We start from the raw sequence: 140405 nt of genomic DNA on the forward strand, positions 1-140405 counted from the left end.
CAGTTCCCCAGTGCCACCCCTGCCATGAGCAGGGACATCTTCACCCAGACCAGGCTGCTCAGAGCCCCGTCCAGCCTGGCCTGGGATGTCTCAATTCAAACACCGGGCTCAGCCCCGCCGGTCACCGCTGTCACTGCCCGCGGAGGCGACACGGAGCCCCGGGAACGGGGCGGGGCACGGGACATCCCGGCAGGACAACCCCGCGCTCCGCCGGCGCGTCCCTGTCGCTAGGGGGGCCTGGGGACAGAACGACGCGGGCTGAACCAACCCCTGCCGGCAGCGGCGGCGCTGAATCGCTCCCTGCCGAGAGCGCCGGGCGCTGAGCTCCCGCCCCGGCGCCGGCTGCCGGTGCCCCCGGAGCGCTCGGCCCGCCGGGCGCCCTCCCCGCGCCCCCGCCCCGCACGGCCCGCCCCGCTCCGCGCCCCCGCCGCGGCGCCGCCCCCCGGAGCATGCCGGGAGCGGGGCGGAGGCCGCGCGCAGCCGCCGCCGGGCCGGTGCCGCCTCCCCGTCCGCCCGTCCGTCCCGATGGTGCTGGCGGCGCGGCGCGATGAGCCGCCCGTCCTCCGCCGGCCCCGGCGCTAGCAAGCCCTGCGGCAAGCAGCCGCACGCCGCCTCCCCCGCCGTGCCCGCCGCCGTCCTGCCGGGCCCCGGCGGGGCATCCCCGCCTCCCCCGCCGCCGCCGCCGCCGCCGCAGCAGCACCACGAACTGACCTCGCTGTTCGAGTGCCCCGTGTGCTTCGACTATGTGCTGCCGCCCATCCTGCAGTGCCAGGCCGGGCACCTGGTCTGCAACCAATGCCGGCAGAAGCTGAGCCTGTGCCCGACCTGCCGGGGCTCCCTCACCCCCAGCATCCGCAACCTGGCCATGGAGAAGGTGGCCTCGGCCGTGCTCTTCCCCTGCAAGGTAAGGGGCTTCTCCGGGGGGGTGGCCGTGGGGGGAATACCGGGCCACCCCCATCGCCATCCCCCTGCTCTGTCTTAAACTTCTGCATAGCTACCCAGTGCATTCTCAGTGCTGTGATTAATTCAGCCTCACAGTAAGTTTTACTTGTAATACAGGAAATTACTTTTCTAGTTATTACATACATTAAAAATAAAATCTAAGTACTTAGGGCTTGGTTTTTCAGGGGCTTGAGAGCCCTTTCTCACCTGCCGTCTCAGGAGCGGTGATGATCCTGGGAGCCAGGACGGGGACCTCGCATGATGGGTCTTCCAGGGTCGTTTAACACGGCGATCTCTAACTGGGGACGCTGCCGCGCTTCCGAGTTCCCAGGTGCTTCTGGTGCTTTGGAAGAAGAGCGAAACCAGTAAATGCATTGTGCTGTACTCACACTGTGCTTCGCAGAAAACAAAGTCTCTCTGCACCTCACAACCAGCACCTGGAAGTTAAGAAGCAGAAATCATAGTGAGACTGTACATAAACTGAGAAGTCTTAAAGAATACCAAATAATGGCTTGCTTTAATTATTTTAGACAGGCGGTAGGAGGCAGGCAGAACCCCCCGTGTCCCCAGAGCACTGCTGCTGTGCCCCATTGGTTCAGGGGAAACAACGAGGGGTTGGAGGGATCTTCACAGCGCGGACAGCGATTTTCCAAAGTGCTGGAGGAGGCAGGAGCCCGAGGGACCCTGGCGATTGCTGACACGTACAGGAGCAGGCAGGCTGGTCCCTGCTCTGCTCCTCATTTCCCTCGTGGCCTCACACAAGTTACTGTAGCCCTGTGTCCCTGCCTTTGTTTGCAGGGTTGGTTATAGCAGCCTGCCTCTGTTCAGCACTTTAACCTCAACTGATGTTTTCCATGTGCTTTGGGACCCTCAGAAAGCTGTCCTGTCGAAGTGAGTTCAGAGCAGCACATGCAAAGTGACGTATGTGGCAAAAACATGGCATGCTAAGTGACGTATGTGGCGATGAGCTCCGATCTGACCCTTTCCTCTGAGGAAAGCGAATACAGCGCTGAACAAGCGACTATGAAAACGAGTACGTAATCCTTCCCAGCATGGAAAACTAGTAATAACGAGAAGGGGAAAACAGTCTTGGCAGGCAGGAGTGTCAGGCCTTCACCATTAACGCCGTTTGCTGCCCTGGCTCCCCGTCCCACGGCACAAGTGCAAAAGGTGCACAGGCCAAGTAGCTCCAAGGCCGTAAAGCCCGTGTGCAGGGGGAGCTGAAGCGGCTTCTGGGGGCATGGTGAAGACCAGCGGCGTTTGCCATGAAGACGGCAAGTCCGCTTTTGCTGTTCATGGTCTCCCGCTGTCGGTAGGGCTGCTCAGCAAAGGAAACCATGGGTTTGGGAGGGCACAAAAGCAGGTGCTTCTCACAGCGGAGGGCAGAGCCACCGCTATTCACTTCTCTTGTTCTTATGCTCTCACTTCTGTAGTCACCGCTGGTCGCTGTCACGCAGACAGCTGGTTTCGCACAACCAGCAGCCTGTATATCCTTCCTAATTTTGTGAGTGAGGTTAGACTGTGTGTGACGGAGGCGTTAGCGGGGGTGTGAAGGTGGGAAAGCCCCCGGGGTAAAGCGCACGCGTACCTGGGTCACTGCACGGCACAGCGGCTCCTTGCCAGGAGATGCTTGTTCCACGGCAGCACCTGCAATAAAGCATTAGCAGAGGATTAAGCAGCAGGGGCAGACACAGTGAGTGATGGCTCACGCTAACTCCCTACAGCTTATAAAACAAGCTCCTCTGGAAGCAGGAGGTCGAGTTTCTGTCCCAGTATTCCTCGTGTTTGTGACATGGGTGATTTGCATCTTGGGCATTTAACCCTTGGAGCTGAAATTTCTTGCACACATATTAGCCCACAAATAATAATTTGTGCCTTGGTTGTATCCGTCCTCCAGGACCTGGTGTCACAGTGTCCATGAGCAGCCACGCAGGCACGGTGGAACCCGCGTGATGGTGTTAGTGGTGCCGGTATCTCCCGTGGGTTGAGCCCAGTCTCCACCTTTGTTTCGCAATCCAGGCTTGTGTGGGCTCAAAGAATCTCCGCTTTGCCTGCCAGAGCCCGTCCGTGCCTGCGTGGCCTCGCGTTCGGGGGTCTCTTTCTGGTCCGCTGGGTGACCTCAAGACGCTCGGTGAGCCTCGGCACATGCTCTTCTTCGTTGTCTTTAGTACCAGGGAGGAGGTGGAGGGCAAGTTTGGCTGGAGCAGCAGGTGAAAATCCATCTTCTGGACAGCAGCGATTGTCCCCGGGTCGCACAGACCCGTGTGACACAGTCCCTTTAGGAGGCGGGGGCACGTTTGGCTGAGGCAGCCGGCGAGGTCCACACAGCAGCCGTTGTCACCAGTAGCCCCAGCGTTAGAGAGACCTGTGCAACACAATTCTTCTCCTCAGGCCGCTCTCCAAGTCATTGTCCATCTGTTCTTGATGGCGATGTTCAGGCAGATGCTGTTCTCCTACAGATGGTAATAAGGTACATCTATTAAAAATACTTCACTCTAGCAGCTGTTTGCTGAAACAAGAATCCTTTGTTCTTTTTAAAGAAAAGAAAAATCCAAACCAGGACCACCTCAGCTGATCTGGACCAATCAGATCTAACTACAACAGCAGATCTAACTACAACGGAGCCTTACAATCCATTTTATCTAAGTGCTCACATTAGAAAATCACCAGCCACAAAAGACAAGAATCATCCATTTTTAAGTGGAAGCACAGATAGATAAAGCTCGGCTCTGGATCCAGGGCTAAATCGCAGTATCTAATGTAAAATGTGCGACGAGAACAGGCGTTCTGAGCACCAGAGCTCCCAGCCGACAGGTGGGAGCAGCCACGGCTCGTGCCGGCGCCTTGCTGACGGCTTTGTTTGGTGTTTTGCAGTACGCCACGACGGGCTGCTCGCTGACGCTCCACCACACAGAAAAGCCAGAGCATGAAGACATCTGCGAGTACCGTCCCTACTCCTGCCCCTGCCCGGGCGCCTCCTGTAAGTGGCAGGGGTCCCTGGAGGCCGTGATGTCCCACCTGATGCACGCCCACAAGAGCATCACCACGCTGCAGGGAGAGGACATCGTCTTTCTGGCCACAGACATTAACCTCCCGGGCGCGGTGGACTGGGTGATGATGCAGTCGTGCTTCGGTCACCACTTCATGCTGGTGCTGGAGAAACAGGAGAAGTACGAAGGTCACCAGCAGTTTTTTGCCATTGTGCTGCTCATTGGCACCCGCAAGCAAGCGGAGAACTTTGTGTACAGGCTGGAGCTGAACGGCAACCGGCGCCGGCTGACGTGGGAGGCCACGCCGCGCTCCATCCACGACGGCGTGAACGCGGCCATTCGCAACAGCGACTGCCTCATCTTCGACACGGCCATCGCGCACCTCTTCGCTGACAACGGGAACCTCGGCATTAACGTGACTATCTCTACGTGCTGTCCGTGACGCGTCTGCGTAGCTCGCGAAGCCTCGGCTGTCTGGACGCAGTGCTTTACGCTCACCGAGAGTTTTCTTTTAGTTCTGTTTCTTTGTTTTTTGCCGATATTCAACTATGTCATCATGCATGCTAAGGTTCCTAACTAGCCAACATCTCTAACTTCGGAGAGAAGAGGAACAAGAGTGCCCTGTCAGTAGTACGAGTGGGAAAAGGTCTTTTTAAATTCTTGGGTGCCTTAGAAAGATTCCACACACTCAGTCACCTTTTTTAATTTAATTCTATTTTATTTAAAGAGTGCTTCCATTAGACATGTGGCTTAAGAGACTTGAAGGACTGCATTCCTGTTTGGACCGCACCTAAAAGCCCTTTGCAGCAGGGACACAGCCTGGCTCGCTCTGCTGAGCTTTAGTAACAGTTCAGTGGGCAGGAGAGGAAAGAAAGCCAAGCAACCTCCCACGAGAGAAGTTGTGGCTCATAGGCAAACAATAGGTATTTCATTGTTAATACTCCATTTCCTGCTACCTTATTAAAAAGGGATGGGCATTGAATCACTTTGCTGTGTATGTAAAATAAGACAGGCAGGAGGGCCGGGGCGCAGGAATCGCCGGCCCCTGTGCGCTGTGGGGCTGGTGGGCCCGGCACACGGCACAACCAGCGGCCACGGCTGCGGGCGAGAGCAGGAGGCGCGCACACGCACATCCAGCTATCCCAAACAGCCAGGGCCCATGGTAGAAACAGCCCCCAGCTGTCTGTACGCAGCTTCCCTTGGAGACATACTTGACTATTGTAAGAGACTAATAATATAGCAAGAGCTTTATGGCCAATGTCGTGTCATTTGCTATTTAAGTTTTGTTGCCATATTTACTTTTATTTTGTAATAAATATTTTGCAAAATCTACAGTGCATAGCGTGCTGTGCTACGATGCACGTGCGTGGCAACAGCTGTTGTTTCCTGGTGACTGCGCGCTCTGCCGGGCTGGCTGTGCCACGCTGGCCCTGGTGATCAGCCAGAGGGGGTGCTGGTCCCCGCTGTCCCCCAGCCCTGCTGCCACCCCACAGCACAAGCAGGAAAAGCGGTGGGGATGCGAGTCCAGGGCAGCAGTGACAGCCTGGTTCACACACACCAAATCACGGTCTTGTCACTGAGGCTGAACCTGCCTGCGGCTCCCCCACTGCGACCAGAACCCTCTGTCTGAATCACTCCAGAGAAATACCAGCTCCACATACAGCTTTGCTGAATATTAAGCTGTTTGCCACTTGGAAGAGGCAATGAGTTGTGAGGTGATACAATCCGCTGAGTTGTTCAGTGGTGGAAAACGACACGTACAGTGACAGATGCAGCTTGGTGTGAGCAAATACACTACAGAGAGAAACACCAGCCCTCGCCGCATCCCTCCAGGGAAGGGCTCTTTGGGGTTAGGGCAGTCCTGTGCAAACCTCACGCAGCACCTGGCAGCGGTGCCCAGGAAAGCGCGCAGCAGGGTGACAAGGACCACGTCAGTGGAGGGAAGCTTGTCCTGCCCTGAGAATTTGGAAGTGACCATGGGAAAAAAGCTCCCAAGGAATTACTCTAATCCTTTCATATCCAATTCCCATAAAGATGCTACGTTTGATCTCACTTGGGTTGTGCTGGCAGAACTCGGCAGCATCGGCCGATGCTCAGGCAGGATCGGAGTTGCTCTGGCTCCGTCTGTGCTTTCCGCAGAGCTCGGTAAGCAAGCATTCCTAGAGATTTCAGTCCCTTTCCCTGTATTTCAGCAACATTTCTAGCAGAAGATAATTTTTCTTTCTGATGGCTGGGACATAAGAACTGTTTTGTGTAAACCAAGACTCTGAAGTGTGTCTTTGATCAGAGCAAGATTAATGTAATTAATTACTCCAGTGCTGCTTATAAACCACATTAGATAAGTTAACACTGATTGTTTCATTTCCACACCATTCAGTTCTGAAGGAATAGCAAACTTTTGTCGTATCTCACAGCAAAACAAACAAACAAAACCAAACCAACCAGCCAAACAAAACCCAAAGCACCTGGTATCTTTTCTGACAGGAGCAATTTCAGATAAGGAATACCTGAGCTGGTACTGCCACAGGTGACGCGTTTCCTCCTCAGGTCGGTGAGCGAACAGGTGACATTCGTTCCAGCTTCTCTTCCCAGCACAGCTGGTACAACTTCCCAGGGCAACGTCCGCGGGCTTGAGAGGCTGCGGGTACCGGCACCTTGGCAGGGACGGGGCAGCGCGTCAGAAATGAATGGAAGCTCCTCAAAATATTGAGAGCAAAAGTTACTGAGGCCAGCCGGGTTTCCCCAACCAAACTCCTGACCACCAGCAAAGCGAGCTGACTGGGAGGGGGTGGCGAAGCTCACCCAGAGGAAACGCTGCCTGGGAGCAGAGCGGGCACGGAACAGAACCCGCTGCCAACAGGCGCTGCCCCGCGCACACCGCGCTGCAGGGCTGCCCCTCGGCCGTGCCCCCGCCGCGCCGGCTGCAGGAGCGGGTCCGAGTGACCACAAGTTCTCCCTATAAACAGTTTCCACTTTAAACACAAAGAACTTGTAGGGGCCGATGAGTTTATCACAAAGTACAGCACAACTTGAGTGGCTGCCCGCGGCTGTGCCGGCGTCCGGCTGTGCAGTTGGAACAGACAGACGCCTCCACCCGTGCCACAGCACCGTGCCACAGCCAGCGGCATGCGGGCGCTGCAGACACCGCTCAGCCGGGGCTGAAGCAGGTGAGTGGGGCGGTGACACCCCAGAGCTGTGCAATACCGCAGTCTGCCCCATTTGGCCACGGAAATGACCCCCAGCCCCCCGCACCAGCCGAGCAGCGTGTCCAGCGCTGTGCTGACACCACTGCCTGCGCCGCAACACGCTCCTTCCCCTTTAAAAAGGAGTCAGACTCACTGATTTGTTGTAGAACTCAGGTGCTTGTAATAGAGCTGCAAATTCTTACTCAAAGTCCAGATAATGTAGCACATACGCATTGTCCTAAGGTGAATCTTAAGCCTGCGTTTGTTCACGCACCACATACCTGCAGAAAACTTCTTCTTTTGCTCTCCAAGCTGTGGGTGCACGTTCCCTGAAGGGATTCACCCGTTCCGGGTCCTACGGGAAACACCGGGACGTGAAACGGGCACGGGACACGGGTGCCAGGGCTCCGCACGGCAGGCGGTCCAGGCGCAGCCCATGGCGGGGCAGGTGGGTCAGCGGGGTTTGTCACCAGTGTCACCCCAGCGCAGCCCCCGCTTCCCGCCGCAGGTCAGCCCGGCGGGAGCGCGGACCGCGCGGACGGACACCCAGCGGGGCTCGGCGGCTCCAGGGGCTCCGTTACCGGGCGCTGCGGCTCCGGGCACCTTCCGCTCCCGCCCCGGCCCGGGCTTCCCCCCGCAGCCGCTGCCCTGCCGCACACAGAGCGGGCACGCAAGGAGCCGCGCTGTCCCGCAGCTCAGCGCTGCGCGGTGCCCCCGGGGCAGGCGGACCCGGCCCTGCGCTCCTCCCGCCGGCCCGGAGCAGCCGCTCTCCGCCCGGCCCCGCCCCGCCCGCCCCCGCCGCGTTGCCCCGGAGACGACGCGCACCAGCGGCACGGCCGGGCCGGGCCGGACCGAGCCATGGACGCGGCGGAGCGGTGGGGCCGGAGCGGGGCCGGGCGGCTGCCAGCGCCCGCGGGGACGGGGACGGGAGGGGCCGGGCGGGCGGGACAACGCGGTTACCCCCGCACCTCTCCCCGCGCTGCCGCGCCCCCGGCGCCGGGACTCCGGACGGGGCGGAAGCGGCGGCTGCGGGAAGGCATGGGATGAGATCCCCGGGATGAGGGACATCCTGGGATGAGGAGACCCCCGGGATGAGGGACATCCTGGGATGAGGAGACCCCCGGGATGAGGGACATCCTGGGATGAGGAGACCCCCGGGATGAGGAGACCCCCGGGAGGAGAGACATCCCCGGCATAAGGGAGACCCCCGGCATGAGGAGACCCCCGGGATTAGGAGACCCCCGGGAGGAGAGACATCCCCGGCATAAGGGAGACCCCCGGCATGAGGAGATCCCCGGGATGAGGAGATCCCCAGATCCCCGGGATAAGGGAAATCCGGCAGCAGCTCCACTCCGGGCATCACACGTCCCAACCCAGCTCCCCAAAATCGCGGGAGGGAAAGAGGGGGGTGACCCAGGGTGAGGGCTGCGGCTGCCCGACCCAAAGGCACCTTTTCCAGCATCAGACAGGAGGATGAAGCGGGACCTTCAGCCACAGCAGCGCAACTGCAGTCAAGCCCCACATACCGTCTCTGAAGTGTTTGGATTTTTAAATTAATATACTTCAAAAAGTCTCCTTTATTAGCATAATTGTCAAGGGCAACTGCTCTGAAGTCATTGCATACGACTAATGGGTGGCTTTGTGTCTTAAATAAAGGGAAACGGACACGCTGGGCAGCGCAGAACCCACAGCGATGCAGGAGCTGCCAGGAGTTTCGGTGTCGATGCAGACAGAAGGGAGCTGGCTTCGGGAACACACCTGCGGAATCTCACGTAAGAAACAGCTTTGGTCGAGAAAGAGGTGGCTCACTCGTATTGTCTTTCACGCAGGCTGCCTTGTACCCCGTGTCTTTCCTAGCACAGATATCAGTTTGCAATTTCCCAGAGAGGCTTTTGCAGCCCGCAGAGCCCCCACCACTGTCCTCTCGTTAACCTCTCTGCACAGCCGCTTCTAAAGAAACCTCCAGGTCCTGTCACCCCAAAGGCCAAAGCAGCCCTCGCTTGCACTCACACGGCATGGACTGCACTTGGCAATGAGAAAAAACCTCCATCGTCTCAACAGCTCTTTCTTCATAGGATGAGAGGCTGGAGATGCCTTTGAGGATAATGCAGTATCAGATTAGTGCTGCGAGTCGCTGTCCCCAAGCAATAGTCTCTGTGACTGCAGGGGGACAGTTTTGTAAAGCCCCGACCCAGCGGCAGTGCCCAGTTCCTGGCCCGCGGGTGCTGTGAAGGCTCCGTGCGGACCCAGCGCCGCCTCCTGAGTGCGAGGGGTCTGGCAGGGGGTCTCGAGCAGCCATGGGCTTGGTGAGGAAAGGCTGGTGTGCTGGAAAACGAAGCAAAGATGTGTCCGAGAACACAGCACTGCTGCTCAGTAATTCTCGTTATTGCTGTCACTCGCAGCCCTGCCAGAAGAGTTCAGCAGCCTAGATGTTCTGTGTGCGATGGAGGTAAGGACTCACCCGCATTGCATAGATACATTTGATGCTTAATGGTTTTACTCCTGAACAAAGATACGACTTCACATTGCTTTTGGTGTGTTCCACTTGGAGTTCAAGGAAGAGTTTGTGAAGCTGTTCAAGAAGTCGCTGCGCACGCTCCCGTCCGTCGGGCTCCCGACCCTCCTGGCCTACCGACCCGAATCCTTGCGGGGCAGCGTACGGATTGAGGTCAGTCACTGCTGGGTCTTCCAGCCTACCTGGTCCTAAAATCATTTTAATTCCTGCGATTCCCATGTAGGAAAAATAAAAATACTGCCCTTTGGCAAGCTCCTTCACAAAGGGGTTTTCCCTTCTGTGAGGCTGTTGAAACGACGTTTGTTGCGCACACCTGGACAGTAAGAGGCCATGCAGCTCCTCTCCTCACCGCTGCATCCCACAGGCAGGATTTCCTACAAGATTTTGCCCTTTGGCTAGAACAGAGATACAGCATTTCTATAAATATTGGGTATACAGTCAAAGAACACAGGCAGCACATAGAATTCCCCAGAACCCTGCACAGAATAAAGTCATCAGAGTTAGTCCGGGGCGCGAGGTGGGGAGCAAGGGCACTTCCAGGAGCCACACTGCAGAGAAGCCAACCATTTCCCATTAGTCTGTTCAGCCAAGGATTTGAAGGCAAGTGCTAAGCACGCAGTAAATGAGGGCGGGCGCAGGGCAGCAGCCAAGGGCCGCTCACCCCTTGCTGCTGCTCTGCTCGAACGTACTCAGCTCTTCCTCAGCAGATCTGCTGCTTCCTCACGGAATTCCCTGCAGGTTCTTCCCATCATCAACAGCGCAGCAATCAGGGAGCTTTTTCTCTCCAAAGCCCCAAGGAGCGTATGTGAAAGGGTTAATGCATCCGTGTAACCACTATGGCATTCTGCATGCTCCAAAGCTTTCCCTTGGAGGCAATGCCTCTCACAAATACTACATTCTGTTTCTCTCAGGTTTCTATTAATTATTTACTACGCATCAACTTCTCTTCTTGGTTTCCCGAACCTAACATTTTGAGCTGAGTCCTTCCAAGATATCACCGCCCCAGACCTGGTTTAAAAGCTCTTAGACGCTTTCTAACATTGCATTTTGAGCAGAGCCCTGTTTCCCCAAGAGACACTGTGTTCCCATCCCGCCCGCGCTGTCTCCCGTCCCCAGGCGCAGGAGGACGCTGCCCCGCGGTGCGAGTTCTGCGGCAGCGCGCTGAGGCCGTTCCCCCCCTTCGAAGACGTTTTCCCGCCGCCGCAGGACCGGGGATGGGTGAGCCGGGGGGGCCGGCGGGTTTGCCGGGGGAGGCTGCGCCGTGGCACCGCTCTCCTGCCTTCCAGAGCTTCTGCTGCGAGCGCAGCCGGGACCTCTACGAGTTCATCGTGGAGGAGCGGAGGAGCCGCGAGCGCGCCCGCAGCGTCCCCAGCGCCACCGATGCTCCCGACGCCGCCACCCCCGGTGCTGTCACCCCCCACGAGCCCCACGGCACCGAGGCCGACAGGCGGCTGTCGAAGGACAGGGCGTACCAGAGGTGACGGGACACGGGGACGGGGGGGTCGGGCTGCTGGGAGAACAGCGGGTGACGCCGGGGGGAAAAGGAGCGTTAAGAACAGGAAGGTGCAGCCAGAGGGAGTGAAGAGAAGAAAAAACTTGCTTTAGGCAACACAAGTTGAAGTTCGCCCGGACCCTCTGAGCTCTTCCCTTGCCAGCTGAACAGGAGGCACAGGTGTGCGCTGAGCACAGCGCCAGGGCTGCTGCTCAGTCACAGCCGGGGACGGGCAGAGCCAACTCACGCTGCAGCTGCGGGAGGGACAGTGGTTGGTTCGGCTTCTACCTCAGGTGCTGAAACAAAGCTTGAATTTGCCTTTCTCTATTTTGCTGCATAAACTGTGACACACATTTGGATTCCAGTTTCCAGAGCCATGAGAACTCTGCGAGTTCGGCTGCTGCTGGGCTGGTCAGCAGGAGGCCCAGAGTTCATCTAACACAAATATCTGAGCCTACGGCACAGGCCTGAGGACAGTAAATCCGCACAGGATCAAACCGTTAGTTCCCTTGGGGATCCTTCGCAGTCCAATGCTGCAAGTACCTCATATTATGTACCGAGCACAAACCAAAGCCATTGTCACACAGCGCCCAGTTCACAGAACCCAGATAAGAGCAGAGATCAGCTGTTTCCTTGGTCTGTGGGCACCAATCCCTCTCTTTTACATAAAATCTCGATACAAAATCCATTACCATCTTCAGCTCTGCTGCCAGCAGAGCTGATGCCGTTGCAACCGCAGAGTCTGTTCACTGAAATCTCTGCGCGGGAGCAACTTGTTTTTGCCGAGGTATTGTTATTTTGGGGGTATTCTGTTGCCTTTGACTGTTCCTTGCAATTAGACGAGTGGAGAGAAAACCGGGTTCAGAAAGGTGTGTTCCTGCAGCACGCTCCGCAGCACCCCTGGGTTCCCAGGACGTGACTCCGAGCCGTCTGGCCTTGCAGGCAGCAGGAGAGGCGAGCGGCCACGCTGGCTGCGCGGGCGGCGGGGGCCGCCAGGAGCCCGCCCGAGGGTGAGCTTGCCTTTCCTTCTCTGTCTACGTCTTACAACAACTAATGCAGCGGAACCGCTCGTCTCTAATGTTCTCTAATCGAATGGGAGGATTTATACAGCGATGTGTTAGTTCATTGTCAAGTGTGCACTCCCATTAGATACCGCTATATTAAATAATCCCTCACATGGAAAACCGAACGCATTCCCATTGCATGGAGGGGATCTCCTTGCTCTGGCTTCCAGTATTTATGGCTGAACGTTTCAGCTGGGATGCACAAAAATTAACCTCAGAGAAAGCAAACTGGCAAGGCTTGGAAGGCAGAACTGCCAGAATGTGGGTGATCAACGTTTTGCCTCATCAGGTGCATCCCCCACTAATTCCTGGCCAGGCAGCGGGCGACTGAGCAGCCCCTTGGGTCCAGGTGTAAAACCAAAGGCACGTTGAGTAGGAACGGAGGAATCAGATGCACAGAACGGGAGTGTTTTCAGGGGCTGGCAGGGCACTGAGGCTCCTGCAGCGCCAGGGATTTCAGCTCCTCAGTCCTCCAGAGCGTGGAGTGCGTCCCCAAAAGTAATTCTTTAGTCACACAATTGTGTTTATAGACATAACTGGAAAAACTGCATCTCCTCTCCTAATTGTGTTCCCTTAGATAATTGACAGCTTTGGACTGTCCTTGTTACACAGAAAATATCCAACACAGACTCCAGGATGGAGCATTTTGGGCAGGAATTCCCCTCCCGGGTCGCAGCCGCACCCCAGCTCAGAGCCCTTTGCTCCGCAGGTCCGGGCCCGGCCGGCACCATCTCCTACCTGCTGTCCCAGGAGCCGCCGGCGCCGCGGGGCTGGACGCTGCTGCCCGGCGATGGAGCTGCCAAGCCCGGCCAGGAGCTGCAGCCCGGCCAGGAGCTGGAGCCTGGGCAGGAGCTGCAGCCCGGCCAGGAGCTGGAGCCTGGCCAGGAGCTGGAGCCCGGGCAGGAGCTGCAGCCCGACAGCATCACCTGCTGCGACTTCAGCCTCGTGGGAGGAAAGGCGAGTCTGCATGTCCCTGTGCGGGATGCCCCTGTGCGGGATGTCCCTGTGTGGGATGTCCCTGCCACGGGACAGTGAACGGCTATGTCCCCGCGCTCCAGAGCAGCTGCGGAGTGTGGCTGGTGCAGGCTGCTCTCATCCCTGTCATTGTCCCCTGTCCAATCTTAGGTGGTGAAGAACGAACTGTTGGAAAAATACTACAGACATGGAGGGAAATTCCTCACCGTGCTTCCCGATGGAACAGCGCAGCTGTTGTATCCTTCACGGGGCTCATTTGCCAGCACTAGTCCAGGGTTGTAACTGATTTCTGGTGTGTCCTCATCTGCTCCATCACCAAATAACCTGCTCCAGCACTCATCCTCGCTTTCAGTCTGAAAAAAGCAGCAGTGGAACTGCTCACAGAGCTCTCGGTCTGAGGTGTCTCAGACCAGCCAGCAGCTTTGATAAAGGACGGGCACTTGTCCCTTTAATACCCAGCCTAAGTGCGCCAGCCCAGTGTTAGACCCACTCTCGAGCTCTGGCCGCCCATGGAAAGGTGCTGCTGGCCTGGGGGGCTCCGAAAGCGCCCAGCCTTGTCCCTCTTGGGGACAAATGACCGGCACGGGGCTGGGGACTCTGTCCCGCGGGCAGGAGCAGGTCACCGGTGTCCCCGCTCCCTCTGCTGTCACCCAGCCTGAGTACTTTGATCACTTCACTTTGTTGGGCTCGTGCTTCCCATCGTAAGCGTTGTCCGAGAACGTGTCCCTACAATAAACTTCCTAAGCAGCTCCGCCTCGCTTACCGGTTATGAACAACAAAACCGCACTCGGCACGTCCCGCTGCCCAGAACACTGCAGTGCAGGAGCGCCCCGCAGAACACCAGCAGCACACCCTGTTCCACCTGTAACACCCCCATTCACCTTCAACACCCCCACTCACCTTTAACACCCCCCATTCCTCCTTTAACACTCTCATTCACCTTTAACACCCCCATTCACCTTTAACACCCCCCATGCCACCTTTAACATCCCCCATTCGCCTTTAACACCCCCATTCACTTTTGACATCCCCCATTCACCTTTAACATCCCCCATGCCACCTTTAACATCTCCATTCCACCTTTAACACCCCATTCACCTTTAACATCCCCCATTCACCTTTAACACCCCCATTCCGCCTTTAACACCCCCCCATTCACCTTTAACACTCCCATGCCACCTTTAACACCCCCATTCCTCCTTTAACACCCCCATTCCTCCTTTAACACAGCCATCACGACCACACCACAACTTTTATATTCCAAGGTGGCACTTTGAAATGTTTAGTATGCAGTAACAGGCCAGCGGAGGAGGGGTTGAACACCTTACCCGAGGACAGCTATCCATCTGGAAACCTGGCCATCATCGTTGTACGAGAGAAAAACCAGCTTATTTGCATAGTACAGGAAGACAAGCCGAGTAGCGGTGAAATACAAGCGGTGTTTAGCTCCAGCGGCAGGAGTACCTGCTACCACCCGAGCGGATCCGTGTGGTACGGCCACGCTGCTCAGAGCAGTTCTGCTCTCCTCTGCGCATTTGCAATTTCTGAGGTCAAAAAGGGTATTTTTAACAATAGCATCCAAAACGTAAGAGACGAGCGTGGCAGCTCGTGGGCCCTGCCCCAGGGGCCCGGCAGAGGAGCAAGAACACTCTGCTGTGTCTGGGGGGGCTGGACCCTGACCCGCTGTGCTCAGCCCCGTCCCTCGGGGCAGCCAGGGGAGCCGCCGGGTCCGAGCTTTGGTTCCCCTCTCTTCCAGGGTGAACACGAGCGTGCAGGGAGGGCAGTGCTTGGACCGAGCAGGCAGCAGGGTGAGACGGTGGAGGTGGCCACACAGCGCCACGTCCCCAGGGCCCCAGGTCCCGCTGAGCCCCACCTTCCTCTCCCTGAACCGGCACGTGGGGGTCCGGATCCTGGGCCAGGACAAGATCACCGTGTCCTTCCTCGCCATGGGCCAACAAGCAAGATTCAACGTGGGAACCAGAGCGCAGGTATTTCTCAAGCACACGGGCAGCTCCACGCCGTGGGGCGGCCGGGAAGCTCCATCGTGGGGACGCACACTCCTCCCGCTGTGGGAGCTCCCCACGTCACCCCACGGTGCTGCCCCCCAGAACAGGCAGCGGCAGGGCTGCACCTCGCTCAGTCCCACACAGACAGGGGCTCGTCCGCGCCGGCAGCGCTGCCTCTCTGCAAGGGGCTGCGGAGTGCGGGGAGCACTCCCGGCAGGTCCCGGTGTCCCCAGCTGTGCCCCAAGGGTCACCGCGGCTCTGTGGTGGGGAGGGGAGCCGCAGTCCTCGTGGGCAGGGTGCGCATCAGCCCCTTCCCCCACGGGCAGGTTTGTCTGCTGGGGAGGGACCAAAGCCCTGTCCCACGCTGTGGCTCTGCTGGCACCGGTCACCTCCGCTCCCCAGGTTGGTGACGTGGGCCGGCCGCCTCCCCCGGCCCGGCTGGGCGAAGATGAGCTCCTGCTGCTGGCCTTCAGGGTGCGGATCCTGCGGCTCTTCGACAGGCTGCGGGGATGCTTAAGCTTTCCTTCTAACGAGCAATGGGACAAAATCAAGCCTCCAGCGTACCTCATCACGCAGACTTTAAAGATCTTACAGCTTTGCACAACTTCTGATGTAAGCGATGAGCTGCGCAGCTCAGTCAGGGCGATAGTAAATGCTCAAGTCTGACCGGCGCGTTTGTGTGAAGGCGAAATGTGGCAGATGCTCCAGCGCCGCAGCACCCGCGTACACTGCGCACGGAGCAAGCGCAGCCCGCGGCCGATCCGCACGGCCCCTCTCCTGCCGCCCATCCCAGGGGGGCTCGCTCAGCAGGAGCGGGTGGTGGGGCAGGGAGCGCCAGACCACAGCCCCTTGTCAGCCCATGCTGGCGTGCGTCTCGGCCACGGCAGCACCGAGAGGAACTTTGCTCGGGGCAGAGTAAACCGGCGCCTGGTGCCAGCACATCGCTCCTAAGCAACCCCCCTCCCATCTCCCGGCAGAAACCGGCCCGGCTCAGCGGCTGTTTCAGCCCATGCGTGTGGCACAAAGGCAAACAGAGCACAGCTAAGGCGCAGCCTGTGACAGGCACACGGGCAGGGGCTGTTTGCTCAGCAGCCCCCGGCTCGGGCACCGCTCCGCACAGCCGGCGCTGCTGCAGGGACGCGGCCCCAGCGGGACGCCCAGGCTGCCGTGGCGCGAGCGCTGGACGGTTGCTCAGCCTCCGCGGGTACGAGACGCAGCCGTTCCCCTCGCAGAGAGAGGGACCACAGCCCAGTTTGTCCGAACCAGTCAAAGGTCACTGTCTTGGCGACATCAGTGCGGGTACCGAGGCCAGGCGGTTGGTAACGTGCGCTGCAGAGCACGGATGAGCCGCAGCCTCTGGGCAGCAGCTGCGGAACAGCTGACGGTGGGACAGCTCTGCTGCACCAGGCTCCCTGCGCCGCCCTCCTGTGAGCGTGGGCAGCGTGGGCAGAGGTGCTGGGGCACAGACCCCTCAGGAACCTGGGGCTTCAGCCTGGCTCCCACCCCAGCTCCCAACAGTTTGCACGTTCGAGGCTGGAGGCTTCACCTGGCCCTGGGTCCTGCACCCCAGCAGCTTTGTGAGGTGGCTCCGGATGTCTCTGCAGTGCAGGGCGTAGATGAGGGGGTTGATGAGGGAGTTGGTCTCGCCCAGCAGGAACAAGGCATCCTCGAGCACGCCAGCCAGGTTGCAGGAGCTGCAGGCGGCCTGCACGGTGCCCCCCACCAGGTAGGGGCCCCAGGAGAGGCTGAAGCCCATGAGGACGATGAGCACAGTGCGCAGGGCCTTGCAGCGGCGCAGGCGGGGGGGTCGTGCCCGGGCGCAGCCACGCCGGAGCCGCCTGTGCTGCAGGCAGGCAATGCTGCCCACCCAGACGTGCAGGCAGAGCAGCGCCAGCAGGGATGGAGCAAAGATGCCAAAGCAGATCACGTAGAGGTACTCGCTCTTCGCCACGTACAGGAGCCCACAATAGCCCGTGTAGTTGCCACGCTGGAGAGAGGGCAGGATCAGAGGCAAGTGCCCGAAAAAGAAGGAGAGCGTCCAGAGGGCAACGAGGGAGAGGACCACGGGTGTTTTCTTCAGGAGGGTGGGGTAGGAGAGTGGCAGCATCACCGCCAGGTACCTGTCCAGGGAGACGAGGAGCAGGGTCAGGATGGAGCCGATGCAGGGCGTCATGCTCATGGCCACGCGCAGGAGGCAGAGCCACTTGCTCTGGTCAAAACCGTGGAGGACGTCGGCCAGCGCCTCGGTGAAGCACGTCACGCCCACCAGCAGGTCGGCGGTGGCCAGGTTGAGGATGTAGACGTAGTTGGGGCCCGGCTGCTTCCTTAGCAGCTGGCAGACCGCCACGATCACCAGCAGGTTGGCCGGGGGGATGAGGCAGCTCAGGAGGGAGCGCAGCACCACGTACACGAGGTTCACCATCTTCCCTGGCGAGGAGGGTTGAAAGAGATGCCCAGAAAACAGCTCCAGTGCAGAAAAACCTCACCAGGAGGAGACGTGGCTGAGCTGGAGCGGTGGGACAGAAGTGCCTCAGACCCTTCAGCTGCAGCCTGGGGCCAGGAGCACCTCAGCACCTTCAAGGGACACTTTGTCCATCCCAGGAGACCTCCAGCACCTTCACAGCTGCCATGAGTCTCCAGTGTTTTTTTCAAGGCTCTTGGCCCATCTGGTTTTGCTGCCCACCCGCAGGCTGCTCGGGATGCGGGAGAGCCCGAGTCCTGGGCTGTGCTCGGCAGCTCAGCGCGGCAGCTCAGCTCAGCCCAGCCCAGCAGCTCAGCCCAGCCCAGCAGCTCAGCCCAGCCCAGCAGCTCAGCCCAGCCCAGCAGCTCAGCTCAGCACAGCAGCTCAGCCCAGCGCTGGCCGGCCGGCGGCTCCCAGCACCTGTGACGCACAGCAACACGGGGCAGCTTGGCCAAACAAAGCCGCGAGGAGCAGCCAGCCGGGCTGGGAACACGGGTGGCCTGCGCTCCTCCCAGCTCCCAGCACCAGCCCTCCCGGCACAGCACCCACAGGCAGTGCACCGCTGCCCTGGGGGTGCCCCCAGTGACGGGGGGACATCGGGGACAGCAGCAGGGCAATGCTGGGGACATCGGGGACACCAGTGGAGCGGGGCCATGCTCAGAGGGTTCATCACTGTCCCACCTTTTATCTGGTTTCCCAGGCCACGGGTCAGCAAACACATCCGCAATGAGCTTCTAGTCTGCACAGCCGCAACTGCAACACCAGTAGGAAGCTGCACACTAAACAAATGCAAAAAAATCATCCAATACACAGCAAATCAGGCTCTGGATAAACACACCATAAAGCTGTGCAGGAGGGGAGACCACAAAGCTGCGATTGTACACCAGGACAACACGTGAGTGTTTGTGCTGCCCCAGCGATGCCGTCGCACCCCTCTCCACAAAAGACACACATTTAATAAGGAGAAAGGTCCCGCGAGCACTGACCCCACAGGCAGCCCCGGCTGCTCTGGCACGCAGAGCCGAGTGGGAAGCGGCACACGGGCCCGACCCCGGCACTGCCCGAGCCCTCCAGGCCAAACCCGCCCAGCTGGGCTGCAGCCCGACCTTAGCAAGCACCGCATTCAGAGTGGAACACGTTCTGGTTAAAGCACCGCAGATACCGACTCATCGGCTGGTGTTTGGCAACCGGTTTACAGCCAGGCTGGCAGGTACCGCTGCCTTTAACGAGCGCCAAGGCTCTTTATTTCTATTTTATTGTTCCATTTTTCCACTTGGAACTGCTCCATGACTGGTGATCGCTTGGTCCAGCCCATTAAAACCAAGCCTGCTCCGTGCACCCCACAGCCCAGAGCAACCGCAGACACGACCGAATGCCGCACAGCTGGCCCTGCAACGGGAAAAGCCGCTGGCGCACGAGCGAAGGTTCTCGCGTACCCAGCGCCAACACACCCATTAACTCGCTCCAAGGGACACAGAGGGACCCAGCGATGAGGAAAATCCCCGGCCCCGCCAGCCTGACCCCGCTGGGCTCCCCGGCACAGCCGCAGCTGAACCACGGGGACGCACCAAAGCTCCGGGTGCTCCTGCAGGACACGGAGCCTGTTGGGCTCACTCAACACAAACACAACACCGGCGACTTTGCAAAGTAGGATTTTACGCATATCTTCAATTGCAATTTTAAGAATATCCACCAGTGACTCAAACAAGGTACTTCACGCAGTCATGACAACTCTTTATTTAAATTAACCTCCTCGTTTCTGTGTAGGACAGTCGCAAAGCCCAGCTTTTCATCCCTTCCGAAAGGTCACGGAAAAACCTCTCGAGTTGGCCAAGACAATGTAGAGAGCAGCTGGTCTTAGTTCTTACTGCAGTCACAAAGTGATGTACCTACTCTGCATATAGTTTTGTTTATATAATTTAGTATATAATGCACTGTTCAACTCTGACATATATTTCGAAAAATATACAAACCTGCTTTAACCACATTAGCGATATTTGATAGACAGCTGTCAATTACTCAACAGTTTAGGACAATATCAGACACTCCTATAACTCCATTTTAAACTACAAAAAGAACATAAATTCATATAAAATAGAACAGATTAAACAAACATTTTTCCCAAGGAAAAATCAGGTATCAACTCAATCTGCCATTGTGTGAAACATGAATATAAAATAAGTTACAATTAGTAATGCCTGCATTGTCGAGCTATGACCTGGTCGAATGGAATCTTAAAAAAACTATACAGTATTATTGCACTCCATGAATGTGCAGTATCTGGAAACAGCCAGCACTGAAAGAGTCTTGCATTGAGCTTTTGTCGGGAGGCACGGCGCGGCTGCGAGAGCGGCATCCAGTCTGCACCAACAGCGCACTGTCTTCAGTGCAGGCCTTCATGGGTCGAGCCGCGCTGCCCGGAACCACCGCTTAATGCCTGCAACGAGACACGCGCGTCAGAGACGCAGCGGCACGGCCCACACGGCGGCCTCCGCAATGGGGCAGGCACCGTGCGCGCTGTGGACAACGGCCCTGAATCACAGCCCGCTCTGCCGCGAGTCACAACGCACAGCCATACTGTCACTACTTAGTTCTGACACAGGCAGAACCAACCCCAAGCACAACCCTCCCACCAAAACAACACCTGTAAATCATACACGTCAGTTTACTTGAAGTCACTAGTGCTTGTTGTCCAGTAACACACTTTTAAATGAAAAAATAACCGTCACAAAGCTCGGTCTACGACCTCCGAGCCAACACACAGAGAAGACTTACAAGAAGTTTCAGTGCTGCTGGATGGGGCTATGATCGATGATGGGGCATTGACTCCATGTGCACGTTGAGCTTCATTTCGTTATCAAGAATTTGTACAAGCTGCTGCATGGAAGGAAGGTGGCCGGACTCGAGCTTAGACCACACCGGAACATCTACCGCAAAACACACGGAGGGGAGAAAAGCGCCGTCACATTGACAAGGTCAGAAAACACATAGGGCTTTCTAAACATCACATTTGAAAGACTTAGGAAGTTATGCAAGTTGCGACTACTTTACATTGAAGAAAATACCTGCATCGACAAGGCTTCGTGCCTCTGGCTACACTAAAACCCAGTCCAGCTAGAACAAAGAGTCTAATGCTTCCACTCAGAGGTACATCATAAGGATTTGGAGGTTCAAAATATCCATGGACAGAATTGTCTAGAAAGAGATTAGCGAGCGGCACAATAGCACACAGAATTTTTAAACCACAGTTAAACCTTTGAACCCTGTGGGTCTCATTGGTCTTCATCTCACCCTGCCTAACATCCAAGGCTGCCCCTCCAGTCCTGCTTATCAAGACCTGGCCTGGAAGGTTCTGCTCAGAGCAGCTGCAACCGTTATTTCCCGCTCCCTGAAATACGAAAGGCAGCACACTCCATAAACACTCCAGGCAAACACAACATTCATTTCTGATGTTGACAAACGCTTACTCCTAAAAACATCTCTCACTGCTGAAAAATACAACTGCTGTCACCTCCACAAAACAAGCGCCAGACTGGAACCACATTGTCCCAAAGGCAAACGGGGCAGTGGCGGGGGTGCAGGTGGGACCGTTCATCCCTGGGCAGGCTCTGCTGAGCCGGGGCCCCACACACACCGAGCTCCGCTACTCTGGTGCGGCACAGTCAGTCTCTGAAGTTCTGTGTTGGATGACGTGACTTAGAAACTACTGCACTGACACACATCCTGCACAGCAGGAACTGAGATTACAAAGCACAGAGCTAGACTGCACACGTGCACCTAGAGCTCGAAAAACTCTGTACTCCAAGCTTATATCATCTTTAAACTATACAATTATTTGAAGACAGAAGGTCCACAGACTGTTAATCTGAATTATCAGTACTGCTGTCCACTGGAACCAAAAATCCAGGAACAGCACAGATCCAAAAAGATTCCAAGGCTAAACCACGTTACAAAACAGGATAGAGAAGAGAAAGCATCTAATTAACTGGAGAGCATGCTTCCCTACTGGATCACTTCTTACTTAACGCACATCACGTGCAAAGAACATAACACAATTATTTCAAGTGACCAGGCATTCTTTTAATAAGCTTTTATATAGCTATTTGAAAATATAGTAACTGACATCAGTGTAAACTGCCTTATAAGACTTGTATGATTTTCAGCACTGGCTGTGATGTGTAACATCTGCGGTTCCAAAAGGGATGCCAGCTACCACACACATTTCATACCATCACCCCTCATTGTCCCGACACAACAGCTCTCCCAAACCCGTGCACACATGCGACACAACGCGGTTCCCTGCAACAGAAAGCGCGCAGCTCACCATTCAGAGTGATTTCAAATGCACCTGTGGACATACACTGGTTCTCAATCATGTTGCTCAGGAAGAAGACCATCATACAAGCATAAACCTAGGAGAGAACAGAGAGAAGCCCAGACACTTCAGCTGTGCCAGACACAGCCCATTTTATTCACTCCTAATAAGCATCCGACATTTATAGGCATCTTTAAATTCCCCTCGGCGATTCATCAAATGATCTTCCGATGGCACAGGCATATCCCTCCCCTCCTCTTTTTAGACAGACCGCACGTTGCCTTCCCCAGACTGGTACCAGCACAGCTCTGGAACCGCAGCTGCAGCCGGCTGCTCCCCGCAGGCCACGGGGCCGAGCGGGCCCTCGCAGAGCACGACCCTGCGACACGGGAGCAGGAGGAACAGCTGCTCCTGCACCTCGCCCGTCAGGGCGGAGCGACGCTGCGGATCAACGCCCGCAGGCCGGACACCGACAGCGGAGCACGGCGAACTGCAGCGCACAGGGACCGCCAGCCCTTACTCAAACTGATCACGCGGATTCTTCTGTGCACTGATGCCTCGGGATGAAATGATGCAAGGTTCAGCAACACAGCATCACCCTCCATCGCCAGCACCGCTGTATTCCCTTTTTGTGCACGAGGGTACACGCACACGGGTTACTGCCGTGCTGAGGAATGACCACGGGATGCAGGTGGTTGTCTGCAACACCACAGGCGTACCACAGCCAGCCCAGCCCACTGGTGGATTTGGCCAGTTTAATTAAACAGGCGATGCAACAGCTGCTGTACATCCAGACTGGCCACACAGACCCACTGCACTGGGAATGAAGCTGGAAAAAGGTTACTGTGAATCAGAGTACAACAGCATTAATCTGTTAGCATCATCAGGACTGACTCACAGGGGTACTTATCCATGAGGCACAGTCCATCATGCCCAAGTATGTTCTGCAGAAACACCCACAAAATTTCACCTTGATTTTTCTAACCACCACCTAATTGCAGGCCTAACCTACTAAAAGTCTGATGAGAGCAACAACCGCAGAACAGTTACGAGACGACAGAACAGGGAAGATAAAATTTTAACACTAACGATACCAGCTTGAAACTCCACTCTAGAGCTCTAAAAAATAAAAATAAAGTCTCTTCTCATCCTTGTTGGTAACATTAACCTCAGACGCCCCTCTGCAGCATCAGCAGCTTGGAAACAGAGATGCTGAGAACCAAAGCTGGGTCTGTCGAAAACATGAAGCACTACTATTAAGAATAGTTATGCTACTGTACAATTCTCAGGTATATTTAGTTATAGAAGCCTAAAGGTTCCGTTAAGGTAAATCGGTGAGAGCTGTGCAGCACTCCCAGTGCACTCTCCTGAAGTCCTTCTAAAACTCCTTTGCCAAAGGAAAAGCAGGAAGTATGCTGCTCACCTTATTTTCTTGGCCCCACTGCCAGATGCTCGGAGCTTGCATGCCAAAGAAAGCAAAGGGATCCTTGCCGACGATTATTAAGCCTATTAACACTAGTTTGAAGACAGACAGGAAGGACGCTATGTGCCTGCCGAAAGACAACACACAAAAGTGACTTAGGAGGGTCAGTTACCGCTTCACCGCTACAGAGCTGCAATCCACCTAATTAGAAGAATTGTGATAGTGTACCATTAAGTGTTCCAGAGGAAATACAAAGCTTTTCGAGTAAGTTTATCCTGCTGTAAAACAAAAATTCGAACCAACAACAAACCAACCAAAAACCCAACACGCATTCACAAACACGCGCATCCTCAGACGATACCATCCGTGTGCACCAGGACCACACGGTTCTGCTCCTAAGCAGACCTCAAACTGAAATTCGATTTCAACTTACATGTGTCGAACCTGAATAATACATTCAGATTTTTAAAGAAGTTGTTCCATATTATAGAGATACATTTAATTGACATGCACTTCTTCGTAAAGCATTTTCCACGCAGATGCAGAAAAACCACAGGTTTTCTCTAAGAATTAAATCTATAGCCAGAGAGCAAATTAGTACTGAAGTATGCAATTTTGTAGCGTCCTTACCACTGTAATTATTACAGCAATTAGGTCAAGAAGTGGTTCAGAAGCCACCACAGTAACTATGGCACTGCTCTCCAGCAGGTACATGGCGGTTTAAGTAACAGGAATAACGCTATTTTTGTTTTGTCTTGTGTCACATTTCTCTGCCCGACCCCCCGCAGTTCAGGGCCCCTGGCAGTCCCACTGCCGCGGTCAGCTCTGCCCCACTTACCTGTTAAAACAAACTCTTCCTCCTCTGCAACAGTAACCTAACACAGGAATTTGTCATTAAGTGCATAAGCCTGAGCAACAACTGTGAACTGATGTCTAGATATATCATGAAGCTGGAAAAATCCACTGTGAAAAAACATTAATTACATAATTTACTTCAGATTGGAACCCAACAGGCCTCACCACACAGATATTCAGATGGTAATATTCGTATGGCTGTCTGGAATGGAGAAGATAACCCAGTTTGTAAGTAATCATAATGGGAAAAATCCCTGAAGTCCCCACTGTCAACATCACACAAGTGTAAACGCACGTGTTCACTCAGCCTGCAGATTGGAAAAAAGACAATTAGTACTGCTGGTCATTTGCTTACCTATATATAGGTTGAGGAAGGTAGTTCTCCCCTTCGATTCGGATGTCTGGGTACCGCTGGCTAATAACCCGCATGTACTCCTCAAACACCCGCCTGTAGCCTCAGGAGACACTAAACGCAGAGAGGGATTGTCAGTGAAACCGCAGCGCCGCACGGCAAAGCCGCTGCCGAACTGCCAGCACCAGCACTGCCACTGCTGCACTGCCAGCACTGCTCCTAACCCCTTCGGTTTGGAATAGAACTAAAATCATTCGTGCCAAAGAAGACACCTGACGCACAGCTAAGTCACACACCAGAAATCCTGCCGGCAGGCTGGGCACTCGTTTCGACGCCCATCTGTCTCCATGCACTAGCACGGACTCAACACTTGGGTAAAGTCCACTGAGCAGGAATCACTTGTTTCCCCACTAAAACAGCTGTCAAGTTACAGGGTCAGCGTAAGCATCACCTTGTTCAGTGTCCCAAAAATAATGTTTCAGACAACACAGATTTTAACTCCTCACTAATTAAATTTACCCCTTCTGGGACTGCCCACAGACAGGTAACATCGCTCTCGATTATTTCTGTGTGAGAACGACCAGATTAACTACAGAAAAGTTAAACATTACAGAGCTGTACTTTGGCTCACATTTCTACCAGCAGCTTCTGTAATAACTGAAATAAAGATTACCTGGCGCCAGCTCGCTGCCAGAGAAATCAAAAAGAGTACTTTCCACTGAGCGCCTTCTGCGGTGCTCCACAGCCTGGCTGATGCCACCTGGGCCGCTCTCTGCTCCAGGAACCACAGCCAATGTTCCCGTTCCCCTGGGGCGGCGGTGGGTCTGTCCCCAGGGCAGGGGCTGCAGGTGTGGCCCCAGGGTGGGGGTTGTGGGTCTGTCCCCAGGGCAGGGGCTGCAGGTGTGGCCCCAGGGCGGGGGTTGTGGGTCTGTCCCCAGGGCAGGAGCTGCAGGTGTGGCCCCAGGGCGGGGGTTGTGGGTCTGTCCCCAGGGCAAGAGCTGCAGGTGTGGCCCCAAGGCAGGGGTTGTGGGTCTGTCCCCAGGGCAGGGGCTGCAGGTGTGGCCCCAGGGCAGGGGTTGTGGGTCTGTCCCCAGGGCAGGGGCTGTGGCTCTGCCACCCTCGGTGACAGGTGTTGGAGGCCACGTGTGCTCCAGCTCCTCCAGCCCTTCCACCTCCCATTCAGGTTTGCTCTGAGCAGCTGAACCACCAACGGTGTTCTCAGCACCACACAAGGCACCTGGCTGCTACCAACGCGGCCGTTACAAAGCCCCAAACACCTTCGTTAGTCTTTGCTTAAAGATGAGCTCCTCCCAAACGCAACCCTAGGTAAGCAAACCGCCACATCTCACGTTAAAAGTGCCTGAAAGAGCGGCTTTTACCACGGGCCGCCATTTTCCGAGGCCTTTTCTCCAGCGCTGCCCGCCGGGCCCCGGCGCGAAGGGACCCCGGGGCCAGGCCCGCGGGCCGGGGCTGCCGCTCCTGCTCCCCATCCCGCCACCACCGCAGCCGGGCCGGCCCCAGCGTCCCCCACGCCCCAGCCGGGCCCGGGCGGCCGCGCCGCTCCCCGCAGCAGGGCGGCCAGAGCAGCGAGCGAGGCCCAGCCCATCCTGTCCCATGCTCTCCCATCCCGGCCCGGCGCGGCCGCCGCGCTGAAGGGAGGACGGGGAGCTAGGGGGAGGCGCAGACCCGGCCGGCGCCGCCATCTTGCCGAGCGGCCTCACCAGATCTGGAACTTGAGCAGCGGCCCGGTGGCGTAGGCCATGCGCAGCCTCTTGGCCGGCTGCCCGCCCAGCTCGGCCGAGCCGCCGCCCGCGGCCGCCAGCGCCAGGAGCAGCAGCAGCAGCCGCAGCGCCCGCATCTCGCCCGCAAGGTCGCGCCAGCAACGCCCGCACCGCGCAGGCGCCGCCGACACGTGACGCCGCCGACACGTGACGCCGCCAGGCCCCGCCCCCGGCGCGCGCCCCGGCCCCGCCCCGTTAAACGAACCCGGGCTGAGGCAAAATTGGGTATTGCAAAAATATACCGAAAAACCCCAAAAAAGCCACCGCACACGGAACAGCCGCGTGCCCTCAGCAGCCCGGTACTGCCCACGGGGAGCACGTGGCCCCAACAGGCGCCCTTGTGACCCAACAACAAAAGCGCTTCTGGTAGTAAATGCTCTTTATTTTTATCTACATCCCGTTACCGCATAAAGATCACGTCTTTTTAAATATAATAGAGCTATCAAATGGGCAAAACTCATCACCTTCCCTCCTCACACCCAAACGAGGAAAAAATAAACCGAGAGGTGGGTGCTGTGGCATTCCCAGCATCCTCTTGACCGCACGCACGCTGGGGATCGAACAGCGGCAGAACCGGCTGACGCGACATTCGGTCCTTGCTTACAGCTTCACATGTGCAAAACCTTTAGGAAAGCTTTCTAAGATGCAAGTGTGCAGCACGTCTGTGGGGTTTCGCATCCTCATTTTATTGTGTTCAAATTAGTACAAATTATTATTTTTCAGGAACTTTGTGTTAACACCGCACTGGATTTCCACGAAGTTTTAAAGTCCCAGCTCTAGGTCCTCCAGCTCCTGAAGAAGAGCAGTTTCTTTCTGAATCTTCTCCAACTAGAACAAGAAAAGCACACGGTGTCACGGCTGTACCTTACCCTAAAAACGAAACCTGAGCAAACTGCTTACATCTGAACAGTACCTGATTTTTCTCCAGCTGTTTGCCAGCAGCTGCTTGCTCTTTCAGCTGCTCAATTGCCTTTAGTTTCTGTGAACAAACACACAAACAAAATACACTAACCAAAAAATATTGGTGAACCAAGAAAAGAAGAAACAGCCTTAGCCCAACAGACCTTCAGTCCCAGCAAGCGGCTTCTCCTGCTTTACAGGATGGAAAAGCACAGGAAGCTCCTTTACAGCCTCAGGAAATTACCTTCTATTAAACATGATCCTATGGAGCTCAAGCCACCGTACCATCAGACTGGATCTCACAGGCCAGCTCTTCGAGAAGTCTGCTGTTCACAGGAAAAAGCAGCCCTCACCTTTTTTAAATTCTTGATCTTCTTGTCAACGTCAGGATCTCCAGACGTGACGGCCGGCGCGGTGCTCCGCGGCGCGCTCTGCGGCGCCGACTGCGCAGGTTCCTGGTTCGCATCGCCTTTGGCCTCCTGTAAATAACCGAAATACACACGCTATCTAGAAAACACCCTGGACTCCAAAGGAGCTGCAAAGTGTCTGCAATAATTTCAAGTGATCCATTTATGTTTCTTCTTTCTCTGGTTTGCTGGTGTTCTCCAGCATTTGTAGGTTATTTGCTTTGATTAATTGTATTACCTGTGCACATGTTCTCCCTGATAAAAGGGTTATCTACGTGCTGTTTAACCCCCACTTTCTGAAGCCATCAGCTATATGCAGCATAGGGAAACGTCAGCAAGGATGACATGACAAACACAAGTACTGCATTAACAGACTGGTGGGTCATTGTCTCTGAAATAAAGACAGGACCCAAAACCAGTGTAAGAAATTCAAAAAATCTTATTGAAAGAAATGATTGCTTCGGAAGTTTGGAGCAGCCAGAAGGCTGGTGTTTATCTACCCAGCCAAAGAGCAGCCAGAGGTGGCCCAGGACAGGCTCTCCCTGCTCTGCCCTGATAAGGCGGCTCAGCCTGGCCCCGCTGAGCAGAGCGGAGCGAGTCCGTTCTCACCCCCCAACGCTGGACAAACCGTGAGACTGGGACAGGGGACGGGCAGAGTCATTGATCTGAGCACTGGTGTCAGCCAGCATCCGCGGCAGCTCAGCACAGGCGCTGCTGTCAGGTCATCCTCTCCTACCTGCTTCAGTCTGATTAAAGAGTCTCCCACCCTCCCCAAGACTCAGCACACGCAAAACGTGTGGAGGGCTCTTGGCACACCCAACAGCCACAGCTCCGAGACCCATCGGGGCATTTGTGAAAACGCAGGGATGTTATCCTTGACAGAAACACTTCTGCAGTACCTGCTTAGCAGCCTTCTTCCCTTCATGTTTCCTTTGATTCTTGAGAGCTGTTTTGGAGAGCGGCTTATCGCTGCTCCCCGGCTGGGGCTTCATGTTCTGCGGCGGCTCATCCTCGTGCTGCGGGGGACGCAAAGGTAACAGTTAGGAAACCCATACTCACGTTGGGAAGAAAGACAAGGAAGGACATGCCCTTTCTCTTTGGAGTAGCAGAGAACAGTGTGAAAAGCGTTTCAAACTCCTCCATTCACAAGTTTGGATGGAACTACCCTGTATGTCCTGAAGGTTTAACGACTTCTGATAAAATAACATCGTAATGTTTTCTGTCTTGGGGAAAATCAAAGAGGAATGAAACAGTACAAAATGACTGAAACTTGGTGTTTTCTTTCTAACTCAAACTCCTAGTGACAAGAAGGGAAAAGTGGGCTGCTGGGAGGGGAGATGAGGTGGGATTTCTCAGGGGGTGGGGGGCATTTAACAGGGCTGAAAGGGGGCACTGGTTAGTCTTTTTTTAAGATAACGCTTCACTGAGGAGGTGGATTGGTTTAATGGATTGGTTCAATGCATGTGACAAGATTTCTTGTCCGCGGAAGTAACCAGAACAATTTTATTTATGCATCTTTTCTCTACTACTTCTGCTTGCTGCTCATTTGCCAAATCAGGCGTCAGTATGATGAGCAGACTCCTCACCGGCTGACCTTTCCTTCAAAAGCACAGGACTCAGACTCAAAGCTCCCCAAGACTCACACATCAAGGGTGCAACTGCTAAATGTGATTACTTGCTACTCAGCCCACTTTGAAAACTTGCTGAAAGGAAACTAATCAGACAAGTAACTAATCAGACAAGCAGCTCAGCACACTGCAATCTGTTCAAACTGCAACTGGCTTGCTAACGTGACCACTTTCTGGCAAGTAAACTCACCTGAAAAAGGGCAGCTGTTGGGAGGACAGTCAGCCCTGTCTTGCTGGGCTAGACTGGTCAGTTGGGTCACCCAAATCAGAGGCTTCCAGTGAACTGGAGTACCCAGTGTCACTATAAACCCAGTCTGCAGGTTATCCTTCCAGTGTTGTAGAGAGTGGTTTTAAAGTTTGCGAACGGCTTTGTAAAAGGAGAGTACGTGGACCAAAGACATTTCGGTTTGCTAGCACACATTCTTGCCCACGGCAAGGGAAGTGTCAAAGAGGATCATCCAGCAAACCTCTCAAGACCCCCCTGTATTACTGTCAGCCTGACCGCTCTTGTAACATCTCATTAACTACACACGTATTTGAGGTCAAGCTCCCCAGGCAGGCAAAGCCTCGAGACAGAGCAGCGGAGCACACGCTCTGGGCTGCGTACTCACGAGCTTGGAGCTGGCGGCGGGTCTGTTCCTCAGGGCGGGAGGTCTGTAGGCCTGGGCGGGCCTGGGCTCGGCGCCGGGCAGCTCGCCGGGCACCGCCTGGTACTTCACGGGCTGCGCCGGGAAGGCGCCGTCGGGGCAGGGCTGCCAGCACACGTGCCACAGCTCCTCGCCGGGCGGCACCGCGTGGCTGTGCAGCACGGGGCCCGTGTAGTGCCAGACCTTGTAGCCGTTGCTGACGCGCAGCCGCGGCGCGCACGTGGCCGTCACGATGTGCTCCCCGTCGGGGCACCACGCGAAGTACGTGGAGTCCGAGGCCACCGGCTTGGAAATGAGCTTGTAGCTTTTGACGTCCCACACTTCCATCTGTCCCCTGAGGTTCCCGAATCCCGCCAGCACCAGGACGTGGCCCTGGGGGCTGTAGTAGGCAGCGTTGCGAGGACCAGTTCCAAAATCAAACACAGGGTCACATTTCAGATTAAAAACGGTCGCTTTGGCAGGCATAAAACCATACACAGCACAGAACTCGACAGAATTGGGGTTCCACACAACATCATAAATAGGGCCATTTTTTGCTAAAGGAAAAGGAAAATATGCAGCTGTTGTTAGGAGGCTGTATCTTTCCAGTGCAAGCAAAAATAATAGATATTCTTAACTTCACGCTTTGCTAAAATGCTGCAATCTAATTATTGACAGTGAAAATGAATTCTGCTAACAATAGAGGTAGAAACAGCGTTTTATCTCCTGATAAGTGTAGTTAACGACAATAACTGCAGCCGTTCCGAATTACCTCTGCAGGGTCAGCATCAGCACTTTAACAGTAAGCATTTTTTTCATGTAAAAACAATCCTGTATTATTTTTCCTCGTTATTCAAGTATGATCTCTCAGGACCTTCTCAAACTGTCCCACTGGAAACCTGCAAAAACAGGAGTTTTATACCAGCTGGATACTAGATCCTCTTTTGTTTAATCTAAGAAATATTACATAGCTCGGTGAAATACTGATCTAAATTATCTTTGGACCGTGGTCCCACACAGTATGGGAATGACCTATTAGAGCGCAGTGTAGGAGAAAGGGACCTGGGGGTCCTGGGGACAGCAGGGTGAGCATGAGCCAGCACTGGGCCCTTGTGGCCAGGAAGGCCAATGGTACCTGGGGTGGGTTAGAAGGGGGTGGTCAGTAGGTCAGAGAGGTTCTCCTGCCCCTCTGCTCTGCCCTGGGGAGACCACACCTGGAATCTTGTGTCCAGTTGTGGCCCCTCAGCTCCAGAAGGACAGGGAACTGCTGGAGAGAGTCCAGCGCAGCCACCAAGATGCTGAAGGGAGTGGAGCATCTCCCGTGTGAGGAAAGGCTGAGGGAGCTGGGGCTCTGGAGCTGGAGAAGAGGAGACTGAGGGGGGACTCATTCCTGGGGATCAATATGGAAAGGGGGAGCATCAGGAGGATGGAGCCAGGCTCTTCTCGGTGACAACCACTGGCAGGACAAGGGGCAGGGGGTGCAAACTGGAACACAAAAGGTTCCACTTAAATTTGAGAAGCAACTTCTTCCCGGTGAGGGTGTCAGAGCCTGGCCCAGGCTGCCCAGGGAGGTTGTGGAGTCTCCTTCTCTGCAGACATTCAAACCCGCCTGGACACCTTCCTGTGGAACCTCAGCTGGGTGTTCCTGCTCCATGGGGGATTGCACTGGATGAGCTTTCCAGGGCCCTTCCAACCCCTGACATCCTGGGATTCTGTGAAAACCCCACACACCTTACTCCAGATTAAAAAAAATTCTGGTGAAGGATTATTTGCTAAGAGCACCTCATTTTTTTAAAGATTACTTCATTACACTACCAAACGAAACCCCTTGTACATTAACCAAAAGCTGGAACAGCAATTCCCACTATCAAGAGCTACAAGACAAGGGAAAACTGCCCGAGAGCCACTCACGCAATTGTACGACGGCGCTCTCTCCGTTGGTGGCGATGTAGTGCAGAGTCTGCTCTCCGTAGTACGAGGCGCCTGTTTTATCCACGTCCGTACTCGCTATCACCAGCACAGCAGTGGCTAAAGGAACAGACGTACAGGCATTTCAATACAACTGTTTCCCAGACTACCACAAACAAAGCTCAACTGGTTTGGTTATGAATTCTGGTTGGTTGCTTGCATAGCAGCGCTGGTAACGTTCTATTCTGGATTTTATTTTTTCATAAATGGAACCAATATCGTCCTTTCTCAGATGAAAAGTGCAAGTCAAGTTTATTCATTCATCATTCAATTATGAGAAAGTGAACATACTTTCGCAGCTGTTAAAGAGATATTCACCTAAGGCAGGAAGAAAGTGTTCCATCAACAGCTCTTGCATGCGCATCTATTTTATCCAAGACTGTGCCCACGTGTGGTTTCTACAGGTATTTAATACCTCCTCTGTATTCCGGTCAACGGGGGCTGAAGCAATATGGCTTTTACAAAATTATTCCAAAACAGGTCATCGCTAACAAGCAGTAAAGGCCCCCGAGGACGGAGCAAGTCATCCCTACTGTGATATGTCTGTGCATATATAATACAATTCTACAGGTTAAGAGCAGTTTATGCTCTGGTATAATTTTACGTTTACAGTCTAAACACGTTACCATCACAGAACACAAAAATCAGTCTGAATTTGCTATTCAACTGCAAAATTCACCAACACATAGAACACTCCCAGTTACAATACACAAAACCACGGCAGTCACCACAGGGAAGTTCTGAGCACTCGGGGGGCTCAGAGCCGCAGCGTTCACGCTGCCTGGGCACTAATGTCATCCGCAGGATGGATCCGCACCTGCAGATTAACTGCAAGCCCCACACAGCAAACAAAGCCCTTAGATCCCCCCAGGGTGGAATACACAAGCTGAAATACGCAGCTGTTGTACCTTTCTTGTTCCAGAGCATTGTCACCTTGTCCGCTTTGAAGAAACTCTTGTTGGCCAGTGCGGACTGGGGGCCGGCGAAGTTGGGGTACTGGTACAGCCTGACGAAGGACGGCGCCCCTTTGCTGCCCGGAACATACACGGCAACCTACAACACAGCACGAGACCTGGCTGCAGGTGACGCTCCGGGAGCACAGGCTCCATTCAGTACTAGTACAGCCTACTGAAAGTACAGTCATTTTTTAAGAAAACCAAGGAAAAAAATGGAAACAGCATCAGAAGTACCTTGGTTGGCTGCGCTCCTGGAGATAACACAAAATCATTAACCTTTTGCAAATGCAGTTTATTTGCAATAGTATCTGAAAAAAGAGAAAAAGTCAGAGATGTGATGAGGTTAATGACAAACCACACTCGCCCGGATTATTTAACTGAGCCTCTTGGGGTCTGAATCGTGGACAATTAACAACAGCACACATCATCACAGAGGGCTGCTTTCAGTGGACAGCCAACCATTATCTTCCCGTCTCATCCCACGTTTTTATGTGCAAAACCAACCTGACCTGCGCCTGGGTCTGAAACCCAGCGTGCAGCACATGGGCTCCACGAGCGCGGCAGCCGGGGGGCACAGCGCTCCGGCAAACGTCCACCGCCAAACCAACCCCACGCTCCCTGCTCCCCTCCAGCAGTTCTCTTTTATTCCTTTGCATTTTTGTCCTAATTCATTTTCATCTTCCTGCTTTTTTCCTCCCCTTTCCGACCTCTGTTGACTCTGAATATTCTACCACTAGTAATCAGTTTCCTGGAAGGAAAATGCTCCAGCTTCACAACTTCATTTTTGCCATCAATATAAATCTTCTAATGAGGCATTTTTAACAGCTCATTGACAGAATACACACAACCCAAAGAAACCATCACAGATCACGTTCTCTATTGACAGTTTGCTGGATCTCATTACATGAGAAATTATATAAAATCAGGCCTCTTTAACTGAAAATTGGATACATTTCATACTGGATAAATCACTGAAAGGACAAACAAGAAAGTGAAATCATCATTAAAACATAACAACTCTGAATTCCAAATTCAAATACAATTTAGGCAATACTTCAAATAAAGAAGGAAGCAAAGAAGAAATGAGGAAAAAAATTGAAAGCGAAAAAAAAACCACCCAAAAGAAGCTGCCCAAATGGAAGCATCCCCTAGAAATACTTGCGTACTGAAGTTGTTGTTTTCGAAGAAGTGCACTTCGTTGTTCACGTTCCTGGCGCAAACGCTCTCATCATCTGCCCAGCAAGGACACCTGTGTCAGCAGGAATGGAACACACACTGAACGATGCTCATCTTCAGCAGTCCAGGAGTTTATTTTCCTACATTTTGAAATCCAAGCACGTTCAAACACGACACATTTCAAACAGGCACATAACACCTGCACAGTAAAAAATATACAACCAGATTTCTCTCTGGTGCAAAATGCTGATTTATGCTAAGAAATGAACAACTGTAACTACGTGCAAAGATACCTCCACGCACAGACACTACACAGCCGGTAGCAGGCAGTATTTTGGAAGCCAACACCACACTAAAAGCTCTATTTACTGGATCAGACTTTGGAAACATTTCTTTACCAACAATGAGTATTTGGAAAACTTATTTACCAGTTCTGCATCTTCTTCTGGATGAAAGATTTCAAACATTTTCCAGTTTTCAGATCATGAAGCTGCAGGTTGGGCACCCCCGCGGTGCCATCTTTAGCAGCTGAAAAAGAAGCACGGGTTACAGGGGGGATAGATCCGCTCCACCATGATGAGGATCCACCTCAGCATCCCACAAGCGACCAAAGAGGTGTAAACTTCTAACGAGCCGCATCCCACCCCTGGGGACCAAACCCTGCGCTGATGGCTTTAGCTGTTCACAGAAGCGTTTCCGTCTACAGAAAGAACTAACATTTGATGTGTTGGGTTTCTGCGCCCATTGCAAGGACCACAGGAGGACAGACTTTTCAATGCGTGTTTTTAAATCAAAATCCAAAGCTTGGCAAGCGTCGTAGTTATGTCCTGTGCTCCCACGTTTGGCTCTCATAAGAACGTGATTCACTTTGTCTCCCACGTTGCAGTCACAGTGCTGCCTGCAGTCCGTACAGAATGATTCTGCTGGGTTTGAGCTCTGAGCACCACAGCCTGTCCAGCACCACCAGCTCTCCAACAGCCCTGTCAGTCCTGTCACTGGTGCTGCCGTGTCCCACCCGCCCTGTCCCAGACCGTCCCACTCGCACAGCTCGTGTCCCAGCCGCCCTGTCCCAGACCGTCCCACTCGCACAGCTCGTGTCCCAGCCGCCCTGTCCCAGACCGTCCCACTCGCACAGCTCGTGTCCCAGCCGCCCTGTCCCAGACCGTCCCACTCGCACAGCTCGTGTCCCAGCCGCCCTGTCCCAGACCGTCCCACTCGCACAGCTCGTGTCCCAGCCGCCCTGTCCCAGACCGTCCCACTCGCACAGCTCGTGTCCCACCCGCCCTGTCCCAGACCGTCCCACTCGCACAGCTCGTGTCCCAGACACCCTGTCCCAGACCGTCCCACTCGCACAGCTCGTGTCCCAGACACCCTGTCCCAGACCGTCCCACTCGCACAGCTCGTGTCCCAGACACCCTGTCCCAGATCGTCCCACTCGTGTCAGCCCTGTCTGTCTGAGCAAGCGTCTCCACCCGCGGCTTCACACACACGTCTCCGCTGTCCCATCGGGAACGTCGGCCCCGCGGAGCACAGCAAACTGCCTCTGCTGATGGGGAACGCTCCGCTCGGCTGTGCCGGTGTGGACACGACCGCTCAGACAGCCCACAGGTTTCCTTGTCCATCTATGAATATAAACTGCTCGAACAGCACATTATCCAAACACACTGTCTGCACTAACATCAGCTGGCCAGTTTTAGAAACATGTGATTTACTCAACAGAGTAACTGCTAGTTCGTGCACTCCGATCCGGTGTTTGTGAGAGCGGCCGATAGCAGACGCTTTCAGAAGATCCATCCCTCCCTCCTCGCTGGACACCCAGCTACCCCATGAACTTGCTGCACTGCTCATCCAGCTGACAGAGGCCGCAGTGACGAGTCGGGTAGCGGGAAGCCTGCAAACCCAATTCAGATGGGAGTTACCCCACGCAGGTCTCCAGCCGGTAGCGCACTCACTTGTGTAGGGCTGCCATGTGGCCAGGACTGTGTTCTTTGGCGAGAACTCCAGGCAAACTGTCTTTGGGAGATCAAAGGAGCGCAGCAGCTCAGCACTGGTGACATTAACGACGTTTACTCTGGAACCAAGAGATGCCATTTCAATCAAACATGCTTACAGTACTTAGCTAATAGCCAAGGTAGCTTTCCATGTATTTGACACTTCTAGAAACTGTTCCAAATTTGGCCAGTGTAACAAAATCAGGAGAGTTTTTCACTCCCCTCTTGCTTTTACTAAATTTTTGCAATGACGCACTTTAAAACCAGACACCCGAGCACAACAGAAACTGAGTGAGAGCACACGCTCAAAGCATATCCCATATTTTTACCTGCAGCGTTTGAACTCTGAAGTAGAAACAAGCACACTCTATCTGCAGAGTCCATCCACGCTTCCACAGCCCTAGGGTTGAGCAACAGCCGACAGAAAGATTCTAACCAAATTAAAACACGCATTTTGCCCACGTGTTTTTAAAGGTCTCTTATCTATAATTATATGACAATTAAGAGTTGGGCTCTTGAGGCTGGGAGCTGGACAACAACAAGCCAAGCTCAGCCAGCTGCACAGACAGGTCCAGCGCAGCTCTGCGCCCCACGTGGGACCCACAGACAACAGGGGTCACGTCCCATGCGTTCCAGCATCTCCCAAACTGCTCCCCCCAGTGAAGGTGCAAAGACCCAAAGCAGAGAGGCAGGGCAGGACTGAAAAGATCTGCCATGGGAACAGTCTCGTTTAGAGCTGGGGGTCTGGATATACAGCCCCACTGTCTGAAAAACATTTTTCCCCACAAACATTTTCCAGAAATGGACCTTTCCAATTGACAAAAATGAAGCTTTTGAAGAAAAATGAAGAGAACCAAAAACAACAGTGAAATTAATGAATCCTACGTCTAAGCTGCCTACTTTAAAATAAATGGCTAAATGGTATCAGTACACACGTTGGCAGGGTTTTCAACCTGTTAGTAAGAGCAGCGACATTTCAGAGGCAGCCTTGGCACCTGGTCACAGCACAACCCGCGATGCCCGCCCATAAAGGGCCATCTCTAGTGAACGCTACAATGCGCCTGCTATTTAAAATAGAAACCTGGTGATGTTTGTGCATGAGGTGCACAGATTCCTCATTTTCTGCAAACTCTGCTAACAGGTGAATCCCAGAAAACCAGGTTCCCAGTTTCCATACTGGGAACTATAAAAAACAAAAACCAAAGCCATGCATATCCAGATTCCATGAGAAGGGATACATTATATATATAAGAAAACCAGTAAATATTCAGGAAACAAGCCACTACTGCAAATAATGCAACAATAAACTACACTTAAAGCATGTATCCAAACACTGTAATTAACAGCAATAGCATTTACACAAACAGGAGTAAATGGGGCATAGTTGAACCAGTTTATCTAATACAAATGAAACTATTCATATCATAAAGTGTACCAACTTTTCTCCATTGCACCAGGCAAAGAGGGAACCGTCCTTGCTGAAAGCAACAGCTTTGCAGTTTTTTCCAGAGTCCCTAAAGAAACAAGAAACGCGCACTAGTACTCAGACATACTGCACATGTTAAGGTATTTTTAACAGAAACAATAAGGCACACACGTGTTTTCCCGCTGTGCCCCGCAGCAGCACTTTGTGCACCCCGCTCCGCGATTACCACCCGGGCAATGCGGCGTCAGGCACCCACAAAACCTCCAAACCCATCCGTTCTCTGACTACCGACACTAAGAAAAACATCACTTGTGCATTTTTCAATTCTAGAGTCTACCTCTCCCTTTTAGAAAATTACCACCCTGGTGTAACAGGTCAAAATTGGTGTTAACAACGGTACCTTCGAAAGGCGGTGCTCTCCGCAAAGCTGGGTGGCCCGTTCACCATGTAAAGCCCTTCGGATCCTCTCACTGCAAGAATCAGCAAGCAAATTCAGAAAATTGCCCAAAGCAAAAGCTTTACCCATTCTGCGAATCTCGAGACCTGCACGCGCCTTCCCCCCTCACGTTTTAGAATAAACGAGAGGGTTGTAAAGAAAATCGAGAGTGTAAATTGTGCTGAGACAGCCGGGGCAGCGCCGAGAGGGGACCCCGGGGACCCCAGGGACGGGGAGGGGAACACGACCCCAGGGACGGGGCGGGGGGAGGGGGACACGACCCCAGGGACGGGGCGGGGGGTGCGGCCTCGCAGCGCTACAGTTCCTGTGATGTTTAAAGGCCGTTTCCCGGATTTTCCCGACAGAAAAGCAGATCAAGCAGACCGGGCACCTGCCGCGGCGGCCCCGGGGAGGCCCGGGCCGGGCAGGGGCTGAGCGTGACCGCGGGGCAGCGGCGCGGCCGGCAGAGCCCTGCTCGGGCAAAGCAGCGGGCACCGGGACCCGGCCCGGCCACGCCGCTGCGGCACGTCCCGGGGAGGCGAGCGGCAGAGGGCGCGGGAGGGCACCGTGCCGCCTCGGCTCGGCTCAGTTCGGCTCGGCCCGGCGCCACCCGCCCCTCCCGCCGCAGCCGCAGCCCCGCCGGTCCCGTTCCGTTCCGGTCCGGTCCCGTCCCCGCGCACCTGCGAGCAGCGGCGCGGGCGGCGCCATCTTGGCGCGGAGGCCTCGACTTCCGCTTCCGGTTGAGCGGCGGCGCGGCCGCCCCAGAGACGTCCACGTCGCGCGCCGCGGGGGCGGGCGGGGCGGGGGGGCGCGGGCACGTGACGCGGGGCGGCCGCTTCCGCCCGCCGCGGCGCGCGCCGCTCCGGAAGCCCCGCCGGCGGGCGCGCGGGTTGGCGGCGGGCGGCGGCCCCGCCCCGCGGCGGCGCGTGTTTCCGGCGGGCGGCGCCGCGCGGTGCTGACGCTGGCAGCGGCGGAGCCGGAGCAGCCGCGGGCCCGGCCGCACCATGGTGGCCAAGCAGCGCATCCGCATGGCCAACGAGAAGCACAGCAAGAACATCACCCAGCGCGGGAACGTCGCCAAGACCTCGGTGCGCGGGGGGCCGGGGCGGGGCGGGGCGGGCCGGGGCGGGGGCCGGGCCGGGGTGACGGCGGTGCTGTGCCCGCAGAGGACGGCCCCGGAGGAGAAGGCGTCGGTCGGGCCATGGCTGCTGGCGCTCTTCATCTTCGTGGTTTGCGGATCAGGTAAGCGGGCGGGGCGGCGCGGGCGGAGCGCTGGGCCCCGCAGCGGCCCGGGGACGGCCTGCGGGGACAGCCCCGGAACAGCCCCCGGACAGCCCGCGGACGGCCGCTGCGGACCCCGCGTCCCGCGGGCGCTGCTCGGCCATCCCGCCCTCCGCTCTCTTGCAGCCATCTTCCAGATCATCCAGAGCATCCGCATGGGCATGTGAGGGGCGCGTCCTGGGGAGCGGCCGCCCCGGCCCCGCCGCCACGGACTGTCCCGGCCCCCCGGCGCCGCCAGCCCCGGTTCCCCACAGCTGCCGCGGAGCCGCGCTCGGCACCGGCCGTCGCGCATTCCAGGTCCCTTCACGAGTCATTCCGAGTTTTCTAGCCCGTGCCACAGTGCCTTGACCAGCACCACATGTACAAAGCAATAAAAGTCTGTTGTTGACCTGCGGTCCTGGACCCACTTATTCAGCGCAGCGTGCAGACCCGCCACGCTGTACGCCATGTAGATACTTAGGAACCGGCATCTGTTGTAAACGCCGCTTTTGGGATCTGTTCGAGCCTCTGTATAGCTGGAAATGGTTTTATTTAAGTCAGAAGCCGGGGCTTTCGTAGTCGCTGGAGTGCGGAGCATGTTCATAGCGAAGCGGTTGGGCTGTAGCTTACCAAAGTGCGTCGTCCCCTCTGTACGCGTAGTCTCACTGCAGCATGCAGCAGTGCGTTAGCGCTCCAACGCTTACTGCAACGGAAACCTTCATCCTATGCCTCTTGTCCTAATAAATACGAAATGCTTGTTTGTATAGAGTTAGTGGGTGTTACTCAATTAGGAACCGGCAGGACCGAGCAGCCGCTGTTTGCGACACGACCTGACGCTGGAGCCTCGGAGCACCGAGCGCTGGGGCCGCCCTGTGAACGCTGCTGGGACAACGCTCGACGAGCGGTGACAGTGACGATGTGACGATGCTGCGTGGGAATGCTTCGTGCAGGCACCGGGACCCTGCCCCTCCTGCCCACAGTTCTGCTTCTCCGTGCAGCATCTGCAGCGTGTGGTATGTCTTGCGATAATATATTTAATCCTATTTAAGGTAAATCCTGCTTTCAACTCAGTTTCATCTAGTGATGGACCCAGTTCTTAACTGCTTCCCTATGGATGGCCACAGCTCCTCCTTAGTGATTACTGAAGAAATAAAGAAAATACCCCCCCTCCTCACATCCGTAACGAGATCACAGTGGGAACTGCTGCTGTTGGCCGTATCTCATTGCCGGTGGCCCGGGCCTGGCGGCGGCCGCGGGCTGCGGTGGGACCCCGGCGTCTGACACTGCTCTGTGTGCGCAGCTGCTACAGGAAGATTCCTTCTTTTTTTCAGGTTTCTTAGCAGAAGACAAATTTAAAATCTGGTTATGTTACAAGTGGTAGGAAGAGGTTTCTGTAGAGGTTAATTACATGCCTGTTAGCTGTGAAGGAGCTGATCTTTTGTATGAGTTGTTGTATTTCGTATGAAATCACCGGGGCTGGAGTGGAGCAGTGGGCCCAGCCCCGAGCGCTGATGGACATTCCTGTGCTTGGACAAGCTTATTTTGTAAGTGGTGATGGGGGAAGCGTGTGTGATCTCTCATTTTAAATAAAGCTCTTTTCAAATGCGACTTGTGTTTGTTTTGAAGTTGGAAAAATGGTGCCTTAGGCCACTTTGTCCTGCATGCAGCTTAACTCGCTTTTTCCTGAGACGAGTCGCTTTGTGGCCGGAGCCCCCGTGTTGGTCCGGGCGTGGGGTGAGCGGGGGCAGCTCCGTGTCCCCCGGGCCCAGCCTGTCCCTTGCGGGCTCAGCGGCTGCTCCCGCGGCTCTGGTCTCTGTTCTGGGGGCTGCCCCGCAGACACCGCCCCTCGCTTTGCCCGTGTGGAGCACGGCAGCTTCCGGCACCGCCGGCAGCCCTGGCTCGGGCAGGTGCGAGCACGGGATGCGTGCGAGGTGGCCGCTGGGGGACGGGGAGGTGACCGCGGGGGGACGGGGATGCCCCCGGTTATTCCTCCCGAGCAGCGGATCTTTATTTTGCAGCAACTTCGCGTTGCGCGGGACAAGTGACTTCACTGAGCACATGAAACTCGCAGCCGGTCTCCTGTGACCAGCGCTCTCCGTGCTCAGCGCGTCCAGCCGTGTGTGACACTGCGGCTTAAGAGGAGCGGGAGGAGCCCGCGGCGGCGGCTCGGGCTGGGCACACGGAACGGACCGGGCCTGCGCGGCTCCGTCCGGCCCTCTGGGCACCGGGGGCAGCGGCTCCGCAGGGCCGGGCTGAGGCGGGAGGAGCCGCCCCGGGATCCGGCCTGAGGCCGCGGGCCCGCCCGCTCCCTGGGCCCGCCCGCTCCGTGCCCGCTGCGCCGCCCCGCGGCTGCCGCCGCCGAGCAGCCGGCAGGGCCGAGCGGCCCGCACCGGCGCGGCGGTTCCGCAGCCCCGGCCCGGCCCCGCGGCCGCCGCCGCCGAGCAGCCGGCAGGGCCGAGCGGCCCGCACCGGCGCGGCGGTTCCGCAGCCCCGGCCCGGCCCCGCGGCCCAGCCGCACCGCGCAGCCCGTGAGATACCCGCCGCCGCGGGGACAGGAGCTGCGAACACAGCCCAACGCTGCCCGGGACCGGAGCCCTGCAAGCCCCTCGGCCGCAGGACCCGCGGGCGCCCGACGGAGGAACAGAAGCCCCGGCGGTGCCGCCCCGGCCCCGCGGCCGGGACAGGGGAGAAGGGCTGGCCCGGCTGCTGCGGCGACACAGACCCGGGAGTCACCGGCTGTCACCCCAGTGCTCATCAAACAGCAACGGGAGCTCCGAGTCCTCTGACAGGAACACAAGACCGTCCCCAGAGCGAAACGCACGGGTGGATCACAAGAGCAGCGCGTGCTCTGTGCCATCGCCGCCTCTCCCACCCGTGCCCGGCCCACGGCCGCAGGGACAGCCCCACGCCACAGCCGAGCCGCTGCTGTCCGTCGGGCTGCAGCTATAGAACGAGTCCAAAGCCGTTACTACAGACCGTGGAAGAGCACAGGCTGCATGCGCTCCGCAGAGCCCCCAAGCACAGTCACCACCCCGGGAGAGCACCGGCGATCAGTGCCCACCGCCGGCCCACGCCCTGCGGACACCGCCGGTGGGGCAGTGCCCGACCCGAGCGCAGGTCCCTCGGGTCCCCACGCCCTGCGGACACCGCCGGTGGGGCAGTGCCCGACCCGAGCGCAGGTCCCTCGGGTCCCCACGCCCTGCGGACACCGCCGGGGGGGCAGTGCCCGACCCGAGCGCAGGTCCCTCGGGTCCCCACGCCCTGCGGACACCGCCGGGGGGGCAGTGCCCGACCCGAGCGCAGGTCCCTCGGGTCCCCACGCCCTGCGGACACCGCCGGGGGGGCAGTGCCCGACCCGAGCGCAGGTCCCTCGGGTCCCCACGCCCTGCGGACACCGCCGGGGGGGCAGTGCCCGACCCGAGCGCAGGTCCCTCGGGTCCCCACGCCCTGCGGACACCGCCGGTGGGGCAGTGCCCGACCCGAGCGCAGGTCCCTCGGGTCCCCACGCCCTGCGGACACCGCCGGGGGGGCAGTGCCCGACCCGAGCGCAGGTCCCTCGTTCTCCACACCATGCAGACACCGCTGACGTCGCCAGTTCCGTCACACGTGGGGACGACAAAGGGAAGCTGCGCAGCAGCAGGACGCGGACACCGCGCACACAAAGCAGCACAGCCCGACAGCACCGCCCGACGGCATTCGTCAAGCAGCCTTCCTCCCCTCTCCCCGAAATCAAACACCCGATGTCAGGGCGGCCGTCCCTGCTGCTCCTCCCTCGCCCGGCAGCACCTCCCAGCCCTTTGCTGCCATTTCACGGCGCTCGCACAGCGCGCTGGGCCGGCACCTGGAGCAGGGTACAGCACACCGGTAGGAGAAAGCTCAAACCCAACCCCAAACCGACAGGAGAGGAGCAAAGCAAACAAAGGATTTCTAACAGAATCAGTTTAGTCTTTGTTTTATCCCCCATTTTGAGCAGATTTACTAAATGCTTTCTTCTTTTGGAGAAAACCCCTCTCCAGAGCAGCCGCAAGAGGTGCAAGGTGGCTGCACAGCAGAGCTCCCACGGGCACCGCGCTGCACGGGGACGCGCACAGACAGGGCCACGGGGACACCGCGCACAGACAGGGCCACGGGGACACCGCGCACAGACAGGGCCACGGGGACACCGCGCACAGACAGGGCCACAGGAAGGCTCGGCTGAGTCTCCCATCAGGACACTGACCTCAGCCACGCATCAAACATCTCCTGCTTCCCTCCTGAAGGACGTACTGACAGCCACTGCATTCCCCCATGAAAGTTCTAAGCAGCTCCTCACTGCAGGGCCTCTGTTCCCACAAGTCCCCAGTTTGCCCCTTTTTGCTGACTTGAGCAGCCGGTCTCAGCACATCATCCTCACCACCCAGCCGGGCGGAGCCGCTGCTCACACCGGGGCGGCACGACACGCTGCCGACGTGTTCCCTTCTCTCCTTCGAACGCAAAGCTCATTTCACTGCGGGACCTACAGCAGCAAACACGAGTGCCCAGAGCACCAACCCGCACCTGCAGCAAGGTCCTTCTAATCCAATTCTCCCGTGAGCACTTTGACACACATACACACGTGGCTTTTTGGAACTCTGGTGTGAACTGGTGCTTACCAGGAATGTGCGATGCTCTGGGCGTCTGGAACACAGGACAAAGATGCTTCTTGAGATCTGAAGACACCAAAGCTTGGAGTTTCCAGCGTTGCTTTTGTTTGGTTTCACCTAACAAATAAACCTGACCAGAGTTAGACACACGCGAGGATAAGACACTGGGCGACCGTGGCGGGGCTGGAGGGAAAGGGAGCCCAGGGCGAGCGCTCCGGACGGCACCGCTGCTGGGGGCTGCGCCGGGGCCACCAGCCCGGGCCAGGGCCACCACGGGGCCAGCATGCACGTACCTGCGCAGGGACGGCCACCAAGGCGCAGGGACGGCCACCAAGGCGCAGGGACGGCCACCAAGGCGCAGGGACGGCCACCAAGGCGCAGGGACGGCCACCAAGGCGCAGGGACGGCCAGGACGCTGCTTTCCCCAGGAGAAAAGGCTCCATTGCGAGAGGAGCGCTCCCAGTTCGGCATCACTGTCACCCGCTGACTGAAGTCACCTTTCTCCACTTGGTTAAGACAAAGTGCTACTGAACTTACACTGTTACAACATCTACAGCCAAAATATTCAACAAAACTGCAATTTAATTTCAGAAAACGTGTTAAAATATATATATTTGTACATCAGTTTGACACACTGCATCGTTTACACAAATGATGGTCTCTCTTGAAACTGTATTTATGAAATGTACATTTTTAATTTAAATACTCAGTATACACTGCACTTAATCTGCATGTTGCATTTATTAAATACATTAAAATCTGCAATGTAACAAAACGTTTTCCGCATACGAAATTCAAAACACCATTTTAAATGAACAAAAGATGGCTCACTTCATTATTACCAACCAGTGCACAGCACACCAGCTCAGCTCCACCACCACCAGCTGTTCTCGCTTTATTCGACATTGTTCACAGACTGTTACATATACAATAAGAGTGCTGGATAAAAACATGAGGTACGAAAGTGGTTCAAAGATTATAAGTCATGCAGATCATGCTGGACAGCAAAGAAAGGTGTGAATGAGGAAACACTAAATAAAATACATAGAGAATGTGCATTATCAAATAAAAACCCAAAACAAAACCCAACTCAGTTACACAGCTTTGCTTCTTTGGTTACAAAGTAGGTTGAACAATTTCACAGCTTTTTATTCCCACCCCCAAAAAAATGATACGAAATGTCAAAAAGCGGAGGAATCATGGCAATTTCTCTCTATCGGAAAGTAGAAACAGAAATGAGCAAAGTTTTCTTCATCAAAATAGCCCATCGATTATTTATTATATCACAAGAACTGGTGACTACCTGTACAGATGCACTATGGTCTTCATACTTACACTCTATACAAAATTTACATTCAAGCTGGATCTTTACTACCGTAAATAAATACCAAAGGTAAATTGCCATTAGTGTTAGAAATATGCCAGGATTCTTTGTTCAATTATTGCCTAAACATTTTACCTATTAAACGCAATCCCATCTATCATTTTACTGATACATACATTTATTAAAAAAAAAAGTTCTGTGACATTGTTCATGTACATTATGAAAATAGCAGCCCTGTAATAAATAAAACAAATACATGAAACTAACGTAGGCAAACGTTGCTTATATTGAAAGAACAGTGGCTCTTCGGATGAGTTCTGACTTCTTACCAGACAGCGAGGCTCAAAGCGATCCGTGCAGCGGGATGGAAACCCGGAGAGCGCCCGCCCCGCACCCCTTCCCTGCCCGCCCCGCACCCCCAGCGCTGCCCCGGCACCGCCACCCGCGCCCCCCGGCCCGGCACAGCCCCCCGGCACTGCCCCCGGCACCGCCCCGTGATTGTCCAACACTGATGCGGCCAGACACGCGACACAAGCACGGCCGCTCGCTCCAGCCCCAGCAAAGACCACCAGCGGCGCACGGACGGGCTGCTCCCGGGTTTAACAAGGGCAGCGGCACATGGACAGGCTGCTCTCGGCTTTAACAAGACCAGGCTGCTCTCGGGTTTAACAAGACCAGCGGCACACGGACAGGCTGCTCTCGGGTTTAACAAGACCAGCGGCACACGGAGAGGCTGCTCTCGGGTTTAACAAGACCAGCGGCACACGGACAGGCTGCTCTTGGGTTTAACAAGACCAGCGGCACACGGACAGGCTGCTCTCGGGTTTAACAAGACCAGCGGCACACGGACAGGCTGCTCTCGGGTTTAACAAGACCAGCGGCACACGGAGAGGCTGCTCTCGGGTTTAACAAGACCAGCGGCACACGGACAGGCTGCTCTCGGGTCTAAGAAGGGCAGCGCACACGGACAGGCTGCTCTCGGGTCTAAGAAGGGCAGCGCACACGGAGAGGCTGTGGGTCGGCGTTACGCGGAGGAGACGTTGGGCTGCGCGGGCTGCGCGGTGCTGCCGGGGGGGCCCTGCTGGCTGGAGAGCTGCGACAGCTGCTCAGTGTTGGAGAGAGATTTCAACAGTGCGTTCTCTCGTTCAAGTAAAGAGTTTCTTTCCACTAATTCTTTGATTTGTTCCTTCAGGACTTCCACTTCTTCTCTTACTGCATACATCAAATGGCTTTTCACTAGATCCTGGGAAGAACAAGGTCACGGTTACTCCAAGTCAAACAAGTTTCCTTCCACTCCACTCCCCACGCTCACTATTTTACCGCTGCCGCTGCAGTCAGTGGGAGCCCGGGAAACCAAACCCGTCTGAACCAAGCGGCCTCCAAGAGTTCTCGCACTCACTGAAAACTGGTCCTTACACCCAAAGCTTGCTTCCAGCGTTTGAGCCCCCTCGGTTACGCTGAAGACAAGGTCTGGACCTACGGTCCAGCTCCACCCAGTGAACGCACCGGTCCCAGAGCTCTGACCTGGAGCCAGAGCCTGCGCCAGCACCCAGGGGCACAAACCAGAAAGTGAGGAATCAAACAGATGGAATTGAAGCTGAACAAAATGTCAAGGATGGCACAGCATAAGTGGCAATTAAGAAAAACTAGTAGTGAACTTCAGTAGAGACCTAAACGTGCTATTTATTTTCAGCACCTTTTAAGTTCAATCAGCTAGTTCACTCAAATTTGTAGGGAAATTCGTTTAGGAACACTACTGGACCAGCAGTAAGAGCAAAGCTGGTTTGTGGTCATCCCATCGCTGAGACAGAAAAACCTCTTTCTCAAGGGATGGTCTCAGTCTGACGCAAGCGATGCTGCAGACTCACAAACACGTGCAGCTGGACACTTATGCTCAGTGACGAGCCGCTAATCCTTTCAGAAATAATAACTTGTATTTTACTTACCATTGCCTGTTCTATTTTGTTGTCAATGGCAACAACACTTGCACCAGATGCACTGTAAACATAAGGAGAAAACGTAGTGAGCATTACAGTATCATTTGATTTAAGCTGCGCACCCATCCGCACCCGCGGGGCTCCTGGAACATCTCACTGAGGCTAAAGCTCCGGATTCAGGAATTCGGCACTTGATTGGGGCTTCTGCTCCCCCACTGCATTGCTCGGTCTCTTAAGAGACACTGCTCCTTAAACTATGCTTATAACACCTGGAACCCCAGAAATGCATGAGAATAAACAGTAAATTAGCTGCTTTGATTCCTTGCCTCATTTTTCAGTTTTCTTCACTGGGGAAAAGAGGGATTCAAGGGATATTCATGGGGTCTTTACCTCTGGTTTTATTTCTATGTTGCTTTCATAAAGCATTGAAGAAAAAACACTGTTACAGTGTCTGTTCTCCAGCTTTACTTGAATGTTCCTCCCCGGTCGCTGAGCCCCCGCTGTATTTACCATTTGCAGACAACAGCGGAGTAGGAGGTGAGCGAACCCGCTCGGTTTCAATGAATTCTCGCAGATCACGTTTAACATCCAGAACCGCGCTGCACCGCTGGGCCCGGTCCTGCTCCAGAGACCGACCGGTGCAGAACAGCCCAACAACACAGCCCGGCCACCGCTACGAGAACACGTGCGTATGGTGCAGAACAAGATGTGGAGCCACATCCCCACAGCCCAGCTCTGCAGGGGCACGGGCGGGCGCCCCGATTTCCAGGGGTGCTGACGCCCCTGATCTCTCCATTGGGACAGGCCTACCGCTCTCCCCAGGGCAGCACCGGACCAGTCCCGTGTTCCCAGCAGCCGGATGGGGCTCCCAGTGCTGCGGGACGGCCCGGGCAGCACCGGCCCCACCGCGGTCCGGGCTCCGTCCCCACGCCAGCCCTCCCGCCCCGGGTCCCGTCCTCTCTCCCGTGCCAGCCCTCCGGCTCTGTCCCCGTGTCTGACACGGGGCCGCAGTTCTTGGACGGGCCCCAGCCCCGGCAGCGATAACCGCTGATAAAGCTCCCAGCCGTGGAAGGTGCTATCAGCAGCGTGCAGCTACACTTCAAAGAGTTAACGTGGAAAAGTGCCCGGTCTGCTTGGAAACTCCTCGCTCCGAAAGTACGTAACGCTCGCTGAACCCAAGCGTTCAGAAAAAACTACTGGCGGCTTTTTAAAACGAGTATTGGCAACATGCTCAGCACTGTTGGTTACATAAGAAGAGAGAACTGAAAGAATACGACACTGCTCCGACAAAGCCATTTAACCAGGCTCACAAGAACTGTCAGCACCGAGACCCGGCTTTTCAGGGACTAACAGCCTCTATTTCTAAACTGAACGTGGCTTGTGATCCACACTGCGAGACCTAAGCACCCAGGTCACAAGAACACAGCTCCAGCACCTCACCGTCTAAGCCTCTTCCCAGCTACATCAGACACTTGTCGTCAATACTTTTCTAGTTAACTTTGAGATTGCGACTTTGCTCTTCCGTTCCTGTGGGTTTACGGTGCGGTTATGTACAAAACCATTTAGCTCCTATGAATAAAGACCAACCACTGTGCTGTGCTTTCAGACAAAGCCGAGTGCTCCAGGAACCACAGAACTCTGACAATTTCTGTCAAAGCTGTAATACAGAGAAAAAAACTCCGCATCAAACAATGCAAGACAGCTGAAATGGATGCATTAGAAACTTTTTTTTTGTAATTGCAAACATCCCCTCACTCCAATTGAGCTTTTGCAGCCAAGCACCTACCGCCTCCTCCAGACACGGACGGTGAACCAGCTCCTTCCCACCCTCCACACCAGACAGGCAAACCCTATTTAGCCTGAGCAATCATAACTTTGACCTTTACAAAAAATCCTAGTGGCTTAGATGTAATTTTTTCACATTTTACTTTGAAAGGCCAATGGGCAAACCAAACTTTGACTGCTAAGAAGGCTGCTTAGCTATAGCTCACAGTCAGGCGTGCAGCATTCGGAACACGGTGTGTTTTCGAACACTTACAATTATGTAGTGTTTCGGGCACATTTCTCCTGCATGCCCACAGCTCAAGGGCAGCACTGGCATTTTTTTGGTTTCAAATGTCTCGCAAACAAAGTGAGACAATCATGTACACACAGATTAAGAAAACGGGAGGAGAACTGGTAAATCTAAGAGCAAGTCTAATTTCTAATGCGTGTTACTCGGTTTACGGCAATGACACTTTCCAGAAGCCGTTGTGTTCTTAAAAGCCTCTGTATAGTTCTGACTCCACGGCTGCAGAAACTGCTCCTATGGAGAGGCGGTGTCCCGAGGGCACGGTACGACACCGCTGAAGGGCGTTTCGGTATCATCCAGCACCTGCAGTGTTGTTCTGGTAGCTCTGGTGGCACAACACACACCAGTGTACAACTTCACTGAAAACACAGGTATCATATAATCATCAACTAAGGGTTCTTTCTAAGGTGGATTTTTGCAGTTCCAGAAAGCTCGCTTACTCTAGACTAGTCCAGAACTCAACAACACCGTTCACAGGACGGGAAAGAGAATAAAACAAGTGACTAATGGAAAAATTAAGGGTAAGTGGATCAGGAGACAGCAAAAATGTTAATGTCTTAATATTAATTTGTTAATGGTTGGAGGAAAATTGAACCTTGAACCTCACCTGACATTCACAGGCACCAAGATGTATTTCAGTGGTGAATTCACCAAGCGCCCCGCACCCAGCTTGGATTTTCACCATTCGTGTCTTTAGACATCGCTGTCCTTCTCCAGACACACGCCCAAGGGCAAAATTCACTTCCAAACTGAGGTAGAAAGACTAGGAATAAAACTTCAAACTAGAGGCATCTGGAGCTTAATTCGCTCAGTGTGTTTATCAAAAGGATGCAGTGGTTAATTTAGAGATGCCCCATCCTCATAACGCGTGTTCACGCCAACGTTGGACGCGTTAGGAACGCGAGTGCAACAGCCCGAGCTGGGCACTGCCCAGCAACAGCGTTCCACCACCAACCCTGCGGGCCACACGATGGAAACCGATTCTGCAGCTGCAGGTTCTTCAGTCCGTAACAAAACCCCCTGTGTTCAGCTGTATCAGTGATTATCTGCACGCTGCTTTCCCAAGGGATTTCGCAGCAGCAAGTCACAGCCCAGCAGGCTGCCGGGATGCACGCATTTTCTTGCTCTTGATGTTTCTTTTAAATGCTGGCATCAAGAGTTGCTGTACACTTCACCTCATGCCTTGGGATGACCAAGCCCATCCCTGCACACGACTAACGCTGGAGCGGAGGAGACTCCACGCAGAGCCCCCACAGGGCGCAGACCCCGGAGCCCCGCGGGACGGCCCGTCCGCACGCTCCACATCTGCTGCGCTCCGCTGGCGCTGGGCAGACGCTCGACACCGGGGCTCGGGCAGACGGGCCACCGAGGATCTCCGGTCCTGCTCTACATCCAACTGCCCACCCGCCCTTCTCACGGAACAGTTGGCTGTCTTCAAGTGTCCCCACACTTGTGTTGCTCACAACTGAACGACAGACTAAACCAGGGTGTTAATTATGCTCTTCCCTCTCTGGCTTATTCATTAACAAGCGACTGTAGCCCCTTCACCAGCCACTCTTCATGTCTTACCGAGATGGGTTGTCTATTCCATCCTCACCTACCTTTGAAACAGTTAAGGCAAGTTTAATCAGCCTCCATCCACCGATGAGATTTTATAACAGCAGCTTCTCAACACAATCAGTTATCTGGCCTCAAAGAAGTATCTGTGCAAATGCTTCAGGTTTCTGTGGTTTGTTGAAGCCACATGAGAACGTGAGAACACCCAAGGCAGTGAGAAGGTTCCCCTGACAAGGCTACCAACGGGTGCCACTCTCACCGCCTCCTGCCCCGAGAGCAGCTCGTGTGGTGGAAGCCACGGAACAGGGACGTGGAACACAACAAAACCCACCGGGCGAGGAGATGCTGTCAAACCCAGAACAGCTCTCCCGGCCCTGCCCTGCAAGCTTCCTCCATTAAGTTCTCATTGGAAGTTTACTGTTGGAAGCTTTCCAGTTGCAGTCATCTACTAAAGCAAAACTACAGAATGTGATCTTAAAAACTAATAACTGGGTTATAAATGCAAAACCTGCCAAACCCTGTCACACACTTTGGAACTGCAACAGATTAGAAGTTTAAGCTTGCATCAATCCTGACCAGTTTGCTTCTGTTTTTACAAATACCTGTTTTCACCAAAGTGTTCACCAGCAAAGCAGCCAGACAGTTTTTAAAGGAAGCCTTTTACATTCCCTACCTGAATTCAGTGTTTTCTATATCCCACATTTCCAGTACTCGCTTCAGCCATTGCACACAGACCTCAGATTCGTGAAGCCTCAACCTTAATCATAAATCCGTTTTAGGGTTTTTTGAATCAGCTTCCTCATCTTCAGATTATTTCAAGTTAAGAGACACACAAACAGAGAAACAGAGGAAGGCCAGACCTTAAGGTGAGCTTCTGCTCTAACTACCATTTCGTATTCAAGGCCCTGAAGTTTATTTCAGCTAAATAATGAGCCTAATTGGAACCCAAATACCAGCTCCATCCCATAAATACACGGAAGCGGCATCACCCAGAGCTTCAAGCAAAAATGCAACTTCAGACAAGTTTCCGCTAGAAAAGGGAGATGTGCTAGTGACATTCAGCCCGGTGCCAGCAGAGCGGCCAAATCCAGAGCAGGGGCAGGGTGCGTGAGCAGGGCCGTCACCAGCAGTGCTGCAGGCACACAAACGGCTGCCAAGCAAGCTGTCGGGACCGGGTGACGCTCTGGGTCAGGCGCAGCCGCGCGGTGGCGGTGGTCACAGCTCGCCAAGCAGCAGCGCCAAGCAGAGCATCGCCAGCACGGGGCCGCACACCGCTCCAGGGACACCCACAGGGAAGCCAACACAGAGCACACCAAACCAAACCAACACTTCAGCACCACTGAAGTGCGGGGAGCAAACAGTCTGCAGCTACTGAGGAATTAGTGACGGCCTCTGACAAGTCACATCCACAACAGATAAGACTTTGTTGCGCCTCATTGCAGTTTCTCGCCATGAGTCCGGTGCTAACTCGGCGGGTTTACTCCACCGTATCTGGTCACGGTTGGTGTTTGTTCCCCTCCAGCTTCACTTCAGCAGAATGAAGGCAAGCCAGAACGTTTCTTTTCCTGCTTCTGAGACCAAAAGGTTTCAGATGCCAAAATTGCGTTTAAATAGAACATTTTCACAACTGGTTTTCTGACACGGGACTCCACAGCCACAATGTCCCAAAGTTTCCTGTTTTTGGAAAGGAAGCTGTAAATATTTTAGTGCAGGTCAGCTAGGAGCTGACGAGCATTCACTCCTGCAGCTTACACAGTATATACAACACGTGCATAGCGGAAAGGAGGAAGAAAAAGCCATGTCATATGTCAGACTTGTTCAGTACCAACACTCCACGACTCCTTTCGGGCCTTCAGGCTGCAGAAGCCCAGTATGAAGTTCTCAACACAAGCAGCGGTTCTGTGCAAACCAAAATGACGAGAAACGTGCATGGAGCGCAGCTGCTCATGCATCCCCCGGCACGTATGCATTCCTCAGCACGTATGCATTCCGTACTCCATACCTATCCCAGAGGGTCTTTGGCTCACGGAACTTGCTCAAATGGAACGCTTGGTAGAATGCAGTTGACGGGTTCCTATGAGATCCAAGAATCAAACAGATATATTGACAATGGGTACATAATAAAATACTAACTCTCTTATTCAATCTGTATTACAGAGTAAATCAGCTGTCCAGACAGGTTACGTTTACGTCCAAAAGTTCACAGACTTCACGGTATGCCTAGAGAACAGTCTAATGATGGACAGGCCTTACTGTTTTGTGGGTCTCCATTAAGGACATACTGCTTCAAAAGGAAAAAGTAATCCTCAAGCTCTGTGGATTTGCACGCTGTACCAAGTTGCTATTGTAAAAAGACAACTGTAAAGCCATCGATGAAACATCTCATGTCACACTGACAATCCTGTATGGATAGGCTGTGTACCAATCTAACGCTATACGTACCTGCATTCAAGAGATACCTTTCACATTTTGTGTCTTTCACAAAACGTCTCTGCAAGCAGTACCCACTATTCTACTTGGCACGCCACTGCATGTTAAAAACACACGGGTTCTCCAAGGGATCTAAGAGTCAGAGCTGAAACTGCCACACTCAAGCTATGAAATACTAAACGGAGCACCTGATCAAGTTAAAGCTGAGCAGGGTAACCTCAACGATCAGCAACCCTGCAAGCGGGAGCCCGTCACCCTCACGCATCTGGCGCCCTGTCCGGGCGCTGTGCTGAGCGGCGCATGGCAGCGCCCCAGGGACCCTGCTGGGCACCGGCCCACGGCACAGAGCCGGCCCAGCACCCGCCCCCGACAGCCGGTCCCGCACACCCCCGCCACGGCCATCGGAGACCTCTGAACAAAGCACTCAGGCTCCGGAGCACAAGGTACCAGACAAAGCACGGGGTCAGCCCCCCACTGCCCGTGGCTGTACCAGAGCACTGCGCTCCAGCTCCAGGACCCTCCTCCCAGTGCTGCGGTTCATCCTCACGCTGGTATGGCTACACCAGCCCTAGAAAAGAATGCAACAGCTGAGCTGAAAAACCTTCAGAAAAGTTGGTATTCAAATTCCTGTCAAAGCCAGGCTTAAAATTAGAAGTTTACACCAATGCTAGAAACACAAGTGCCCATCCCTTTTCTAAGTTTATAGCAAGACTACTTTTAAAACAACTGTCTTCAAGTTATTTAATTATTTCCATTTAAGTGTAATTACTGTATAGTTGAAATCATAGAATAAAACAACAAAAATATAACAGAAGCAGCATCATAACAAAACCCTGTGCGAAGTGATGTGATGCCCATGGCAGATGTGTGCCAAAACCTCACAAGGATAACAACATCTGTGCATCAGCAATGACCAGCAATCACCCGTTTTCAGTGTCTGTCACTCCTCCCCACCCTCCAGAAAGAGTTCCAATGGCATCTGGAGTCTAGCTCAAAACCTGCTACAGAAGTTGCTTGATCAAGCTGCTAAATACGCTTTTTTGTTGGTACTGCTTATGTTTCAGAAGCATTACACTCTTGAGTGATAACTAAATACGACCAATTCTAGGAAGAGAACACATAGCTGAAGGACACGGGGGTTGAGCACGGGGGCAGCGGCTCCTCCGCGGGCAGCGCCGGCCCGGGCCCCTCTGGCTCTGCGGGGACTGTGCAGCCTCCTCCTCAGCCTCTGACTGTAAATAGAATGGCATTTAGCTCCCAGGATTAATTGACTTGCAGCATGTAAACCCCTGTTGCTATTGTTAGGTATAAAAAGTTGTGGTTTATAACCACACGGCACCTATTTTATACAGTCTATTTTTATACTGATACGCTATATGCTATATATTCTTGTACTATTCATAAGCAGCCATCTGAAAAGGCATGAAAAGGTTTTCCTCATTAAATTCCCATTTGTATCACCTGCTGCTGAAATTGCTTTTGCATTATTTCAGACAATTAAGAGAATTAAGAAGTGTTTTCTACTCTATAGCTATATTTTAGCAAGCTGTTAATTGTGGAGGGGTGCTACCTAAACAGGAAAAACACATCCACAGAGGTAACACGAAAGATGCCTAACGTGCAGGTCTGAACCAGAACGACTGAGCTTCAGACTGCCGAGGCAGCTGGTTTTAACCAGATCAACAGGGAAAGGGTAGAGAATGACTAAAAATTCCTCTCAGTCGGCAGAAACAATTGAGAAAGCAGCTCATAGAGGCAGCACCACGTACCTGCTGCTGGGGCACAGCTGGGACACCTGAAGTCCCCACCACACTGCCTGAGCTGAACCTGGCACAGAGGGGACCAGAGACAGAGAGACGGGGACTCCAGAGCTGGGGGGACCCGGGGCCTCCTCCCCAGTGGGTGCGGGAGGTCAGGACTCAGTCCCGGGTGAGGACAGATGGACACTGGAGCTGGCACAGGGACGTCCCCAGCGATGAGGCACCGGACGGCCCAGCTCAGGAGGGGCACCAGGTGCTTCTCCATCTCCGCTGTCTTAGTTGCAGACAAAGCTCATACTGAAGAACCAAGCTTAAGATGAGAAACTGTTGGTCTTGTGCTCCTGGTCTTAGAAATAAGGTCATTGATCATCCAGCGACGCACCAACAGGACCAGGGATTCAACGGAAAGCTATAGGAGCCTGACAACACTGTGAACTGAACTCTGCTCTTCAGCTACATTTACTAAAGAAGAGATGCTAGTATCTCACTTTGTACACCTACACTATTTCTAACAGTGCCCAAACTGAAGTAAACACTTCAAGAAATAAGTGGCTTAAGAACAGCCTAGAGATGAAGTCAGCAAACAGAAGTATCTAGCTTTTCCGCAACATCACAATTATTACTTACCAAACAAGACCTGATGGTAAGCACATGGTCAAGAGAACTCTCAGCACATACGGATGTGTTTGTACTGTGGTGATCAATATGGAACGAAGGCATGAAAAAACCTCACAGGAAGGTAAAGCCACCAGCTGCACAATGTGATGTGCACTAAAGGACAACAAATTAACCCCTCCTTACTTGTTAATGTTGATAAGCGATCAGATGTATTACTACCCAAAGCACTCCAAACCCAGGTCAGTGTTGGGCTGACTGCCCCCCAGTAACAGGCCGTGTCTGACCGGCTGCTGGCTACGGCCTGCAGCGAACACTGACTACAGCTGCTCTCCGAACTCAAGCACTTTACGTGGTTTATTCAGAATCAGAACCAGGGAATTTGCAGTCACTCCCGGTAAAGTTTACACTAGTAACAGAACTCCCTTTTCTGTCCCTCGGTTTTTAAGAAGACATTTCACTTTTTTATTTATGTCGCCTTCTATTTAAAGCAACTGCAGCTTTGAATCAGCTTCATTTCACAAGATTCCACCTACAAAACAGAGCAACTGGAGTACAAAGCTTTGCAGGGAGAACTGATGCAGACTCAACATGGGGAAGGCAATGTGGAATTAAGGAAAAAAGTCTCAAGATCAGAGCTCTTTTGTGGTCAATTACATATTCTGTTCACATAGTTCCTTAAAGCCGTTACACTGGACACACCCTGCAAGCAGCACCCACTGCCGCCGCACTGGCTGCAGGTGGCACTAGGGCTGGCTCCACCAGCAGCCGTGGGGCACGTCTGGGGCCAGCAGCTCTCGGTCACCGTGACGGACCTCAGGGGTTCACAGCCTCCTTCTAACGGGAAACAGCGTAGGAGCAGGGAGGGCACCCCGCACAGACCGCACCTCCCTGCAGAATCAGACACACGAGCGCCGAAAGCCACCAAACCAGGACACGCTCAGCGGTTCCGCCAGCGCTCCGGGAGGACAGAGATGACACGCAGATGCATCTCTCAGCCACGGGCCAGCGCAAACCAACCCCCCGCTCCCTCCCCGCGCTTCCAGGAACGATGGCAATCGGCTGCAGGTGACCTTGCTGAGAGACTCAAGACATCCACATCGCCTGGAATGAGATGGGAAGGTCTGACCTCCGCAGCCCCATTTCTACCAGCTGCATCTCAAACTGCTGATGGGCAGATTTCGAGTATCAGAAGAGAAAGAACCAGACTGTGCTACCGGAGTCACACCCTCCTTCGCTGACGGGTTCAAATAGTACTTTCTGATATGACTCCTTGATACTGATCATGGAAAGAACAAGGCAAGTGCTCCTCTTCTGAATTTCTTCTTCTTTCTGATTTCAGTAACTTTAGGGTCCAACTCTCCCAGATGCCAGAAACTGGTCCCCAAAGCTCAGGAGTCCTGTACGGTGGATAATCCTGTCCTCCTGACAGCTTTAAGGTCCATCAGGACCCACTGATGACCTCTTGCACCTGCTCCATCCCGCGTGCCCACCTCCCAGAGCCAGGCTGGGTGTGCTCCGAGCCCCCTCCTGGCCGTTCTGGGGTCCCCGCGGCCCCCACAGCCTCGCCAGGACAGAGACAGAGCCCTGTGTGCTCACAGAGCTGCTCTGCGCCTGGCCACTCCAACACGGACCCTCACAGAGCGCCAGGAACAGCCACAGTGCCTCTGTTCTCCAACCCAAACACAGCGAGTGCCCTGTGTCAGCCTCCGGTTCTCGCAGGGAGGACATGGGACACCGCAGCTCGCAGGATGCACAGCCCAGCTTCGGGAGAACAGAACGCACAGCAGATCGCAGCTTCCAAGAGAAACACCTCCAGATGAGAAGCTGATAAACGTAATGGCAACACAAAGTCTTGGCTTGACCCAGTCAGGGATTACTGACACTGTTAAGAACGTTTCAAGAAAAGCCCCTGAGAGGCCCCTCAATATTATCCATGTTTGCATAAATTGAGACAAGGTTAAAAAACACACACACACAACAAAAAACAAACACCACCACACCAAACCCCCATACAACCGCATTCTTGAAAGTAACTTATGTGGTCTCAACAAACATCGTGAACTTCACCTCCCCAGGAGGCCTTTGGCGTCTGTAACTCCCCAGCTAACATCACCAGGCCAGGTCGTCCTCCCGTGAATTATCCCACCCAAGAGAACAGGCTTGGAATGCGTTTAAGCAGCAGACCCTGATACGCAGGATGAAAGGAGGCAGTAAAAACCAACATAAGTTCTGGATTTCTGAGTTTCAAAAGATCCACATTTGCTGGTATTGCATTGTACATACAAAAAAATCAGGAAGAGATGTCAAAACTATTAAAAATATTGACTTTTACACAACTTGGCAGGTAAATAAAGAGGCATTTATTAATACGTATGAACATGTTGCTGTAGAGGATTAGGCTGCTGGTGCCTGCCCTGCTGACAAAGCCCGATTTCCTCAGCCCCACTGATGGAAGGGAAAGCTGCTTGTGATTCTGGGGCAGTGGCCTTGCACAGCCCAACAGCCGCTGGGGAGCCCATTTCAAAGAAAACAGCCCAAAATGAGCTTTGCTTTCTCCACTAAGCTGCAGTACAGCAGTTTCAGATATTTCAGTTATCTATACATGTAAGTGCTTCCTGGATTTTTGACAAAGTACTTCAATATCTGTGGGGAAAAAAGCAAATGGCAGAACACAGATTCAAGCAGACTCAGGCAAGTCCTGCCTGTCCTTACTGAGATGACATGGGTCAAGAAAGCATCTATTAGCAAACATTTTCAATTAAATACTTTCAAAAATGTATTAGAACCTGAAGCACGTATGGCACGGTTTATTACCAGCATATTGTAAGGGTATTGTTTGCCTCTCCACATCATTCACGAGTTCTTCACACACGTTCCAGCCCCACGCCAGCACGCGCCCAGCTGAAGCGGTAAGGGGACACTCAGTGTGAGCTCGCTGCTCGGCCTGAGCAAACTGCATTCTTAAAAAGGCATTTGCAGGGTTGGCCAAGGTATTTGACCACCTGCGCCCACCAAACAGCGTTCTACACAGGAGACGTTCCCACGAGTCGTCACCGGCACCCCGACACACCAGAGGAGCAAGCAGGGTTTTCTTACCCTCATTTCTGATCAGCCCATCCTCCAATAAATCAGACAAGTTCAACTCGCTCCAGACTGATACGAAACCTTCAGACACTCCACTGAAACCAGGTCACTCCTCCTCCCTCCCACACGCCACGCTCAGCCCCGCGGCCGGCCGGCCGGGAGCGGGCCCTCGCTGCACGGGTGACGGGTACCCCGGCGGCAGGGACACAGGCGTCCGCACACACGGGAGGGTCCCTCTGCACACCAGGACACACGTGTTCCCCGGGAGGTGCCCGGGCACCGCACAGGCTGCCTGGGGAGCTGGTGGAGTCTCCGTCCTTGGGGTGTCCCCTGAGACTGTGGTGACCCTGCTGGAGCAGGGCTGGGACCAGAGGGGACACGGGGCTCTGCCGCCCTCCGCTGCTCTGCCACCCTGCAACTGTTTGTTGTGACACAGATCTCTACTCCAGTTTGTGATCTGTAGCGGGTACCAGACGAACAGGCCAGTTGTCACCGTGACAAGCTGACACCTCTCTATGGTACCAATCAATATTTCAACCTTCCCTCTGCACTGTTAAAAGTATTCAAACAAGCTGGCCTAGCTTTGAAGGGAGGATACATACAAAAAACCTTTTGGAATAATATTATTTTGCATGACAAATATTAAGAGAAGCATCCAGCTGTGTCCTTCACGTGGCTGAGTAACTCACCTGCCCTGCGTACGCATAAAGAATTTACTGGCGCTCAATACGCATCTGTATTTTTATAGCACGAAGCTTAAAGATACAGGAATTTTGAAGAAAGGGAATGAGGATCCAACCTCACACTGCACTCGAAGCGACCTCTCCGTCTGGAGAACCTCCTGAGAAGACAGTAGCTTTAGCACTTGCTATAAATACTTCCATCGTGACACTCTTGCCAAATATAGGAATAAAAGCAAACACCTGTGGCTGACAATCCAGACCCATCTACCAGAATGGAACCCGTTGTACTTCAGCAGGAGTCCCACAGAAGGCTCCTATGGAATCTTTGCTGACACCAGCAAGGCTGCCATTCCTGGGGAGCAACACAAGCTGCTCATCACCAGCTTCGGAAGGGAAAACTTCACATGTAACCTCACAATGCAACAGGTTGATATTCAAATATCCAGTACAGTCACAGGGAAAAACTCCTCCTTACTATAATGTCACCTGAAGTCATAAAAGATCATCAGCACCACCTATAAAAACACACAACCTGAGCAAAATTTCAGCTCTTGCATAGTTTGATAGCAGTTCAGTAGTCCTGCCTGCTAAAGAACTCAAACACTGGAATATTCAGCTTTTAACAGGAAATTTTAAAGGCCTCCACGAAACACAGGCTGTTATTTCTACCATACAAGACAGCATTCAGAAAGCAGCTATGGAACACTTGCGCTCTTCTATAGGGAGCAGCCAGCAGTCGAGCCGCAGCAGCTGAGTGCGCTGAGCGATGCTGAGCTGCCCAGCCCCGCTCCGTCTGCAAAGCAAACCCAGCTCCTCACCTCGGGAACTTTGTGCCAGGATCTTCCCCCTTCCCTCCTCTTAATAACTCTCTCATCCGAAACACAGCTCACTGATTTTAGGAACGTACCGACTGCTCCTCAACGAGGAGGCATTTCAGTGTTTAAACTGGGAAATGGCGCTGTCAAACCAACAACCCCGTTTTTCTGTTTAGCTATCTTGTAACACTCAAAAACCACCTGGCAGGTTAGGTTCCCCATCATCCAGAAACTGGTGCGGTGCTGGAGTTACCTTATACCATTTTTGTTATAGGAAGTACAGCAAAAAGCGGACACAGCTCACGGAAGCTCCGTCTGCACGAACCATCGCCTGACAGCACCAGCTGCAGCGCTCCCGAGTCCCAGCTCTGCCACGCTGCCAATGGCTGTGGAGCCGAAGGTGCTCCTGGCTCTGGGGCGTCTGTCCGGGTGCCATCCTCACCTGCTTCCACAAACCCTCCTGAGCAGAGCTGAAACCTGCCAGTCTGCAGTGGAGCTCAAAGCTCTACTGAGTTCACGAGCAAAGTGAAGGACGTGACAATATTCAATAACAACGCAATTCAGATACCGCTTACTGGTACGTATTTGCAGAATACCTTCATTTTTCTTCAGGCATAAAACAAAATGCACCTAGGGCAATACAAGAAGAAACACCCATCAAAGTCACAGTAAGGCCCGTGCCCGGTTCTGTCCCTGCGCTGCGAGCAGGGTGCCAAGCGCTCCGTCCCGTCCAGCCAGCGCTACACAAGCACGCTGGCCCGAGCCTGCCTGCGGAGAGGCTCACAGGCAGGTCTGCAGCCGTCCGCTGCTGGAGCCCACACTCCACAATCGCAGCCATTCATGAGCGGCCCTGGAATACAGCCTGCTCAGCCATCTCTGGAAAATGATCTATACTCTGCTCTTTTTCCAACATGCCCAGTAATATTTTTGCTCCAAAACTCTGCCAAACATGTAGGAGGTTTGAACAAGCTTTCTCAGTTACATTCTTTTAACAGAGGCAACATATTTCTTTTCCCCCAAGAGCCAAAATAAAGTTATTAAGCCAGCTGGAATATTATGCTTGTCAACTACCAATGTGTGTACACACGGGCACGAAGGTGAGGGGAGACTGTGACACGCGCCCACGCGACACCCGCGCAGGCCCTCGGGCCGGTAGCACTGCCGCACAGCCCAGCACACACCCAGGGCAGCTCTGGGATCCGGTTCTGCTTGGCCTTTCTGGTATTTGTCAGACTCCGGATTCAAAGCGGATTGGAATATTCCCATCTGCCTCAATAACAGTACTATTTCCTCCACCCTTGAATACTGTTGCAGTTTATTCTACTTGAAGTCGCATTTAGAGAGGAAAAGAAAACTATGCTGTGATGTAGATCCTTCATAACTTCTACAGAACATAATTTTCTTTTTAAGAGCTTAGCAATTTAGACACACCAACCGGAAAGAGCCAGCTCTGCTTTCCAGAGGAGCGGTGACATGCCAAAAGCATCCTTTCGGACCACCTACCCACCCTCCCTTCCTCCCCAGTGAAATTTCTCCATTAATTGATTCTTCGTCACTCATCGAGTCAATGCAAGGAGCCGTGGCTTTGTCCGACTGCTGTGGAAGCGCACCGGGCTGTCAGAGCAGGAAACTAAGGATTTTCACACAATGCTTGTAAAAAAGGCAGTTCTAAGCCTACAGGTACATAGCTCTGTATTATCCATATATATATATATATCAGGCTGTATAACCTTACATCTCCACCTCTTAGAGTTTAATTTAAAACAGCAACTATAAGATAGCAATAATACAAAACTTTTTGCAGAAAGATGGGAACTGACAGGCTTTTTGTATCAGACCTCTCTGTCTCAAACTTACTGTTTCTCTCATTCTGTTTTCAAATAAGTCCCATCCTAAACTATTTTACCCTTCTAGCAGCTCCTCTTTACATTCAGAATGGTGAATGACTTCCTACATAAATCCAGGATGTTTAGAGCTGTACAGTATTCCTTACAGAATGAGCACGTTGGAAGATGACCACAGGAGCACGATCTACACAAGTTTCTCAAGTTTCAAGTACGTACAAATATTTAAATATAATTGAAGGTGTCAGAAGAAATACAGATCCCTACCTACACATGGACCCCTCCTCCCTGGGGATGTCACACATTAAGAGAATAAACACAGTAAACTCTCCAAACAAAGCCGAGCGTTTCCCTCCCACACCCTGCAACAGTGACCCAGGCTGTGAACTCCCTTTGTGCCCTGTTCCCCTGCTCCTTTTATCAGTGTCAGCCCTCCGCCTACTAAGGACACTGGAAGGTCTTCATTAACTGCCTCACCACTGATTTCAGTAGATAAAGCAGCTGGGCACAAGCCCATGGGAGTAGTTGTGTAATTTAAATGGCTGGAAAGAGGAAAAAAGCAGGAGCAAGAAGAGCAGAGCAGACACGCAGGAGCCAGTGTTATAGTAAACCCTTCTCAGTGAGTAAAGCAAATTGAAACAGAGGTAGAACAGCCCTCACAAGCTGCTAGGTTTGCTTACTCTCTCCTTTCTCCATCTGAAACCAGTGGAAGTCGGGCCACTGTTTGAGTGAGGGAAGCAAAGAATAACCTCAGATGTCCCAGCTGCGTGTCCCCTGCTCCACATGCCGCCCAGGCCCGGTCCAGCAGCTCTCCCTGCTCAGCTGCACCGCTGGGAAAGTCGTGCGAGCCACGAGAGGCTCTCGCACTGTACGGCTCCTTGCCCAGCGCTCGCTTCAGCAGACAACAAGGTTTATCACCCCGTGCAGAACGGACGACTGAGAAGTACGTAGTTCTTTCCAGATAACCACAAGTTAGTTTCTCTACTGAGTGTAAAGCGGCACGTCAAAAGGGGTACTCCGCATTCAGAGTCCATTCCCCCTTCTTACTCATAGTTCCCATGGTCAGGTTTCTGAAAAAGTTTCTTCAGAACCAAAAGCGTGAGGCAATGCCGCAAGGTGGCTCAGGCTCAACAACAGAACAGATATAACCTTTAAAATCACTGTGCGGGGGGAGAGGACCAACGACTGTCTCACTAGTGTGCAACACAAAGCTGGCAGCCTACAGTGTGGAAGAAGTACAACAAGTTTCCTTATCGTTACATAAAATTACTCATTTGTCACAGATAATCATGTCTGTTACTACAACTTACATAAAGTATTAGAAGCTGTGCAAAACAAATGCAAAATACATACCCTTCTTTTCAACTCCTTAATCAGTAGAATGATTAAATACAAGACAAATCATCTTCTGATAATACACTGAGCTATGAAAACCCCTGCCAGCTGAAATCTGACCTTATTTGCACAACAAAGAGTGTGTCGGCTGGGTCAGCAATCCTCTTAGAGCAGGCACAACCTCTAGAAAATTGTAACTGTTTAATTTTTAAGTCATTTACCACTTAAATCAGAATGAGCACAACTCTACCATGCAGCTCTGGCTTACACAACGGTTTGAGCAGCGTTGCTGTCTCAAGCACAGCGTGGGCCACGGCTCCAGGGAGCGCGAGGCCTGCGCTGCTGCAGATTTATCAACACTAACCCAAGGTACCCTCTCGGTGCACTACACCCCAACCCAACCCCTGCTGCTCTACCACACGGTGCTCTGAGCAACACTGACCATGCTGTCTTGAAGTCTGCTATTCTACCAAGGCTTACAGGATAATTCAGCACATCAGACCTTCTCATAATGGTATTAATCCTACTTTAGAAAATACAAATGTGTATAACCCACATGTATTTAATTCCTCCAAACTGTATTAATCCCAACAGTAAACATTTATGATGCTAATTCAGTGCTCAAACACTGCTTTCCCTGAGAGTCCTCTCTCACAGAAGTCAATCAAGAGCAGCTCTAGCATCAGCCGCTGCTCAGAGCAGCCTGACCAGTTGTGAACAGGTCGCGTTTGCGCTGTCTCCGAGAAGCCTGCTCATACCACGCACCTTTGTTACAGCTAAGGGCTCCAAACTGCTTTCCTATAAAGAAACCTCACTGTGCGGCTGCGCTGCCCACTGTGGCTCCATCCTCACCCAAGTAAGCAGTGTCCCTGACGCAAGGCAAAGACCATCATCTGCAGAGCTCTCCCTGCGCAATGGCACTTGAGTTTGTTCCCGGATGCAAGTACTTTCCTTACTGATACTATCACTTATTACTTTCCCTTATTACTTTCCTTACTGATACTATAATAAAACACAAATTCAACAACAGGATAAAGATCCAGAATCTGTGGTATAGGCCTTACTGTTTTCCAAGATAGCTCACCGAATGGCCCTGAGATAGCCCTGCGCTCCCATTTCTAACCAACCCTGCAATACCACCGCATTGACAAACCCACTTTAACCCAACTGCCATTCAAGTGGCTCATGGTGCATTGAGGGAAAGGAGAGAACAGGCTTCCTCGCACACAGCAAGCAGTGCAGAAGGACAGTCTTCTGGCTCCGAGCTGGAGGAAGTCATTATTTGTGAATTAAGCAGCTTTCAGGCTGTTTGCCCTGTTCTGTGAGAAAAGTAACCACACAGCCCGAGAAGAACAAGTATGGTTCACCACTTGCCTAAACACTTTGTTTTGTACTCTTCAAAAAAAAAAAAAAAGTAGCTCAGGTAAATTTCAGTGTGACCTTCTGCAAATACCAACTCACAAAAAACACTTGACAGCAAATCGAAAGTTGATTTTTCTCCCATAAGAAAAGGTATTTTTACGGTGTTATAAAATAATTCATACCTGTCTTCATCACCATCAACAGGAATAGATATGCCAAACACAGAGCTGGCAAGACTGTTCATAGGAGTACTTGCAGGTAACTGAAGAGGATTTGCTAGAGTGTCTGTAATGGGAGGCTTCACAGGAGGTTTATTTTCAGCTATAAGAGAAAGTGGTGGCTGAGGTAGGGGTTCCGATTTTCTTCTAGTATCGTCAATCTGGCCTACTAAGGATTGCGCTTGAGTCTGAAACTGTCCGAGGCCCGACTGTGGCAGACTTGCAGGTACATTAGGTGTGCCTTGCATTAACGAGTGCCCGACGTGCTGCGGCTGGACAACGCCGGTACTTCTGCTGACAGAAGTGTGGCTGGGCAGCTGGGACTGGACCAGCGTAACAGGGGCATTTGGCATAGTAACAGAAGCGGTGGTAGACACACCAGGCACGCTTGTACCGGGCACGACCGCAGGCACGTTCTGAGCTCCAGAGACCATGGCGTGGGGAGCGCCAGGCATTCCGGACACTTGACTGCTTCCACCCATTTGATGCTGAGTCACAGATTTCTGTTGCACAACCCCTGCGTGTCCAATGCCTGGCTGCACCACACCTCCTGGTTGCGGAACGGCAGTCTGACTACCTTGTGTCTGGCCGCTCTGCATTAATCCCGATCCCTGTCCGACTGCTTCGCCAGGCTGCGCCGACACCCCCATTGCTGGCGCTCCCACAGGTGAGGGATTCTGGCCCGTCACCTGCCCCACAGGAAGGCTGGAAGCCACAGTACTTGGAGCAGAGCCCGCAGCAGCCTGTTGAATAGCTCCTTGAGACGGCATCATTGTCATGTGCTGCATGTATTCGGCCTGGCCAGAAGGTTGCGCAGGCAGTAGATGCACTGGTGGAATCTGGGACTGAGAATAAGCAAATTGTTGAGGCTGAGTCACTGGTATGTTTGCCTGCTGCACCTGCTGCTGTGCCACAGGAATGCTCGGCTGCCCCACTGTCGCAGCTGGGGGGGGCATGCCTTTCCCATTGGGTCCAGCCTGTGCAACACCCTGCGCATTTACCTGTGGCTGCGATTGCTGTGGCACCATCATTTGCTGATTTGCTACCGAAGCCCCAGAAAACATAAGCTGAGCAGTACTTTGAGGCATGGCCCCACCTATGGGTTGCTGAGGCTGCTGTTGTTGCCCAATGACAAAATTAGGTTGCTGTAGGGCGGACTGGTTCATTTTCTCTGTCTGCAGCAGCTGTGACACAGCAGTCAGGGAACTGTCAGCTATAGAATCGGGGCCATGGGCCGATGCTGGCACAGCCGAGACCACGATGGAACCTCCTGTGGCACCAAGGCCGCTGTCCCTCTCTTGAGCAGCCTGCTCGAAGGTGCTGCTGTGCCGAATGCAATCACCAGTCCTGCCCATGACACCACCACCATCTGAGTCCCGGTCATAATACTCCATACACGTCCATCGTCCTCGCCTGTAGGGCTCCCCTGTGCCATGGTCCAGCTTGATTACCCTGAAGCGTGAACTGCACGCAGCAGCCACTGTCTGAGACATTGTCCCAGCGGCGGCTGCTGCTGCTGCAGAAGGCCCCGTGGAGGGCAAGGCAGTCTGAGCGCTGCCGCCTCCTGCCCCGGCAGCACCAGCAGCTGGCAGGGGCACAGCGGAGCTCTTGGGCACGGCTCCCCCATTGGGGGCCACAGCTGGCAGAGCCACAGCTACCCCCCCAGCAGCCACGGCCAGCTGCCCGTCCAAGAGGGGGTTGGGAGAGACAGTGCCAGGAGTTTCAGCCTCGCCTACATTGTTGAGAGTCTCTTCGGAGGAGCTTCGCTCACAGACGTCCTCGGGGCCGTAGTCAGTGGCGCGGGACACATCGAAGATCTCAGAAGACACGTCCTCGGTGCGGGACTCATCCGGGTCGTCCAGGCTCTCGGTGTCCTCGGTGATGCTGCTGGCCACCTGGGCCGTGGTCACGCTGGTAATCTGGAAGCAGCTCTTCTTCTTGGCCGGCATCTTGGACATGTTTCCTGGGCGGGAGGGGCTCCGCCGGCCGGGCGAGGCGGGCGCGGTGCCGGGCGGGCTGCGCTGTCACGACGTGCCGGCCGGGCCCCCGGCGCTACCGCACATCCTCCGCCCGCTTCCTGCGGCGGGCAGGCGGGCCGCGGGGGGCGGCGGGGCTCCTCCTCTTCCTCCCCGGCCGCAGCCCTCCTCCCGTGGCCGGGCCGCCGGCCTCCTCCTCGCCTCGGCCCCCGCTCCGAGCGCGGCGGCGCCGGCCGAGCGCCCCGCGGCTTCCTGCCGGGCTCGGCGCGGGCCCCGGGCGGGCGCGGAGGCCGCAGACCCGGAGCCGCGGCCCGCCCCGCGCGAGGGGCCCCGCGGCGGCCGGGCGAGGCCCAGGCGGCTCCGTCTCCCTCCCCCGGCCCTGTCTCCGCGCTCTACCTGGAGACCAGCGCCAGGCGCATCCTGCTCGGAACCAGCCCGCGGGAGAGCCCCGCGGGCAGCCCCCCGGGGCGGAGGGCAGGCGCGGTGAAAGAGGCGGCGGCGAGGCGGCCCTTCCGCGGCGGGCGGGCGCGGGCGGCCCCGCTGCGCTGCGGCGGCCCCGGGAGCGCGGGCTCCGACTGCGGCTACTGCGCCCAAGATGGGGCTCAACTTGTGCGCTGCACCCTGGGAAGGGCGCCGGCCACGCCCCCCGACGCTGCTGCGTGCTTACGTCACGCCCCGCCGGCGGGGCGGGGAGCGGCGAGCGGCGAGTGGAGCGTGCCGTGGCCGTTTGGAATGTGCCACCGCCCCCTGCACCCCCCACACCCCCCGCCGGGCTTGGTCCTTCCCGGCCGCGTGCGCAGCCCCGGGCTGGGGGAGCGGGCGGGCCCGGGTTGAGTTTAATGCACAGGAACGGGGTGGGGGAGCGGGGCCGGGGTTCGTGCCCGTGTGCGTTCAGTTTAATGCACAGGAACCGGGGGGGAGCGGGGCCGGGGTCCGTGCCCGTGTGCGTTCAGGTTAATGCACAGGAACCGGGGGGGAGCGGGGCCGGGTCCGTGAGGACCGGTGGTGCCGGGGTGCGGTGAGCCGGCTGAGGGCGGTGCTGGCGCCCGCTGCTCTGTGACCCCCATCTGCAGCACTGGGGCCAGCTGGGAGAGCTGGGGCTGTTGAGCTGGAGAAGCTGAGAGGGATGTGATCAATAATCAGCATCTCAGGGTGGGTGTCAGGATGGAGCAGACTCTGTTCAGTGGAGCCCAGCGCCAGGGTGAGGGGCAGCGGCCACAGACTGAACCACAGGAGGCTCCATCTGAACATGAGCAGAAACTTCTCTGCTGGGAGGTGCCAGAGCCTGGCCCAGGCTGCCCAGTTATTCCACCCACCATTGTCATCAGGGTTTTCCCGTAGGACAATCTGGTCCTGGTTTGAACACTCAGCCTTGCGACTGTACCATGAACCCACCCTGGCTTTTCGTGTCAGGGCACAGAGTGCTTTAAAGACCAGTTCTAAAATACGGAGGATCTCCACTATCAGCCTCCCTTCAGTTCAACTGTTCCCTGAAGATGCAACAGTTCAGCCAAGTTCTGATTTATTTTGCAATTTTGCATGCTAATCCATCTCTTCTGTATCTGTTTTCAGTAATATTTTCCAATATGATATCACACCAAACACTTGTCTGGCTTCAGCAGAGATCAAACGTCCTGCATTAACAATGTCAGAACTGCCAGAAAACAGTTTTGAGTTAATCTGGCATGAGCCACCTTGGTACCGTTCTCTGTTAAAACCAGGCCGGCTGATTACACGAGTCTTTGGCAAATGCCTTCCTGCTTTTTTTTCCAATTTTAATTCAAAGTTCTTACCGATTGTGCGAGCCCCAGTTCCAGAAGGTTCCGGAGGAGTGTTTGGGTAAGTGTCCGTTTGTGTTATTAGCGTCTGCCATTAATCAGATGTTTCAAACAGCCAGAGCCTCCATCCTTGAACCTTCTTATTTCTCCTCAGGGAAGAAAGACTTTGGACAATTGCGCCAAGTCTCCGTTTCTTGGAGCATCGCTGCCATTCGCATCAGCCTGGGGACGACGCGCTGGCCCCGTTCAGCAGGAACCTGGCCGTGGTGTTGGACCGAGCGCTGAAGACAACCCGCGCCACCTTCCCCGCCCCGCAGCCCAGCTCTGAGTAGAGCTCTGTCCCTTCGTCTGTCGCCACACACACCGGGTACTCTCTTTCGAGACCCGGATCTCGGGTTAGACCCCATTTGCTCTGCTTTGGTAAAGCATTCTGTTCTGTGCCTTGTGAATTCTGTGTGAACCATCGCTGCTTTCCGTGGCTGTGTGCACACAGCATGCCAGGATTGCTTTCCTCTCATCCTCCCTGGCACTTTGGCTTCTCCTTACCTCTTTTTATGCTGGTATGAGCCTTATTTTCGGTCCTGTTTCTCTGCGTACCAGCTCATTGTTTCCTGTCCTCACGTTCTTCCAGCTCTGCCTTCTAGAGTTTCTTCATTCTGCGTGTGTTAGGAGCTGATGAGCTGTCTGTGTGGCATCCTTTTTCCTCCTTGATGAACGCCCTTTGTTCCTGCTCCACAGGGGCTCCTGATACGCCATGAGTTCTGCCAGGCAGCGTTTTCTGGAGCAGCTTCTACCAGGTACCCACTGGAGGATAAAACATATTCTTGATCTTCTGTTTATTGTCACCTCTTGACCCTCCGATCGATCTCTGCTCCTGTAATTCCTGGTTTCTGTCCAGCCCCGACTTTGCAGCGGGAATAACGACCACCTCCCACGTTTCCTCGCACACACATTCCCCCTGACACGCAGGCCTTTGTTTCTTGCATCCTCTTCACTGCACGGTTTCAAACACACAGACATTAGAGAGGAAATGTAATATACACAGTGCAAGATCTCTAAAAATGAGTAATATCAGCTTAATAACAAATTGCAACGTTCAAACTTTGTATTTCAATCTAAGAAATGCATTATGTCCATGAGAAAGTGTATTTCTGGCACAGGACATGAGGCGTTAGACCTTAAACCCGCCGTTAGCCCAGGAACTGTTACTCCTTGTTCTGCAAGTCAACCCGTTATAATCTGATAGAAGACTGGAACTGTGTAGTTGAGCAGAGGGCGGCGCTGCTTCGGCAAGTGAAGTTCTGTTCTATCAGCAACGCGTGGACGTGCGTGGGGCCTTGGGCGAGCCGCTCCGCCACCTCCGCGCCCCTCCGCTCCTCGCCGTCCCGGCCTGGCCTGCAGACCCCGCTCCGCCCGCCGCCCCGGTGCCGAGAGCCCCGCGTGGGCCGGGCTGTGTGACACCGCCGGGGAACACTGGCACAGCGGCACAGTAACGGGCAGGGACAGGCAATCCCGGTATCATTGGGCTCTTTTCAAACCTGGACAGAAATAAGAGTTACTAAAAATTACACTTTCACACATGCGCAGTGAGGTTGAGCAGCCTGGTACCAAGAGTGCGTTCCCTTCAGGCCACTCTTGTATCAGGATCCCGCATGAGCAACTTGAATTTTAAAATAAACAGTAGTACCAGGAATTCCTTCACTGTAAACTGCACATTTCCCACGGTGTGAGATCAGTGCTGCCAGACAGTACGACAGTTATCCGAATGCTTCTTGTTCGTAAAGCTCATCGAGATGATCTCCAGGTGGACTGAGTTGCAATGGCAATTTGAATTTCGAGTCCTTTTGAGTTTCAAGCTGCAAGACGTCCTGGAAGACAAATTCCAGGTTACACATCGCCGGAGGGAACAAGGGTAGAAAAGGGCAAATGAGTTACTTGAATGTCTAAGCAGCATTTTGCATTTATAAAGGGCACTAACTATCAGGAGAGCCAGCGAACAGCGGCTGCACTATTTAGCTTTAGGCTCTTCTTAAAGTCTCACGTGAACACATGGAAATTTCCTCTTTCCTGACCCGAACAAAATGGCTCTTTTTTTGTCTTTGCAGCGTTCATTGTCTTCTGTATGGAAAAATAACAGGCACTAAATACAACAACTGATGAAAAAGTCAATATGACCAACAAATGGAAACTGTTACACACACGAAAACATGTTTAACTTGCCAATAGAAATGAATAAATGTTACGAACGCTCATCAGTTGTTGTTGGCTTGATCCTGACCCATTTCAAGTCAACGGCAGAACCCATGAAATGCCAGCGGGAGCTGCAAATCCAGATGGGAACTGTACTACGCTCTTGATGCTGCAGGAAAGCACGTATTTGAGTATAAGGCACGTACCATGTGTTGGGCCCAGCACGGAATTCCTGCTGCAGAACAACCCTGAGGGGGCACGGAGCAGACCCGGGTTTGGTTCAGAGTTCAAAAGCCGGGAAATAAATCCTGGCTTTAGGATAAATAAGTCAGGTTGGCCTGTCTTTCTCAGTTTGAACATGGAAGGGTTTGTAAGCTGTTGATATTTAATTAATACACTGGAACGCAGTGACATTTTAGAGACACACAAAATTGCTTCGATTTGGTGTACAAACAGATTACAGCATTTTCAGCACTGCAGTCTCACAATCAATGGGAATCCAGAGCAGGTCTCACGTCACCCGGTTAAAGAGCAGTGTCCGTGGTTCCACACCTCACACTGAGCTCAGCAGCACATTCTCTCCTGTATTTCAAACCCACACTGAGTCAAGTCCGATACCCACAGTGCAGAAAGTTCCCTTCTCTGCCATACACTTCGTATGTTTTAAATCTCCTGTTTGGCATGAGTGTGTTTTAATGGCACGTTTCAGTAACTCGTCGCTGCACTTCCTGGAATCTCGGTTGCTCATTTTCCTGAATAATGCTTTGAACGGTAAGTAATCACTTTGTGTCTAAACAATTATTTAGGTCTTTAACCAGCTGTAGCAAGTATTCCATGTTAAAAGCATGGATAATAGCAGGGCATTTATTTTTCAGTCAGCATTGGATGTTGTTCAGGTTGAAGGGGATGTCCACGAATCTCAGATAGCCAGTCAGGTACTTTAAATAACCTGTGGTGTGGCTTGATCTACAGTTACGGGTCAGGACTGAGCTGCTACAGGGAGGATCCTTATCTAATGTTTGCAGCATAAGAGGAAGCATGGAGCAGAAAGGCTGCCTGGTTTTAGGCTGAGAGCAGAGCCCACGTTAAAGCGACTGCACCTCAGTAATATTGGTGTGGCCCGTTTGAACAGAGGTCGCGGGGAGCCCCGGGCACCGGGCACGGTGTGTGAGTGCAGGGCTGCCCGGGACAGCGCGCCCGTGTTCGGACCCGCGAGCCGCCGGTGCTCGGGGTGAGCCGGGGCTGCGCCCCCTGCACCCAGCAGCGCGGGGTCGTCCCCGCTTTGAGTGGCCGAGCGCGGCCAGGAGCGCAGATTACATCTGGATAAATAAAGGTGTGGGGGAACCTCTACATATTTAGATTCTGAGTCATTTTTGACAGATCTATTGCCGCCCTATCATGTGGGATACTGATTAGCCAAAACTGGCTCTCTGGCCTTCTTTGTGCATAAACATGCTACACGACTCCGCCATTCCCCCCGAGCTGCCGCGCCTCTGCCGAAGCAGGGAGGGTTCTGCACCGCACTGCGGGACTCCCCGGCTCCACACGGAGCTCGTGTCCTGCACAGGCACCTGGCCGGGTCCTGCTGCGCTCGCCAGCCTGCACGGGGCGCACAGCCCGGCCCGCGGCCCCGAGACGCCCGCAGCCACCGCGGCGATGCGGCCCACGGGAACCCCGGCTCTGCCCAGAAACCCCGGTTTTCTGCTGTTCATTTTGTTTCCAAATTTACACAAGGAGCTCCAGTGAAACCACTGAAATAAAGTTATTACTGAAACCGAGAGACTACTCGGCAAAAACAAAAGTGTTAGAAGTAGACAAGAAAGCGCGGCGGGATGGCAGGATCCGCACAGGCTGTGCAACACACGCGGTGTCAGCGTGGCGGGATCTGCACAGGCTGTGCAACACACGCGGTGTCAGCGCGGCGGGATCTGCACAACCCGTGCAACACACGCGGTGTCAGCGCGGCGGGATCTGCAGAACCCGTGCAACACACGGGGTGTCAGCGCGGCGGGATTCGCACAACCCGTGCAACACACGCGGTGTCAGCGCGGCGGGATTCGCACAACCCGTGCAACACACGCGGTGTCAGCGCGGCGGGATTCGCACAGGCTGTGCAACACACGCGGTGTCAGCGCGGTGGGATCCGCACAGGCTGTGCAACACACGTGGTGTCAGCGCGGTGGGATCCGCACAGGCTGTGCAACACACGCGGTGTCAGCGCGGCGGGATCCGCACAGGCTGTGCAACACACGCGGTGTCAGCGCGGTGGGATCCGCACAGGCTGTGCAACACACGCGGTGTCAGCGCGGTGGGATCCGCACAGGCTGTGCAACACACGCGGTGTCAGCGCGGTGGGATCCGCACAGGCTGTGCAACACACGTGGTGTCAGCGCGGTGGGATCTGCACAACCCGTGCAACACACGCGGTGTCAGCGCGGCAGGATCTGCACAGGCTGTGCAACACACGCGGTGTCAGCGCGGTGGGATCTGCACAACCCATGCAACACACGCGGTGTCAGCGCGGTGGGATCTGCACAACCCATGCAACACACGCGGTGTCAGCGCGGTGGGATCTGCACAACCCATGCAACACACGTGGTGTCAGCGCGGCGGGATCCGCACAGGCTGTGCAACACACGCGGTGTCAGCGCGGCGGGATCTGCACAGGCTGTGCAACACACGCGGTGTCAGCGCGGCGGGATCCGCACAGGCTGTGCAACACACGCGGTGTCAGCGCGGCGGGATCCGCACAGGCTGTGCAACACACGCGGTGTCAGCGCGGCGGGATCCGCACAGGCTGTGCAACACACGCGGTGTCAGCGCGGTGGGATCCGCACAGGCTGTGCAACACACGCGGTGTCAGCGCGGCGGGATCCGCACAGGCTGTGCAACACACGCGGTGTCAGCGCGGCGGGATCTGCACAACCCGTGCAACACACGCGGTGTCAGCGCGGTGGGATCTGCGCAACCCGTGCAACACACGCGGTGTCAGCGCGGTGGGATCCGCACAACCCGTGCAACACACGCGGTGTCAGTGTGGCAGGATCTGCACAGGCTGTGCAACACACGCGGTGTCAGCGCGGTGGGATCCGCACAACCCGTGCAACACACGCGGTGTCAGCGCGGTGGGATCCGCACAACCCGTGCAACACACGCGGTGTCAGCGCGGTGGGATCCGCACAACCCGTGCAACACACGCGGTGTCAGCGCGGTGGGATCCGCACAACCCGTGCAACACACGCGGTGTCAGCGTGGCCGGATGGCAGGATCTGCACAACCCGTGCAACACACACCGAGTGGGTGCAGAACCAGCCTCGCGTGGCTCAAGTTGCGGGACGGCAGCGGTGCTGAGCTGTGTATCACACACCAGGGCACGGACGCCGTGTCCCACCTCCCCTGCCCCGTAACGTCCATCTACAGCCTCGGCAAGAGGCATCTCAGAAGCAAACAGGATTTCACCTTCACGCCACCAAACTGTCCCCTAATTTAGCACTGTCTGTTTCCCCACCCGCCAGCACTAACCACAGTCACATAAATACGTTAGTTCCAAAACAGATTTATATATACAGTGCTATTTGGAAAAGCGGTAACTGGCTTTCTCTTGTAGCTGGTGTCAGCCAGACAGGAGCACACGAGTCCTCTACAGCGGCCTTTGTGAGCACCAGCAAATACGTTACACGGGAGAATGGAGAAAACGCTTGTCAGAAAGAAACCTTTGTTCCCTGCTCACGAGAGTGATCCCAGCGAGAGGACCAGGACTCCCCGCCAGAGCCTGCTGATGCCGCACCACCCTGTGCTGATGCAAAAGGCAGATGTTTTCTCCTAGGTCACTCTAACAAGCAACAGTTGTTTCTCATTCTGCTTAACAAGGGTCAATTTAATCACACAGTGAGGTGCAGGTACAGCTGTTAATTCTATATTCTATTTATATCAATGGCATTTGCCTTACGCTCATGGTTGCAAAAAGTAAACAATAATGTACTGAGAACATGGAAAACAAGCGATGGTTTCTGGTCTGCCCGTCGCCGTCACTGAGCGCGCTTTTCCTCAGCGGTCGCCTTGCTGTGGTCAACGAGTTCAGGGCCGGGCCGTTCATCAGTAACAATTCTGTATTGATGGGTAAGAAAGTGAATTGCTGCCCTTCCTCGTCCAAAGAGGAACTCGCTGTTCTGCTGTAGCACGACATACAAAGCCATAAAAAAGGAACAAAGACATTTTGGTCATGAAAAACAAGTACATTTAATGATACTACCCAAAAAAGTAGTTCCGTGAGATCACAAAGTGCAGTTCTATGGCTGCTTAGTTAGTCACAGAATTAGAAGTGACGCTATGACTTCCTTACTGTGGCTAAATTTACCGAACAGTACAAATATCACGTGGAATTCAGTCTCCGGCTGCACTGCTCCCCACTAATGACGGACACAGGGGTAACTGGAATGAACACCACAGGCGCCACGGAACGCAGGAGTCGAGCTGGGAACCCCTGTTCGAGCAGGATTCCCACCAGAACCCCGTTTGGACACAGGTGTCGCCACACTTGGACAGGGCCAGCGACAACGGTGACACCGAGAGGCGGCTTCTGAACCCTTCGCACTCTGGGATGCGGTTTTTATTCCATTAAACTCTCTAACTGAAGTGACCCGCAAGGTCTCCTTGTGCTTCCAACACTGCGGTCACAAACCCTTACAGATATTTTGCATTCATTTGAGAATGAGCTGCCCTGATAAAATGAGAAATGATGCGACATATTATCCAATACGTCCAAGGGGATTTGCTCTGTGGAAGCACGTGCACGATTTCTCTCTGAACCAGTGAATCTCACACCTGCCCGGTCCGCGCTCGGCACAGACGGGGTCTGGCTACTGCAACGGAGCGGCGCGCAGCTCCTCCCCGGCCAGCAGCGCCCGCGCTGCCGGTGCTCACGCTCCACACCTCAACAGCAGCAATGGGCACTGTGATCGATGCAGCTTGCCAGCGGTTTTATCGTGGCCTCTCCAGCGTGGGCGTTCGGGGCGTTTTTCAGCAAGGAGTCACACACAATTTTAGAAGACGTGGCCTGCAAGGAAAAGATCAGCTGAAGGAAAAGGGAAAAGGTTCCTCCTGAATTTCCTACTCTTCCAGCCTCAGCACCTTCCGTCTGCATCGTGACGACCCTATAAACACCAGCCGGTTTCTCGCTTTTTCCTTCCGTGATGCACTCAGATTTCACGTCCTCCTCCGAATGGAGCGCTGTCCAGACCGCAGATGCCCTGCTTCAAGTTTCAGGACACTTCTCCATCTAATTATCTCAGAGCTGATTTCTTCTTCTCATCTGCTGCCAATAACAAAGGGCAGAGATGCTAAGTTAAATCAGCGTTGTTCTCTGTCACAGAATCGCAGGTTGTGCAGTTCCGTACCATGGATCAGACACAGTTCTGAGAGGTCTGGAGGATCCTTCGGGTCTCGGACACCTCGATGGGGACGTTTCCTGGACACCTTGATGGGGACGTTTCCCGGACGCCTCGATGGGGACGTTTCCCGCGAGCTGCAGCTCTGTGCTCTCCAGAGATGCGAACTGAACGCTGCTGTGTGTCAACCAGCGCAGAACAAGCTGAGCACAAGATCTGAACTAGAAATAGAGGTTTTCTGAGGGAAAGTGAGCAAACGTGGCTGTGAGGGAGCCGGCGGCCCTGGTGCTGCTCCGGGTCAGGGACCGTGCTCTGTGCTTGCTGCCCTGTGCTCCCCGCTGCACACGGCGCAGCTCTCGGCCCGACCCCCACGCTGTGCTCAGTGAGTCAGTTTCTCCCGGGGTGACACGAGGGACTCTGCCCGTCACCGTCTGCTCCAGCTGAACGATTATCACAGCATCGAGATCTCTACGAACACACACCAGTCCGAACAAACCAACGGTGGAAATACGATGCTGAAATACAGAGCAACAGTGCCGTGGAACTGTATTTTCATTCTGCGTAGACCAATACCACAGTTAACCTGTGTAAATACTGCAGTATTGACTCATGCGGTAAAAGACTTCTATAATGGTAAGTAAATACGCAGTATGGCAGCTTTAGCATACGGGCACATTGGCGGCGAGCTCTGTGAGAATACAGCGGTTAAGCGATAGCAAAGCACACACGGGCAGCAGAACAGGGGTTCAGACGTTTCAGAGCTGAGTGTGCACAGAGGCACGCTGTGCAACTGGCACGGCAGCACAGACACGCTCATTTACTGAAATGGCTCTTTTCAAGAGCGCTGACATATCCAAATTCCTTAGCCTATAGCCGTGCGTTGTATAATACGTGTTGCACTATGTTGCTTCTGCATTTCTGCAGCTGCACTGACACCACGTAGGATATGGGCGGAAAGTGAATTTGAGCGTTAAGCTAGGGAAGGATTTTTGAGCTGATACTCCTTGTGTCCTCAGCCAAGGAGGTGAAGCGCAGCAGGAACTCGGAAAGCTGGACAGAAAGTTGTGTAAGGAGACGGGAGCTGTTTCAGTTCCCCCCCACACCTCCTGGTTCAACCTTTCCCTGTCGCGGTTTCTCATCCCAGCACGAGGACGCTGCTGCTCCGGTGCCAGGTTCCCGCGGGCAGCGCCGCTCACCCCGCAGCCACAAAGGCTCCATCGCCGCCGGACTGGAGCTGGGTCCCCACGGCTCTCCAGGACAGCACCTGGGGGCCCGCGAGCCATGCTCTGCCTGCCCAGCTCATTGCGGGAGGTTGTGCACAGCAATGTGCATTTAGGTCACGTCAGCGGAACTGAAAACAGCGCTTAGATCTGGGATTTTGCTTTGGCCGGTACTCACAGGGACAAGCTGTGGGACGTGAAATGAAGTCAGTAACAGGAACCTGACAGGGACTTGCGCTACGTACAAAAAACCCCAAGTGACAAGTTCATATGACTTCACCCTGCAGAATGTGTAACGTGTGCTACTTCTTTCCATGACTCACACACCTTGCACACAGGTAGGAACCCTGTAACCCTGGTTTTGCTTTGTAAATCACCAGACTTCATACCTTTCAGCCTTGTCTTGCTCAAATGAACAACCACACCCTCCCCGTCCGCGCGGGCCCCGCTCGGCCCGGCCCGACTCCCCTGCAGTCGCTGCCACGAGCCCGCGCGGCTGCGGAACCAGCGGCTCCAGCACGGAGCGCCGGGCGGGTCGTGACTGCAGGGCCAGCCGTTCCCACACCAACAAACGGGAGCGAGCTCCGCAGGCGGCGCCCAGGGCGCTCATGGGGCTGCAGCACCTGCCCTTGGGGACGGGCTGAGGGGCTGGAGCTGGAGCTGGAGAAGGGAGACTGTCAAGGAGGCCCAACAGCGGCCGCCCAGCACAGACAGGGTAGCGAGGACATGGCACCAGGTTCTTCAGTGTTGCGTGCCGGGAAGGTGGGAGACAGCAGGCACAGGCTGAAATAGCAGATTTGGACTGGCTGTAAGGAGAAACCTCCAGCGTGAGGCCAGGCGAGCAGCGGAGCCGGTGACATGGTCGCAGTCCCGCGCTGCCCGGTCAGGAGCAGCCGGGATGGAGGCCCAAGTGCCCCTTCCGAGCCCGGGGCTGGCCCTGCTCCGAGTGGCGGACCAGAGCCCTCCCAGGGCCCCGAGCCGTGCCGCCGGAGCAGAGAGCTTGTCCGGGAGCCGGCCGCCGTGCTCTCCTCACGCACCAGCGGACAGCGGCAGCCGCTTCTCCGCACGTCCCACCAAGGGCCTGACTTCTGCCTCTGCACTCGGCCGGTTTTTCCATTCCCGTGTCCCTGGGCACAAACCAGATAAATGATGCCGGGTGCTGCTCTGCTCGGGTGCCTGCGGGGACGGTAACGTCACGCAGAACACCCTGCGCCGGTGGGCCAGAGGAGCGCCCATAGTGCGGCTGTTTGGCCACGTGCGGCATCCCCGCGAGGGCCAGTGATGGCGAACATGCGCCGCAGGGTGTCCCCGCGGGCCACAGCGCCCGGCCGGACCCGGCTCCCCAAGGACGGGGCGAGGGGACGCGAGGTGGCTGCGTGAGGAGCTGCACGGCGCAGGCTGCGCGGCGGGCGCTCGCCCCCGCTCCTGCTCACGGCCCCTTCCCGGCCATCACAGAGCTCCTTAACTAAGCCATGGAACTGAAGACGGTTTATGCCTCGTCCTCCACTGCAACGAGAAGGGTTTCTGGCGTTCTTGTGTGCTGAATTACGAACGGCACCAGGAACGAGGAAATGTGTTCGGATCCTTGTATGGATGCTAATCCTTTCAGTGATATCAAACGAGTTTCTTCATCTCATTACATCACGGTTACTGCGTTTTTGAAATCAGGTTGATGAATATCTAGCATTGTTAATCGCCTTGAGATCTGCAGCTATAAAATCACAACAGCACAGGCGGGTTCGGGATGACAAACGATCCGCACGCAGCTCTGCGACCCGGCCCATGGCGAGCGCTGCACGGCGCCATTACAGTTTATTCAATAGCCTGTAGCAGTTGCTAAGTAAGCACCGCAGGTTGCGAAATAACTAATACTCAGAATTAAAAACTGTGGAAAGATTTATCAAGTTCACCACAACAGCTCTCTGAAGTCTTCCTCAAGTTCCAGTTTGCAGAGCATTTTAAATTAATCACTATCATAATTATTTTTATGTTGCTAATGCCCAGAGCCCTAGTTTATGCATTGAAAAGAATAATTGCATTATTCAAGTAGGTTTCCAGAAACCGACTTCTTCATTTCTTTGTTACTCAATACGTATGGTCGTTTTGTGGGTGTTAGAGTCTGGCCATAAATACAAAAACCTGATTATTACGTATTCATCACGGTCTTATCTAGGTACTATCTAGCTTAGCTTTTCACGAGCACTTACAAAACACGATTCCATAAAAGCGCTTTCTCATGACACGAGAATGTTCATGAACAAGGCTTATTCGTGGGAGCAAGGCTGACAGGGCTGCGCCCCAAGGTAGCAAGTACATTGTTTTGCACATACATACATGTATACCTCTAGAATTGTCTACTTCTGCTTAAGAAACATCCGAAACCCACCAGAATGGCATTCATCTGCGGGCCACACATTACACCTTGGAGCAGACCACACTGATAAGCTCTACAGGTGCATAGTGCACCTTTCATCCACAGCTTAATTTTATTTTCAGTTCTGTTGATGAGCTTACTGTACTGATTTCAAAGCCATAGGGCGTGTTAGCTGGATGGCTAAGATTTCTTCAGAAAGGGGACTGTGTGTTTATAAGGATAACAGTAATATTCACAGTGACATCAGTAAGGGTTATAAAAACAATCAGAAGAGTTTAGCTATGGAATTACTAGATTACCACACAGAATAACAACGGAGGAGTGGGAGAACAGGGCTCCTCGGCGCAGGTTCGGCGCGGCTGCCTCCTGCGGCTCCGCTCCTGCGCCGCGCTGGGCACCGCGCTGGACGCGGGACGGACACAGCCCTGCAGGGCGGGGAGCCTCTGCTGGCCACCAGCGAGCAAACCCGGCCACCGAGAGCCTGCAGCCCCTCACTAATACAGGTTGGCCACGGGATGGACACAGCCCTGCAGGGCGGGGAGCCTCTGCTGGCCACCAGCGAGCAAACCCGGCCACCGAGAGCCTACAGCCCCTCACTAATACAGGTTGGCCACGGGATGGACACAGCCCTGCAGGGCAGGGAGCCTCTGCTGGCCACCAGCGAGCAAACCCGGCCACCGAGAGCCTGCAGCCCCTCACTAATATAGGCTGGCCATGGGATGGACACAGCCCTGCAGGGCGGGGAGCCTCTGCTGGCCACCAGCGAGCAAACCCGGCCACCGAGAGCCTGCAGCCCCTCACTAATATAGGCTGGCCACGGGATGGACACAGCCCTGCAGGGCGGGGAGCCTCTGCTGGCCACCAGCGAGCAAACCTGGCCACCGAGAGCCTGCAGCCCCTCACTAATATAGGTTGGCCATGGGATGGACACAGCCCTGCAGGGCGGGGAGCCTCTGCTGGCCACCAGCGAGCAAACCCGGCCACCGAGAGCCTGCAGCCCCTCACTAATATGGCAGGATTTCACTAAGGAACATGAAGGACTATGGTAAAAATCTACCAAAGAGCAGGCATGTCAGCGTTCTCGGAGCTCAGCTGTTTTGTCCTGTGGGAAACCAGCGTGCTTGCTCTTCAGGGCATTCTCACCTGGAGACCGCCTGTGCGTTTGTTCCTTACAGCTTGTTCTTCCAAGCGGAGCGGACGAGCCCTCAGTCCGTCCTCCCGGAGCAGGAACAACGTGTCGTCACCTCTTGCGGTGACTTTGCAATGTGGAGAAACTGGCACGGGGATGAGATCACACTTGTTCTGCTTTCTGACCTGAAGGAATGTGAACCCACTGCCCTCATATATATGCAGACGTTGGCAGATGCTCTTATTCACACGACTTCGTAATTCAACAGCACAGAAATTAACAGCAAGCGGTCTTACAAGATGCCACCATTGCATCAAGAATAGAAGCAAGCTCCTCAGGCAGGATGACCCTGACACTGGAGCTGGCCCAAAGGTGGCCCAGAGCCCCTCATTCCCCGGGCAGGCCCACGAGAAGGGCCCAAGGACAGAAAACCTGGCTTGTGTAACTCTAGCTGTCCACACACAGGCAGCTGAGAGACGGGGGCTAAAGGAACCTGCAGCAGCAGTTAGGGCAGGGACGTTCGGGTGTAGACTCCTTGGAGGCAATCACTTACACTATATAAGAAGATTAAGATCCCTGAGTAATCCTATTAATTAATATAATTAATTATAATAATTCTAATAAGCAGAGAGAGCTTCCACCAAGAATGTGCCAGAGTGAGCTCCCTGCTGCTGATGCCCAGCAGGTGCTCAGGACAGGATAACTGGGGCAGAGAGGGGGTTGCTGCAGCACCTCCTGCCCCAGAGACTGCTCCGCTCACCTGAGCTGATGGAACCCCTCACCTGCACTGATGGAACCCCGCTTACCTGTGCTGATGGAACCCCTCACCTGTGCTGATGGAACCCCTCACCTGTGCTAATGGAGCCCCCTCACCTGTGCTGATAGAACCCCGCTTACCTGTGCTGATGGAGCCCCCTCACCTGTGCTGATGGAACCCCTCACCTGTGCTGATCTCACTGAGGGGTCGCTTCCCCCTGGGCTGAGCGGGCCAGCTGTCGCAGTCCGGTTTGGTACAGCGTGCGCATGGTGTGTCCCTGATGCTCGCAGTCGGGGTTGGTACAGCGTGCGCATGGTGTGTCCCTGATGCTCTCAGTCGGGGTTGGTACAACGTGCGCATGGTGTGTCCCTGATGCTCTCAGTCCAGGTTGGTACAACGTGCGCATGGTGTGTCCCTGATGCTCTCAGTCGGGGTTGGTACAGCGTGCGCATGGTGTGTCCCTGATGCTCACAGTCGGGGTTGGTACAGCGTGCGCATGGTGTGTCCCTGATGCTCTCAGTCGGGGTTGGTACAGCGTGCGCATGGTGTGTCCCTGATGCTCACAGTCGGGGTTGGTACAGCGTGCGCATGGTGTGTCCCTGATGCTCTCAGTCGGGGTTGGTACAGCGTGCGCATGGTGTGTCCCTGATGCTCTCAGTCGGGGTTGGTACAGCGTGCGCATGGTGTGTCCCTGATGCTCGCAGTCGGGGTTGGTACAGCGTGCGCATGGTGTGTCCCTGATGCTCTCAGTCGGGGTTGGTACAGCGTGCGCATGGTGTGTCCCTGATGCTCGCAGTCGGGGTTGGTACAGCGTGCGCATGGTGTGTCCCTGATGCTCTCAGTCGGGGTTGGTACAGCGTGCACATGGTGTGTCCCTGATGCTCGCAGTCGGGGTTGGTACAGCGTGCGCATGGTGTGTCCCTGATGCTCACAGTCGGGGTTGGTACAGTGTGCGCATGGTGTGTCCCTGATGCTCTCAGTCGGGGTTGGTACAGCGTGCGCATGGTGTGTCCCTGATGCTCTCAGTCCAGGTTGGTACAGCGTGCGCATGGTGTGTCCCTGATGCTCACAGTCGGGGTTGGTACAGCGTGCGCATGGTGTGTCCCTGATGCTCTCAGTCGGGGTTGGTACAGCGTGCGCATGGTGTGTCCCTGATGCTCTTTCCCAGTTGAAACAACATCTTACACTGGATTCACTTTACATCAGTTTCCTTTGTCCAGCGAGGCTGAGTAAAAAGCTCTGCAAGCAAACAGAATCATAATAAGTACACATTGTGCTTAAGTATGAATTATTTATTAGTATTACTTCGGCTACAATGAATAAAATAATTTTTTACAGAAAAACGAAGTGTATAAAATTTCAGGAGCTGTAACAGGACGGCTCATGGTTCAAATCTGTATTAGGCTGCAGTAGTGAGAAAAAACAACCACCTCTTCTTGCATTTGACATTTTAAGGGCATTTTAGTAATGTGGAATATCCAGACAAACCAAACCGATGTTACTGTGAGAGCTACTGTGGAAAGTCCTCAATGATAATACGGCCAGAGACAATTATAAACACATAAAATAAACAGAGCTGGCATTTTCTAAATATGCCTCTAGGGACCTGTCAGTTGCTCTGCACACAGATGTGCTACAAAGAGGAGATTTGTATGTATTGCAAAACTGAAAACCAGGTCATACTTACACGCCAAAATAGCACCTCTCCATTAGAAGGGCCATGCAGGAGCCGTTCTGCGACGCCGTGTCCGCAGGAGCCGCTGCTGACCCCGGCGAGGACAGCTGTGGACAGCGCGACGCGAAGCCAGCTCCGGTTCTGTTTACTTATTCTGGCATAGATCCTCCTTAGAAAAGCAAGAAAAAGGCTCTTTATTCCTGCAAAACTTGTGGCATTATCCTCTGTAACCCTCAGGGCCGGGAGTTGCAGCGTTTGCCCAGCGCTGCCAGCCCCGCCACGCGGCCCAGCGGTGGCGATGGCCGGGGTGACCCTCGTGCCCAGGGACGGGCGCGGGGTCTGCGGGGCAGGGAAACCTCCGGTCCTGTTCCCACCGAACCTGCTTGAAATGCGCAAGACTGAATTATCTAGGGAGTGCGACAAAGGGTGACAATCCGGCAGTTTTAATTAATAGCCTCTATTCAGCTGTCAGAATCCAGTGCATCTACTGACAAGACAGACAGACACAGATCAGCCTCTGCCATCAGCCTGCGCGGACGTCTTTAAGGTAGTAACACATACGTTTAAAAACACACACTGAGTCACCTGAACAAACCTTGAAGTCTTTCACAGATGCCCACATGCAGGGATTTGTATCTCAATTACAGATCTTGAATGAAACACTCAATTTAACTCCCGAAAACAAGTCAAACGTGACACAAAAATGATTAATTACTGAACAAGAAGGTATCATCATGACCATCTCTGAACAAAAGAAGGAAGGGGTTTCACCATTGGAAATACAAAATCCACAGCTGTGAGGGCTGGAGCCCCTAAAGAGCTTTTCTTCGCGGCACACGCGGATCTGTGAAGACCCTCGCGCCAGCCTGGGGACCCCTGACTCAGGAAGAAGCTGTGGCGCCCCTGGGGAGCAGCCTCCGCCCGTCCGCAGGCTGTGGAGGGTTTATCTGTGCTTCTGGACCAACCCCGTCTGTGGGCAAACAGCGGAGAGCGCGGGGAGGGGAGCGCGGCGGGAGCGCGGAGCTCGTGAAGCCCGGACCCCTGCCCACGGGACGGGCCACGCGCGACCTGCGCCACGAGAGCGTTCGCCCAGAGGTGAGCGCGCTCCGGCAGCAAAGACAGACAGACGGTGCAAAGTGACAGGAACAGCCTTCGGGTTAGCGCTTCAGCCCCCACACCACCCTGCGGGCGAGCTCAGGTGCCCACGGCTGCGCTGAGAGCACAGGTGACGCGGGGCCTGCCTGTGGCGCCTGCCCCGCACAAACGCCGCTGGTCCGGCTGCCGCGGGTTCTGGGGCCGCGAGCCTATGGCAAAAATAGGTGGGTCCGGTTTCCTTAGTCATCGTGTTTGGCGTTGCACATGCCACGACGATGAGGCACTGCAAATCATGAGTCTGCTCGCACCCACTGATTAACTGATCGTGCAGAAGGCTCTTTGGAGCAGGAATTCAGCAGAAGGCACTTTACATCTGTCAGAAGTAATTCCAGGGTGTGGAGTGACTCATTGGGAACCGCGTGAATAATCAAGACTTCATCCGCAGTAAGACAAAGCCATGAACTTTTGCCTGGCACACAGGGGGGGACATGTTCCTGTGTCAGGGGCTGTGCTCCAGGGACCGTGTTCCGGGGACTGACGCCAGCAGAAGTACCGGACGGAGGGATTTTTGTCAATGACCACAGAATGGCCGCTTCTGAAGCGCAGTGCAGTGCACGCCGAGCAGCACGTGAGACTGCACAGCCCAGGGCAGAAAACCACCCCGAGGAGGCACCGAGAGCGCAGTGCCGCGCGGTCCGGGCAGCTCCTGCTCTCATCAGACCAGCCACATCACCCCTCAAGGTGCCAGTGTCCCAAATCACAGCAGCACTGCAGGGAACCAAACAAAGACACCCCACAGCGGGCGGGGGTGGGAGCCGGCCCGCAGCACGGCCCGTCACCCCGGGACAACGCGGCACGGCCCATCACCCCGGGACAACGCGGCACGACCACGGGGAATGGGGACAATGCGGCACGGCCCGTCACCCCGGGACAACGCGGCACGATCACAGGGAACAGGGACAACGGGGCACGACCGCGGCGAATGGGGACAACGCAGCACGGCCCGTCACCCCGGGACAACGCGGCACGACCATGGGGAATGGGGACAACGCGGCACGACCATGGGGAATGGGGACAACGCGGCACGACCGCGGGGAACAGCCACGGCTGCTCTGCCCGTCCCGCACCCAGCGCTGCCGCAGAGGCCAATCTGTCAGCGAACTCTGTTTACCAGCACCAGGTCCTCTCCACGTGTCCCTTAACCTGCCGTGGCCCCCCAGCTAACGGTCAGCAGGACCTGCCAGCGCGGGATCAGTGGGACACGTGTCCCACCCCGAGCCCGGGGACACCTTCTCCGCCACACAAATCTGATGAACTCTTCTCGACACATCATGTCGTCAGAATTTTTTCCAGAAGAGAATACTGTTTCAATTCCAATCTGGTAGTGCATTAGACAAACAGCCAATACATCTAATTAACCGGCAGAATGAACAGCTTTGACAAGCAGTTGATACCAGGTAAACCTTAAAACCAAAGGATTACACTAAAAACCAAGGCATACGACTCAAGACTAGAACAGCAAAATGGGAAATTAAATCAGCCTAAGCTGAGCACTTTATCATTAGTCAAGGACTCAGCTCTCTCCCAGCCGGTGAGAAGCAGCGAGATTTGTATTTCAAAGGAGTGACAGATTAACTGTTTCCTCTGCCCTTGGCCAAGGCCACAGCGGTGCCAACCTCGGCTGGTTCCCACTTGCTCTGTGGAAATCAGGAGCTTCATTTTTTTTCCAGGCTGCAAATCAAGCAACAGCGGGAGCCGTGCCCACCTGAGGTTTCGATTTGCTGCGCCCTGTAAGAGGAGCGGCAAGAAGAGGGGAAAGTGAGATCACTTTCGCCCGGGCTGCGCCAAGGCCCAGCGCACAGGTCCCCCCAGCGCCGGCGCTGTGCCCGGGCAGCGCCCCTGCACGGCAGAGCTGTCCCTGTCACAGACACCGAGCTGGAGACACCAACGCTCGCGGGAACCGCAGACCTGGGGGACGGGGGCGATGGCTGGAGAAGCTGCATAAGCTAAGAAAAGCTGGGAGAAAGCACGAGAGTTCCAGGCCCAGACTGGAAAAGAGACAAAAGTGCATCAGTTCAGGGACACGAGTGGTGCCATGTGTGCACTAACGTCCAGACCCTGTCACTACAGACCAGGTATTCCCAGGGCTTATTCTCTTTGTATAAGTTGTAAAGTACTCCCAAAAAGCACTGGTTAGGTGACAGCATAATCTGCCCTTGATCTGTTCTTGCAAGGACAGGGCTAAATTCCTCCTGACTGAGCTGAGCAGCACTGCACAGGCCTGCGGGTCCAGAGGGACCAGAGGCGATGTGATCTGCGATGTGATCCGCGATATGATCCGCGATGTGACCCGTGATGTGATCCGCGATGTGATCCGCGATATGATCCACGATGTGACCCGTGATGTGATCTGCGATGTGATCCCCGATGCGATCCACGATGTGATCTGTGATGTGACCCGCAATGTGACCCGTGATGTGACCCGTGATGTGATTCGCGATGTGATCTGTGATGTGATCCACAATGTGACTCGTGATGTGATTCGCGATGTGATCTGTGATGTGATCCGCGATGTGATCTGTGATGTGATCCGTGATATGACCCAGGAGGGGAAGCACACGCTGTACTCTGCTCTGGGGTAACGCAACGACAGCTTTTCGCTGGAAACGTGGGCTATGTGCCAGCTGTTACCATTGCCATTCAGATAAAGGGCTGCTCTGGCACAGTCATCTCGTCTGGTAATTGTGACAGTCACGAAATGCCACCCTGTGCACAATGAGAGGCCACCTCTGAGTCACATCCTTCAGCAGACGTGCCAGGGAATGCAGAGGAGGTTCCCGTCACTGTATGGATCAGGAACAAAGCTTCCTGGGAACAGGTAAGGGCTCAGGAGTCTCATGGTGTTTGAACCGTGCGTTCACGGGCCGATCCGTGACGAGCTGCTGTGCCACACCGGAGGGCTCCGGTCACCGCGGGCCCAGCGCTGCCGGCGCGGTGCCTGCCGGGTCCCCGGTGTCCGAGCGGAGCGGGGCTGTGCCCGCTGAGCAGAGCGGAGCTGAGCTCGCTGCGCACCGCGCCGCAGCACCACGGGCGGGCTCTGCTCCGCTCCGCTCCGCTCCGCACGTGCGCGCAGGGCTGCTCCCGGTGACAGCCACTACATCCCGGGCCTCTGATTTCTCCCAGGTTGATTCACATCTACATCCAGTTGTTGCAAGAGAAGAACAAACCTAGTCAGCCCAAAATGGCTAAAGAGGAAGAGAGAAATCAACTTAGGAAATATGAATCACTCAAACTTCACCAAATTCCTGAATGGGGAAGCTGGGGCTCAAAGATAATGCAACAAATCTGTTTGGTACTGGAAACCAGCCGAGTCCTGTGGCTCCCGAGGGGGTGCCCACAAGGCTTCCCGGCTTCATCAAACTGAAGCTGCTTGCTCATCACTCTTGAGGAAGATGCTGCTCTAATCTTGTTTGTTCACTTAACAGTGCAAAGAAACTTGGCCTTGCATGTTAGGTGTCAGCGCAGTCTGCGATGAGAGAATGCACCAAACCAGCAATGCCATTCTAGCGGAGTCCAAAGTAAATTCAGTGTTGCAGCTAACATTGCGGAAGAATGATTTCCTGCTGGGATCTGGTATATAAAGTCATTACAAAATCACCCGCTTTGGTGAAAAAGGGGATTACAGTGACTGGTTTAAAACTGGCGACTTGGCCTGAGCAAACAGCTCTGCCCACTGCACAGATCATGAAGATTGTTATCACAGCGGGATCAAGGCATCGATTTACATCTGAGAGTAAATTAAACTGAGCTGAGTGATGCTGTAACCATCCCGTTTCCTGCCTTGACTCTCTGGATGTTGCTGACCCTGGAGGGAAAACGCTGAACAGAGTTCAGCAGCTGCTGACTCAGCACAGCTCACAGCCCGTGGCGTTACAGATCGCCAGCACCTATTTCAATACATTGCAGATGTAAGAGTCGACTACTGAGAAACGCAGAAGACCCCAGCAAAACTGAGTACAGGGCAATACAACAGGAAATGACAGCTAATGTATTTAACTGCAAAGTGATGTAAATAGAAAAAATTACGGCTTCACCTGTAAAAAATGAGCTGACCATTACCAGGCAGGAGCGAGGCCCGAGCTTGTGCTGGACACTGCGAAAACATCAGCTCAGCGCTCTGCAGTGGCCAAAATACCCCAACAGATTTAGCACTGGCAGTTATTAGGGGACCAAACCAGAAGATGTAATTATGGCAGGGAACAAACCCAGGGCTCAGACACACACTGAGCACCGTTTGCAGTTCACCAGAGCCCTGTGCTCGGCCCTGTCTCCGCCCGCACGTCCCCAGCGCAGGGACTCTCCATCCGCAATCCCACATCCCATCCGCAGTTACAGAGAAGCCAGGAAGGACAAACCAGACCGATCTCGAGCAGGGACCCAGTGAGGATGGGGCAGCAAAACCAGCCTCCGGGCTGGGTTCAAAGCCTGCATGAAGGGGGAAGAGGTGTGTCAGCGCGGTCCAGCTCATCACCACGTGGCCTGACCATCGCTGAGACAGCCAGAATTGCTACGCTACGACTGAACCTGCAAGTTCACAGCCAGGCTCTGGGCCACCTTGCCTGCAGAAATGGTGCTGAGCTCCACTAAGGCACAACAAACCTCGGACCAGCGGCTGAGGACCCAGGTGGTCACCCCTTGCCCCACAGCTTGCTTTTGTCTCATTTTGTGTTGCCACTCCCCTGCTGACACTTGTCACTCCTCGCTGACGAGTCTGGACAAGAGTTCCAAAACACTTCTCTGAAAGAGGGATGTGGTGTCGGCTGTGGGTATTTAGAGCCGCCGCTCCGAGCGGTCGGCGCTGCTCTCGATGTGTCTGTGTAAACAGCAGGGACACAGATGGGCTTTCAGGCGCCGGCGCTGCGCCGCGGGTTCTGGCACCAGGAACAGCACCGGGAGCGCCGTGCGCTGAGCAGCATCCCGCGAAGCAGCGGCCGCCTCGGCACGCTGGGTTCTCGCTGCGCCCTCACGGGATGTGGCTGCGTTCCACTTCTCTGCGCTTTTCCCTGCAGTTTCACAGTTAGAACTGGACATGGAGCTGTGCTCTAGTAGCGCAGACTTCAGCCGATGGCAGTCGCACGGTGACGGTTCTCCCGCCGGGCGCGATGCTCACAAAGCTCTGCTGAAAGCTGCGGTGTGCAAAGGGAACACTGCGTATTTTGATTTGTAATTGTTTACCTATTATCTTGGGAATTCGTTGTTCAGGCATGAAATGAAGTGATTATTCGGAAGGTGTCAGGAAAACCTTCCCGTTCCAGGGGTGATCATCTTGCTGGGTTTTGTGTAGCAAGGAGGCTCACTGGAGCCCTGCTCAGCGCAGCCGGCGGTGACACCGGCGCTGTGAAGCCTCCGAGCCGCCAGCGTGACCGGCCACGCCGCAGCCCGGGCCGGCGGCGGGAGCTGCGCAGGGGCCTGTCTGGCACAGGGCGATGCCACGAGCCTCTTGCGGGGTCACCGTCACCTGTCCCGGGAGCGCGGGTGGTGTCTGCTCGGTGTCCCCTGCGCTGCCGGGGAGACTGAGCGCCCTCCTCCCGCGCCATGCACCAGCAGCGCTGAGGGCAGCTGGTGACCGAACGCGACACGGGAAGAAAACAGATACACTACCAATACCAAGAACTTCTTTTTCTAGCTGTTCAGGGAGCCACTGGGTAATTCAAAAAGGCACCAGGTTTATTTCTAGACCTACTGTACTTCCATCTCATAACATATAATAATAACATACCGATTTTACACATGGCTGTTCATTTTAAGTCAGGCTAATGCCACAGGGGCTAATGGTGGGGTGAGGCCGCTGGGCACTCACTCTGGAGCGGGGGAGGCCGGGAGGGACCGGGCCCAGCGCCAGCCCCGCGTCACCTCAGCTGTCACCCTGAACACAGCAGCACTGCACGGCAGTGCTGCACAGCAGCACAGCAGCACTGCACAGCAGCACAGCAGCACTGCATGGCAGCCCCGTACAGCAGCACTGCAGGGCAGCCCCGCACAGCAGCACAGCAACACTGCACAGCAACACTGCACAGCAGCACTGCACAGCAGCACTGCATGGCAGCCCCGCACAGCAGCACAGCAACACTGCACAGCAACACTGCACAGCAGCACTGCACAGTAGCCCCACAACAGCACAGCAGACCCGCACAGCAGCACAACAGCACAGCAGTACACCTGCACAGCAGTACACCTGCACAGCAGTACAACCGCACTGCTGTGTGGCCGCACAGCAGTACACCCGCACAGCAGTACAACCGCACAGCAGTACACCCGCACAGCAGTACACCCGCACAGCAGTACAACTGCACAGCAGCACACCCGCACAGCAGCACACCCGCACAGCAGTACACCCGCACAGCAGCACACCCGCACAGCAGCACACCCGCACAGCAGCACACCCGCACAGCAGCCCCGCAGCCCTGCAGAGCGCTGCTCTGGGGAGCGCGGAGCAGCCCCTGGCGTCTGCTGTCTGCTCAGCTCTATTTTGAGGTGTTCAAACTTAGCACACTGGCTTTTTTAGGCCCACAGGCACAGGTCAGGTGGCCCCCTGTGGCAATATGTTTATTCACAGATTCCAGCTGCTTTCAGGGAACAGCCTTCTCTAAACATAATTAGGGCTATTTAAGCAGCTGCTCACAATTACCTCTCGGTTCACACAAGACACCACGTCCTCCCTCATTGAGCAACAACTCCTGGAGACACAAGAACGAAAAGCCACAAGCAGCTTGCTGTCGAGTACCTCCAAGATTTTTATGGTTCTGCTGTAAATGGGCATTTACTTTTGACGTTTTGACTTTTGACTTTTTGCATTCATCTAGCACTGTAATAATACAATTACTCTAGCACCGACAGGAAATAAGAAATGTGAAAGATGCAAAACCAGCTCCTCTCCCTTCCTGAAAATGTGAGTAACTATTTCATAATGTAACATCAAGCCAGAAACTTGGTGCCAGTTTCCAGGGCTACAGATGCCACTGAAAAACCAAGGAAGCCTTCCGAGCAGCAAAGGGGGACACGAAAAAGCCTGAGCCATGCAGAAACCTCCTGGTATTCCAGGTCCGTCCTGCTCCAGCAGCCATGGTATAAATGAGACACTGCGGTCTGCTATGGCAACACTCGTTCTGCCTTCGAGAGGACTGCCAGGGCAACCAGACAGCCCTTGCGCCAGCTCCGTGCTGAACTTTAAACGCTTCTGAGATCTACTAAGAACATTTTATGAACTTTAAACACTTCTGAGATCTACTAATAACATTCTTCTGAGATACCACAGGCTGAATCTGGAGGAAGATGAAGCTGAGCTGACCGCAGGCAGAACTACGGACATTGCTGTTTATCAGTGTCTTTTCTAGCAGGCTCTATCAAACAAACAAAATTCCTGTCCCCATTTCTAGACCCGTTCCGCCATGCTACCTGCATAACTTGCACACCGTATGTTTCAGCACTTCCCTTCCTGCTAACCAGCCCCGCCTGTGACCCGGCCACTGCGAACCGCGCAGGGCAGAGGGCCGCGCGGATGGCACCGTGCACAACGGCTCTGTGCGGTGCTGACTCCCCCGCGCCAGCCGCGCCGCCGGGAGAGCGGCTGCGTCACAGCCCAGACCTTGCAGCCGCGGGTCCCTCTGCCCAGTAGCTGCTGGCGGGTCCCCCTGCGGGTCCCTCAGCCCGGGCAGCTGCTGGTGGGTCCCTCTGTAGGTCCCTCTGCCCAGGCAGCTGCTGGCGGGTCCCCCTGCGGGTCCCTCTGCCCAGTAGCTGCTGGCAGGTCCCTCTGCAGGTCTCTCAGCCTGGGCAGCTGCTGGCAGGTCCCTCAGCCCAGGGAGATGCTGGCGGGTCCCTCTGTGGGTCCCTCTGCCCGGGCAGCTGCTGGCGGGTCCCTCGGCCCAGGGAGGTGCTGGTGGGTCCCTCTGCGGGTCCCTCAGCCCACACGCTGCGAGCGTTCAGCTCCGCGGGACTCGCGCTTGGGTCCCAGCGCCGTCGCTGCAGTGTTGGAGGGTGCATCGAGATGTGTGTCGCACCATCAAGACCTGACACAAAAAGAGACGTGGGCAGGTTAATTCTGACGGTTTCCTCGGTGTTTCGCTGCCATCTGGACACCCCACATTCTTTTTCCTGCAAGTTGCCTGCATGCGGTTTCAGTGGAGAAGATCTTTGTCTTTTGTCCTTGCTCCCGCACGAAAAGCTTTCATTTCTGGGATTCCTGCAAGGCCATTACACGAAATGGATCGTAAAAGTCCTTGCTCTCCAGGCTCAGCAGGCGCGGCCCTGCCCCTGTGCGGGCTCTCGGCGGCGCGGGCACGTCCCCCGCTGTGAGCACACGTCGGTGAGCAGGATCAGCCCCACGCGGCCGCAGCGGATGCTGGGCCGGAGTCATCTGGAGCCCGTCTCATCTCCAGAGCAGCGCCGTCCTCTCCACAGCGCTGTTATCTGTGTTCTCGGTTTCTGGCAGTGGAGCTGCTCACATGCTATTAGCAGATGGCAGAGGATGTACGTGGAATTCGCCCTCAGAACGTTCCTTCCACTCTTCCTCCAGACTGAAGAAGCGCAAACTGAAGCTAAAAGCCTGTACTAACCGCAGCTCTTTCCCACAGAGGGCCAGAGTTACCAGCAGGCTCCAGCAGAAACCTCTCACACATATCAGTCTCCCTGCCGTAGTTCAGCTACTCAGCACATCCCCTTTCCCAAGAACGGCAGGGAGCGCGTTCCTGCAGAGCCGCGCTGCGGGTGCCCGTGGGCCGACTCCCTTGGGATGAGCTGTCGGGAGCTGCGGGTGCCCGTGGGCCGGCTCCCTTGGGATGAGCTGCGGGTGCCCATGGGCCGGCTCCCTTGGGATGAGCTGTCGGGAGCTGCGGGTGCCCGTGGGCCGGCTCCCTTGGGATGAGCTGCGGGTGCCCATGGGCCGGCTCCCTTGGGATGAGCTGTCGGGAGCTGCGGGTGCCCGTGGGCCGGCTCCCTTGGGATGAGCTGTCGGGAGCTGCGGGTGCCCGTGGGCCGGCTCCCTTGGGATGAGCTGTCGGGAGCTGCGGGTGCCCGTGGGCCGGCTCCCTTGGGATGAGCTGTCGGGAGCTGCGGGTGCCCGTGGGCCGGCTCCCTTGGGATGAGCTGTCGGGAGCTGCGGGTGCCCATGGGCCGGCTCCCTTGGGATGAGCTGTCGGAGGCCGTGCTGCGGGTGCCCATGGGCTGGCTCCCCCTTTTGCTAGACAACGCAGGCGGAAGGGGTACTGACCATTTCCTCCTTCATCAAAGTACCCAAGTTCCAAAACTACTTAAAATCGCTCTCTTCCATACAAATGTACTTCGTACAGCACTCTGTGCTCCCCCATCGAGGACAAATCCCTGTTCCGAGGAGTCTCCCGCCCTGGGGTGCCGCTGTTCTCCCCGTCCGAGGGCCCATCCCTGCGCACCCCGCGGTCCCACCGCCCGTTCAGAGCTGCTCTGTGTCTGTGCCAGCACCGAGCCATTGCAGTCACAATGTGTGTGCACCTGGCTACACCTTCCACTGAAAACGGGCATGGTAGAGGCACTCTTGTGCCAACCACGGATTCTCTTTAAAAAGTATTTCCGCAGGGCCTACAGACTGCAGCCCCGACAGCTCCCGTGCTGCGCCCCAGGCTCCGGAGCGCGGCGCGCAGAGCCCACAGCGCAGCAGGGGCACGGCCGGAGCGGCGCCCCCACGGCCCCACCGCGCCCAGGGCAGCGGGGAAGAACAGACACGGGAAACGAGATCTGTGCCGTGTTTCTCTTGTACTGCAGGGAAAAATGTCATCTGGCTTAGAAAGCGACGTGTGACGCACCCACAGCTCCTGCCGAACTGCAGAGCCGCTTATTTTGAGTGCTCTTGGTACCCCACATCTCTCCTATCTTACTTTCTTCTGAAGTTCAAAGCCAAAAGGCTACTTCAAGTTGCTACACTTATTTGTCCTTTCCTTCCCTTGAAGGAAACGTAGCCAGTAAAATTCCCCACCGTACTCGTCTCCTTCCTGAAGTTTCTTTTCCCGTTTGCCCTCCCCATATAATCAGACCCCTTTTCACACATGGGTGACCCTAGAAAGTCATTTGGAGTGGGAACCACGTGAGCCAGTTCAGTGAACACCAGGTAATTGTGCCTTAGGGGCCTTTTGGAAGGTCAAATATTTCTGGGTAATTTTTCCAACTACTTTCTTTGTTAAAGGAGAGCCCACTAAAACCAGAAGAACAAGGTGGCTTTATAGGAGTCTCTGATTCCGCCCACGTCCCAGCACGTTTTCCCCGTTCCCTGCCCGAGACGCCCATCCTCGCAGGCACCTGCTCGTGCAGAACCCCGGCCGCTCACAGCCGCCCTGGCAATGGCTGAGAAGCTCCAGCGAGAAAAGGCTCAGCCCACGTTTGCACCGTGGTATGAGAAACAATCCAGACACCACCCCAGCACAGGCCGGGCCGAGCGCTGGCGGAGCCGGGGTGGCTCGGCGCGGTTCCTCCAGAGTTCACACGGCAGCTTCTCCTTCCAGCCTTTATCAGTTCGGGTACTACTGCTAACGAACCAGCCAACTTTGTGATAATGAATAAGAAATTACAGCACTGATTTAAACAAACTGAGAAGTGTTACAGCCACGAGATGGTCACATAATCCCAACCTTCATACAAAACTAGACCAAGAACATCCAACGAAACTGAAGAAACTTCATGTTCTTCTTTAACGTGCAGTTTCAGCTACAGAGGTAAATAAATTCATTTTATTCTAAGAATGGAAGCACAGAGGAACTTTGCTAAATAAACTTCTCTTTTAGGAGAGATTTTAGCTTAATAAACTGGACTTGTTTTCTTCCTCCTGCCTGTGGTCTCGTACTGCTGAAACCTGCCGATGACTTCCAGAGCGTCCACAAAACGTGCCTTTGCCAGCTGTGGTTACTGCACAAGGGTCTGCACCCTGCCGGGGGATGATGGAGCGACCGCTCCGCGCAGCCTGCCCGGGTCACCGGGACACGGCGTCTGTCCCAGCTTCACCGGCCCAGGAGCGCCAGGGAGCCGCCCCCAGGGGAAGGGCGCCAGGCGCGGGCTGGCGTCCCTGCAGGCTGTTTCACCGCTTTCCAGCAGAGGGACCAGCCCGCAAAAGCACCTCCAGTCTGCTGGAAGGAATTCGCTGTTCCCAACAAATTGCAGACCATAAAGGCACAGAAACAATAATTACACAAAGGCAGTTCCCAAGAGGTTTCTGGTGAAAAAGCTTGGCCTTAACCAGCAGGTCACCTCTGCAGGCTTTCGAAGAGCTCAGTACACCTGCCGACTCCCCTTTCCCGCCACCAGCGCCGGCTCACTCGGCGAGACCCTCGCTGCAGCAGCCGAGCAGGGCTGGTTTCACGTTCTACAGCTCCTGAGCAGGTTTGTTACTCACGGTCTGACTTGCTGCTCCGTGTCTGGCGGCTGGAGCGCGGCTCTCCCGGCACCTGTGGCGTTTCGGGGCCGTTCCTCCCTCCGTGCACCTTTCCCAGCCCAGCCGGGCTGCGGGGCGGCAGACGAGCTGGGGACAGCAGCGAGCACCGGCTCAAAGACAGCGTCTGATAACCCCGTTTGAGACACTCAGGACACAGGACTAACTGGGTAACTTTCACGCGTGAAAACACTTGCATAATGCCACGGATACCAACACACAGTCGACCCATCTTGCCCCACACAACAGGCACAGTAAGACTGGCTGAGCCAGGTCCGTGTGACGCGGCGTCCCCGGTGACAGGGACACGCGGCACAGAGCACTGCGGGCAGTGACGCTGGGGCCGGCGCCAGCGCAGCGGCACTCGGCATCGTCCTGCACCGTGCCATTTCACAGAAATGCAGCTTCTTTACAACATAAGAAAAAGTGTATTAATTCTAATTATTCCTAATATTCTAACTGTCCAACACAAGCACACACCCCCAGTTTTCTCTGTGGAAGTGCAAACACAACATCTTTCAATCGGTACTTTCTGCATGGCTGAAGAGCTGCTGTTTGACGTACCGTCCTCTCTTCCCTCCGTACGTACTTTGATTTCTTGATGCGAGTCAAGACCCACTCCAACTGCATTTATCTTGTGCTTGTGTTTGGAATACAGTATTTCATAACATGCACATGGAGATCCACTCTGAGTAATGTGAAATTCCATAATCAGTAAAAAATAGAGACTCAACCATTTCCCTCTCCCGGCAGCCGGCACTGCAGTGTGCGGCCAGTGCGTGCACCCCGGGTCGGTCCCGACACCCCTGACGGCCGATGCGCCCGGTCCTGCTGCCGGGGCCGCACCAGCAGCCCTCAGGAGCAGCGATGGTTCACGCACGGTGTACCTGCTCCCAGCAGCCCTCAGGAGCAGTGACGGTTCACACACGGTGTAACTGCTCCCAGCAGAACTCAGGAGCAGCGATGGTTCACACACGGTGTAACTGCTCCCAGCAGAACTCAGGAGCAGCGATGGTTCACACACGGTGTAACTGCTCCCAGCAGAACTCAGGAGCAGCGATGGTTCACACACGGTGTACCTGCTCCCAGCAGAACTCAGGAGCAGCGATGGTTCACACACGGTGTAACTGCTCCCAGCAGCCCTCAGGAGCAGCGATGGTTCACACACGGTGTAACTGCTCCCAGCAGAACTCAGGAGCAGCGATGGTTCACACACGGTGTAACTGCTCCCAGCAGAACTCAGGAGCAGCGATGGTTCACACACGGTGTACCTGCTCCCAGCAGAACTCAGGAGCAGCGATGGTTCACACACGGTGTACCTGCTCCCAGCAGAACTCAGGAGCAGCGATGGTTCACACACGGTGTAACTGCTCCCAGCAGCCCTCAGGAGCAGCGATGGTTCACACACGGTGTAACTGCTCCCAGCAGCCCTCAGGAGCAGCGATGGTTCACACACGGTGTACCTGCTCCCAGCAGAACTCAGGAGCAGCGATGGTTCACACACGGTGTACCTGCTCCCAGCAGCCCTCAGGAGCAGCGATGGTTCACACACGGTGTAACTGCTCCCAGCAGAACTCAGGAGCAGCGATGGTTCACACACGGTGTACCTGCTCCCAGCAGAACTCAGGAGCAGCGATGGTTCACACACGGTGTAACTGCTCCCAGCAGCCCTCAGGAGCAGCGATGGTTCACACACGGTGTACCTGCTCCCAGCAGAACTCAGGAGCAGCGATGGTTCACACACGGTGTACCTGCTCCCAGCAGAACTCAGGAGCAGCGATGGTTCACACACGGTGTAACTGCTCCCAGCAGAACTCAGGAGCAGCGATGGTTCACACACGGTGTAACTGCTCCCAGCAGCCCTCAGGAGCAGCGATGGTTCACACACGGTGTAACTGCTCCCAGCAGCCCTCAGGAGCAGCGATGGTTCACACACGGTGTACCTACTCCCAGCAGAACTCAGGAGCAGCGATGGTTCACACACGGTGTACCTGTTCCCAGCAGAACTCAGGAGCAGCGATGGTTCACACACGGTGTAACTGCTCCCAGCAGCCCTCAGGAGCAGCGATGGTTCACACACGGTGTAACTGCTCCCAGCAGAACTCAGGAGCAGCGATGGTTCACACACGGTGTACCTGCTCCCAGCAGCCGTCAGGAGCAGCGATGGTTCACACACGGTGTACCTGCTCCCAGCAGAACTCAGGAGCAGCGATGGTTCACACACGGTGTAACTGCTCCCAGCAGAACTCAGGAGCAGCGATGGTTCACACACGGTGTAACTGCTCCCAGCAGAACTCAGGAGCAGCGATGGTTCACACACGGTGTAACTGCTCCCAGCAGCCCTCAGGAGCAGCGATGGTTCACACACGGTGTAACTGCTCCCAGCAGAACTCAGGAGCAGCGATGGTTCACACACGGTGTACCTGCTCCCAGCAGAACTCAGGAGCAGCGATGGTTCACACACGGTGTAACTGCTCCCAGCAGAACTCAGGAGCAGCGATGGTTCACACACGGTGTAACTGCTCCCAGCAGAACTCAGGAGCAGCGATGGTTCACACACGGTGTAACTGCTCCCAGCAGCCGTCAGGAGCAGCGATGGTTCACACACGGTGTACCTGCTCCCAGCAGAACTCAGGAGCAGCGATGGTTCACGCACGGTGTAACTGCTCCCAGCAGAACTCAGGAGCAGCGATGGTTCACACACGGTGTAACTGCTCCCAGCAGCCCTCAGGAGCAGCGATGGTTCACACACGGTGTACCTGCTCCCAGCAGCCCTCAGGAGCAGCGATGGTTCACACACGGTGTAACTGCTCCCAGCAGCCCTCAGGAGCAGCGATGGTTCACACACGGTGTAACTGCTCCCAGCAGAACTCAGGAGCAGCGATGGTTCACACACGGTGTACCTGCTCCCAGCAGAACTCAGGAGCAGCGATGGTTCACACACGGTGTAACTGCTCCCAGCAGAACTCAGGAGCAGCGATGGTTCACACACGGTGTAACTGCTCCCAGCAGCCCTCAGGAGCAGCGATGGTTCACACACGGTGTAACTGCTCCCAGCAGCCCTCAGGAGCAGCGATGGTTCACACACGGTGTAACTGCTCCCAGCAGAACTCAGGAGCAGCGATGGTTCACGCACGGTGTACCTGCTCCCAGCAGCCCTCAGGAGCAGCGATGGTTCACACACGGTGTACCTGCTCCCAGCAGAACTCAGGAGCAGCGATGGTTCACGCACGGTGTACCTGCTCCCAGCAGAACTCAGGAGCAGCGATGGTTCACACACGGTGTAACTGCTCCCAGCAGCCGTCAGGAGCAGCGATGGTTCACACACGGTGTACCTGCTCCCAGCAGCCCTCAGGAGCAGCGATGGTTCACACACGGTGTACCTGCTCCCAGCAGAACTCAGGAGCAGCGATGGTTCACACACGGTGTAACTGCTCCCAGCAGAACTCAGGAGCAGCGATGGTTCACACACGGTGTAACTGCTCCCAGCAGAACTCAGGAGCAGCGATGGTTCACACACGGTGTACCTGCTCCCAGCAGAACTCAGGAGCAGCGATGGTTCACACACGGTGTACCTGCTCCCAGCAGAACTCAGGAGCAGCGATGGTTCACACACGGTGTAACTGCTCCCAGCAGAACTCAGGAGCAGCGATGGTTCACACACGGTGTACCTGCTCCCAGCAGAACTCAGGAGCAGCGATGGTTCACACACGGTGTAACTGCTCCCAGCAGCCCTCAGGAGCAGCGATGGTTCACACACGGTGTACCTGCTCCCAGCAGAACTCAGGAGCAGCGATGGTTCACGCACGGTGTAACTGCTCCCAGCAGCCCTCAGGAGCAGCGATGGTTCACACACGGTGTACCTGCTCCCAGCAGAACTCAGGAGCAGCGATGGTTCACGCACGGTGTAACTGCTCCCAGCAGAACTCAGGAGCAGCAATGGTTCACACACGGTGTAACTGCTCCCAGCAGAACTCAGGAGCAGCGATGGTTCACACACGGTGTAACTGCTCCCAGCAGCCCTCAGGAGCAGCGATGGTTCACACACGGTGTAACTGCTCCCAGCAGAACTCAGGAGCAGCGATGGTTCACGCACGGTGTACCTGCTCCCCCGGGCACGGAGCGCAGGACAGGCGGCCCAAACACAGACCCCCTGGAATTACTGCTGACCAGAGAGCCCGGCTCAGAGTGCAAAGGGAGAGTGTTAATTAGGATTAAGGGGAAATAACTGGCTTAGTATAATATGACAGCTGTGCCAAAGAGAATGGCACATTTTCTAGCTGCAATCCCTACTGCCACACCCCTGTGTTATATTCTGGGTATTGGCCAGATTGCGCTGGCTGCAGAATATGCTCTGTTACTGTAGATCACTGGGGAGGAGCAGAACTGTGTATATTTAGGCCACCAAGCCCCCCATGTTAATCTTTACTCCCTCTTTGTTTTAGTACCCTGCTTTCTACTTTTACCTCGCACGTTCTGCAGCCGGTCTGGGTGCCTGCAGCAGGCAGGGCTTCCCGTCCCCAGGAGAATTAACAGCCACATCTGTAGTTCCCTATCTCTTTGTTTATTCACGTGTGGACTTTCTTGTCGTGCAGACTATGAAAACCCTCCAAGCAGACCCAGCGGAGCTGGAAGGGAACGCAAAGGACAGCGGAGGTGGCGGTGGCCGTCCCTGTGGAGCGCGGCAGACGCACCGCGGCGCGGGCAGAGCGCGGCGCACCGCGGGGAGAAGCTATTTCAGGGCTGGAGCTAATTTAGTAGAATCTGGCTGTTACACAAAGAACCGCAGTGTTTTCAGAATTCTGCTGACTGGATGAAGTCGCTCTCCTGCCAACTGGATCCCTTCAGCTGGCCGAACAATCCGACACCTCCTTTTAGAAAAGCATTTGCTAACGTGACCGAGTCAGCACGCCGGCATTCCCGGCAGCGCCTCGCCGCGCCCGCGGGAGCCAGCCACCGCCGTGAGAACACAGCCCTTGTATGGGAAACTTCTACAGGACTCAGAAAAGACTTGGATAGAAATTAAAAGAAAACTCAAAACGTCTATTTTGAAGCCTAACAGAATAATAGATCGGTACTCACAGCCTAGCACTCACAGCCCGGAGCCGTGACAGCGCGACAAGCGCACACACACCGAGTTGTGCAGTTTTGTAAGGTTACGGGCACCCTCTGGCTCCTTCTATGGCACCTCCGAGACACCGCAGCTTCTTCTCTACCTCCAAGACAGCTCTGGCAGCCTCTGAGGGCCGGTTTTACCTCTGAAACCCAGTCCTGCCGTCCTGCCCACCCACTCTGTGCTCAGAAACAAAAGCAGGTGTTTGACTGCAGCTGATGCTCCTCAGCATTAAAACACCTGGGTGTCACAAGACAGTGGTAAAAACAAAACAACATCGCCAGGAAGAGCTGGAACCCCTTGGGACAGAAAGCCCAAAGGCATTTTGTGGGATGCCATCTGTGTGAGAGGTCACTGCTCTGCACAGCTCTTTGGGGACTTCTTTTGCATCTCAGATTCATGGATGGAAATCATCAGACTTCATTGGATCAGACCGTAACACCTCTCTGGCATCTAGACCGGGTCATGACTTCGCCCTCAGTGGTAATATTCCTGAGACAGCTCCATTTGAACTCAGGGCAAGGTCTGACAGGGATTTTGAGCCAGCTTAGTGAAATCGATCATTTCTTCAGTTCAACTTTACATGGTTCTTGAAATAACAATCATTTTTATGGCGAATGTTCACCTGAAAATGGGCCCGGTGCAATGCAGCACGCTTGACTCGCTCGCCCCTTTGCTTTCTGCCATGTGCTCAGACCGCGAGCTGGAGGAACCGGTGTCCTTGCCCTCCTCCTGCTCCTGGGAACCCGGATCCCTGATTGCCCCCGACACCCAGTGCCTTGGGTGCAGAAAAAGCGGAGCTGAGAACGAGCCCTCCCGCGCGGCTGCCCGAGAACCCACACCCTGCCCAGAGGCTCCGGGGCCCCATGGCCCCTGTGATGCTGCAGCTGTCCCCTCCTGGGAGCTGCCCCACTCCCCCGGCCGGTGGCACCTTCCCCCGGTCCCCACGTGGAGGCCGAGCCGCGGTTCTGAGGGTGTCGAGCGGCGGTTCTGAGGGCACTGTGCCGTGGTTCTGAGGGCACTGTGCTGCGGTTCTGAGGGCGCTGTGCTGTGGTTCAGAGGGCGCTGGTCCCTGCGGGGCTCCGGCAGCGTCCAGACCCTGGCCAGCGCAGCAGCTGCTCCGGGAGATGCAGCCGCCTCTCGTGCGCAGCAGCTCCCACGCAAAGGAAGCCCAGGTGCGGGGCCACAGCAGCCCCGTGGGCCCGTGCCCGGCTGCACTGGACACTGCTCCAACCCACGGCAAACAGGAGCGTCCAAAGGGCCTCAGCGTCCTCCCTGCACCGCGGAACCTGCAGCTGCGGGTGTCGGGTCGCTGCCCATCGCACTGTGCTGCTCGCAGAACGCTGTGGTGATCCCGGCTCCTTCCTCACACTGTAACTTGAACACCTCTGCTGCTTCTCTTCATACAGACAGCTGTTGTTTCAGTGTCCCCTTGGGACACGACGTTCTCCAGAGAAAGGGCCAGGGACAAAGAGCATCTTTTGAAAGCTCTCATTACTCGTGTGCCATACTTCTCATATCTGATAAGCCTATCTGTGAACTTCCAAGAAGAGATGCTTATCTCCTCTCACACAAATAATTCAGGCTAACGTTACTTTGATACAAGCCTTCTGTGATACGTTTCTGTAAGCAAAGAACTACTCAAGCGCTGCCCTTGAGGAAACGCCAGCATCATGTTTCACATCTGTCTCATTTTGACTCTAATGAAGACTACTTTCTATACCAGATCTGCCCTCATATCATTACTGCCTGTTTTTTCTTTCAGTAAGCAGTTATAAATCTACTTACCAGCTACTGCAGTTACCGCTTCGAATGCATTTCTCTGTGGAATCAGCAAAACACTAAGGATATTTTACATGAAAGAAACTTCTGTGTGATTTTGTCAAACAGTACAAAAGGCATTTTGTGGATTTTTGGATTTGCCTAAGTCCTGTATATTCCTATTTCTTACTAATACTCCAGAGTATACCAGCAATTAAGAGCTCTGCCTTGGAAGCTGCGCTGGCCCTTGCAGGCCGAGCACCAGTCTGACCCGGTGCGGAACCACATCCCCGCCGCCACGGAACGCCGGCTCTCACTCATCCATGAGAACGGACGTTATTGCAGCGACAGAGCAGCGCGAGGCCGGTGCCCGGGACAGGCAGGCGAGCGCCGAGCTGCGCTAGAGCCTCGCGAGCCGCAGTGATGAACCTGGAAAGTCCATGATGGACCCAGCGGCCTCTGCAGGGCAGGCACACAACAGCCTCCTCTGCCCAAGGCGCCCGCCGGGTTATTCACCCGTCAGTGCGGTCTCTACACTTTCTAACACGCAGATGGGACTGCATGTTAAAGGTCAAAATCTCCATGGTGTTACCAGAAAATATCCGTGCTTTTTTACAAACGTGGATTAGACCAGTCTAGGCTAAGCTTACTGTAAGTCTTAGATCTCTACATGTTGCTCATTCCAGTGCAGAACCCAGGGCTACCCACAGTGGACAGGGAAATAGCTGAGGACAAAAAGCACAAGAAGAATTGTCAGCATTCACCACTAAAAGAGAGAATATATTAAAAATACTGTTCATGTTTATTGTTAAAGTTAAGAGCATCCCTGGATTTAGGCTTTGTTCTCTATTCCATGCTGGGCTCAACGATCAATATTATATCACAAGAATTTACTTTGAAAGTTCAGGAACTTTTAAGGCCCCTCAAAAAGAGCTGACAATGAGTCCCTAGAGGAAAGTGCCTTTCACAACATCAGAACACACCGAGGTATTACTGGGATCACAGAGTCGCAGTGTAGCCGCAAAGCCTGCTGCACAGGGCACCGCCTTTCGAGAGGCGCTTTGGGAAAGAATGAGTCCATTACAAACCCAGGTGGAGGGTTCGATGCGGAGCCACCCTGGCTGTTCGCAGCAAGCCCAGCGCGGAGCATCAGCGCCCGGAGCCACGGCCGCCCCGGCCCGGCAGCGCTGCGGCGGCGGAGACGCGGGGCTCGAGGCACCCAGACCTCGTGTGGGACACCCGCGGCACCAGGAGCTGTGACAGCTGGGGGGGCGTGTGGGATGCAGGTACTGCTGCGGGGGGATGTGGGTACTGCTGTGGGGGGATACGGGTACTGCTGCGGGGGGATGTGGGTACCGCTGCGGGGGGATGCAGGTACTGCTGTGGGGGGACACAGGTACTGCTGTGGGGGGATGCGGGTACCGCTGTGGGGGACACAGGTACTGCTGTGGGGGGATGCGGGTACCGCTGTGGGGGACACAGGTACTGCTGTGGGGGGATGCGGGTACCGCTGTGGGGGACACAGGTATTGCTGTGGGGGGATGCGGGTACCACTGTGGGGGGACACAGGTACTGCTGTGGGGGGATGCGGGTACCGCTGTGGGGGGACACAGGTACTGCTCTGGGGGGATGCGGGTACCGCTGTGGGGGACACAGGTATTGCTGTGGGGGGATGCGGGTACCACTGTGGGGGGACACAGGTACTGCTGTGGGGGGATGCGGGTACTGCTGTGGGGGGACACAGGTACTGCTCTGGGGGGATGCGGGTACCGCTGTGGGGTACACAGGTACTGCTGTGGGGGGATGTGGGTACCGCTGTGGGGGACACAGGTACTGCTGCGGGGGGATGCGGGTACTGCTGTGGGGGGACACAGGTATTGCTGTGGGGGGATGCGGGTACCGCTGTGGGGGACACAGGTACTGCTGTGGGGGGATGCGGGTACCGCTGTGGGGGGACACAGGTATTGCTGTGGGGGGATGCGGGTACCGCTGTGGGGGGACACAGGTACTGCTGTGGGGGGATGCGGGTACCGCTGTGGGGGGACACAGGTACTGCTGCGGGGGGATGCGGGTATCGCTGTGGGGGGACACAGGTACTGCTGCAGGGGGATGTGGGTACCACTGTGGGGGACACAGGTATTGCTGTGGGGGGATGCGGGTATCGCTGTGGGGGGATGTGGGTACCGTTGTGGGGGGATACGGGTACCGTTGTGGGGGGATGTGGGTACCGCTGTGGGGGGATGTGGGTACCGTTGTGGGGGGATGCGGGTACCGTTGTGGGGGGATGTGGGTACCGCTGTGGGGGGATGTGGGTACCGTTGTGGGGGGATACGGGTACTGCTGCGTGGGGATGTGGGTACCGCTGTGGGGGGATGCGGGTACCGTTGTGTGGGGATACGGGTACCGTTGTGGGGGGATGCAGGTGCCGCTGCAGGGGGACACAGGTACAGCTGCGGGGGGACGTGGGTACAGCTGTGGGGGGATGTGGGCGCCACAGCCAGCTCCACTGCCCGGGACCCTGCGGGGGCACACGCTGCCCCCCAGGACCGGTCTCTGTGTGAGCTAAAAGCCTTTCATGAAGGGATCCTTCACAAACTGGCCTCGTCTCCTGTTTTGCTCACTTATAAGACAAACAAGTCTGAAATGCTGGGGAGCAGAAGGAACAAATTTGGGCTTTTTTTTTCCCCTTGTTGAAGAAGTATTTAAGGAATGTTAGGTCTGCCTTGATTTGCCAGAGGGTCCCTTGGGGCCTCAAGCATGTTACTTTACCCATCGCTTCCCCAAGAAATGTACAGACTTTCAGGACCAGAATTTCTCATCCAGAATCCAGAACAGCAAAACCTCGCTCTTTCCTGCTGCAGTTAAATCTGTTGTTCTCTATTTATCAAAGCAACACCCCTGAGAAACAAAACGCCCAATCTGTTGTTCTTTGTTTATCAAAGCACTGTCCCTCAGAAACAAGAGCGCAGCTCCTTCGTCCCCTCCCTGCGCAGCTCCCCGGCCCCACACGCGCTCCGGATGGGGCCCCGGCCCGGCCGCCACCGCGCTCACCGCGCTCCGAGGGCCCCGCGGCACTGCCCGCGCTCAGAGAGTGAGTGTGCCACGGCGGGGTGTCACCGAGACGGGCACACCTGCCGCGGCTGCCTGCAGGACCCCTGAAAACACAAGTGCTGGTTGCCATCTGAAAAGAGAAGATACGCAACACATTAAGCTATTCAAAGTGAAGAATAAAATAATCCCAACGAGGAATAGCTGCTTTTAAAAAACCTGACAGATACGCTGTGGGTCAGAAAGGCTGCTGCCGCGTCCAGAACGTCCTGCGGTTGAGAAGACCTCAACCTGCTGGCTGGTGTCACCACTGACACCCGAGCCAGCAAACGGCAGCTCACCCTGACACAGCTCCTGTGCTAATGGCTCACCCAAGATAACCGGAGTCCCTGGACAGCTTCCATGTCACCCCGTGCCCTCGGCAGGCCCGCGGTGACCGCACCGCGCAGCCAAACCCAGAGCCAGGTCCCTGGTGTGCAGGTCACAAACCCCGCGAGGCTCCGCCGTGAGCCGGCGTGGCCCCCAGCAGCCTGCCCCGCCGGCACGAGCGGCCCAGCGCCTCCGCGGCAGAGCGTGTGGGCAGGAGACCCCCGAGCAGGGGAGACCCCGAGCAGAGCTGGTGCCCGCGCAGGTCGTGGTGGGGCAGGAGCAAAGCAATGGTAGGGCAGCAGGAAAAGAATGGCGTAAGAATGCCAGGTCTCCAGAGCATTCCCAGACGCTGCCCGGACCCTGCTGCTGGGTGTCAGGTTTTAGGAGCTAGACAATGCCCTCGAAGCAGCTGCTCAGAAGAAGAGCTCACAACAGCATTAGCATGTACCTAAAATTAGAGGCTTAATTGAGCTCTGGAGTCTCTGAAACTGGTGACAGTTCAGCAGTTCATATCCCTGCCGTTTCTTGACAGAAATCATCATAAACCCGCTCCACCGGAGCCTCTCCCCGCGCTCGGGAGCGCCCGGCACCAGGGCACGGGACAGGGACAGACCTGCGAGGAGCCGGCGGCTCTGCAAACCAGCATCGTTTACAACAACGGGATGTTTCCAATGCCAGGGCACGGCAACGATCACCAACCACTAGCAACGCAGGAACACGCACGAGATACAGCACGTTGGAAATGGACGGATAATGAAAGAAGATGAGGGACAGGACAAACAGAGAGAAGCCAAGCTGGCAGCTACATGCACGGGAATTAAGAGATGTTATTAGTGCTGAGTTTGCCTCATCATTCGAGATGGAAAGAGCCATTGCTTCATTTACTTGGGCCATTTGTAAAAAAAAAATCAGGTTTCTGTAGGTCTTGGATAATCTCATGTGATTAGTTCTTCACATGATGATGAAGAGTTAATTGATATATAGTCTGAAAGACAACGGGCATGGATTTACATTAATACTACTGTCAAGAATATCTCCTTCCCTAGGAGTGGGTCCTGCCTAGACCTAGGCAAGTCAGACCTAAGCAAGTCAGACCTAGGCAAGTCAGACCTAAGCAAGTCAGACCTAGGCAAGTCAGACCTAGGCAAGTTTCCCTTTTTGTTGCCACCACAGCTGCCGGGCAAGGAGCAGCGGGGACCTGACCGTGAGATGCGGTTGTGGGTGTCCCTCGGTCCCCCACGCAGGTGAGTCTGGAAGGGGTGTAAGTTTGCACCGCTGCTCCTGGCAAAATACAGAGGTGCTGACGCTAACAACTGGGGAAGTGAGAGCATCTCCTACCAAACACCGGATCAGGGTGTCAGTGCGGAAAACAAGCTCAGCCTCCATGAGCACGTCTTGGAAATAAATCACAAGATCTTCATTAAAAATGTGCAACAAAATCTGTTGGCCTCACTAGGGTACGCCACGCATTTTCGTCAGAGGAAAATGCACCCCATTTAATTGACTGTTATTTACAAGTGGAGGGGGCTGCTCCGTAAGATCCAGAGTGAGACCTGTCATTTCTAACACATTGCCATTACAGCTGCAAAGTCACCCTAGTGAAGAAATCAGCAATTTCTCCGTTCCTGCGTCTGGGAGAGAAAACGTCCTGAAGACGTGCTGCGCGGCACAGGGCAGCACGCAGACCTCGCGGGCTCGCAGCGCCGGTACTGGCTGTACGTCCTGCCCGCGGCGCGCTCACCCGCAGCCTGTGCGAGGTTGCGACGGGTTTAGTTTTAGTTCATCGTGCTGCACAGCACTTGGAGTTTCTGATCCGTGGATACGCCTCCTCACGGTGGTACATCTGGAAAAGCCACAGGGCACTCCTGCCTCCGCTCACACCTGATGGTGCTGAGCTCTGAACCAGCCCCTCTTCTGTTCTTTCTTCAGCACCTGCCTTGCGTTCAGGCTGGTCAGTCATTTCATTCACATCCTCTCATCCAGATGTTGCCCATGGCTCCTTGCAACAACCTCTCAGCTCTGTGGAAGGCAGGAACATGGTACGAGACCTGTTCTCCACCTTGACGGTGACAAGGAGCGGCCTGCAGAGCCCGGTGGGGCCCCAGGGCTGCCCCGGTGCCCCTGTCGGCCCGTGCCAGCCCAGGCAGCTCGCTGCCGCTGCTCCCGTCTCTCCTCCGCCTTCCTGCGCTTGCCGCGGGCACAGCCGCTCCCGGCTCCCGCAGTCCCCCGGGGGCACTACAGCCCCTTCTCCTCAGCCATTTCCACGCACCGACAACTTCACTCCTCGGGGGTTTCCCTGCGCACAGCCCAGCCAGCGCAACGCGGAAACAGCCACGGCGGCACGAAAACACGGCGCTGCTTGGTGACACTGCACTCGACCTTCAGAGATAGCAGGTATGTTATTTTGGGGTAAAGTAATATAACTAACCCTATTTCCAACATAACATGCTTAACTTTTTCTTAAGTTAAACCTTTCCATACTCCTTTGCTTTAACATTCTCAGCTTGCCAGGAACAGAAGTGTCCTTCTGTATGATGCTACAGACATCCGTTTGTTCCACCATTTTCGTCAGCGTTTAGAGCTCAGATCAGAGGACTCTGACTTCACTCTCAACACCATCTGTATTACAAGCAATCGGTGTCTGCTTACTAAAAGTGCACACACACGAGGGCTGTCCCTGGCCTGACGCTGCTGGAGCCGCCTGCTCGGTCCTGGCACACGGGGACCCTCAGCCGAGCTCGGCTCGACCCCGGCTGCGGAACACAGCCCGCTGCCCAGCGGGCACTTCAGATGCCAGACTCTTTCGACTGACACCCCCAGCTGATGGGCAAGTTCATGTTTTAGGGTAACATCACATTTGTCAGTGTCACAAACGACCGCTGCTTTAAACATCATCAAAACACTTCCTTTCATAAGCCCCGCGTGCAGAGCCCGTGTGAGGAAGGTGTCTGACACAACTCGCCAGGGCACCGAGCACGATCAGCACAAAGAACCACGCTCCGAACGACAGCGCAAGCCTGGGCTGAGCGGCGCCTCCCGAGCAGCAGCGAGCGCAGCAGCAGCCGCAGCCCACGTCACAGCGCTCAACTGCGGCTGAGCACCCCGTCTCAAAGTGACCAACGCCACAGCACAAAGCTGAACACTCGTGTTCACAGCTGGGACGGCCTCACGGGGCTCACCTCCCTTCTTCTCTTAATATATAGGAGATATCCTCCCAAACGGCTCTTTTCCTATCAACAATACGCACAACATCTTTCCAAAGGCAAGGTGGAAATCCCTGCAAATATTTCTGGTGCTGCTTCCAGCCAGAAATAAGACTAATCTGTTCCACGAGCGAATTCCATTTCTGTTGCTGGATGCCTTTGTACAAATGTCTTTGCTTTGAAAAGGTCTGGCAACAGTGAGGCACAGGCTAATTTTACTTATAAGGTGTGAATCAAAGACTTGCAAGTTTCTGAATCACAGAAAGGAAGCGTCTGCAGCCTCTTACCACTTCCGTCAAGAGAAAACATCACAGTTCAGCTATTTTAGATGCAACTTCAGACCCACTTGCTGCAGCCCTGCAGATCCCACCTTGTGCCGCCCTCCCCAAGCACAGCAACGTGCCCAAGTCCGGAACCTTCCAGCCTTCCTCAAACCCCTGTCATTAATGGGCTGCATTACCATGGGCAACGTTTAGTCTGCAGCGTTAGAAAGAAAAGTAAATTATTAATTTGGGAGAATCCAGCAGCCGCTTTGAGAGAACTGGGCGAGCAGGGCCCGGGCGAGCGGCTCCCCGGCCGCACAGCGCTGAGCCCCGGGCTGGGGACTGAGCCGCCAGCGGGGCTGCAGCTGCGCCGAGCTGCCCGGGACTGTGGCGCCCGTGGCCCGACCCCGGAGCCACGCAACCGAGACCCGCGGTCGGTTAACGCGCCGCGCGCCCCTGTGCCGCCCAGAGCTCCTGCCGGGGCACCGCTGCTCTCGGCCGCAGCGGCCTCGGAAGCACCTGCAGCGCTGCCTGCTCCAGTCCCCGCGCCTTCACAGCTTCTGGGATGCTGTTCACGGCCACGCTGGCGTGAGGTTGCTGTCAGTGCTCGAAACAAAGGGAGGTTATTCCTGCCCAGGCTCTGTGTTCGGCCAGTCTCTGCTGCGGAGCCGCGACGCGGGCGCTGTCACCCCGCAGGGCTCCGGGGCTGCGCTGAGCACCCCAGCGCAACCCACCCGCTGCTCAGGGTCACCTCCTGCGGCCCCGGGGACACGCCGAGGGCTGGCACGCTACACGTGTCTCTGTACCACCAGCCCCGACAGCCCACTGCAGAGCCCTGCCCCAGCCCACGGGCGAACACCACCAGACCTGCTTGCTTACAACCGCTCCTGAGGGGTGACAGGACAGCCGCGCTATCACAATGACACAGCACTGCCTGCAGGAGCGGCAGGTCCTCCACCTCCTGCGGGACATGGACACTCAATGTGTGGGTGAATTCTCACAGGAGAAAAAAAAACATGCTGAATCTTAATTATTTCTGTAAGCTGTGGCTCTGCAGCCTGACAGTTCATCTTGTGCACAGTGCCATGGTAGATCCCAGCCCTTTGTCAACCCAAATTGGTCCCTGACAGTCTGTGGAGACACATATTTGCCATCTGTAATCTATTCCTTGGTTTCTGGCGCATATTTTCAGTGCTTTCTTTTGAAAGCTGTTTCAGATTTCCACGGGCTTCTTCATAACCTCTACTAGCAAAGCTCACGCAGTTTAATTGTTGACAGCTGTGCATGAGCAGCATTTTACATTTCTTTTGTTGCTGCGTTCAGCACTGCTCGGCGTACGCGCTGCGGCGGGGAAAGCAGAGCACGGCTTCCGAGAGTGGTACGGGGGGCTTAACTGTTTGTTACAGTGTCATGGAAATAGCCCTGTACATTAAAACACTGATAAATAAAAGGCATTTGAGCAAGCAGGTGTGAAACTGAAATTACAGACTACTGACCAGCAGGCGCAGAGTGAATGAGTAGGAGCACATTACATCTGGTCCTTAGACAGCTACGGGTCACTGCCCAGAGGCAAGCCCAGCTCTAGTAAGCCATTCAGCGCCAGTAAGACACCCGCCAGCGCTGGGACGCCGCAGAGCCCGCTCCCCCGCGGGCCCGAGGGCCAGCAGCGCCCATCCCCGGGCAGAGGCGCCGGCCGCGGGCAGGCGGGCTGCGGGGCGGCAGGGAAACGCGCGGCGCTGGGTCAACGAGAGCCCCTGCTTCTCCTTATCAGGGAGTTTGCGTTTCAGTTCCACGGTAAAGAAAAATCCCGTTAAAAACCCAACTGAACGAATCGCTGTGGATTCCTCCCCAGCAGGCAGAAAAGGGAGCGTGAAGCTCTGCAGCAGACGGTACCTGCGAGCACACCTGGGAGGTGGGGGCTGCGGTGATCCTGTTAAAGCTGGAAACCATGGGCACTAGGCTGTGCTCTATCTTCTGCCAGGCCGAACTCAGACCCGAAACATCTGCTCACATAACTCCAGCTGAGCTCTCAGTCATGTAACATAAGCACAAACTCCTCCTGACATCAGCACAGAACAATTTGCAGTTAAGCTTTCTGTGGAAAGCTACGAATCCAGACACTTCTGACAAGCGCAGAGTAACAATTCGCTTTTACTACCAGCAATTCACTTGCCAAGAAAAATTACTGGGTTTTCCAAGTTTCCAAATCCTGCAATATCTGGGTTTTTTTAGAACTAAGCTGCACACATTGTCCTTTAGCAGCTATTCGAACTGGCCAGAAACGGCTACATTAACACACCTCAGGCCAGCACAACCGGCACTCCAACAGTGGGACTGAATCCAGCCTGCCACAAAGACAAGGGCCAGTGCAACGCTCAGTTTTGAGCATGCGCTGCCACTACTGAAAGCACAATCCAAAGTGCAGAGAGGAGGATCTCAGCTCAAAGTCTCGAGGACAGAATTTACTTGCAGGATTCATGCCCAGAGCTCAGTTCAGGGCTCGCAGCCCTCGTCGCATCCCAGGCTCCGGAGAAGAGGGCTCTGGGTTTTAGACAGGGCTCAATTCTCATATAAATGCCTACGTATACTTGCACAAGGAACACCTTGTTGGCTCAGACTCAGTGAATTCAGAACAAGCGCAGTGGCAAACCGAACAAAAAGCCGCAGAGCCGTGTGCTATCATCTAGAGCTCCTGCTGCTTCTGCGGCTGCAACACGAGCGCTGCCTGCAGCCCAGGAACCTCCACCGCGTCCTGGAGAGCGAGCCCCTCCGGCCAGGCCCGCGGCCGGCGGCTGCTCCCGGACCCTTTGTCTGCCTCGCCCGGTGTGGCGGCCGAGCGGGAGCGGCGGAGCGGGACCGGCCTCGCTGCGCCCGCGGGCTCCGGGCTGGAACCGGGTGGGAAGCGGAGGCCTCTGAAAGCCACAGCACGAGAAAAAAGGAATGAAAGAAAAAAGCCAGCAGTACCCGTATCCGGCAGCTTGGAAGCGGCGGGGGGGCCGCGCTCGTTCTTCCTGCGTTCTGCGTGTGCACCAGCAGATGGCGCTCTGCTCCCGGCAGCGCCGCCGCAGCCGCGCCCGCAGCACAAAGCGGCCCCGCCGCATGGGACGCGGGCACAAAGCGGCCCCGCCGCATGGGACGCGGGCACAAAGCGGCCCCGCCGCATGGGACGCGGGCACAAAGCCGCCCCGCCGCATGGGACGCCGGCACAAAGCGGCCCCGCCGCATGGGACGCGGGCACAAAGCGGCCCCGCCGCATGGGACGCGGGCACAAAGCCGCCCCGCCGCATGGGACGCGGGCACAAAGCCGCCCCGCCGCATGGGACGCGGGCACAAAGCCGCCCCGCCGCATGGGACGCGGGCACAAAGCGGCCCCGCCGCCTGGGACGCGGGCACAAAGCCGCCCCGCCGCATGGGACGCGGGCACAAAGCGGCCCCGCCGCATGGGACGCGGGCACAAAGCGGCCCCGCCGCCTGGGACGCGGGCACAAAGCCGCCCCGCCGCATGGGACGCGGGCACAAAGCCGCCCCGCCGCATGGGACGCGGGCACAAAGCGGCCCCGCCGCCTGGGACGCGGGCACAAAGCCGCCCCGCCGCGTGGGACGCGGGCACAAAGCCGCCCCGCCGCATGGGACGCGGGCACAAAGCCGCCCCGCCGCATGGGACGCGGGCACAAAGCGGCCCCGCCGCCTGGGACGCGGGCACAAAGCCGCCCCGCCGCCTGGGACGCGGGCACAAAGCCGCCCCGCCGCCTGGGACGCGGGCACAAAGCCGCCCCGCCGCATGGGACGCGGGCACAAAGCCGCCCCGCCGCCTGGGACGCGGGCACAAAGCCGCCCCGCCGCATGGGACGCGGGCACAAAGCCGCCCCGCCGCATGGGACGCGGGCACAAAGCCGCCCCGCCGCATGGGACGCGGGCACAAAGCCGCCCCGCCGCATGGGACGCGGGCACAAAGCCGCCCCGCCGCCTGGGACGCGGGCACAAAGCGGCCCCGCCGCATGGGACGCGGGCACAAAGCGGCCCCCGGCACCACCCGCGGGGAGCGCTCCGGAGCGCGTCAGTGGCAAAAATCTCCGATTAACCGCACTAATGCCTTCCCTTCCATTGTGTAATAGTCTTCCTTTCTTTCGAAAATCGTTTCCAGGATTACACGGGATTCAGCACGGTTTGGAAGATGAGAAGGCATGGTTTATTCCTCTTGCAAAATAAGGAATGAAAATTTTTCTTGCCACATTTAGAGAGAATGTATATAAAAACTGTATCCTGCCTGTGAGCACTGCAGACTACGTGATCCAGAGGATTTCACAGGAACGAAAGGTCAAGGATCTGCGGCAGATCCCCGCAGCACTGCTGACAGATCTAGCGCCTGGCGCGGGTACGGAACAGCAGGACAGGAGGAGTGATGAGGGGGAGCACTGGCATTTGCCGGCATCTCGGCAAGCTGGGAAATGACAAATTCGTACGTGGATTCTCTTCCCGTGCTGCCGCAGGTGGCTCCAGCCGGGCCCTGCAGAGCAGGCGCATCCCGGCGTGCACCGCGGCACCAGCGCTGCGGGCAACCCCGCGGCAACGAGCCACCCGAGGCCGGTGACCAGCCAAACCCCGCAGGGAACCGGGAGCAGCACCGCCCTGGGCTGAGGGGCTTTTTGTTGGTTGGTTTGCTAATGCACCAGGCACATTCTGCTGTGCACCCAGTGCAGGCTTGACTCCAAAGGAGGGATCGCTCGCCACTGGCGGCCAGGGAAGGCCATCATCCTCAGAGCCAGGGTGCAGCTCGTTATTCTCTGCAAATGTACTGCTATATAAGCAATATATTAAAATATATTTTGACTTTTTTTAGATTCTTTGAAGATTTCATGTTACGCAAGTAGGAAAACTGAGAATATTATAGAGTTACCCAAGATGCTGGAGATGATATTTGCCGGCAAGGTAACTCAATATACATCTATTCTGGCACTCAATAATTAAAGAGAGGCCCCCAGCAGCGAACTGCTGGGTGATCATCGCACAGCAGCAGCTCTCCTCCGCCACCGGAGGAGCGCCAGCACCTGCAGACAGGCTCTGGCAAGCGCGCCACGTCTTCGGGCAGGCGCCGAAACGCAGGCAGGCGGCACTCGCAGCAGAGCTGATTCTTCATCTCTCTGAACAGAAGCCAACACAAGAAGGGAGACTGGGCACCCATCTCTAAAGACAGAGGTTTCTACTGATTAACCTACCAGTGAATGACTTGCTGGATCCAAGACCTTATCCCCCCTCTGATTCTGCACAGGTATAATGGTCTGCTCAGGCAGGATCTGTGCTTCAGCCCTATTAGAGCAAAAATCTAGGTAGGACTTCGAGGTTTGGGCTTTAATGAACAGAAGCCAACAGCTAACAAATTAAATACTTCAGAGAAGTGAAAATTAAACAGTCCTGCAGTCACGAGGGCTGGCATATGGAAAGCTGCCACTGAGCTAATTATAGAAGTGTCTACCGCAGCAGAGGGGGAGGTCCCAGCGCCCTGGAGCAGCCATACATCTGGGCACTGGGACCGCGGCCACCGGCCACGTGTGTTTAAGTAGCACATAGGTGCTGCCTGCCTGCCAGCTGTTCATCCTGCACAACCGCAGGCCACGGGCAGCGCCCCACGGGCAGCAACACCGCGCTGGGACAACAACCAGGGCGGGCTGCGCCCACAGGCTCCCAGCTCGGCAGAGGAGGCTCTGCAGCAGCGCAGGAGGGTCCGTCACCGGCACACGGCCCGGCCGAGCGAGCTGCTTCACTCACCACGCACACCGCTGCTTCAGTTGCCATACACCGCTGTTTGTGCCTTCTGGACGCCAGCCACTTGGGCTACTTCAGGTACCTGTGAAGAGCATGAAATCCCCTGGGCACAGAGTGTCCCTCGCTTGCCCCAGCCCAACCCCTGCAAACGTCCCTGCGCGCTGCGGAGCCAACGCTGCTGAGAAACCGGAGAACCAGGGTCACTACGCGAAGATGAGCAAAGCACGTGGGTATTACTCACCACCAGAGATGCAAAATTATTTACAGACAGGTGGTTACGGAGCTCATCAGCAGTGTTTGCATAAGGTATTCACCTGTTAATGAACGACAACGGACAGCGAATCGGGATGGTGGAAATTCAGACAGAGAGCAGCCAGGCTACTCAGCTTCAGCTGGACACAACCACCCAGCCAGGCGGAGCTGGAGCAATCAAAGTACGTGAGATGCTACAGCAGCAAGACCACGTACATGCCCTACTGCCCTAGCAGAAGCACGCTCACGTGAAACACGCGTCACCCACACACGTGTGGCTCTCCTGGAGATGAGGGACAAGGTCGACTCACAGCACTCCTCCTAAATAGTGTCCTACACTCTGTAATGCAGAGAGTTGACAAGAGATAATGGGTACTAAAGAGCAGAAGCGAGATAAGGCACTAAAGAGAAGAGGGAGATAAAGTGCTGAAGAGGAGATACGCGCGAGTGCACGCACACACAGAGGAACAAGCTCCAGTACGAAGGTCAGGCAGGCTCTGCCAGCTGCAGCCCTGGATCACTTCTCCTATGAACTATCTGCCCCAGCACTTAGGAGCCTTTCAAAGGTAGCAAGCTGCGGAAAGCTGTTGGCTGCACTGCCACTGAGCAGGCTGCACCCCGAGGGCAAAGCGAGCGCAGCCGCACGGCTGTGCTGGCGGTCAGGCCCCATGGGTCGGAGCAGCTGTGCTGGCGGTCAGGCCCCATCGGTCCGGGCAGGAGCAGCTGGGGGGCGGCGGGAGGCTGCTCCTTGGGAAGCAAAGGGAAAGGAAACCCTCCGGCAGGTTTCTTGGCTGCCCGGTGCTGCATCCGCTGACGGGGCATTGGTTGGCTCACGATGACGCACCACTGGCCCGGGTGATGACTACAGAAGGGACAATGAGGCCATCTTCCCCCTTGGACAGAAAAAGGACCCAGGTGTCTCAGATGCACTACAGGGGATTTCTGTCCAACTGTGCCTTTCAGAACTCCTGTGGAAACAACAGCCTTGGGCACCATGAGCATCCTGTTCTCAAGTTTGTGCACAAAACACCTGGTGCACAGACACAAGCTGCTTTTCAGCCAAGCCCAGCACTGATTGCCCGTAACGATGGCAGCCGCATGCAGGGCTTTAGACTGCAGGTATATGCCCCAGAAAAATCTGGTCCTCTTTGCCTGCAATTGTAGCAAGAAAAAACAACCTCAAAAAGAACCCGCAAGCTCTTCTACCTGCCTGCTCTCCCCTCAGCACACGGCGCTGACCGCAGCCGCAGAAAAGCGTCCGGCACCGAGGCTGGCGCCCCGGCCTTTTCCACCGACCGCTCCGCACGTCCCTCCCTTGGGCCCCTCGCCCTCCTCTGCTGCCACCTGTGGTCCCCTGCTCTGGCTGTGCCCTACGGCGAAAAAGGAAAGCGGGAGACAGGCACAGGGAGTAATGGGGAGGCTTGTGTCCTCTGACTGCCTTCATGTCACTCCTGGAAGGTGACACTTGACCTTGCATAGAAACGGTGTTGATGCCACACGGCAGCAGCTCGTAAATTAAAACAGCAGCAACACTGACAGTGCTCACAGGTCTCAGAAAAGAAAGGTGATGTGGAATTGGCTTGTTCACCTTCTCCATAGCAGGAAACATTTCAGCCCGTTACCAGCACAAACATTGTCTGCTTTCACCAGTCTTTGCAACACACAAAACTCTGCATTAGCACAACTCCAATGAGGAAAACCACAGTATTCCTTGTGCTTTCTATGGAAAGAGCTCAAAATGCAATGAAATCCACCCTGTCCATGTTGTTCTTTGTGTGCTCCCGAGAGCTCAGCCGCTCGCCATTTATCGAGGTACAGCCTGTGCCGTACCAGCCTTCCAAGGAACGCGGGCGGCTCTGGGGCACTGAGCTCGGTGGGATGGCCCAGCCGAGCAGCGGTGCCGGAGCTCCCGCCTCCATCGCACCCGCGGGCAGCAGGAAAGAGGCAGGGAGAACGGGCACCAGCTCTCACAAGTACACACGGGAGAACGGGTACCAGCTCTCACAAGTACACACGGGAGAACGGGCACCAGCTCGCACAAGTACACACGGGAGAACGGGCACCAGCTCTCACAAGTACACACGGGAGAACGGGCACCAGCTCGCACAAGTACACACGGGAGAACGGGCACCAGCTCGCACAAGTGCACACGGGAGAACGGGTACCAGCTCTCACAAGTACACACGGGAGAACGGGCACCAGCTCGCACAAGTACACACGGGAGAACGGGCACCAGCTCGCACAAGTACACACGGGAGAACGGGCACCAGCTCGCACAAGTGCACACAGGAGAACGGGCACCAGCTCGCACAAGTGCACACGGGAGAACGGGCACCAGCTCGCACAAGTGCACACGGGAGAACGGGCACCAGCTCGCACAAGTGCACACGGGAGAACGGGTACCAGCTCGCACAAGTGCACACGGGAGAACGGGCACCAGCTCGCACAAGTACACACGGGAGAACGGGCACCAGCTCGCACAAGTGCACACGGGAGAACGGGCACCAGCTCGCACAAGTGCACACGGGAGAACGGGCACCAGCTCGCACAAGTGCACACGGGAGAACGGGCACCAGCTCTCACAAGTACACACGGGAGAACGGGCACCAGCTCGCACAAGTGCACACGGGAGAACGGGCACCAGCTCGCACAAGTGCACACAGGAGAACGGGCACCAGCTCGCACAAGTGCACACGGGAGAACGGGCACCAGCTCGCACAAGTGCACACGGGAGAACGGGCACCAGCTCGCACAAGTGCACACGGGAGAACGGGTACCAGCTCGCACAAGTGCACACGGGAGAACGGGCACCAGCTCGCACAAGTACACACGGGAGAACGGGCACCAGCTCGCACAAGTGCACACGGGAGAACGGGCACCAGCTCGCACAAGTGCACACGGGAGAACGGGCACCAGCTCGCACAAGTGCACACGGGAGAACGGGCACCAGCTCGCACAAGTGCACACGGGAGAACGGGCACCAGCTCGCACAAGTACACACGGGAGAACGGGCACCAGCTCGCACAAGTACACACGGGAGAACGGGCACCAGCTCGCACAAGTACACACGGGAGAACGGGCACCAGCTCGCACAAGTACACACGGGAGAACGGGCACCAGCTCGCACAAGTACACACGGGAGAACGGGCACCAGCTCGCACAAGTGCACACGGGAGAACGGGCACCAGCTCTCACAAGTACACACGGGAGAACGGGCACCAGCTCGCACAAGTGCACACGGGAGAACGGGCACCAGCTCGCACAAGTGCACACGGGAGAACGGGCACCAGCTCGCACAAGTGCACACGGGAGAACGGGCACCAGCTCGCACAAGTGCACACGGGAGAACGGGCACCAGCTCGCACAAGTGCACACGGGAGAACGGGCACCAGCTCGCACAAGTGCACACGGGAGAACGGGCACCAGCTCGCACAAGTACACACGGGAGAACGGGCACCAGCTCGCACAAGTGCACACGGGAGAACGGGTACCAGCTCTCACAAGTACACACGGGAGAACGGGCACCAGCTCGCACAAGTACACACGGGAGAACGGGTACCAGCTCGCACAAGTACACACGGGAGAACGGGCACCAGCTCGCACAAGTGCACACGGGAGAACGGGTACCAGCTCTCACAAGTGCACACGGGAGAACGGGTACCAGCTCGCACAAGTACACACGGGAGAACGGGTACCAGCTCGCACAAGTACACACGGGAGAACGGGCACCAGCTCTCACAAGTACACACGGGAGAACGGGCACCAGCTCGCACAAGTACACACGGGAGAACGGGTACCAGCTCTCACAAGTACACACGGGAGAACGGGCACCAGCTCGCACAAGTACACACGGGAGAACGGGCACCAGCTCGCACAAGTACACACGGGAGAACGGGCACCAGCTCGCACAAGTACACACGGGAGAACGGGCACCAGCTCGCACAAGTACACACGGGAGAACGGGCACCAGCTCTCACAAGTGCACACGGGAGAACGGGCACCAGCTCGCACAAGTACACACGGGAGAACGGGCACCAGCTCGCACAAGTGCACACGGGAGAACGGGCACCAGCTCGCACAAGTGCACACGGGAGAACGGGCACCAGCTCGCACAAGTGCACACGGGAGAACGGGCACCAGCTCGCACAAGTACACACGGGAGAACGGGCACCAGCTCGCACAAGTACACACGGGAGAACGGGCACCAGCTCGCACAAGTACACACGGGAGAACGGGCACCAGCTCGCACAAGTGCACACGGGAGAACGGGCACCAGCTCTCACAAGTGCGCACGGGAGAACGGGTACCAGCTCTCACAAGTACGCACGGGAGAACGGGTACCAGCTCGCACAAGTACGCACGGGAGAACGGGTACCAGCTCGCACAAGTACACACGGGAGAACGGGTACCAGCTCGCACAAGTACGCACGGGAGAACGGGTACCAGCTCGCACAAGTACACACGGGAGAACGGGCACCAGCTCGCACAAGTACACACGGGAGAACGGGCACCAGCTCGCACAAGTGCACACGGGAGAACGGGCACCAGCTCGCACAAGTGCACACGGGAGAACGGGCACCAGCTCGCACAAGTGCACACGGGAGAACGGGCACCAGCTCGCACAAGTGCACACGGGAGAACGGGCACCAGCTCGCACAAGTACACACGGGAGAACGGGCACCAGCTCTCACAAGTGCACACGGGAGAACGGGTACCAGCTCTCACAAGTGCACACGGGAGAACGGGTACCAGCTCTCACAAGTACACACGGGAGAACGGGCACCAGCTCGCACAAGTGCACACGGGAGAACGGGCACCAGCTCTCACAAGTGCACACGGGAGAACGGGTACCAGCTCTCACAAGTACACACGGGAGAACGGGTACCAGCTCTCACAAGTACACACGGGAGAACGGGTACCAGCTCTCACAAGTACACACGGGAGAACGGGCACCAGCTCGCACAAGTACACACGGGAGAACGGGCACCAGCTCGCACAAGTACACACGGGAGAACGGGCACCAGCTCGCACAAGTGCACACGGGAGAACGGGCACCAGCTCGCACAAGTGCACACGGGAGAACGGGCACCAGCTCTCACAAGTACACACGGGAGAACGGGCACCAGCTCTCACAAGTACACACGGGAGAACGGGCACCAGCTCGCACAAGTGCACACGGGAGAACGGGCACCAGCTCGCACAAGTACACACGGGAGAACGGGCACCAGCTCTCACAAGTACACACGGGAGAACGGGCACCAGCTCGCACAAGTACACACGGGAGAACGGGCACCAGCTCTCACAAGTACACACGGGAGAACGGGCACCAGCTCGCACAAGTACACACGGGAGAACGGGCACCAGCTCGCACAAGTACACACGGGAGAACGGGCACCAGCTCTCACAAGTACACACGGGAGAACGGGCACCAGCTCTCACAAGTACACACGGGAGAACGGGCACCAGCTCGCACAAGTGCACACGGGAGAACGGGCACCAGCTCGCACAAGTACACACGGGAGAACGGGCACCAGCTCTCACAAGTACACACGGGAGAACGGGCACCAGCTCGCACAAGTACACACGGGAGAACGGGCACCAGCTCGCACAAGTACACACGGGAGAACGGGCACCAGCTCGCACAAGTACACACGGGAGAACGGGCACCAGCTCTCACAAGTACACACGGGAGAACGGGCACCAGCTCTCACAAGTACACACGGGAGAACGGGCACCAGCTCGCACAAGTACACACGGGAGAACGGGCACCAGCTCGCACAAGTACACACGGGAGAACGGGCACCAGCTCGCACAAGTACACACGGGAGAACGGGCACCAGCTCGCACAAGTACACACGGGAGAACGGGCACCAGCTCTCACAAGTACACACGGGAGAACGGGCACCAGCTCTCACAAGTACACACGGGAGAACGGGCACCAGCTCGCACAAGTACACACGGGAGAACGGGTACCAGCTCTCACAAGTACACACGGGAGAACGGGCACCAGCTCTCACAAGTACACACGGGAGAACGGGTACCAGCTCTCACAAGTACACACGGGAGAACGGGCACCAGCTCTCACAAGTACACACGGGAGAACGGGCACCAGCTCGCACAAGTACACACGGGAGAACGGGCACCAGCTCTCACAAGTACACACGGGAGAACGGGCACCAGCTCGCACAAGTACACACGGGAGAACGGGCACCAGCTCGCACAAGTACACACGGGAGAACGGGCACCAGCTCTCACAAGTACACACGGGAGAACGGGCACCAGCTCTCACAAGTACACACGGGAGAACGGGCACCAGCTCTCACAAGTACACACGGGAGAACGGGCACCAGCTCTCACAAGTACACACGCAGCACTGTCTTAAGCTGCTGTTTTTCAATTACTTTTCTGCTTCATGGCCCTTTGCATCAGAGGAAAAATGGAGGCAAGATGCAGAAAGCAATCAGTTTCTCTTGCAGCTTCTCACGCATTTGCACCAAACCCCAGCCTGGACCAGGGACACCCCCAGAAGCACGGCAGAACAAACCCGAAGCCTTGTGACAAGTTGTTTTTACAGGACACAGGTCATTGTGGAAGTTACAAGCAAAGGGGACTAAATTGTAACAACTTTTTGAAAGACACCCTCATCAGAAAATTCCTGTGGCATTTCAGACACCCAAAATCAAAGGTTATTACTCCATGATGTCAAATCAGGTGTACCTTAAAGAGCCTTACTGGAAATCACAAGTGAATCCTCCAGACTTTGATCTGAGCTGGAATCTGGCTGTTTCCAATCTTGCTGCAGAAAGGTTTGCAATCCTGAAAACAACGGAAAGGCCAGAGTTAAAAAGTACAGAAACACAGGATCACTGGGTTGGAAAAGCCCCTCAAGATCATTGAGTCCAACCGTTACCCCAACCCCATCACTGCCCCATGTCCTGAGAACCTCATGTCCGTCTGTCCAACCCTCCAGGGCTGGTGACTCCAGCACTGCCCTGGGCAGCCTGTTCCAATGCCCCACAGCCCTTTGGGGAAGAAATTGTTCCCACATCCAACCTCAACCTCCCCTGGGCAACTTGAGGCCGTTTCCTCTGCTCCTGGTGCTTGTTCCTGGGGAGCAGAGCCCGACCCCCCTGGCTCCAAGCTCCTTTCAGGCAGTTCAGAGATCAGGTCTCCCCTCAGCTCCTGTTCCCCAGCTGAATGCACATATGTAAGAATAAAATGTATCAGGGGAAAAAGAAAAACAAAAAATCGAATTTAGTAAAAGCAAGAGAGGATGTTGGCTGTGCCTGACATGGTTCTGAGCTGCAAGGTCCCTCCATGTTTTGCTCCGAGGTGTCCTGCCTGCATTTTGCTCTGGCCTGCCCAGACCCCCCAGCCGCCTCCTCCCCTGCTGCAGGACCAGCAGCGCCGCGCTCCCAGCCCTTCCCGGCTCTCGCAGGACTGGATACACCAACGCCACGTGCTGCCCCGGCAGCGCCCAGCGCAGAGCCGGGCCGCTGGGACGAGCGCCGGAGCATCCCGCTCCCCGGCAGCTCTTGCTCCGGCAGCAGCCTGTGAGGGACTCGAGCAGGCCGCGTTCTCCCGGGTGCGCGGCGCACGCTCCGGCCCGGCGCTATGGGAGCACCGGGGAGGAGGCGGCAGCGAAGGCCACTTCCCTTCACGCAAATGGCTTCAACTTGCTTTGTGAGTGTTAGCTCTGGCTTCTGGCTGTGCTCTAACTGTAGACAATGAACTGGCTGGGGGGTTTTAATGATCAAATCCTTTGTATTTCTCATTGAAAGCTGGCTCAACCAGCATTGTCTTTAGTGACCGCACACGTGGCTTTTGGGGTGTTACGTACTTGGTCTGGCCAGACTGCCAGAGCTTGCTGTGAGCGGAGGCTTTCCAGGGGAAAACCGCATCTGCAGTCGCACGCTGTCGCTCAGGGCCCAGAGGCACAAACCGCAGCTTACTGTAACGTACCAGCTGTTCCAGATCTCTCCGTAACCTACATTATATACAGCGTGGGGTGTCAGAAGCCGTAATTTCACTTTGTGCAGAACGCAATCTTCTCTCAGGCGTGCAGCACCACCCGCGCAATAACCGGCAGTGCCGCGCCGGCCGGTCCTAGCGCCCAGAGCGGGTCCGCAGCCCGGCCCGCCACCACGGCCGGTGTTTGTGTGTATGGATGTGCGCGCAGCCAGCCCAGGGGTGCTGGGCACGTGCACAGACCGGAAACTTCAAAACAAAAGGCAGAGTTTTGATTAAAATATGGTCATCAAAACGCGAAAGCAGAATACACGGGCAGGAGTCTTCTTTCAAATCCCAGTAAACGAGTGTTGGTGCTGTGGACACTGGTTATCTGTGTGGGCTCTGAAAAACGCTCGTATGGCACAGGGCAGCTACGAGGTGCCGCGGCCCTCCGCGCCACCCAAACGCAGTGCGAAGCAGCAGCTCTGGGGATGTACTTTCCCAGGTCTCGACTATTACATAAGGAGATGGGACGGCCCCAGGACAGCTCGCCGCCCGCCTCGCCCCGCTCCGCCGGCCCTCTCCACCGAGCTCTTCCTCCTTCTTTCTTCTCTTCTCTTCTCTTCTCTTCTCTTCTCTTCTCTTCTCTTCTCTTCTCTTCTCTTCTCTTCCCTTCCCTTCCCTTCCCTTCCCTTCCCTTCCCTTCCCTTCCCTTCCCTTCCCTTCCCTTCCCTTCCCTTCCCTTCCCTTCCCTTCCCTTCCCTTCCCTCCCAACTTCGTGCTCTGCCAGTTCTGCTTTTCCTCCCAGATGGCAAACGTTCATGTCCTGGCTGCACTCACTCGCAAGAAGAAACGAGCCTTCTGCCTTGCTCTGCACAGCGGGAAAGCAACGACACGAGACAAAGCTTCACCGCCAACCACAAGTGCACCTCATCCACTAAAACACCGAGGGACCGAGCTTGCAGGACGAGCTGCTCTCAAAATCGGTCCTGGGGGTAAAACAGAGCACCAGCTCTAAGAGTATTTCACGTGGCAGACAGAGGCCGCTCATTCCGCATACCAGAAGTAGGTGAACATGGAACCAGCTTTAGCTCTGATCATTTCCACAATAGGAGATTTATCCTGTGGTGCTAGCTATTAAACATAACTTACATATATTATTAAATACAACTTACATGTTACATAGTGTGCCACCTACTCAATAAACCCAAGATCAGAAGGCACTGACACACATGCAGAGATGATCAGGAAAATGCAATGAAAAGAGAGATGAAGATGTGTCTGACTCCACCGGGAGGAGCCGAAGGACGGCGGCGCTGTTCAGCCTGTGTCCCCGTCCTTCCAGAGCCTCTCACCTGGGAAAACAACACCCGTCTCTGCAAGAGACGGCAGCTCTCCCGTAAGAGGCAAAGGGCAGCAAGAGCGCAAGAGTCTAAAGCCATGAGCACAGAGTTATTTGAAGACACAAGCACATACAGAAAAAGCCTTTGGTTTAAAACATAGGTTATAAAAGCCAAACAGTTGGGCCCGGTACTGTGATCAAATGCCATCCTTATTCCATCAGAGCTTAAAATAGGTTGAGTAACAAGGCAAACAACTGTAAAAATCCCAGGCTACTGCCAAGGGACACGCAGCAGGCAGAGGCACATCACGGCGCTCGCGGAGGGAAAGCCTCCATCGCAGCTCGGGAGCACGGCGGAGCGTTCGTACGGCCAGAGCGGGGCCTCGCCGGCACACCCCACGCTGCAGGATGCACGGGTCACAGCGTCCAACCCACAGCTCAGGAACACGGCGGAGCGTTTGTACGGCCAGAGCGAGGTCTCGCCGGCACACCCCACGCTGCAGGACGCACGGGTCACAGCGTCCAACCCACAGCTCAGGAACACAGCAGAGCATTCGTACGGCCAGAGCAGGGCCTCGCCGGCACACCCCACACTGCAGGACACACAGGTCACAGCATTCAACCCACAGCTCAGGAACACAGCAGAGCGTTCGTACGGTCAGAGCGGGGCCTCGCCGGCACACCCCACGCTGCAGGATGCACAGGTCACAGCATCCAACCCACAGCTCAGGAACACAGTGGAGCGTTCGTACGGCCAGAGCAGGGCCTCGCCGGCACACCCCACGCTGCAGGACGCATGGGTCACAGCGTCCGACCCAGCTGGTGTCACAGGCAGCCCCTCGAGAGCAGCCCCTGCTGCCAGCCCACAGCCACGAGTCCCCTCCTTGCGTTACCCAGCGCAGGAAAAAGCCCTGCGTGTAAGTTCACAACCCACGATCCTCCCAGCTGCTCCGAACCCCTCTGCCAGTGCCAGGTAGTTCTCATGTTCAGCCACTGACGGCACAGGCTTTGTTAGTGCTGGAGGCTGAGGCTTTGTAACCAGCCCCGGGAGCCGGGTACATTCTGTTCAGAGTGCCAAAGGCACTGAATAACCACTTACATTTGCATTTGCCTAAACATAGCCTAAACATACTGCAAGCAAATAGCAGCAATAGGTTCAGCGCTCCAGAGCTCAATTAAAAGCAAAAGCACACCCATCAATAATTTGGTACCTTTCCAGAAAGACCAGAAAAAGCCAATATGAATCAGAATCATTGAAACGGTATTTTTGTACTGCAGCAAAAAAACAAAGAACATAAAGTTTAAGATGTTTGCCAAGAACTTTAAAACCTATTTTTAACCAGCCCGTACATTTTCCGAGTTTATCTGTGGATCAGATAAGCTGCTAAACACCGTTTCTGGGGTTCAGACCTCTTGGCCGGCCGTGCAGCCGGCGCTGCCGCCCTGTCTCCCGCTCCGCGCAGCACAGGAGCCCGCAGGGCGGCTGTGCCGAGCCAGCCCGCGCTCCCCGGCACCCGCGGGCTGCGGCGCTCGGGTGGGCGCCGGGAGCCCGGACACTCGCGTGCTATTCCTGGCGTTGCAAACGATTGCTGCGTGACCTTGTGAAAGTGACTCAGCCACCGCACGCATCGGCTTCTCAGCCTCGCCGTGTCAAACATCAGCCGTGCTGCCAAACTCCCCAGGGGCTCCTCGCTTGGAGAAGAAATGGAGAAAAAGAACCAGACCATCTGAAAAAAGCAAGGAAATAATGTCGCGCATCTGGGTGCAGTCACACTTCTAATTACAAAGGCAGGCTGGACTGTGTTTGGAACAGAGGCTCTAGCCAAGTAATAACAGTGAAATTAGATGTTAAAATAGGAACAGCATCCCCTTACAACTATTTTGCCCCTCTGGATGTTTGATGAGGCGGATGTCACTATGATCAAATGCCTGCGAGTTGTCTGGACGCTGTGGATGCCTCCGATATACCTGGCTCAATTCCTCCTCACAGCATCCCTGCGCCAGGGAAACAGGACGTGGAACACTATTTGGTGTGGAGATGGTTATGGAAGAACAGTCCCACAGTTAAAGACGTCCATGTCGCTGGATCTGGTGACGCATGCCCCTGATTTTTGAAAGAAGCTCCATCTGGCAGCAGCCCAGGATGCAGCTTCCTGGGGGGGGAGAGATTCCCTCCCCCGGGGCGTCACGGCAAGCGCCAGGGCCGACTGGTGCTGACGCAGCCCTTGCCGAGGGCTTGGGGCGCCCGTGGCGCGGGGCAGCGTCAGCCACAGCGGCTCAGCCACGGCAGCTTCACTGAAACCGTCACGGCCGTGCCAGACGGCGCGTCAGGCGATGCGGCACACCCGCACCGGCACCGGCTCCAGAGGAGGCGCCAGGGGTGTGCTGGAACCCAAAAGCTCCTCGGTTCGCACGCGTGTCCGGCGGGGAACGGCAGCGTGGTTTCCTCGGCACAGCGTGGAGCGGAGGGACTGTGCGGATGGCCCAGCCTGCTCCAGCGCAGCCGCCCCAGCCCCGCTCACCGCCTCTGTCTGCTCGTGCAGTTCGGCTCCAGCTGCTCCCTGAGCCCAAACCCAGCCCTGCCTGGCCCAGGGAGCCATTTGTCCTGCCGCTGCACCACAGCACCACTGTGCACAGCTCACCCCAAACACCCACGCTTCGCTATCAGAGCACATCAAAGACCAAATCTGGAAAGGGTTTCTCTGCTGTGGCTGCTCCCCAGGGTGACTCAGGTGAGAAGCATCCACTCCACTCTGCCAGCTCTGCAGGACCCGCCACGTGCTCAGCGGCACCTCGAGCCAGAGCCTGGGACCGGCAGAGCGGTGGAGGAGGCAGGAGGAGGCAGGAGGAGGCAGGAGAAGGCAGGAGGAGGCAGGAGGAGGAAGGCAGGAGGAGGAAGGCAGGAGGAGGAAGGCAGGAGGAGGAAGGCTCGAGAGGAGAGGATTAGACAAACTGCTGAGTAAAAACCGGAGCATGAAACAGTGTAGAAAGTGGCAGGGAGCAAAAGTGTAAATGCTCTGTAAAACTCAGAGCTTGCACAGGACTGTTAAAGGGCTACTGGACAGTTTGTGGAAGGAGGACACAGTTAAAAGAAAAAGGCTGCACCATGAGCAGCAGAAATCTTCACGATTCCTCCTCTCCTGAGCCTCCCAAAGCAGCAAATACAAGCAGCAAGTGCCCAGAGACGACCACAGGAAAGCTCTTGCACCTGCTGCAGGCAAGGCGGGGAGGTGGCCCGGAGCCCAGCACCAGCTGCACAGCACCGCACGGCGCCCAGCTCCGGGGAGCCCTCCACCCAGACACCGCAGCCACTGGGAGAAACCGGAGTCCTGGCCTGCTGTGTTCTGCCGAGTGCTGGGGTTCTTTCAAACCACATTCAGGACCCCATTGTCACCATATCTGTACGTCTGTGCCAAAGCCCTTTTCCAAAGCCCCGGCAGCCATGGCAGCGGACAACACGGCCGGCGTCCGACGGCCAGGCACGCCGGCAGTGCCACCTCGCAGCCGGCCGGACAAGCCGTCTCGCCTCCTGCTGCGCACCGCGCCACCTCACACCTGCTGTTTGCGCCCCGTCACTTCCAGGTTGGCTGCGCCTTTGCCGGACGAAATCCTGCGATTCCCAGGAAAGGAATGGGGACAAATGGCTTCAGACGGTGCCAGCAGCTCCCTGTCGGCCAGCACACGGTGCGGTGGGGCGTCTGGACAGGGACTGTCATTCCCATTTTACAGACAGCAAAAGCCCCTCCTGACGGCAAGGACAGAAAACAACACTTTCTCAACCAGCAGATTGGCTAATGCTAATAGTCCCTCGTGTTTGCTCTGCATTTACCTTGTTAATGCCACCAACTCACAGGAACACAAGAACACAAGCTATCGACTCCCCCCTTCTCTTCTGTGTAACCGTCACAGATCTTCTCACCTCGCCCTTTGCTCAGTCACCGAATACCCTCTTATTGGGCAACCTCTCTGGCAAATTCATGACGTGATTAACTTAACTGAGAGTGATTACTGCACATATATCCAGCCTGAAGTCCTCTGCTGCTCCGTGTGCCTCCTGCACTGCTTTTCCCCCCAGCTGTATCTGTAGAGCAAACAGAAGCCAGCATCTTCTCAAAGCACCTCTCCAGCAGAGCAGCGGTCACAAGTCACAACGGTCCCATCCCCGCGGTATTTGTTCACTGCCAGCAAAACCGTTTATGAAACCGCAGAGCTGCACAGATTACACATAACCTAACGTAAAGAAAGCCACTGGTGCCACTGGGCCGGTGTGCCTGACGGCATCTGTGGCCCAAGCGGAGGTCAGGGACCGGCGGGTCCTGCCGTGGGTCTCGGCACCAGCCTGCCTGCAGAAGTCAGCACGGAGCCAGCCACAGCGCGAACCTACCGAGAAAAGCCCTGGCACAGGCACCCTCCGTGTGCGCGGGTGCGAGGCCGCTCGCCCACGGCAGACAGCGCCCACGGGAACACGGCCGAGTGCAACCGGGAGCTGCGCCTTCGTGTTCCGCCAGCCCACCGTGAAGTCACCCACGCGGAGACACTGAGCAACCTGGCTGCGCTTGCAGAGCGGGCAGAAAGATCACACAAAACAAAACAAAATAGAGCAAACAAAAACCACAACACCGAACAGCCCACCCCAAGTAAAGCACCCCTGCTCAACCCTTCTGCTGGCCCCAGCGTGGTGCCGCACGACGACCACGGCCCTGCGCAGCCGGGCCAGCTCGCGCCTCCTGCACACAGCTGCACCAACAGGGACGCGGCAACACAACCGTGGACACGCTGGCCATGCCGCCGGGGCCACACCGGACACCCCGCTGGGACCACACCGGACACACCGACAGGGCCATTAACGGGGCCACACCAGACACCCCGCCGGGGCCACACCACCGGGGCCACACCAGACACACCGCTGGGGCCACACCAGACACCCCGCCGGGGCCACACCACCGGGGCCACACCAGACACACCGCTGGGGCCGTTAACGGGGCCACACCGGACACACCAGCACAGCTGCTGCCCAGAACAGAGCTGCACCTGTGTAAACCTGGTGAACATCAATGGGCAAGGGGAGAGACCGAGACAAGGGCTCAAATCCTTCTGATTCACACCACACACAAACCCGACTCTAGCTTTGCTGCTTCTCCCATTCAGAGGCTCCTTCACAAGCACTCGCTGTGGTTCCTCCAAACCCACGGTGACCTCGACTGCTCGTGAGACGAGAGTTCTCTATCTACAGATGCATCAAATGGATTCCAACCTGTTCGCTGCAGCCAGAAGCAGGAATTTTTTCCTAGGATTTCCTAAATCTTTTAATCTTCTACCTCTGAAATTTGTAATTCTACTTTTTAAAGTCCATATTCATGAAGGGAGGTTGAAGTGACCAAACTGCAGGTACGAGGGAGAAAAGAAATCCTACTTTCCATTCTTGAGCTCCAGTTCATGACATTTCATTTCAGCCCCCAGCCAGGAAAGGGCTTACGTGAGAGTTAATGCAGAGATTGCAGTGACTTACAGAGCATTTCCGTACAAGGCAAACACCGCAAAGCATCGAGAAGGAACTGTATTTGTGTACATTACTGCTGCTGGAGAACAGAGCGGCGGCTGGGACTGCTGGGATCTCAAGATTCGGCAATTCGTGTAGTACCAGAGAACCCGGGACACACCAGAGAGCCTGCAGGGCCGTGAGGAGGCCGAGCGAGCGGGAGCACGCGGGCCCGAGGAGGCCGGGGGCCGGTGCGTACGTGCCAGCAGGGCGAGTAACAGACCGGAGCCGGGCTCTCAGCGGTGTCCAGTGACAGAACGGGTGACGGGCACAGGCGAAACACAGGAAGATCCACTCAAGCACAGGAGAAGATCTTTGTCCTGTGGGCTGGTCAGACTCCAGGATAAGTTACCCAGAGATCACAGTATCACAGTATGTGTGGGATTGGAAGGGACCTCAAAAGATCATCCAGTCCAATCCCCCTGCTGGAGCAGAATGCCTAGGTGAGGTCGCACAGGAAGGTGTCCAGGCGGGCTCTGAATGTCTCCAGGGAAGGAGACTCCACAACCTCCCTGGGTAGCCTGTTCCAGTGCTCTGTTACCCTCACTGAGGAGAAGTTCTTTCTCAAATTTAAGTGGAACCTCTTGTGTTCCAGCTTGATCCCATTGCCCCTTGTCCTATCATTGTTTGCCACTGAGAAGAGCCTGGCTCCATCCTCATGGCACTCACCCTTTATATATTTATAAACATTAATAAGGTCACCCCTCAGTCTCCTCTTCTCCAAACTAAAGAGCCCCAGCTCCCTCAGCCTTTCTTCATAAGGGAGGTGCTCCACTCCCTTAATCATCTTTGTTGCCCTACGCTGGTGCAGGCTCCGCGCTCAGGACACATCCACGTGTGACATGCGGCAGCACCGGCGCCGCCTGCTCAGCTCTCCTGTCTGCAGAGCTTCCCGCGGCCACAGCTGTCCCTCAGCCCCGGAGAAACGGGACACATACCTGTTCAGCCTAGAGAGCAAGCTGGTGGGCACAGCAGACCCTTTTGAAGGAGGCAGCGATCTGTGTTTCTTCTCCCCAGCGCAGACCGAGCAGTAACGGGCTAGTTTTGGGGAACAAAGATGAAGTTGAGTTTCCATAGGCAGGAGTATCCCAGTGCTGGAAGAGACAACGGAACCCCAGAAGCAGCGGATTTAGAGAGGAAAGCAGGTGAACGGCCGTGAGGACGGCCCGGGACTGCCAGTGACACTGGGAGCCGACCCGGCTTCTGTCACATCTGAGAGAGATCTGCCACCTCCCCACACCTCTGTGCTCTGTTTGTATCGGTAGCACCTGAAAGGCTCTGAAATGGCTTTCTAAAGGCTCAGAAGAACAATGCACCTTTTTAAAAACACTATTCTGGTTACATTGGTAATTTTGTTATTTCAGAGCTAGATGAGCTGATTTTAACAAGTGAAGTTTGAATGTTCCAAACATCCGAGTCATGGCTGGGCCGCAGCTTCCAGTGCACTCACAGTACAATTAAATTTAAAACCAAACATCAGTCACCGCTTTACAATTCAAATTCATGTGGAGAAAACAACCTGTGAATGCAAAATTAGATCAGCCCGGAGTCACAACCAGACTTGGTCTACAAACAGATCAAGCTCCTCCAATCCAGCACTCTTGGATTTGTCCTGTTTTCGGTATTTTTCTGGTTTTGCCGTGTTCCTCCTAAACCACAAGCCAGGAGCGCAGTGTTCCAGCTGTGCCACAGCCCCACCGGTCCCGCAGTGCTCCCCTGGTCTCTGCAGGCCGCGAGCGCAGTGTTCCAGCTGTGACACAGCTGCACCGGTCCCGCAGTGCTCCCCTGGTCTCTGCAGGCCGGGAGCGCAGTGTTCCAGCTGTGCCACAGCTGCACCAGTCCTGCAGTGCTCCCCTGGTCCTGCAGGCCGGGAGCGCAGTGTTCCAGCTGTGCCACAGCCGCACCTGTCCCGCGGTGCTCCCCTGGTCTCTGCAGGCCGGGAGCGCAGTGTTCCAGCTGTGCCACAGCTGCACCTGTCCCGCAGTGCTCCCCTGGTCTCTGCAGGCCGGGAGCGCAGTGTTCCAGCTGTGCCACAGCTGCACCTGTCCCGCGGTGCTCCCCTGGTCTCTGCAGGCCGGGAGCGCAGTGTTCCAGCTGTGCCACAGCTGCACCGGTCCTGCGGTGCTCCCCTGGTCCTGCAGGCCGGGAGCGCCGTGTTCCAGCTGTGCCACAGCTGCACCGGTCCCGCGGTGCTCCCCTGGTCCTGCAGGCCGGGAGCGCCGTGTTCCAGCTGTGCCACAGCTGCACCGGCCCCGTGGTGCTCCCCTGGTCCTGCAGGCCGGGAGCGCAGTGTTCCAGCTGTGCCACAGCTGCACCGGTCCTGCGGTGCTCCCCTGGTCCTGCAGGCCGGGAGCGCAGTGTTCCAGCTGTGCCACAGCTGCACCGGCCCCGTGGTGCTCCCCTGGTCCTGCAGGCCGGGAGCGCAGTGTTCCAGCTGTGCCACAGCTGCACCGGTCCCGCGGTGCTCCCCTGGTCCTGCAGGCCCTGCAGCCGTGGGGAGCAGCTCCTCCTTGGCCGAGGCGCCGCTCCAGACCGTTCCCAGCGGTTCACAGTGCGGCCAGAACACAGCTGTCCCACCTGTATGTTCCGCACACAAAGCCTGCCTCAAAATTCAGTCTTTGGATTCACAAAAACCAAATCAGCTGTTTCAAGAACAAGAATATAGAACCTTATGCATAAAAACATGAACAACTGCAGCCTCAGTGGAGGGTTTGACAGGTGGGAGAGGAACCCATAGGTCACAGATGAACAAAACAGAGATGGCGAACACTGCGTAACTACCGCTCTGCAAAAACAGTGCAAATTCTTCCCCAAGGAATTACAACAAAACAAGGTTAAATATTCCACTGGGACTAATACTTTCATTTAATTTATTTTTATAAATCAATCAGCATAATGTAAGTTGGCATCCCTCATGTTTTAATTTTGCTTGCAGTAATAAACCTAACTCTGCAAATCATCCCTGCCTCTATGTTATTTTTATATCTGAGAGCACGGAGTGATAGAAGCTTGGCAGAACAGATCTGACTAAGAGGGAGAAAAATTGCTCTACTTCCCCAACACAGCAGAACAAGACCATGCTCCATAGCCTGAGAAGCCCGATTTTAAAGCAGTAGGATGAAAATGACTCAGCCTGTGTTAAAATTAGAGGTATGATGAGGTTGAGACTGCAAGTACTGAATTAAATCCATTTTTACTTGACTTAAAGAAACTTTTATGTTAATGCCTGGTAAAGGAAATACTGGAAACCTAGCAACTTGAAAAGTCTGTGCAACAGAGGTGTTTTACGGAGCTACGAGTGCCACCTGCCCCACTGTGCCGGGACAGCTGGAGGAGACGGGGCACCGGAGCTGCTGGGGGGACGCACCGGGGGGCCCACGGCTGCACCACCGGGCGACGCGGGACGGCGGCTGCACCGGCTGCACCACGGCTGCGCGGTGCATGGGAGGACGCGGCTGGACGACACGGGACGGCGGCTGCACCGGCTGCACCACGGCTGCGCGGTGCATGGGAGGACGCGGCTGGACGACACGGGACGGCGGCTGCACCGGCTGCACCACGGCTGCGCGGTGCATGGGAGGATGTGGCTGGACGACACGGGACGGCGGCTGCACCGGCTGCACCACGGCTGCGCGGTGCATGGGAGGACGCGGCTGGACGACACGGGACGGCGGCTGCACCGGCTGCACCACGGCTGCGCGGTGCATGGGAGGACGCGGCTGGACGACGCGGGACGGCGGCTGCACCGCGCATGGGAGGACGCGGCCGGGCGAAGCGGGACAGCGCCTGCACCGGCTGCACCGCGCCACGCGGGCGTCTCGGCAGCGGCTGCCGGCAGCGAGGGCTCCTGCCAGACCCCACAGCTTACCAGGATCTGTTTCTCCCAGCACAGGGAGACGGGCAGCAGGCGAGTGCCCTGGAGAGCAGCAACCCAACGCATGTGACACCGGCGCCCACCAACAAGAGCTCTTCTCAAACACCGACACAACTTACGCAGCTCCAAGTCCTTTAGCTCAGAGTAACCCTGACAAGTTTTTCTGTAGCTTCTATTGCTTCTCTTCGTGCTCAGAGGCAGAAGCACAGTGTTCCTGGAGCCTTTACAATGAATAGCTACTCAGCCTCACCCCATACACACGTATAAAAACACAAATCCCTCCAGCACCTCGAACGCTAGATGAAAAAGGCGTTAACCGGAGGAGCTCACCAGGCCAGACGACCAAACCCAGACAGCCCTGTTCGTTCCCGGTACAGCACTCACAGCCAGGAGGAAGGAGCCGCAGCGCGCTGCGTGCCCTCGCTGCCGCGGGAGAGCCTCAGCCGCCCCGCTTTGCTCTGGGTGCATTTGGGATGCAGTGTCCTTGCAGCAGTTGGACCCGGGCGCATGCTGGCGTTTGGTACCCGCAGCTGGCAAGACTTCCTTCCTCGCCTCATCGCCTGGGCTCCTTCTGACAAATCCCTAGTGAGCAAATTGGAAGCAAAAGAAGAGTAAATTGTTTATTATTTTCTACCTTCCTGCAAAATACACACACACATATTCCTTAAAGAAATGTGAAAAGCCAACTGCCACTAAAGGACTCTGCATCTCCCAACAGGGATTAACAAAGTCCTGCCTAAGTTCATGTTGAATGGTTTGCACAAATACCCGTTGCAGTTTTCTCCCTAACGGGAGGACACAGAGGACAAGTCATAAAAGGACATGGGCCAAATTTTGCCCTGGACATTCCTTCTGTGGGGATGCGGATTATGTCTTTCTAGAGTTTTCCTGGGGAAGGGTCACATCCACAATGGGCACCAGGCTCTCAGAGACAAGGGGATGTAGTACGTAAAACGGGGCGCCACGCCGTACACCCCAGCCTGGGCCGCTTGTGGACGGGACGCTCGAGTTTGGTGCTGCTACTGAAGCACAGCTCAGTGTTACCTAAAATCTCTGAACCTTGTGTAACACAGGAGAAGGGGCAGAACCTGCAAAATGCTTGACTGAAAGCATTGCTCATAGGAAGAATAATAGCAGGGTAGAATTTGATAGACTGAGATACAAAAGAATGTTCAGAAAGGAGGAAATTCCCTGTGCCTTGGCTGGATACCATGTTCCCATTTCTGCAGGAAAGTGCCTTTCATGTTGGGCAAGGGAGCAATTTATGTATTGTTGTCTATCCATCATCCACTGGAGATCAAACCCCATCGTTAGTCCTTGCACTGCGTCATACTTCGCCTTACTGAAACACACACGTTGTGCAGAAAAGTGCTGCGGTGTTTAAATAACGTCCATGGGACACTACCACGGTGACACCGCGGTGTCTGACAGGGCGCTGTCCCCGTGGCCCGGGAGGACACCGGACACCGCGCAGTGACGGGTGCGCAGGTACCATGCTGGTGCCGGGGGTGGCCCAAGCCGCCAGCCCCGCAGCGCCCGGCCTCCTGCCGCCACCTGCTCCGGGGAGCTCTGATCTCACAGAACCACACAAAACACTCTGAAAACACAACACGAATGAGAGCTGGCAACGGCGACACCCTGCCGCTGTGAGTCCCACTCCCAGTCTCTGTCACACGCTCACCACTGTGACACCGGGCATCCCCGGTCGCCAGGAGGGAATACAAGAACAAGAGCTGATGCCAGCTCAGGCCTGTTGCTCCCTTTGAAGTTCCTCGGCTGGTTATTGAGATGGCTGACTGGGGCCGGGCTGAGCCAGGTAATCCTCCCCGTGCCGGCCTGGCTAACTGAGGGAGCCATTTACCCCCCAGCTGGGCCACTCGGCTGCTGAGAGCTGCTGAGCTCAAACGCAGGCCACCCTCCAGCCGCCTTCGTGATGAGATCAAGGCGGCTGCTTTGCACTACTGAGTGACACACCACCCTTGTCCATCTGCACGAGCGCTCTTCCCCGCGGGGTTCATCAGTCACGCGCCTTCTAGAAAACCCGTCTGCGGTACCGACCCGTCGAGGGGGGAGGCCACGTGTTGGGAACAACCCGCGGCACGTGCGGCACGGCCTCTCCCAAAGGGATGCTTGTGCAGATGCCGGGTGTGACGTTGTGACACCACGACACCTCGTCCTTCAGCAGCTGCAGGAGGCCGCGGGCAGTCCCGGCGCTCACCCTGTGCAGCAGAGCGGCTGCAACTCTCCCATCATGGTGCAGAGCCCAGCCGGAGCTGCGCGAATCAACAACAGGGCCGGTGGGGCCCGCGGGAGTCGCACAAGGACCTCCCGAGCCTCCCCCGCCCGTGCCTGGCCCGTCCAGCCGCGGGGATGCTCACCCGGCCAGGCCACCACGCGACTGCTTGCCACCGCTCCAGCGTCCCGGCGAGGCGCCAGCAGCTCCTCCGGGAAACCCTGGGGAGAAAGAAAGTGCAGCTCAATTACTCAATGTGACCCGCCCACATACACTGGATTTTGGGGGGCATGGCGCTCTGGGTTCTGCCCACCCCGCTGGCCTGTGCTCTCCCCAGGCCGTGCAGGACCGCGGGAGAGCGCAGACGGTGCGTGTTGCACAGAGGAGCGCCGTGCGGGGCCGAGTTGGCAGGTGCGTGTTGCACAGCGGAGCGCAGAGGGTGCGTGTTGCACAGCGGAGTGCAGAGGGTGCGTGTTGCACAGCGGAGTGCAGAGGGTGCGTGTTGCACAGCGGAGCACTGTGCAGGTGCGTGTTGCACAGCGGAGCACTGTGCAGGTGCGTGTTGCACAGCGGAGCACTGTGCAGGTGCGTGTTGCACAGCAGAGTCCTGTGCAGGTGCGTGTTGCACAGCGGAGCACTGTGCAGGTGCGTGTTGGCGGGTGCATGTTGCACAGCGGAGCACTGTGCAGGTGCGTGTTGGCGGGTGTGTGTTGCACAGCGGAGCACTGTGCAGGCGCGTGTTGCACCGCGGAGCCCTGTGCAGGTGTGTGTTGGCGGGCGTGTGTTGCACAGCGGAGCGCTGTGCAGGCGCGTGTTGCACAGCGGAGCCCTGTGCAGGTGTGTGTTGGCGGGCGTGTGTTGCACAGCGGAGCACTGTGCAGGCGCGTGTTGCACAGCGGAGCCCTGTGCAGGCGCGTGTTGCACAGCGGAGCCCTGTGCAGGCGCGTGTTGCACAGCGGAGCCCTGTGCAGGCGCGTGTTGCACAGCGGAGCCCTGTGCAGGCGCGGGTTGCACAGCGGAGCCCTGTGCAGGTGCGTGTTGCACAGCGGAGCGCCATGCACAGGAACTGGCTGCTGGGACACCGGGCCTGGCGGGCAGGCTGCGGCAGAGCTGCAGGGGTGAACCCGTCTTGTTTCGGAAGCAGCATCATTAGCCTGAAGCTAAAAGAAGCAAAATAGGGAGTAAAGTAGGGCACTTGCCAGAAGAATATCCTCCCTTTCTTTTCCTTTGTTTTGTTGTGGGTTTTTTTGATTCTTGACAGCTATTACCACTAAGCAGCAGAACCTGAGACAATATAGAGGATGTAATTGCTTTGCTCTGAGAATTCGGGGCAGCGTTTTCACCAAACAAGAACGGACCTGTTGGGTTGTTTTAATTCCTGGCATAGCTGGGCATGTCTTATCTGCCACTCAAGAACGTGGAAATGCACAATGAAGACAGCCAGTTGTCTTGTTAGGTAACTACACACAGCTCACCACAGGACAGGAACCGCTGGCAAGATGCGGTATCGGTGCAGACACTCCGCATTGCCAGCTGAATAGAGCTGTCACGCTGCTTTCCGCAAATGTTGTGTCTACTACCGCTACAAATAGCACAGCTGAGTGATAAAACTTAAAGAATGTGAAAAAACATTTTCTGTATTTTCAAGGCTGTTTGCCTCGTGAATCCAACAGCACTTTGTTGGTCGAAGTCCCAATCCAGGCCCACAGGGCCGCTCCTCTCCCACCTCCACGCTCCTGCTCATCATTAACAGCAGCAGCGCCTGGGAAGACTTTGTGGCAACTCACGGGACAGAGAAGGCAGTCTGCTTAGGTATCTTATAACCAGAGAAAATAGGAATAAAATAACCTTATACCAGAACATCGCCCTTAAAACACTGAAACGTGCCCCTTGATGTCTGCTGGGTAAGGCCTGGCCCTACAGAGACTGAAGGAATTTCACATTGCCAGAACCTTCCTTCCACCAACAGTCACACCCGTTGAATGCACTTCTGTAGCATCAGGTCTGAGGTGCCACTGTTTTTAACTACATGAAGAACACACAAGTCTAAAACACCTTAACCCTCAGCTGAGTCTATTTATATTTTAAAGCCATTCAAATATGCACATAATTAATGTGTATGTTACTCAGCAAAACGTAAACAGCAAGTGCCGCAGTAAGTGTCATGTCTCTAATTTCATTACTATACAGAAATATGCTACTGTAAATTGACTAGTACATTATGGTGTGTTATAAATAATTAAAACTAAAACTGCAATTGACAAATGAATGAAGCAAGAACATTTTGTAACCCAGTGTTCTTCTTATCCTACTTAATAATCCCCTGATTTGAGTAAAATGCCAAAATAAACTGCTCTCTTATCACCTTTCAGAGGTGTGCGAAGAGAAGCCAAAGGGAGCGATCACACAAGTGCTGACCCACCAGGAGAAAGCTCTGCTGCTGCTGGGGGACACCGGGGACAGCCCACCTTGCCTGGTGTCAGAGGACAGGGACACCGGGGACAGCCCACCCTGCCTGGTGTCACAGGACAGGGGGACACCAGGGACAGCCCACCCTGTCTGGTGTCACAGGACAGGGGGACATCGGGGACAGCCCACCCTGCCTGGTGTCAGAGGACAGGGACACCGGGGACAGCCCACCCTGCCTGGTGTCACAGAACAGGGGGACACTGGGGACAGCCCACCCTGCCTGGTGTCACAGGACAGGGACACTGGGGACAGTCCACCCTGCCTGGTGTCACAGGACAGGGACACCGGGGACAGCCCACCCTGCCTGGTGTCACAGGACAGGGGGACATCGGGGACAGCCCACCCTGCCTGGTGTCACAGGACAGGGACACTGGGGACAGTCCACCCTGCCTGGTGTCACAGGACAGGGGGACACCGGGGACAGCCCACCCTGCCTGGTGTCACAGGACAGAGGGACACCGGGGACAGCCCACCCTGTCTGGTGTCACAGGACAGGGGGACATCGGGGACAGCCCACCCTGCCTGGTGTCACAGGACAGGGACACCGGGGACAGCCCACCCTGCCTGGTGTCACAGGACAGGGGGACACCGGGGACAGCCCACCTTGCCTGGTGTCACAGGACAGGGGGACACCGGGGACAGCCCACCCTGCCTGGTGTCACAGGACAGGGGGACACCGGGGACAGCCCACCCTGCCTGGTGTCACAGGACAGGGGGACACCGGGGACAGCCCACCCTGCCTGGTGTCACCGGACAGGCACAGGGGCTGGTGCAGCCGTCCCCGCCGCCGGCACCTGCTCTGGCGCAGATGGGCTCCTCGCGGCAACGTCTGCGGTGCGGCTGCGGGCAGGGCTGGGAGCGCGGGCAGCGTCAGGACACCCGCTCTGCTTCGGCGTGCGCGTTCAGAGCCGTTCAGCGTTTGACACCTAGAGATGAGAAAAGTGAACAATGCGAATAACGTCACTGCATCTTCTAGAGGGACTTTCAAAGCAGACCAAAGGTGCTTTTCTTTCACCTCCTGAGAACTCTGCTTGCTCCATTACTTCAATCAATAGCAAGTGTCAAATTGTTTTTGCAGATGTTTTCTGTTTTTTCGATTTCATTTTTATTCTTTAATTTCACTGAAATAGCAGGTCTCTATTTTTAGATAAACATAAAAGGAGCTGACAAAAGCTGCAGCTTCATTATCTCCAGGTAAATTCCACTCAGCTTCCTCCTCTGCAGCACCACAGAGCTTTCCACCTGCCTTTTGGGTTTTTTTAATGTGTTGGTATTTATTTACATGACAAAAAGCTTTATCAATGAATGTACTGTGCATGCTGTCTGAGCCAGCCCAACCTTCACTGGAGCGGAGAACGATCCCCACCGACAAGTCGCTTAAATACCCGCACACCCCTGCCCCGTGCAGC

General features: G+C 55.6%; 7 protein-coding genes and 2 long non-coding RNA genes across 12 annotated transcripts; 4 read left to right on the forward strand and 5 right to left on the reverse strand.

Moving 5' to 3' along the window:
• The first annotated feature begins 481 nt into the window (after nucleotides 1–481).
• Nucleotides 482–5264, forward strand: SIAH2 (siah E3 ubiquitin protein ligase 2). The gene is made up of 2 exons (XM_065844622.2): nucleotides 482–904; nucleotides 3817–5264. Exons 1-2 carry the CDS (start codon nucleotides 548–550, stop codon nucleotides 4372–4374), a joined length of 915 nt encoding a protein of 304 aa, XP_065700694.1. The 5' UTR covers nucleotides 482–547; the 3' UTR covers nucleotides 4375–5264.
• LOC139828659 (uncharacterized) lies at nucleotides 718–6507 on the reverse strand. The gene is made up of 3 exons (XR_011740572.1): nucleotides 6440–6507; nucleotides 2531–2589; nucleotides 718–1285 (listed from the first exon to the last, which is right to left on the reverse strand). It is a non-coding gene; the product is annotated as an uncharacterized lncRNA (long non-coding RNA).
• Nucleotides 6508–7925: 1418 nt separating this feature from the next.
• Nucleotides 7926–15896, forward strand: ERICH6 (glutamate rich 6). Its single transcript, XM_071812792.1, is given in 12 exon segments — nucleotides 7926–7992; nucleotides 8774–8889; nucleotides 9520–9566; nucleotides 9669–9785; nucleotides 10749–10857; nucleotides 10860–11109; nucleotides 12067–12134; nucleotides 12898–13145; nucleotides 13314–13399; nucleotides 14502–14654; nucleotides 14920–15151; nucleotides 15572–15896. Coding segments are annotated over 12 exon segments (1707 nt in total). The 5' UTR covers nucleotides 7926–7975; the 3' UTR covers nucleotides 15836–15896.
• A 613-nt stretch (nucleotides 15897–16509) lies between these two features.
• LOC136104944 (glucose-dependent insulinotropic receptor-like) lies at nucleotides 16510–17869 on the reverse strand. Its single transcript, XM_065844337.2, has one exon. The coding sequence runs from the start codon at nucleotides 17589–17591 to the stop codon at nucleotides 16641–16643; it is 951 nt and encodes a 316-aa protein (XP_065700409.1). The 5' UTR covers nucleotides 17592–17869; the 3' UTR covers nucleotides 16510–16640.
• A 1474-nt stretch (nucleotides 17870–19343) lies between these two features.
• SELENOT (selenoprotein T) lies at nucleotides 19344–26457 on the reverse strand. The gene is made up of 6 exons (XM_065845005.2): nucleotides 26297–26457; nucleotides 24579–24689; nucleotides 23369–23495; nucleotides 21955–22042; nucleotides 20406–20557; nucleotides 19344–20067 (listed from the first exon to the last, which is right to left on the reverse strand). Exons 1-5 carry the CDS (start codon nucleotides 26431–26433, stop codon nucleotides 20433–20435), a joined length of 588 nt encoding a protein of 195 aa, XP_065701077.1. The 5' UTR covers nucleotides 26434–26457; the 3' UTR covers nucleotides 19344–20067; nucleotides 20406–20432.
• A 564-nt stretch (nucleotides 26458–27021) lies between these two features.
• On the reverse strand, nucleotides 27022–38668 carry EIF2A (eukaryotic translation initiation factor 2A). The gene is made up of 14 exons (XM_065844412.2): nucleotides 38551–38668; nucleotides 37835–37904; nucleotides 37448–37522; nucleotides 35970–36088; nucleotides 34446–34545; nucleotides 34008–34090; nucleotides 33076–33149; nucleotides 32794–32938; nucleotides 31829–31945; nucleotides 29903–30474; nucleotides 28563–28679; nucleotides 27610–27735; nucleotides 27270–27335; nucleotides 27022–27184 (listed from the first exon to the last, which is right to left on the reverse strand). Exons 1-14 carry the CDS (start codon nucleotides 38576–38578, stop codon nucleotides 27119–27121), a joined length of 1758 nt encoding a protein of 585 aa, XP_065700484.1. The 5' UTR covers nucleotides 38579–38668; the 3' UTR covers nucleotides 27022–27118.
• A 113-nt stretch (nucleotides 38669–38781) lies between these two features.
• SERP1 (stress associated endoplasmic reticulum protein 1) lies at nucleotides 38782–40738 on the forward strand. Its single transcript, XM_065844413.2, has 3 exons — nucleotides 38782–38958; nucleotides 39037–39112; nucleotides 39278–40738. Exons 1-3 carry the CDS (start codon nucleotides 38875–38877, stop codon nucleotides 39316–39318), a joined length of 201 nt encoding a protein of 66 aa, XP_065700485.1. The 5' UTR covers nucleotides 38782–38874; the 3' UTR covers nucleotides 39319–40738.
• A 3578-nt stretch (nucleotides 40739–44316) lies between these two features.
• On the reverse strand, nucleotides 44317–67348 carry TSC22D2 (TSC22 domain family member 2). 3 transcript variants are annotated; one of them, XR_011740573.1, is made up of 5 exons: nucleotides 64755–67348; nucleotides 52644–52715; nucleotides 47023–47074; nucleotides 46048–46319; nucleotides 44317–46008 (listed from the first exon to the last, which is right to left on the reverse strand). XR_011740573.1 is itself a non-coding variant. In XM_065844787.2 (4 exons), exons 1-4 carry the CDS (start codon nucleotides 66746–66748, stop codon nucleotides 46101–46103), a joined length of 2337 nt encoding a protein of 778 aa, XP_065700859.1. In that variant the 5' UTR covers nucleotides 66749–67348; the 3' UTR covers nucleotides 44317–46100. The 3 variants fall into 3 exon arrangements, 2 of the variants coding, with proteins under 2 accessions (XP_065700859.1, XP_065700860.1); XM_065844787.2 differs by having other exon boundaries at nucleotides 44317–46319; XM_065844788.2 differs by lacking the exon at nucleotides 52644–52715 and having other exon boundaries at nucleotides 44317–46319; nucleotides 64755–67344.
• A 433-nt stretch (nucleotides 67349–67781) lies between these two features.
• On the forward strand, nucleotides 67782–70796 carry LOC139828660 (uncharacterized). 2 transcript variants are annotated; one of them, XR_011740575.1, is made up of 3 exons: nucleotides 67782–68605; nucleotides 68699–68939; nucleotides 69283–70796. It is a non-coding gene; the product is annotated as an uncharacterized lncRNA (long non-coding RNA). The 2 variants fall into 2 exon arrangements; XR_011740574.1 differs by having other exon boundaries at nucleotides 68699–70796.
• The last annotated feature ends 69609 nt before the right edge of the window (nucleotides 70797–140405 follow it).

Source organism: Patagioenas fasciata, chromosome 9 (genome assembly GCF_037038585.1).
Source record: "Patagioenas fasciata isolate bPatFas1 chromosome 9, bPatFas1.hap1, whole genome shotgun sequence".
In the NCBI taxonomy this organism is placed as follows: domain Eukaryota; kingdom Metazoa; phylum Chordata; class Aves; order Columbiformes; family Columbidae; genus Patagioenas; species Patagioenas fasciata.

Coding starts and splice junctions, on each gene's coding strand:
- SIAH2 (XM_065844622.2), top strand. CDS start 548: ATGAGCCGCCCGTCCTCCGCCGGCCCCGGCGCTAGCAAGCCCTGCGGC. Junction 905..3,816: donor CCGTGCTCTTCCCCTGCAAG/GTAAGGGGCTTC, acceptor GGTGTTTTGCAG/TACGCCACGACGGGCTGCTC.
- LOC136104944 (XM_065844337.2), bottom strand. CDS start 17,591: ATGGTGAACCTCGTGTACGTGGTGCTGCGCTCCCTCCTGAGCTGCCTC.
- EIF2A (XM_065844412.2), bottom strand. CDS start 38,578: ATGGCGCCGCCCGCGCCGCTGCTCGCAG. Junction 34,091..34,445: donor CAGAAGAAGATGCAGAACTG/GTAAATAAGTTT, acceptor CTGCTGACACAG/GTGTCCTTGCTGGGCAGATG. Junction 30,475..31,828: donor GAGCGCCGTCGTACAATTGC/GTGAGTGGCTCT, acceptor CTTTTCCTTTAG/CAAAAAATGGCCCTATTTAT.
- SERP1 (XM_065844413.2), top strand. CDS start 38,875: ATGGTGGCCAAGCAGCGCATCCGCATGGCCAACGAGAAGCACAGCAAG. Junction 38,959..39,036: donor GGAACGTCGCCAAGACCTCG/GTGCGCGGGGGG, acceptor CTGTGCCCGCAG/AGGACGGCCCCGGAGGAGAA. Junction 39,113..39,277: donor CTTCGTGGTTTGCGGATCAG/GTAAGCGGGCGG, acceptor GCTCTCTTGCAG/CCATCTTCCAGATCATCCAG.
- TSC22D2 (XM_065844787.2), bottom strand. CDS start 66,748: ATGTCCAAGATGCCGGCCAAGAAGAAGAGCTGCTTCCAGATTACCAGC. Junction 52,716..64,754: donor GTTGATGGTGATGAAGACAG/GTATGAATTATT, acceptor TGGATCTCATAG/GAACCCGTCAACTGCATTCT. Junction 47,075..52,643: donor CCAAAGACCCTCTGGGATAG/GTATGGAGTACG, acceptor TTATGTTTACAG/TGCATCTGGTGCAAGTGTTG.